This window comes from Gouania willdenowi, chromosome 18, assembly GCF_900634775.1.
Source record: "Gouania willdenowi chromosome 18, fGouWil2.1, whole genome shotgun sequence".
In the NCBI taxonomy this organism is placed as follows: Eukaryota; Metazoa; Chordata; class Actinopteri; order Blenniiformes; family Gobiesocidae; genus Gouania; species Gouania willdenowi.
In genome coordinates, this window is record NC_041061.1 from 7,590,762 (window position 1) to 7,729,132 (window position 138,371).

The window sequence follows — 138,371 nt, forward strand, 5'->3', positions numbered from 1 at the left end:
TCCAAAAAATAAACAGACAATTACTTGGAAAAGATTTATTTTTGGCACAAAGCAAAAACACATAATCAGCCAAAAGGTTCTGACCCCCTGATGAAACCCCTGAACTCCTGCAGACCTCTGACGGTGTGCTTTCTGCTACAATGACCATGTTTGGATTTCCAAAGAAATGTAAGCATAACTGAAAAAAAAAGTCAGTGTGTGATAAAAAACAGGGCGATAAAATCTACGGATGTATTTTTACGCGTGGGGACTTTCCTACTGCATGGACTCAAAATGTAGAGTCTACAAGTTTATTTGTCAAAATACTGGCTGTTTTGACAAATGGGGAGGCGGGTTGTGGTAATGTAATTCAAAAAGTAGGAGCAATTAGTTTAAACTGGCAAATAATGGGCATGACAGATCGTGAATGTTGTTAAATTGCCAAAAATAAGCATGAAATGTGGTTGAAAGAAGTTAAAAGTGACAATAATGGGTCAAAATATGTGAAATTAGGTGGGAATAGTGGTGGAAAGTGCCAAAAACATCATGAAAGTAGAAAAAATTGCAAAAAAAGAAGCAAAAATATGGCAAGAAAAAGTGATGAAAACAGATGAAAATATGGCAAGTTTTGTGTAGTTGCAGAAAAGGGGTAAAAATGAACTTAAAACTTGTGGAAACACATTTCATTCCCACATTTCGGAGATTTTTGGAGACTCGCCATTGTGCTACTGACAAAACGTCTGGTTAACTTCAAAATAAGAGCATTATTTACAAAAGCGATAAAAATCTAATGGAAGCAAAGAAGGGATGCTTTTATTATAATTATATTTTCATATTTACAGTATATGCTCCAGATGATTTAGGGAAGTCGGGAGGGCTACGATGATTGTTTGCTAGGCTTTCTAGACCTCCAACCACCCGTTTTATGGCAAAAAACACACATGGAAATATGCAATATCATTCCAAAACATGTAAGTAAGGGTTCAGTCCAGGTCATAAAAATATTTCCATTTCATTTTGCACAAAATCATGCGCAGCCGTGTAATTACGTAGCGCGAGATTATAAGTGAAATTTGACATATTTGTCCATTTTTTTACTCTTGCTAGACATTCAGTCACCCGTTTACCAGTGAAAATAGCATGTGTGAAAATTAATATCACGATATTTTTTCCTAAAATGGCGATATAAATGTATTTATTTTTAAGTGAATAAAGTCTTACCAGAAAAACAATTCTGTGTTATTATTGCGGGTAAAAAATGCCACACAGGCACATTTATTAACAAAAAGCTGCACAATATGTTCCACTTTTTTCCTTTTCTCTTTTAAGGGACAGCATCTGTGAGTGAGTTCTGTAGTGAGGCGTTAGAACGCACTCACAAATCCATTTAACTTCTGTTTTGAGAGGAAGCGAAAGCAACGACTCCTAAAATGAGTATTTTAATACAAAAAAGGTACAAAATAAAAATATAGCGATATAGGAGATAGTGCCAAAATGAAAAACTTGTATCTTGAATCTCAATATATTGCCCAGGTCTAGCTTTTTATTATCCCAAAACATGCATGTTTGGTACTTCTGTGTAATATTGGGGTCGGTTTTCAAAGGACGACAGTGAGATGGCTTTTTTGCCGTTTCAGAACGTGAATTCTCCGTTTCCGTTTGTTTACTGCGATCACGAAAAAGCTCAATAAAATGTTTTATTTTCTACAAAAACACTTTGAGTCCTAGAAAGAATAAATAATTAAATCTCAGTGAAACATTCAGCTTTTGCTAAAACATGATTACAGTCTTAGTTTCCAGTCACAAGGCTTTAATGGCTTTGATGTCTAGACTTTGATCTTTTCTAAGCTTGCAGCATTAGGGATTTCAAACTCTGAGTGTAACGTTGCACTGTGACAGCTGAGGGATGAGATGCTGAAACTCATCTATACGGATGGAATTTGTCCAAACTGAGCCAAAATGGAAACTCCAGGAGACACAGATATATGGAGTGTGGAAGGAAATGAGTGAATACGATAAATAGGACCACTTTTTGATTTTCAAAACATTTAAAACCATTAAATATACACTATACTTGAAATAAAGCCACATACGAGCCAAACTGAGGCAAAACTTTAACTTTAATACTGATTTTAAAAGAAAGTGGATCAGTTTATAGCAGAGATAAATATTAGGAGGCACTCGTACACTTCTTTCTCTGAACCTAAACACATTCTTTACTCCGTGGTTACAGTTTGAGTCTTACAGGAATAGCAGATGTTCAACTGGAAAATTTTTTTTTTTTTTTTTTTTTTTTTTTAGCAGAAAAATGCCAACGCTTGGTGGTTTTTTTCCAGTTGAACTCATGACCATTGGCTCCAAGCCCCGAGAAATGGCGTCAGTTCAGATCCAGACGTTCCTCTGTAGAACCTGCTGAGGAACGTTAGGAAGGTTCAAAGACGACGTTTGACTGGGACTGTTTATGAAAAGACTTTGTGTCTGTTTGATTCAGACGTTCTGTCATAACAAAAAGAAGTACATTATTTAGTATGCGATGTAATGTAAGAATAATCTTGTTTTAATTTAGATTTATTTTAGAAACTGCTTTAGAATGATCTAATCTAAGATAAGCTAAGATAAGCTAGCCAAAATAGATGAGCTTAATAAAGCCAAGATTTGAATAAACTAAGCGAAGATAATATATTTTTTAATTTCAATATTAACTTAGCAGTAAAACAGTAGAAGCCAAAAAACAAACACAGCATAAAACGATCAAAAATACCGACACTTACAGCTAAAATTAGCTCAAAAAGTTGAGTTCTTTTCAAAATAAAACACGAGGATTAGGATATAGAATATCAACTTTTGGGTCCTGACTAGTTGAAAAGTGCTGGTCTTGCTGTCATTGTCATTTTTTAGAAATAATATTTGATTTTAAAAAAAAAAAAAGAAAAAGCATTTATATACATAAATTGTTAAGCTTAGCTAGCAGCTAATGCTAATTTGTTCCTGACACATTTATTTGTTGTACACTTATCTGTCACTAATAGTCATGTAATTCAAATAATCTACTTTAGCTACTTTACTGCGGCTGCTTGTGTTTGTCTTTCTGGTCGAGGGGCGGAGCTACACCTAGCTTAAAGACTAAATAAACCTTAAAACCACTTACATTTCTGCTAAAAACATATGTATTTGGGTCTTAAGTAGTGTTGTTGTTTCATCCTGGTCCAACTCTCAACATTTTAGTCAAAGTATTTTAATTTTGTAGCCTGGCAGATATGTAGAAATATTAGGCAAAGATGTTCACTTCTGGAAGAAAGCATGAGCGTTTGTACACAGGTTTTTTTTTTTTTTTTAATATGCTGAGTCATTTTTTAATGGGATCCACGTTGACAAACCAATGGTTTCCAATTAAAATCAAGAAATCCAAGATGGCCACCATCCGTATTGCCAATTTGGATATTTTGCCATAAATTTGGCTCTAATTGACATAGAAGCATGATTTCAGGCGTGAATTATAGATTTTCCGGTTTAAGGAATTCAATAACATCTTAAAATACTGTAAATTGTGCTCAGATATATATAGTCAAATATGCGCTTAGACATTAGCTTTTCACCTCCGGAACAACTTTACTCGTAGAAAGTAATCAAACAGGTTATAACTAGTACAGTAACAAGTTTTATTTTTTTGAGATGTACAATAAAGGAAAAATGCATCAGTTTAAAAGGTATTCATTGTAGTTTTAACGCTATTGGTTTTTTGAGATTTATTATTGTAATGTTTTGAGGGCCTTAAAGTGAGAAATATGTGTAATAACACGAAAAAGAATGAAAACAGCTTGTAGAAAATAGTTTAATTCCACTTCGATGAAATACAAAAAGTGAAACCAGGCGAGAGAAAAATCTCATACCATTCTTACTGATAGGATCATCATTATAAATATCATTACCATTATCATTGTTGTCAATGAAATCAATTCATCTGCAATTTTGAATGACGTAAAGAAGAAAAAAAGAAAAGAAAAAAAATCAAGCACCATTTGAGTCAGAGTTCATAAATAGCATTACTTGTTGTTTTGGGTTCATTTCAGGTGTTTTTTTTTTTTTTTTTTGCACTGAAACAAAAACACCCTGAACTCACATTTACAGCCTTTAGATCGAATTCTCCAATGTAAACTGGGATACATTTCCATTGTTGTCACGTTACGCCTCTGTCCAGCAGGACTCAAAATGACAACCTACATTAAAAATAATTAAAAAAAAAACACCCATAACCTTCCAAAGAAAAACAATAATAACAATAATCATACTTATAATAACAAACAGCTTCCCATAAGGATGAAATTTATATTAAAAATTGCACCGTATTATTGGAAGATGTACCGCTTACTGACCCGGTCTGAGAGTTTAGGATCAAACTTTAATGTGCTGAACCTGGAAAAGCGCATTAAAAACATCACATTTAATCACAATATTTTTTTTCCATCTGACTGCTTACACTGAGTGTTTGTGAAATTAACAAAACAAACCTAAATATGTACCTTAACGGTAGTAGACAAAGAGGAATTCAGCACTGAAACAATAACTGTTTTTTGTTAAAAGTGCAAAAAAAAAAAAAAAAAACCAAATCAAGACCGGTCAAAACCTTCAAGTAATCACGTTCAAAATAAAACCCCAAAAAACTCGATCTAAGGCATGTTTTTAAGCGCTAACTCGGTCAAGGTTGACAGTAAAGTCATCTAATTGGTCTCTACGGCAACAAAGCGTAATAGTTTCCATTTGGTCACATGGCCATATTATATCTTGTTATCTTATTAAATGTGTCTTTTATATTTGAACTTAATTTTCTTAGCGTTACAGGGTTGAGAAAGCATTGATTTTTATTAAATGAACCTCTTGCAATTTGTGCCAATGTCAAACTAGCGCTGCATCAAAGTCAACGCTAACAAATGTGTGTGAGTTTTACTCTGGAACCAAACCAGATAACCTTAAGAGCAGTGGGTCCCAACCTAGGGGGTCCAAGCCCTCCACAGGGGGCGCCAGAGATCTCAGTCTCATCTGATCTGAGGCTGCGAAGTTGTCAGTTATTTTTGTGCATGTTTTTTTCTTCATCATATTTATGTATAGTGGAGGCTTGACTTATCTTTGACACATGTAGGGGGGAAAAAGGTTGGTTTTCAGCCACAAACTCGGACAAAAAATGTGTTAAAAGTGACCCAAAATGGTGGAAAAGGTGCTGAAATGGGATTTTAAAAACCACAAAAATTGGTTAAAAATTGGACATTAGAGTGGCCAGAAATGGAAAGAAAAAGTGATGAAAAGGGTTCAAAGTGTCAATATTGGCTTAAAAAAGTGACAGAAATGTGGGGAAAGTAGGAACAATTAGTTTAAACTGGCCAATAATGGGCATGACAAATCATAAATGTGGTTAAATTGGCAAAAATAAGCATTAAATATGGTGAAAAGAGGTTAAAAGTGACAATAATGGGTCAACATATGCGACATTAGGTGGGGAAAGTGGTGGAAAATGTCTCGAAAGTGGAAAAAATGTCCAGAAAAAGCCTTTCAATTTAATGGATAAGTGGCAAAATGGGAGTATTGGAGCAAAAATGCATTAAAAGGAGTAAAAAATAGTGCAAGAAAAAGTTATAAAAATAGGTTAAAATATGGAGAGTTTGGTGGAGTTGCAGAAAAATGGTAAAATAAGCAAAAATGTGCTGAAATTGTTTAGAAAATATTATTCGTTTCTTGAAGGCATCTGGCGACGGGGTCCTGACCCCCTAAGGTTGAGAACCCGTCTTAAAGAACTCATTCATGCTCAGGGAGAACACACATTTTTTAGATTTTAATGTTTAAACCTTACAAAAAGGGACAAAAAAAAATGGTTGGATTTTCAAAGTAAAAGTCGAGACAGTTTTCAGACAGCAGTTCAGCTGGAGTCGTCCAGTTTTTTTTTTTAGTACCTGACATGTCGCGATGACATGATGATTGCTTCCCTTCTCTGTGGTGGTGTGTGCAGGTGAATCATGTAAAGAAGTTTAAACATACAAACATACATTTTCCTGATTTCAGTTTATGGGCCTCTCTTGGTTTTTCCTGCTCCTGTAGCGCTTACAAGCTACCAAACATTACATAGTTCCTTTAGTCTCCTCCTCATCTTCATCCGGCCTTTGTTCCTTCGTTCCTTCATCTCTCTCTGTCTCACAGTCTGGTCCTTTCTGTCTTGTCTTACACCTTATCCAGGAGGGATCTCTGGCAGTAGAGGAGGCGTCTTGGCGTGCCGTACTTCCTGAAGAAAAGCAGCGCTCCCAAAGTGATGACGACGAGCACCAGCAGCAGCAGAGGGATCACCACGGCGATAGGCCCCGCCCCGCTGTGCGACTCCTCGATGATGATGACCTCCTTGCGTCCTTTCTTGGGCTCCTCGTTTTCGCAGCCCATCCAGTTGCGGAGCACGGACTTGGGGTATCCGGACTCCACCTTCATGTACTGGTTGTTGAACTTCCAGTACTTGTTGGCTTTGTAGAAGTAAGTGTAAGCTAGGAAAACCAACAGAGTAAATACAACATTAACAACTGCAGCTTTATTAACATTAATAATTGAAAAAAAAAAAAATCTAAATCTAGCATTCATTTTTGTCCCGTTAGGAAAAAAACATTTACAATTTAAGAGTTATTCTACATAATATAATGCTCAAACTGGAAAAAATAAAAAATAGTTTTTATTCCATACAAAATCTGTTTCGTACCAAACCCTGTTTACATTTATACAATCATCGTCTGAGCTACTTATTCCAAGTCAAAACCCGGATTTAATGATGAATATTTCCAGATATTAAAGAGAACTTATTCTAATAAACGTCTGGAATACACACAAGGGAGAAAGTTAATGCTGAGTTATCGCACTCGGACGAGAAATGGTGAGATAACTTCTGCACCCCTTCCGTTGTCCCACCCTGACTCCCTCTTCCCTCTTCCCTCCCCCCCTCACCTAGGTATAACACTGCCATCTCTTTTTTATATCCTCCCTTCAATAAAGATTTTCTTACCCTTTCTTAGGAAGTACTGCTGATGGTCACAATTATGCAATAAAATAAAATAAAATTTTCAAATAAAAAAATGAGAAAAAAAAGAGAAATAGTATTTCACACAGAGAAAGCCTCATTACTTGGTTGTATTTGCAATATGTATTTTGCCTTTTTTTTTGATACTCTTGCCAGTGATTTTCACCATTCTACGGATTTATTAATAATGAATATTCAATACCGGAAACGCACAAAATTCTCTGATTGTAATTGATATTTTCTTATTGGAAAATGAATAAATTTGAAGCTCTAATCCATGGTAATACCAGTGTTACGCCTGTACACGTTGGAAAAGGAGTACTATTACTTTATAATCGGTAGGGTGAATACATGGCATGGTCTGAACCCAGCACATGTTCTCTATTAGATTCTTGTGATAGTCATGTCACTATGTCAATGAAAATGACTACTGTCCGTCTACCGTTGTTTGTATAGCGTTTATACCAATATTTCGTTACCAAATGCTCTGCTGTGATAATTGTGTTTAAGGTTACATTGGGATGTAGTTTGGCTATTGCAGGTAAATTGTAGTCGATTAGTAAGTATGGAATCAGCTAAAGTGAGAAGAAGCACTTACATCCGTCTTCACTCATGATGGCAGCTTTGACGTTATCCGGTGCGCCACTCCACTTGCTAATTGGTTTCGGATAACCGTTGTCGACTCTGCGGGTTTGTTCGTTAAACCTGTAGTACCTGAAAGAAGAGCCACGAAGAAGTGTTAAGTATTTCAATGGCAACCATGATGATGCTCCCATCGGCCTAAGATTAGCATATGAGTAGCGGTTAGCATCCCTCTAACAACCGCTAATCAGTGGTCTTTCTTTTTGGATTTACATCATTGATGTTGCTGCTTTTCTTGAAATATTTTAGCTTTTTTTTGGAGCACTGGGACCTGCTTTGCTGCTATTGTAATAACTAGGAGCTAAATATCAAACTTGACAAGCTGTCTTTAATAGAACAATAGCCATATTTGTTCATGTGATCTCTTTTCATAATACTCTCATACATTGTTATCAAATTCAAGGCATTAAAGTTAAGCTTATTCTCATATTCTTCTTTCACTGATGTATAAAAAGACTATTAGCATTAGCGGTACTCTCAGGTTAATGCTGGTTTCAGTTGCGGAACACAATATAGCGAAAGTCCCATCTTAGATTTCAATTTAAAAGGGAACATGGGAGTGGAAATTGCCTTTTTAAAAGCTAGTTTTGTATTGTAAAGAATTTCTTGCAAAGACGGACTCACTGGCTGCCTCTGAAGAAGAACGTCTGTCCCGTTGGTGTGTAGAAGAGGGCTGCATCGATCTTGTCCTTAGGTAAACCAGAGCCGAGGTCTCCGAGGCTCTTTGGAGAGTCTTTATCCATGGTGGACTCACTGAAAACCCAGTACTTGTCCCCTATAGATTAGATCATAACAGTAGATATAAACGAAGCCGTGAATAAGTAGCTGCATATTTCTTTGCTGTTGATCACAGATGTAACCTGCCTTTGAAGAAGACGAATTTCCCATCATCGTTTTCGTAGGCAGCGTTGATGTTTGAAGGCAGACCCTTCCAGAAGTGACCAATGGCCATTGGATACCCTGGCAACACCTTGTTGTTACGCACTCGCCAAAACCACTTATCCTGCGAAAGACACATCAGACCTCAGAGTTGAAGATACTAATTATGTATTTAATAATATTGATGTCAGCCTTACAAGTTATGCAAAGCTTGTGTAAAGCTTCAGTACCTTAAAAACAAACTTTTCTCCTCTGAGGATGGCGATTGTGTCAAAGTGGCCCTCGCAGATGTCCGGACCGTCCTCCGGTCGTTCGGGGTTTGTTGCTTTTGTGGGACGTGGAGGAGGAGGCGGAGCACCTGACTTTGTACCTGAAGGGGAAAAAGTTGTGAAGACATCTTTATATTTTCAGTTTCTTTCTCAAAAGACAAAAACTACTGATCACTTATGCTTGACTGAGGAAAATTACTTTTCAAAAAATAGTAATGAATCCTTTAGCACTGAGAACAAATTACAGTTAACAATTAAAGATCATTTATTTTTGACTTAAAGTAGAGAACCTACTTGATGACTTTTTGCTAAATCTCTGACGAATTGTCTGAGAAAACATTTAAATTGTTTCATCTACTTGTAAGACAGCCCACCATAAATGGCCTGAATGCCTCGACGGTCATCATCAGGCAGCTGGAAGTTTTCTGTCTCGAACCACTGATAGAAAGGAGCCATGATGGCGGAGGGATCATTGGAGTGCTCCAGACCCAAAGCGTGACCCAGCTCATGAACCGCCACCAGGAAAACATCGTTACCTTCCAGGAAGGAAAATCAAAGTCAAATCAACCCATTCAAGAATAATCCTCATTATCTCAATGTCTCGCTTCTTCGTCTTACTTCCTTGATTCTCACTGTTTCCAGTGCTCCAAGGCTCTGCAAGGTCAAAGTGAGTATCTCCCCCGATCCCATGACCGGGGAAATATGCGTGAGCCAAGAATCCACCCTCGCCATCGAATGGTGTACTGTCGCCATGAAAACCTTCAGCGAAGGACAGCATGATGTCTGCATACTTGTCGGTTTTGCCCCTGATGTGGCTGAAAGGAATCTCTCTGAAGGTGAGAGGAATGGCGCTCTCCCAAACCTTGAACGCCTTACGGATGGCGTCAAATGTGGCCCGTTCGCCAACCTTTGGGGTGTAGTTCTCTATGCTGAGGTGAGGAATGGAGTAAAGTTGAATTTTAGTTCAGGCTATGCAAACACAATATTCCAAAAAATCAACAAAAAACAAAGTACTGAATGGTAACATGGGTAGGGGTGTATTCTGACCTGAAGGTCACCTCCGGCTTGTCCCATCTCAGACCCTGGACAGCATATCTCTTCCTTCTCAGGTTGGTTTTCAGCTCTGGGCCAAACTTATCCGCTACACCACATCGTGGCCGTTTCATTGCTCTAGAAACAATTGGGAATAAACAAAGAATATTTGACATTTTAGCTTTGCATCATTTCAGACGGCTCTAAGTTCTTTAGGCAAATGAAGCCTTTTTGGAACTCGGTTTGGTTTTCTACAAGGAATATTTCTAGGCTGGGCAACAGCTGTTTCTGAATTAAAAATGGGGACTCACTCTAACGTGTTAGCGTCTATGGAACCAGTGACTGTCAGCCCGTAAAACCTCTGCATGGCTGATATTGCTGTTTCAATAGATTTTGGCGAGCGGATGGCCTGAGCTTGAACATCACCCGGAGGCAAGTAGCCGTACAGTTGGAGCCAAGCCTGAAGAAGAGAGAGACACATGAACAAAGATATTAAAATGTATTACATACAGGGAGTACAGCTTAAACCATTTTTCCTCAAGTCAAAGTACAGAGAACAAAAATGAGGGATAAGAAGACAACAAGCAGCTTGACTTCGTGATGGAGAACGAATCTGCTATTCAGCTGAATCTGATCAAAGAAGTGAATATTTTGCGGCTGATGAATGCCACAAAAGGAGGGTATATGTGCGAAATCATACCCTTATTTTAAAAGGTTTTATAAATGGCTTGCACGGCCACGATGCAAAGCAATGATTTTAAACTTTAAGGGCTAGCACAGGGGTATTCAATTCAAATTCAAGAAGAACAAATGTCCGGAAAATCGAAATGTCTAATCATAATGAGCTTTGTAGCTATGTCATTAACTACACAATATCAGTAACTGACCATTATCTGAATTCTGTAAAATTCCAATTTTGTTGTTTTTTTTGACAATTTTTATTGTTACGTAATAGAACTGCAGATAGACATAAATCTTTAGGCACAATGTTCTCCCATTTACAAAATAAAAATAGTACTGCAAACTAAGAGAAAAGTCAATTAAAGGTGAAAATTGTGATTTTTTATTTTTATTTTTTTTAACAATCTGGACTAATTTTACACAAAATAAGCAAATCTTAAACAGTTTCAGGGGCTCACTTTATTTCCCTCTTAAGTCAAACTCCATCTTTTTTAAATAAGAACTTTGCTCGAATTCCTGCCAGGAAAACTCTAATGCGGGTCTATGTGGCGCCCCCTGTGGGTCCAGACCCAGACCAGGACCGAGTGTTGTCTAGCCACTCAGACTGGTTGAGGCACAGCTGTATTCTTCTTTTTAACAGGTTAGGAGTTTGTTCTCAATTAGTATATTAAGTAGTAATTAATATATACGTTACAAGTCTTTAGTACATCTAAAAACCTTTCCCTAGAATAGATCCTGCCACAAGGTGCTTTTAAAACGCATTCTTATTATTTTGTAGTTACTTCTGCTCTGCACTGAGTCATACATGCCAGGAACATCTGATAAACTGCCTGAAAACATTGAAAAACACCTTTGTCAACACAAAAGTCTGAACTTGAAAGCCGGTCTAAACCTGCGCGGTTGTTGATCTCTACCAGATGAATCTCCAAGCTTGTCCGAACGCGCAGCGGCAGATACCGTAACGTGATGAATCAGGGAAACAAAGGGCGTGTGTGGGGGTTGAATCTATGTGGGCTTTTGTACGCCATGTTATCCCACTTATCCTCTGTTTTCAGCAGCCAGTATACACTGAGGTCACACAGAACACTAGTTTAATTGCATTTTCTTCACAAGACTATAACAGTATCTTTGTTGCATGAAAAAAAAACACCACAATCCTTAAACGTCACTTTGATTCATGACAACTTTGTTAACGTAACTTTGTTGTGGTGGTATAAAAACCCAAAGAGGAACTGTAAGCTGAATAAAACGCACAATTTGAAAACATTGATGTCACACAGTGACCCACTCTCTGTCTAGACAATCACAGCCATAGACGACTATCTGTCATGTGGCACAAAAAAATAATTGTCTGTCCACGTCCTCGCTGCCTACTCATCCCTATGACACTATAACCTGTGTTTTATCTGTATACAAGGGAGGGCGCACAGTTAGCATATAGCATAATACTTGTTTTTGTTCTGTTTTTATCATTCATATAATCTACATTTTGGTGCTTTTGCGTTTGTAAATGTTGTGTGCCGAGAGGAAAGTAATTTCAATTCTCTACATGTCTTGTACATATAGTATAATTGACAATAAAGCTGAGTTTGAATTTGACTTAGCATAGCAACAAAGCTCTCGTAGGTCTTAATAGCTTCTGGAATATACTGCTAAAACACTGTTTTATTTGACCTAACAATAGCAATAATGTACAAATATTTAACATTGTGAAAATAACCTTTACATTGTTGAAGAGGGAGCAATCTTGTGAAATATTTATCAAATTATTTGACTTGTCCTTGCTAACCCAGTGTGGAGATAAGATAAGCTTTGTGCTTTCACATCTTAAGAGAGCTTTAGCAGCTTTTAATTACATCAGAAAACTTAGCTTGAAAAGGGATTTTGAGTCAAAGTCGTTGTTTTACCGAATGGAGCCTAACCACAGACAGTTAGCAAAAATGTTAGCCCTAGTGACTAGCGTTAGCCTCGAAAAGAGCCCAAACACTTGCCTGGCTTCCTTTATTACATCATTTTCTTTCTTTCTTTTATTACTCAGTGCTGCTTTTTTCTATTTTGTTTTATTTCTTCTCCCCTAATTTTTAACAAAGCCTTGATGTAGCAAAACCATCTTTCAAATTAATTTAGCATGCAAGCTAGCATTAGCTAACTAATAAAACTTCGACAGACTTATTTTCACAAGCTAACATTACGCTGAATATTTGTGATGAAGCTATTTTTTTTTATCTTATTTGAAAAGAAAAAAAGGAGTTAACATTGTATGGAAATGATTTGATGAATGACGTTAACACAAAGCTACACTACAGTAGCCTAATAGTTAGCTGGAAGACGTTGACCTAGCTAGCGTAATACTTTGCTCTGAAAACGGAACTGAAATAATAAAAAAAAAAACCAACAATTTCTTGTGGGGTTGAATGCAACTAAAGTGTTTCACAAAAGCTAGCATTAGCATTATAGCAAAAAATAGATATCAATCCATGCTCAAAAATAGTCAGCTTTGATAAACAAAAAAAATATTGCAACCATTTTGCTTTTCAAGCTTGAATAGGTTTGAATTACGGTATTTAAAACTAGATGATTGTTGTCTGTGTGACAAAATACAGCAATTTAAATCAAAACTTAGTCTGGAGTGGGCTAATAAGGAACAAGTTTACACGTTATATTAGATTTTTTTCCCCTGAAATTATAGCAAAAACAAATGTGTTTGAGTATAGTTGAGACTTCAAGCCTTGACTCATATTTTTGTATATTCAGCTCAAAGACTGTTATGTTATTAAAATGGTAATATGATGATTGCCCTCCACAGGGTGATGAGTTAATGTCATTAAAATTTAAAGCAGGTTAACCGTTCAGTTGCGCAGGGAATCTTTCCAGTTAACATATTTTCCATTTGGATCTCAAGCCACATATATAACGCTGACCTGATGATCATAGCAGCTGTGTTTATCTTCTCATCTCTTGGGTTTTTTTTTTTCTTCATTGGAGTCACAGAGAAATGCGTGTGCTTAAATACACTTTTAAGAGTTTCCATTTGATGTAGCTCTTTATGCTCTTTTTTAAATTTTTTAATCACAATTGCAATCGAACCAACTACAGTAGCTAGACTTATCCCAAATTCACGTGTTAGCTTCACCTAAACCTTAGATATGTCATTTTGCCACATGTTGCAGGTTTGGGCTTAAAGGGATCCACCCAGCAAAATATGGTTGAAAGGATATTAAAAAGACGTTTTGGCCATATGTCTAAACAATGTCAATATTTGGTAGAAAAGTGAATAATATGAATTTAGTTAGTTTATTAATTAATTAAAAGTGTTCTATCTTACCTTCCCAAAATGTAATACCTAATTGTAGGAACCTTTGTATTCAACTTGTACTAGGATCAGATTTTGTATTTTTGGTCCAAATTAGCCCAAAAAAAAGGGTTAAAATGGTTGAGCTACTTACGCTAAATGTATTTCCAATGATTATTTTTGGGCCACACTTGGACCAAATGTGCTAAATCTAGATTAAGTTTGACAGTCCAATAACAACCCAATTTCAACAACTATTTTGGGACAAATATTGGAGTTGGACGGCCCAACAGCAACTAAATTCCTACAACTATAATTAGGCTAAATTGGACCAAGTTGGACGATTCAATGACAGCTAAATTTCAACTACTATAAGATGGACCGACCAGATTTTAGCCCAAAAAAGAACTAAATAATGACGTTGGTTGTTGGGTGGAGATTTTTCCGTTTTCACAAATGTGGCCTAAGACATTTAAAATGTACTTATTAGGAGATCTATGCCTAACAAAACACAGTATTTTGCACCATATTCTTTTTATTACCTTCAATGGACTGTTGAAGACACACAAACCCTCAGGTTAGAAGTCCTTTTGGGTTGGAGTCCTTCGACAGTCTGTGATTTACTCGCTAACTTCAGCCACCAGAGTGTCAACTGTGCACTGTTTAAGGGAGAGTAAAGGGCCCTTAGGAGAGCTCTTCTTCTCTGCTTCATTGTCTACGACCAAATCTCAGTGTGGGAACTGTCACCCCCTGCGGTCATAGATGATTTATCAGGTCACAACTGTTTTTATCCTCTTTCCATAAACAAAAGAGGTTTAAATCGACATCTTTAACTTTTCCTGATTATTTGGATCAGGGGTTCTTCAACTGGTCTCACCCTGGGAACCACATTTTGCCACGGTCATTAAATCGTGACCTAATTTATTTTTTCTAAAACAGCTGTTAAAAACACACACATATAATCTTTTTTTAAAAATAAATCTATATATTTTCCCGTGCAACATGCATTTCACAGCATTCCTGTCAAAAAAAAAGTTTCTTTCAAAATAAAAGACCAGTCCAACATGAGAGTACTTTTGGGTACTGACCCACAAGTTGAGAATTGTTGATTTAGAGCCACCAAAAGCAGCACAAATAGGCATTTTGACAGAAAAAGCTGCTAAATGACCTAAAAATAATTGTGAATGTTTCACCTTAATAGGAAACAATGGGATGTTTACAGGCAGTGGGGCCGTGTGACATCATCAATCACGTGATTTCAAGATGGCGAAACACAGGCTCTAAAACGGTAAAGTAGTCCCATTTTAAAAAGTTAATAAAACTAATATGGTGCCATATAACGAATTTTGATATTGATATTTGATATTTCTAATAAGTGTATTTCAAAGGTTTTAGGCCACATTTGTAAAAACAGTGGAGGATCCTTTTCATGCTATTGCCGCCAGCAGCTGAAAACCAAAGCATGGAGACAAGGATGGAAATATAGGGCTACCTGTGCACACACACATGCACACACCCATGCAGCAACACACAGCCACTGTTAGTCAGGTGGTGGGCCTCTGCCCAGAGAACAAGGTTCACTTATGAACTGCGCTGCGGAGAAGCAACTTATCCCCCTCTTCCTGCCCCTGTGTATCCAAACTGACCAGTGCTGTGAGATTTCGCTGAATTTTTCTGAAGCATCTAGTAAATTTAAGCGATCTGTGAGTCAGTCTGCCTCTAAAAACTGAGCAAATTTACTCTGCTGACTGCTGCTAGTGTGCGTTTGGCTCCAGAGAGGTGATGCGTCCACTTCTATAAAAGCACTCCTTAAAATCCAACTCCAGACCTCCACTTCTCTTCTCTGAGCACCAATACTCCTCCACCACCACCACCACCTCCGGTCGGGGACGCCAGATATCCCAGCGAGCGCCCCTCCTCCCACAAGCCGCCATCAAAGCTTCTATTTGTTGAGACGTGGACATGGCTGCTATTGTTGGGCAGCCAGTTTACATGCAGCCTAGCTCTGTGTGGTCAGAAAGGTTGGCTGCTGCTGGTTGGTTAAACACACCACTGGCTCAGAGCTGGCACCTCTGGTCTAAGGTTTAATGCACAAAGACACACAACCAGTGAAATGAGCCGATGTTGAAGCTGTAATTTGAACACATGCATAATGTCCGTGACCTCCTCGTGACCTGAAAGAAGCAACTGATCCTTAACTGTCATCACAAGTATCGTTTCGTTACCCAACAGAACGTTTCTAGAGGCTTTGTCTTTGTTCCACCACATATACACAGACACACACCAAGTCCCAACCAGAAGGAATTTTCCAACTTGCTTATGTTACTTCAGTGTCCCAGCCTTAAAGCTGCAGTATGTAAGTCTTTTTGTTGCTTTATTTGGTCAAAAATCCAGACTAACCTTTAAGGGTGTAAGAAGAAATTGATTTGGCGATATATCGCGATATTTAACTACGCGATTATTGTATCGATTCAAAAAATGTCCAAATGGATTTTTTTTTATCATGTTTTTAATTGCAGTAACATAAACTCCCGGTCACTAAGCCTACTAAACTTTCAGCAGATCGTAAGTGTTCTTAGAGGACACTGGACCTCTGCTTCTCTTGGCTCTGTATTGAAGCTTTAGAAAACAAGGAGCGTGAAGCTACTTTTCAGCCAATCAGAGATCTTTTTTCTGCCCCATAAGCTTTTTTGGGCTTGACTATTGGCCGCTCGATTAAAGTCTAAAAGTTTGGCACAATGGTTAAACGGCAAAACAAGCCAAAAAAGTAAGAACGACGTGGAGAAGCAACGATCTATGGCTATGTTCACACCACAGGTCAATTCCGATTTTTTTGCCCACATGTGACAAATATCTGATTTTTTTCATGTCAATGTAAATTGTACAATTCCGATTTTGTCAAATTTGACCCAGGCCACTTTTATGTGTGGATATAAATCTGATACATATCTGATAGTTTGCAATGCGACTGGTGTCTGAACGTCGAGGTCGCATTCTATCCGACCTTTACATCATCAAAATGCGATAGCGTCATAATTCTGCGTTGGAGACGGAGTGGCAGGGGAGGGGGGAACCCCGGTGGAGGATGTAAGTCAAAAAAGTAGACGGTGGAGGGAGAATGAGTTCTCAAAATTAATACATATTTATTATATTGAATATATGATCAGTGCCACAAACACCCCAAGACAAGATACCTTCATATTTACTTCCGTAAACATTGGTGCTCGAGTGCGCACTAGTACCTCAGGACCTCTTTTACGCATATGGGTCACTTCAGGTTCGCATTCCGTTCATATTCCAAACAGATAGAAGATGCATTTAATGTGTAAATATGAACGAGCACACAAAAAAAATCGAAGTTTTCAAAAATATCTGAATTGAGAATTAAGTCCTGCAGTGTGAACGTAGCCTAAACATATTCATATGGAACGAACTCTCTTGTTCGCGCAGACTCAAAGCGGGCATCCGCCCCACGTACTGGTGTCAGAGGGAGGGTGATACCAGACGGGATAAATTGCATGTAAACCTAATACAGAAGCATGTCCAAGGTGAAGAGAACATGCGCAATGTGGATGCGGAGTGGTGTGAGTCTGCTCTAACCTGCCGCTGGGATCACTGTGGTCACCTGTGAGCTTTGAGGCAAATTGAGGACAGTAACTACAGAATGCAGAGTCTCAAACAGGGACTCCACAATGCTTGAAAATGTAAACAGTGTTTACGGTGGTGATTTCTTTTTTTGAGTAAATGATGTTTTACGAGGCATACACTAAAATTTTATTTAACAGAAAAGCAATATATGATTGTTGTCAATATATTTCATAAAAAACTGTATCTGATAATGTAGAGGTAGAATTTTTGAGCAGAGTAGACAAACAATCCTACAAGTTCATAGTGATTATAAAATCTACAGAAATACATAAACAAATGATTGAAATGATGACCTTTTATATGAGTTGGTCAAATACTGTAAATCAAATTCTCTGTCGATGATGCACATTATTTTTGTGATATCACGTCTGTATAAATCATCAGTAAGACATTTGAATTATCTTCTGTTGCAACTCGGTCTCACGAGACCGAGTTGCAACAAACCACAAGTTCCAACTTTTTCTTTAAAAAAGCGGATGCAGACTTTGCGTTAAAAAAAAGGGAAACTCCATGTTTGTTCGTCATACACATCATGTGAGGGTTGGTTTATATTTGTGCAATATTGACTTAAAGGAACTTCTATTTTGGACCGGCGGAAAGTTAACACTGCAGATCTATGCAAACCTTGCATAGAATGAGAGCAGGAAATAACTAAACCGGGTTAGAAAATGATCTCCAGCGCAGCCGGAGCAGGAAAGGAAGAAACATTATAGAAGAAAGACTAGGCAGAAGGCGACTGAGTGCTTCTACCAACTCCGTCTGAGTCAGTTGTTCCTCTCTCTTCGTGCCAATGGAAAAAAAACGAAGGATTCGGCTCCACAGTGGCCTGATCTCACACTGCCTTTCGTCCCTGGCGTCTCTGACACAGTTTAATGGTTCAAACAGATCAAACAGTGTGTACGCTGCATGGTTTTATTACACTTATACTAAAAACCTAATGTCGCTACTTATTATTACACTTTAGAAAACTGCCAACTGTGCAGTTTTAGTTGGTTAAACTATCAAAGTTAATTAAAGAAAAATGGAATTCATCTCAAAATGACATTTTATACAACCACTCCAGCACTGTTTGTAATTTGTCCCCAGTCTCATCATTACATGTCTGATTCAGCTCATTTTTACCCGTTTTGAACACAGAGGTGATGGAAAATGGGGAAAATACGCCCCCTCCCCTCACCCCATCCAATCACATTGATTTTAAAGCAGATATAAAGGTGTGAACCTGAGTTGAACAATAACGATTTATTAAGAGATGGTGCTAATCGTCAGATATCAGCATTTAAATGATGGCCTTTTTTTTTTTTTACTGAGATCTGTTAAATAACATTTAACACCAAGACACTACTTCGCATCAGGGAGGAGATCAAAGTAGAGCGGCTGCAGAAACGTTCAAAAATAATTTCCCAAGCTTTTATTTTGAAGGTGACTTAAAATGTGACAAAAAAATCAATTTATGAGGATACATTTGGTGCTTATTTGCATTTAATCTTTATTTAGTATTTCATCCTTATTCTTATGTTAATACAACTATTCTCTTGGTCTCTATGTTTTACTTTTACTTTTAAATGATGTATGGGTCTTTTGTTTCTTTATTTTCACCCTGCACCCGATAAAGTAATCTGAAGAAAAGTTGTGTTTTCTATACTTTTAGTTTCGTTCGAGTCTGTGGCTTTAGGCAGGGAATTTTACTGATTTTAAAGCTCTTAAAGCTCAGGTTATTAATGGTTTTGTATGGTTTGTTGTGTTTTAAAAGCAGCTAATAAAGTAAGAAAAGGGACAATTTCATTCTTCTTTTGTTAAAACTAGTGAAAAACTACCGTAACTAAACATGTCAATTTCCACGAGTGGTGAAATAACCCTAAATTGGGGTCCAAAATAAAAATTACGAATTTGCATAACGAAAAATGTGTTTTATATCCCAAGAAAGAGAAACATTTATATGATAAATTAAAACAAATCAGATTTTTTTTCTTACATTCCCACATGCAGATATGGGCCAATGAAAATAAAAACAATTTTTTTTAAAAAAATTCAGATTTCAAGAGACTGTCACCCAAGAACCACTGCATATATGTGACTAATCATTAGTGATGTGAACAGTCTATGTTCATAGCTCTAAGCTGATCACATTACAGAGAGCTGAGGCATATGTAAAGTTGTTTACTGAAGGCCCAAACATGTTTAAGCCCCAAACCCTGACTAACTTTTTTTCTATTTTTGAAGGGCTGGCATGTCCACCAGATATGATGTATAACAGATATTTTTGTATATTCTGAGAGAGTAGGTGGAGCTGTATTACTATACCAAATTCCAGTTTCCTATGTGGTGTAGTTCTGAGATATTGGAAGCTGAAAATGGAAGAAAAATAAGGACTAACAAAAATTGGTTGAAATGACATGGAATGGCCATGAGATTGAGCACAGACTCTCATTTAAATGAGATGATTTCTTCTTCGAACGCACTCATTCCCTTTTGTGAAGAAAGACTGACCCAGGAATGCAACAACGGCACTCAAAAACAGCTGGTATTAATGTTTGAAACGCTCAGGTTTCGCAGACGCCTTTTTCTGCACATCTGGCCTTCGACTTTAGGTTCAATCCGACCACGAAACAGAGCAAAACTGTCTTAAACAGACAAAATCTACACTAAAAAAAAAACGTCTGTTTTCTCCCTGTAGTGAAGCATGAGATATATACTGTACAGGCTTCCATTCCCTCTTGAAGCTCATCGGTTTCTTATTAAAGCTGATCCAGCTGACTTTTTTTGACATCCCTGCAGATCTTCAGCAAAGCTAGACTTTGATGCTACATCAACAGTTTGATTCAAAAAAAAAAAGAAAAAGAAATTGGAGACAGATGTGTTGTGACTGAGCCTCACATCACGAGATGTGTCTTTAGGAGCCGTCAGGAAATCTACACGTCTGAGAGATCCTGTTTTTAGGACCTGTTGTTTTCCCGGCTGCCCACTTCCTTTGCTCACATGGGTCGGACCAAGCAGAAAAAAGGTTAGACCAGGCATAAAAAGATGAATGGAAACAGATGGTGGACCAGAAGGAGGTATGTGGGGCGGTTCACCAAAGTTGATCCAGGTCATAGAAGAGAGGGCAAACCTATCGGCAGTTCTCTGGCCCAGTGTTCATGGTCATAGTACCATGATCAGGACCACTTTAAAGGCTCGGAAGAAATGCATATCCCCATTAATAATGATACAGTATGTATGGGAACTCCTTAAATGTGCAGCTCTGATCCGATCCAGAGGAAGCTCGTTGGGGTCGTTGTGAAACCAACTTGACACAACTGAGCCAAATTTCATAAAGATCGGTCAATTACGAACCAGGATATGATTTTTTTAAATATCACAAGTATCAAGAGGGTTTTTTAAACTGATCCAGATTCAAGACATTAATCCGGATCCCCTCCAAAATGTAATGGAATCTACCATGGTCCAAGGCAGTGGCTCTCAAACTTTCTTAGCTTAAGTACCCCTTTTCTCTTATTTGGGAACCCAAATACCCCCTTTGTCTGACTACAGTTTGCTCAGAATACTATGAAAAAACAAACTATACACTATAATGATGGAATGAATGAGTGATAACGCACAATTTAAAGAATCTAACTTTGTAAAGAAGTCGAATGAAACAGTATTTAGTGCCTCCTGAATAGATTTACTGTATTTATTTTTGCCATTTTTGGTCATTTCTCGCCTAGTGTGAGACCAAGACTGACCTTTTTTATTTTCAGTTCATGGTCTAATCAAGATCATTTCTATCATTATTATTATGAATAATGTTGAGCCGATATTGATACTAGTATCGGGGGGGGGGGGGGAATACGGCACTAAAAGGATGGCATCGGTATCAGCAAGTACTAACTATTAACACGCCGATACCATTTACAGTATCAAACTCTTCTTCAAACGCAGCGCCTTGTGTTTTTCTCTCTATGTTACGTATTCACTGCACGCCGAGGCAAGCTATCGCTATTGGCCCGCAGCTACCGCTCTGAACCAATCGCGCTGCCACGTTTTCATGTTGCCGAAAAACAAACAAACGTCCCAACACACGAGAGAAAATGTTGGCGATTTTGAATACCTGATTTTTGGCAAAAAATAGGTAATATATTGTATATTATTAACACCACAGTTTGATCATGTATCGGTATCGGCTGATATATGCAACATGGGTATCTGTATTGGCAAAAAAAGGCATCGGAACAACACTAATTATGATTATCACTTTAACTAAATATAAACATTAGAATGCTTTCAGTTGTTCATTTTCCACTCTCTCTCCCCCCATTTGAGAAACCCTGATCTAAGGTCTATCTTTGGTTAAAATTTTGTCTGAATTCATTGAGTACTTTTGTCGTAATCCTAAACAAACAAAAAAAAACGCCTGTGGAAATAAGAAGCTATTTCCGATTTCAAGCCTTTGATCAAAACGATACCAACCAACCACATCACATTTCCCCAATTTCCCCAAGTTTGTACTTTGACTTATTAATGATACATAAAGTATGTAAGGCACCAGCAATATCCAAGCAATAAGTGACAGATATCAGTCCCTGAAGGATTTTCTCTTATAAATTTCATTGATTTTGTGACAAATTTTTATGTGATTTCAGGAAATTATGAGTCGTAAGTTCAAGTAAATCGAGTCCTTTGAACAATTTGAGATTTAAAATGTGATCCTCCAAATATTGTGGAGTTTCATTAGATTTGTGTATTTAGACGGGGCTGAGTTATCTGCAACTGAATTATATGGTAATTTACACAATAATTCATGTTTTTTCTGTCTTTTTTTTAACTTTCTCCTGTGGGCAGAATTGGATGATCTAAAGGGCCACATTTGGCCCCCGCGCCTTGCGTAAGTGTCATTTCCATCAACTTTTAGCCTTAAACAAATGTCATTTCCCTTTGATGACCATCATGCTAAAATAATCTTTAGCACCCGGCTGAGGTGTGAAGTGAGGCCTTCGCGTGTCACATCCTGCACTGATGAGGAAACTCTTCTTCAGCAGAGATGTGGGTAATTATTGTGACATAAACAGCCGAGGTGTTTGCAGACGTTGATTATCGTCATCGAGGGGGGGGGGGTATGAGACGTCCAATTTTGTTTGCTTTTGACTCACACGCCAGCGTCTTGTGGTCAGTGACTAAAGTCCTCCTCCATGCATCCTGTGTGCCACTCAGACTCTTGTAAATTCAAACTAAAACCACCTTTTTTTTTTTTTTTTTTGGACACTATCGGACTTTTTGGGCAGTGAGTCAAACGCCTTTGACTTGTAGGTGTTGTGTAGGTGGTGCAGACAGAGACATCTAAACCTTTGGAGAATTCTTATAATTTGGCCTTGCGGTGCTGTTTTGATAACAGTCATGTGAGTGTGGTCATTACAGCTTCTTGTTGTTGTTGTTGTTGTTGAACTCAAAGAGATACTTGAGACAAACCCTATAAAAAACACTTGGGCACTTTTGTGAAGTAAATACTTATTTAGACCAGTGGTTCTCAACCTTTTCAGCCCATGACCCCTAATATAAAGGTTCCAGAGACTGGGGACCCCCAGGGGGAATAAAGGGGAGAGATTTTTTAGACCCATCCATAAAGTCAACAAAATTATGGTCCATTATTCTATGAATCTGTGAAAACCACATTTATTTATTTATCTGAATAACATCCACTGTTATCCAGGAAGTGTATTATTATTTGCACCATAATCATCTTAAAGATGTAAATCCTTCTTTTAATCAGAAATAAAATGGGTTAAAAGTGACCAAAAATGGTGGAAAAAGCGGTGAAATTTGGTTTTAAAAACCACAGAAATTAGTTAAAAGTTGCAAGTTAGAGTGGCCAAAAACTACCATAAAAAGGGTTCAAAGTGTCAATATTGGAACAATTAGTTTAAACTGGCAAATAATGGGCATGACAAATCATAAATGTGGTTGAATTGCCCAAAATAAGCATGAAAAGGGGTTAAAAGATACAACAATGGGGTCAACATACAGTATGCAGCATTTGGGTGGAAAAGTGGTGGAAAGGGTTTATAAATGCCTAAAATGTCTAGAAAGTAGAACAAATGTGCAGAAAAGACATTGAAATTTGATAGAGAAGCGGCAGAAATTGATTAAAAAGAGTTTTTTTAAAAAATTGCAAGAAAAAGTGATGAAAATAGGTTCAAATCAGGCAGATTTGGTGAAGTTGCAGAAAAAGCAAAAATTGGCTCAAATTGTTCAGAAAATATTCTTTGTTTCTTGAAGGCATCTGACGACCCCTTCCTAGTGTCTCGGGACCCCAAGGTTGAGAACCCCTGATTTAGAACAAGCAGACCTGATGACAGAATGGGATGTTTTCAAGGGGAATGATTTCCACTGTGAGGACAACCTCTGTCCAGCTGTTTTTTTCCTAAAGGCTGTCCTTACAGTCTACAGATGAAAACAATTACTTTCCCTCCCCCCTCTCTTTCTGCACCACCCCCTTTTTCCTCAGAACAAAGCAGCTCAGTGGAGATTTCAGGCTGCAACATGCATCTCCAAAAGGTCAAAAAAGTTCTTTTTTGGGGGGATTTAAACATGTAGGAAGAGTTAAAAAATCAACCAAAAATGAAAAACAGATGAAGAGTTGCAAGACAATTGAGGTGTAGCCTTGTCAGTGCACAGTTTTAAATAAAACGTGTGTATTTATGCCTTCTTACCTCTGCTTGGAGCACATTTGCAGAGCTGAGACCAAAGCAGCACAGACTGCACATCAGGGTGAACATCTGGAGCAGCATTCTGCTTCCCTTTCTTCCAATAGAAAAAAAAAAACTAACTGTCACTAATAGAAAACCGTCCCTTTTTCTGTTGTTTTTAACGTGGCTGAAGGAGAAAAAAAAACCTCCACAAGGACGAGCTCCACAGGAGCCAAAGGTGTTAAAAAAAAAAAAAAACCGCACAAAACGCCTCCAATTTCTCCTACTGTGGATTTAAAGCTTCATCCTGGGGCTCGCGGTCCCGGAGCTGGACTGAGTGGAGTGTGAGGACGTGGTAAAGAGGGAAAGAGTTTTTCTCCAGGGTCCTCCTCCAGATGTGCTGACGTCACCGGGGGGGGGGGCGTGGCGACATCTGCTGATTGATGGAGCAACAGGAAAAGTCACACAGATGTGATTAAAAATTAAGTTAACATTGAAAACTTAAACCTGAGATGATGAACACAATTTTATGATCGTAAAGTTGCGCATGCTAAAATAAACGCAACATTTCGCAACAAACCACGTTTACAAAAAACATATGTGATTTTTATTATTTTTTATTTTTTTTTTTTTACTTTTGAACAGACTTACAGCAATATTTGTGAAATTTCATTTTTTTCTCTCGTAAAAATATAATGTCAATATTATATATCTAAATGTTAAATCTAAATATTAAATCTAAATATCATGGGTGAAACTAAATATTTGGCTGATATGCAAAATCACAGTTTGGATTTAGATTTAACATTTAGACTTAATATTTAACAGTTAGATTTAACAATTAGGTTAACAAGTAGGATGGGGTGACAGGGACGTTAGAATGGCCTTGCCAAACCTTGAGCGTGAAAAACAGAAGAAAAACATATTTGCACTTTATTATTAAAGTTCTAAAATATGTGATTCCAAATTTTGTGGTTTTTTTTAATGCAATTTGAAGAAGAATATTCCAATTATATATATATATATATATATACAGTATAAAGAAAGCGAGGTTTTTCTTTTTTTTCTTTTATTATTTATTCAGTTAAATAAATGCAATTGTTGTCCCTAAGAAAGAATGAGAAAAACTTTATTTAAGGGAGGATATGAAAAGAGAGGGCAGTGTTACACCTTGGTGAGAGGGGAATGGAACAGGAAAGAGGGACTCGGGGTAGGACAATGGAAGGGATGGGGAAAAGTCAACTATTTTAAGGTGAGAGTGCAGTGGGAGCGGGCTCTAAGAGTTTTTCATTCTTCAAAGGGAAAAAATTCGGGAACCACTGAATTACACAATGATTTATTTTATTCATGTATCTTTAAGTACACAAATGTAACTTTTTTAATGCAATTTTTTTATAGGTTGACAGTGAAACTGATGTGCTGAAAAGGTAACCATCTCATGTAATTTTGGGGTTCAAAATATGCTGCTCAAACAGCCCTGAGCTATTGATGAATGGAACCCCGGAGCTGTGCTGTGGTATCTGACATTAGGTGTTTGGCAATGGAAAATATAGAAGTTACCCTAGATAATAAAACGTTAAACGTTAAAGTTAAAACCTTAGATTTCCCGAACCACTACTTGGTAGCGGGGACTGTTATCCTGGGAAAACATTTTTATAACTCTTTTGCTCTTTGTAAATTTGAGAGTTTCCTCCTTTGATGAGGAAGTGTGCTACATTTGATTAGTAATGTGGTGGGAAAAAGCACCTAAAGTTACTGGAAATGTGATCATCATGATGTCCTGGAAATGTGTAAATAAATGTCTCCATACCGCCAGGAATGTATTCATAGGAGTGTATGACTTTGACAATGTGATTATTATGATGTGTGTGTGAGCAGGGACCTCTTTATACAATATTTACTATTTTCTAACTTTAAATATTAGTTTTAATTAAACATTTAGCCTCTAGAGATTTTCTAAATTTGCCATAGATTTGCTTGTGAATTAATGCAAAAATTAATGTATTCGTTTTTTTTATATATATGTATGTATATATATTGCCTTGCTGTTGTTTTAATTAATCACCCTGCACTGACACCTGGTGTTTAAAGTAAGTACTTCACTCTGTTAAAATGTAATAATGCAATATGAGACAATATTTGCTTCAAAAGTCTTGAATTTGCTGTAAATGTTTATACACTTTCCAGAATGTGTAAATGACAAAACTTTTATTTTTTGAACGAGTTGCTGGTCTTTCTTCTTTAGAGGCCACGCCTCCTCCGTCACAAGCTCAACACGGAAGTCACTCCGGGGTTTGTCAACACGAAAGGCCGACGGAGATGGTAACGTAACCGCTTCCTTTGTCTCCCTTTTTTTTAAAACTTATTTGTCACATTTTCCCACTTTTTACCGACAGATAACGCTGTAGTTGTTCATGGTTTACACAATGGTGGTTTGGTTTTGTCCCCCTGTGTGCTAAAAATTGACAATGCATAGACGGAAGTGGAACAGCTAGCGGTTAGCTGCTTAGTTAGTGTTATGGTTCAAATGGTGACCGTTTTATTTGGTGACGAAAATAGGTTTTCTTCATTTTCATTGAGCGTTTTTATACCAGTAAATAAGACAGGTTAGGATTTTATTATTCTGAGGCAATTTTAAACTGTTATCAACTCACATTTGTATAACATTTAATCAATTATGTAGCAACAATGGGACACGAAAAAAAGCGTAATAAAAGACACAAAATAGGTCAAAAAATAAAATTAAAGCTATATATTCGATTTTAAATGATAGTTGATGTAATTCAGTGTACTGGATGTTATTTTGGCGTTTTGTTCGGCTTATTTAGATATAGATAGATCGATTTTTTTTTTTTTATTTTTTTTTTTTTAATGTATTTTCATTGTACAAAGTCGTACAACGAAACTGTAGCAGTTTGGAATGGTCTTACTACACGTAAAAAAAAAATGGAAAAGCTTAATATATTGAAAACACATATCTACTTATTAAGCGGCTTAAATGCATATATATTAAAAGGTCAAATACAGCAGTGCAATTTATGTTCATTATGTCTTATTTAAATGTTTTACATGATCTAAGGCGGTCAATAACTAAACAGGTATGGGGACAAATTAAAGTAAACAATTTATTCGCCACAGTTGAGCATTGTTCGCCATTATTTTAGCGCTATTAGTCGGAAGTCGGTCACGAGTTTAAACGGTCACCAATTGAACCAGAGCACCATTAAAGCCTATCCGATCTCAGGAGTAAAAAACAAAAACAAAAAACCAGACTACACTGCCTCCCGGGACGTTGTCCAAACATCGAGGAGATCAAACTATACACTAAACCACCTTTAACCGACTCTTAAACAGCTGAACTCTAGCGAACGAGTGAGAAAGCACTGTTCGCAGTGTTTGTCGTCGTTGTTGGGATACAGGAAGGAAGTAGCATTGAGCTCAGCCAGCCTCTCTAAAGCTATTGTTCACTAGCAGTAATTCACAAACAACCCAGCGTCACATAATGGATCATTGGGACTATAATGAGGGGAAAAACATTTAAAAACATTTCTGACCACTTTTGTGCAAAATTATCCGCTGTATCTGGCCATACAACGACTTTAGCGACCCCTAGTCTAATAACTTTTATTAAATGCAGGTGAGTCTCCGTAAAGATCTGCCGCAGAAAGCCTGTTGTTAAGGTCCAATTGTAAAACTGGTGAAAATAAATACATTTTATTAAAAAAAAAAAAAAAAAAATGCATTTATTTGGTACAGACTGTTTAATAAATCAGATGTAGAACTTCAGCTAATTTCAACAAAACAAGTCAATTTGATAATATTTACCAAGGTTTTCCTGATTCAAAATTGAAGTATCTTTTATTATGTAATACGTATCCATATACCGGCATTCTATCCGTACGAAAGATGACATTACCGGAAGTCACGTGACCATTCCGTGCGGTTGGGGTTAGTTAGTCCGCAACATAGTTTAGGGTTAGTTTGTCCGTAACGTAGGTTAGGGTTAGTTAGTCCGTAACATAGTTTAGGGTTACGGTTTGGGTTAGTCCGTAACGTAGGTTAGGGTTAGTTAGTCTGTAACATAGTTTAGGGTTACGGTTTGGGTTAGTCCGTAACGTAGGTTAGGGTTAGTTTGTCCGTAACGTAGGTTAGGGTTAGTTAGTCCATAATGTAGTTTAGGGTTACGGTTAGGGTTAGTTAATCCGTAATGTAAGTTAGGGTTAGTCCGTAAACTAGGTTAGAGTTAGTTAATCCGTAACATAGTTGACATATTAATACAAACGGAAGTACAAGTGCGTAGCGTCTCAATAGCCAGTTTAGATCACATGGTGCACCTATCACATGACCTAAACTGGCCAATGAGGGGCGTTGCGTACGGATAGAATGCCGGTATATTGATACATACTATGTATTGACAGCCATTGCCAAATTCTTCCGATATCAGCAAAACAATAAAAACAAAAACTAGTATTTGATTATATCAGCCTGCATTTAAAATTACTGAATTTTATTGGATTTATTGTTTGTTTTTTTGCAACTTCACATGTTTTAAAAATAAATTCTATTCAATTGTAGAATATTCGTATGTATTTCTGATTAAAACAAGGATTTACATTTTTAAGCTGACTATATATTATGGCACAAATGATAATAAACTTCCTTGTTAACCATGGTCTCTGGCACCTTTATTTATTTTTTGAGTCCGGAGCTGAATACCGTAGGTTGAGAACCACTGCTTTAACAAATGTGTTATTCAAACTAAAACACATGCTCATCAGGGATACATTGAGATGTCTCTTCATTTGGGTCACGGTTATTTTCGGCAACCATGTATTCCCAGTTAACTTATCTTCTGTATGTAACGTTTCTCTTCTTCTCTTTTCCTCCCCAGGCCAAGTCTTCCTAAACCAAACCACAGAAAATGCCACTTTTCTGACTTTTCTTCCTTTGTTCACGCCTCAAAGTGCTTTTACGTGTGAATATTTCAGAGGATAAATCTGACCACAATGACAGACTGCGATCACCTCTGTGCCCTCCTGCTGTTCTCCATCCTCAGTGAGTCTGCACACACTTCACTCTTTGTGGTGATAAGTTTGCAACCTCTGATCTTTTGCTGATTTCTTCTGCAGCGTGGAGCCGCTTTGAGCCCAGCATCTGCTCCAGTAAGAAACTATCTTCTATGTCCAGCTCACACTTCTTTTGTCTCAGATTCTGCTGTGATTGATCATATGTTGTTGTGGATGAATGGCTCATTTATAGAAATGAATGATAATTAACCATAAATCATTGGCTGATATTATAATGACATGTTTTCTGATTCCATGTTGGCCTGACTAAATTAATATTTAAAACCACATTTTCCAATCTTTAATTTTTTTATTAGTCACCTAAAAAGGTTGAAAGGAATATGAAAAGACTGCTGAACAGACTGCTTTAAAAAAAAAAAAAAAAAGCTTTAAATGGCTTATTTCTTTATAATTAGTTGATTTAATTATTTTATTTTATTTTTTTAATTAGGAGATTAAGTTATTTAACTTTGGCAGAAACAGGTGTTCTTTTTTGTTTGGTCTGTCTGTGAATTAAGTGTATCATTAGTTAATTATCATTAACCGATGCCCTTTGTATTGTTAGATGTTGATTGTTTTATGTGAAAATGTATTGATGTTTTGCCTGCTAATGAAATAAATATAAAATGCACATTATGAAAGAATAATTTTATGATAATAGTAAAATGTATTAATTGTAGGGCTTGGACTTTAACGCATTAAGATAAGATCCTTTATTTGTCCCACAAAATGGAAATTTGCAGAGTTTCAGCTGCAGATATATAGGAATGTGTATATATATATATATATATATACATGAGCCTGTACACAGTACAGATAGAAAGAGGGAACACGTGTTGCAAGAAAGGAAATTGCACAATAAATTAAGTAGTTATTGCGATTAATTAATGACAGAAAAAAATAACGGTTATTCCTTTTTTTTGCACTCCAGATAGCGCAGAACCTTTCTCATTTTATGGACAATGCGATCTTAATATTCTTTATGCATAGTAATTGTACATTATGTTAGCACTCAGTGATAAGAATAATAGACTGTTGTCGTTTAAACTCATTTATGGTTTTCATTGATTTAGTCACATACCACAATCAATTTAAATTGGAAAAACGTTGCTTCTCCTGTCAAATATTGTGTAATTTAGATTAATCAAGATTAATTAATTAAAAAGTCTCTAATTAGATGACACCTTTCATACATTTTTATTTTGAAGAAATAGAAAAATTCTAGATTTTGTAACTTTTTAACAATTTCTCCTCAGGACACTGAAATAGCTAAGGTTTCGCGCGCATAAATTTGTTTTCCACAGTTTCTAAACATGAACTCTCCGTCTAAACTCTGTTTCCTTGTTTGTCTACTCCTGAAGCTCGCTGCGGTCACTCCATTCAGGTGTTAGAGAGCCAAGTGGGAGAGATCAGGAGTTCAGCCTATCACAGCTGGTCCTACAGATTCGGCTCCACGAACGACTGCTGGATCATCAAAGGTGCTGAGGATGAGCCTGTGGTTCTCAGGTACGTTTACAAAGGATGGGAGTAGAAACATCTAAACACAAAGTTCACAGATTCATTTCATTTTTCTTTTTCGCTTCCCCAGTTTCTCCCAGTTCTCTGCGCGGTGCAAAAAGGAATGGGTTTCCATCAAGTCGTCGGGTGGAGGCGAGCCCGTCGTCCTCTGCGGCTCCAAGCTGCCCCAGCCTATGGAGTTCCCCGGGGGAAACATTACAGTGGTGCACCAGTTCCTCCCACAATCGTTCCCGGTGTCGTCGTTTCTGTTGAACTTTGCCAGAGGTAGGACGACGGTCGGTGACTTCACTAACATTCACAGACTTGGGGTGTGCACAATACGATACACGATTCACATGTCATGATACAATATATCCTGATACTAAACAATACGATGTATCGTAATATCAATAATTACAAATTGCATTTTTACAACTACAAAATGATATGAATTACAATTGTGTGTCTCAGATATGGGAAGGATATAAATTTTGGGACGCTTCATCAGTAGTCCTTCTTTGAATCAGGGTTTTTTTTTTTGGCCTTTTTTAACACTAGACACCCTCATCAAAGGTGGCCAGCTACAGGATGATCAAGCCTGACACTTTGTGACCGGGCGTTTACATGCTCTGCATATATTAGTGCAACAAAAAAAAATTTTTGCGTTAAAAATCATGATTAAAAAAATTAATTTGGAAATTCTTTGGATCAGTAACATAATTGCGTGGTGAAATATGGCAATATATGCAATATATGCTCGTTTATTGCCATATAATAATTAAAAAGCTTTTCTTTGTAATTGTTTCTTTATCGATTTGTCATAAATGTATGTTAACATTTCTTCGCATGCAACACTGGCCAATTCCACCTATCATCTTGTTTAAAATCTCCTATTTTGAAGGTCTAGTAGTCAATGTTGAAAGCAAATGTAGGTTGACTTCAACTCATAAAGGGTCCAAACGGGTCTTTTTTTTTTGTTGATTCTTGTCTAGATTTGTTGTGTTTTAACTTTTGAGGGAGGAAAATATGGATGGAAAAAACAGAATTCATATCCTGAAAACGAGAAACCAATCTGATCTCTTTTTTTTATTTATGATGCAAAAATGCCTCACATTTATACGCTCTTTTTCACCAGAAAACATGTGACCAAATTGTAATCTTTTGAAAGCCATTGTAGGTTTTCTTCAGCTCATAAAGTGTCCGAACAGGTCTTTTTTTGTTTTTGATTGTCCAGAAAACGGATGGAAAAAACAAAATTCACGTTCTGAAAACGAGAAGGCAATCTCACCTGTTTTTAAAATCTCTTATTTTGAAGATCTTGTAGTCCTTTGAAAGCCATTGTAGGTTGTGTGTGTGTGTGTGTGTGTGTGTTTTGTTGTTTGTCCTCATGTATTTTGTATTTATTTATTGTCTGTTTTGCTGTATCTGTCATTCGATTCAATCTTGAAGAAATGTGAAATTTGATTCTTGTCTAGATATGGACGACTGCCCGGAGACGTCCTTTGAATGCGTGGGCGGCCGCTGCATCCCACTATCCTGGCGCTGCAATGGCCAGGTGGAGTGTTTGGGCGAAGGCTTCGGCCTGGGCACCGACGAGCAGGGCTGCAGCGCCGACACGGACAACGACTTCCTGTTCCCCAAAGATGAAAACTTGTACCCCGAGGAGGAGAAAAACGAGACAACGTCGGAGAAAAACGCTCTGAACTCCGATTGGTTATCGGGCCAGAACAGCGAAACGAATCCGTGGCAGGTGATCAGGCGCTCCAGAAACATTTATGGATTTATTTGTTTCTACTCGTGATGCTAACACCGTGTGTGAATGAATGAATGTCAGGAACAGCAGCTTCCAGCCTTCAGGATTCCGGCCGTGACGCCGACCCCCATCGACTGGCCATGCGGAGGACTCCTCCAGACCTTCTACGGGACCTTCTCCGCTCCAGCGTCCCGGGGAAAAAGCCTGTTCTGTGTGTGGACTTTAAACCCCCAGGACTCCAGGCCGCTCAGACTGGACCTGCAGCAGCTGGTGCTGGGACCCGGGGACGAACTCACCGTCTACAACGGAGAGGAAGGCAAAGGAGAAGTCATTAAGATTGTGAGTAACAGAAACTACGAGGGGCAGATGTGGCTCTGAATCTTAGGAAGCACCAAGTGTTTTAACTCTGAGGAAGGACAATTAAACACCGTGGAAAAGGGATGGGAAAAACACACCGTAATTCAGGTTCTGAAAAAAAAACTATTTTTTTATTCAAAATCGGCCCAAACATGACTCACAATTGTGTTTTGAGGCAATATCACTCATTTACACACTCTTTTCAAAGATAACATGTGACTGAATGTCTATAAAATGTGACAAATGGACAATTCCATTAGGGATGTCTCATACCACTTTAATTTCTGATAAGATACTGATATTGCAGCTAGAGCTGGGCGATATGGCCTTTTATAAATACCGCGATATTTTTAGGCCATGTCACGATACACGATATATATCTCGATATTTTGCATTACCCTTGAATTAACACTTTGATGCACAAAATCACACCAGTATGATGATTCTATATGTCTACATTAAAACATTCTTGATCATACTGCATTAATATATGCCAATTTTAAACTTTCATGCAAAAAAGGGGATATCACAACTAAGTCAAAGTTGACATAACTGTATTTATTAAACAGTGAGTGGCTCAAACATAAAATTGTCAACAGAAAGTGCACGTTCTGTGCAAAATTGTCACAGAGACATTTCAAAACAAGACATTAGTGCAGGATGCAACTCACATGGCATTTCAAAACACAAAATTAAAGTGCACTTTTTGTACATAATGCCACTACAATATTTTAAAACAAATAGTGCCCTTTTGTGCATGTTGTCATTAAGATGACATTTCAAAACAACACTAAATTTAAGTGCACCTTTTGTGCATAATGCCACTAAGATATTTAAAAAAAAAAAAAAAAAAAAAAGTCCGCGAGTTTAACGGTATGGTCATTTTCAACACCGCACAGACTACAAGCTGCGATATATCGAGTATATTCGATATATCGCCCAGCACTAATTGCAGCCTTGCGTATCGTATTTTTCATAAAAAATTGTAATTACTTATTTTGTAGTGTGAAATGTTAGAAAAGGCTTGATGACGTGATATTACTCAAACAGAGAACAATAGTCAGCAACAGTAGGTATGAGAAAAACTGACCCATTTATTATTAACCAATTGGTTACATACATTTTAACCTTCAACATAATATCTACAGTATTCTATAATTGAATAAAATTAAGAAAAAATGAATTGGAGAAAAAAAATAATAAAAAATCGGAAATTTATATCTAATATCCAATATTCGTTTTCAGGCTGATATCGATATCGGATCGGGACACCCCTAAATTCCACCCATAATGTTGTTTAGAAATCTGACTCGTCATCATGTTATCCTGTGATTGAAAATGAATGCATAGCTTCATCTAAAGTGTGATGATCAAGTGTTTCAGATTATTATGAGTGCATTTAAATCTGAAAAGGCTCTGGTACAAAAACAGCTAATGATGTATTAGCTCAACTGGTGGTCATTTTATCTGGTGACACATTACGGCAGAAGATTCTGCAATCACCCGGCTGGGTGAGATTTTTGTGATTCACCAGTTAGCAGGTTTCAGAAAAAAAAGGTATTGTGGACCATATCAGGGTTAGCAGTGTGGTTAACGTCACTATTGTGATGTAATCTTCAGCGTAACCATTCTTTCAATGTACATTTTCTATTCTATTTGGCATATTTGGGAAGTGTAATAGCCAGTAAAATCATCTAAACAGGGAAAGATGATGAAATGGAAACAAATCGGAAATGTGTAACGTGGCGCAGAAATGGGTAAACCTTGAAACAGGATTTGGGAAAAAAATGAACCAGAAAAATCGAGGCTGTGTAAGTATGTGTGTATTTACTGGGGTGCTGAAATTTTCTCAGAATGATTTTCAATTTATTGTATTGAGATTTTAAAAGTAGACGCCCCCCCCTACCAGGCTGTGTAACCTTACCAACAGAGATCTGACTGTTGTCATGGTGATAAGCTTTTAAATCCACATGATCTACTTTTTCTCCTTTGTTCAGATCACCAGTGCCTCCAACTACAAATCAGTCCAGGTGGAGTCCCACACTGGCCTCCTGTCTCTGACCTATGATAAACTGCCTGGCTCAGAGAGCGGCGGGTTCAACGCCACGTTCCACGTGGGCAACTACTGCCCCCCGTGGGAGGGGCGGTGTGGCGGCGCCGCTGGGGGCTGCTTTACCCAGGAGCAGCGCTGCGACGGGAGGTGGGATTGTCCCGAGACGGGACGGGACGAGGAGGGCTGCCGGGGCTGCAGCCCCAACCAGTTTGCCTGCGGGATGGCGGGCCAGAGGACGGCCATGTCCAATCACTTCGCCAGCCGGCCCGTGTGTTACCCTGTGAGCGAGCGCTGCAACTACCAGCTGTACTGTGCAGATGGCAGCGACGAGAGGGATTGCACCGTGTGTCAACCAGGGACGTTCCACTGTGACAGCGACAGGTGTGTGGGACGCAGCTGTTACCATGGAAACGGAACACACGTTGAACATAAACAAGGTTAAATAGTTTGAATCCCCCTTGCTGCAGGTGTGTGTTTGAGAGCTGGCGCTGCGATGGTCAGGTGGACTGTAAAGACCGCACCGACGAGCTGAACTGCACCGTCATCCTGCCCCGTAAGGTCATCACCGCGGCAACCGTGGGCAGCCTCGTCTGTGGGCTGCTGCTGGTCATCGCCATGGGCTGCACGTGTAAGCTGTACTCGCTCAGGACCAGAGAGTACAGGTTGGTCCTCACTTTAGAAGGTTTCCTTTTTTCTTTTCTTTTTCTCTTTTTCCCTTTTTTTCCTTTTTTTCCTTTTTTTTCTTTTTTTTCCTTCCTTCTTTTTTTTTTCCCCCCCTTTTTTTCTTTTTCTTTTTTTTTTCTTTCTTAACTCGCGCATTACCTGCTTGGTGATTGATGTCTTTGTTTTTCTTAACGCAGCATGTTTGCGCCAATCAGCCGGCAGGAGGCGGAGCTGATCCAGCAGCAGGCTCCGCCCTCCTACGGTCAGCTCATCGCTCAGGGTATCATCCCGCCGGTGGAAGACTTTCCTACAGAAAACCCAAATGAGGTGAGCTAAAACTTTCACCTGTGTGTGGAACAAAAACAGCAGATGTGGAACAAAAATGTGTTTTAATAATCTTACGATCACCGTCCAGTCGACTGTTGCCTGCCAACGCCTGAAGTTTGTGTTTGTCAATTATTAACTACAATAGTTGACTTTCCTAAAGAAAATGCAAGTGAGGATGCAGGTGTACTGCATTAGCCTAGCATTAGCTAGCATTGTCATTAGTCAAGCATTAGCATTAGCTAGCATTAGCCTATCCATAGCTTAGCATTAGCATCTGTCTAACATTACCATAGCATTATCATTAGCCTAGCACTGGATTAGCATTTGCCTAGTATTAGCACAAGCCTAGCATTGGTATTAATCTAACATTAGCATAGCATTAGCATTAATCTAGCACTGCATTAGCATTTGCCTACCATCTAAATATTAGCCTAGCCAATAAACTCTCTGTGGAATAATGCAGAAGATATGATGAAAATTGTTGAAATAGGCTGAAGGATCTTAAACCATCTCAATAAAGTTTTGTTTAAAAAAAATCTGAAAAAGATTGAAATGGGTTTAAAAACTCTGCCTAATCTGAGTTTTCATCTCCTCCCAGTCTTCATCACTCTCCCTCAGAGGAATTCTGCAGCTGCTCCGTCAGGACGCCGTTAACTCCCCTCACCGCCGCCGCCGGCCCAGGTTCATCCGCCGAGCCGTTCGCCGCATGCGGAGGTGGGGCCTCATCCCCAGAGCTTCCTCCAGGCCATCGCAGGCGTCGTCGTCCGGCTCCGGCCAGCCCGCGTCGGACGACCCCCCGTTGGGCCAGGAAGCGATCGTCTCCATGCCGACGTGCTCCTCTGTGGCGGCGGTGGAAGCAGTCAACCAGCCGGTGCCGCACAAACTGGGTCTGTTGGCTCAGGCGGAGCTTCAGCAGCAAGAGCCCCAGCACGAAGTCCCGCCCCATGCACTGCCATTCCCTCCTCCCGAATCTCCCCCTCCCCCTCCTTACGCGCCCCCCACCCCAACCACAGACTCTGGCCACGCCCCCCCAGTCGTGGTCCCCCCAAGCAGCCCCTCCCTGGCCTCCATCTTCCACACGCTCGGCCTGAGCATCTCCCTTTTCAGAGCGTCTCCCTCCACCTCCTCCAACTCCATGCCGCTCTCCACTTCCCCCTCCTTCTCCTCCTCTTCCTCTTCCTCAGACGACGAGGTGCTGCTCATCCCTTTGTCCGAGGACAACACCTCAGAGGACGATGTGCCCATGCTCACCTGAAAAAAACTAAACTGAACCCCCGTCTTTCCGCACACGTGCGTGCCTTTCCAAACCGCTTAGAGTTTTTTTTGTCAAATTAAGTATTTGAGCTTTTATTTTGTAAAGAGGAAGCTGTAGAGGAAAGGCGTGGCCAACACGACGCCGACAATTGCACAGAGAGAGGCAGGCGGCACATTGACTCTTAACTTGTATTTGTGCAACACCTTGTGTGTGTGCGTGCGCTGACAGAGGAGAACAAGTGAGTGTAGAACAATCACTCAGCCTCCCGCCCCAAAAAAAACTAAACAATAGGATATCAATAAATTCCCTGTTTAAGTGCCTTTTAGGGAATTTCCCGTAGACGTAGGGCCACTTTCTGATCATACACACAAACACACTCACACACACACACGTCAGCAGCTCCTGCAGCACAGGATGAAGAGAAAAATCTGCGGCAATAACGATGAGAATCACAGTGTGTTCCACTTCCTGTTTGATTGAATGTAAAATACGAAAGGCAAACATGTCAATAGACAATCTATGGTGCCTGATTCTAGTGTGTGTGTGTGTGTGTGTGGACAGAAGATGCACAATATACAGACGTGTGTGTGCTTGTGAGTGAGTCTGTGCTTGTGAGTGAGTGAGTGAGTCTGTGTGTGTGAGTGAGTCTGTGTGCGTGTGTGTGTGCATGTGAGATCAACGAGACAACCTCATCTCGATCTCATTCTGCTGACTCAGCAGTCTTATGTGCCATTCATTCGTATCGTGGTTATAAAAAAGTCAACTTTTATGGTGATTTTATTTTATTTCAGCAGGACGTCACATATCCGCTCCCTTTTCTTCTCCCTTTTTTTTCCTTTTCATGTTGAATGTATTAGAATCAGTGTAAGAGAAGAGAACTGGACTTTACAATCTGCAGCGTAAAGAGAAATTATGTTTTAATATTAGGGTCGACTTCACTGTATATATTAAGTAAAGATGTGGCTGAGATTAAACGATTTGCACTTTTTTTGCTGCTGTTGGGTCTGTTTTTTTTCGGAGGAGGGTCTCGACACCTGGAGGCTTGTGTTCTGTATTCAAATGTAAAGCTGTGGGAAAAGCAGGAGTTCCTCTCGGGTCATCTTATATTTTGGGACAGACTGGAGTTTACGTGACCTGCTGCCAGGTAAAAAACAAACAAATATCATGTAAGTGATCTGATTCTGTTTTATGTTATGTTGTTCTTTATAAATCCAAATGTTTTCACTTTATGATTATAGCACGAGTGAGAGGAGAAGGAGGTAAAGTCTTGGTTAAATGTGCAATTTGCAAAGTTATTTTAGTTAAAACATGAACAATATGCATTAAACACTTTTGTAAAAGCATAAAACATACAAAGTAATTGGACCAAATACCTTATTATTGCAGCTGTTTGTCAGGTCCTGGAGAGCTCCTGTCCTGCATGTCTAACTGGTTGCACGGTGCTTAAACACATAAATCGGGATATTGGAAAACATTTATCAATGAATTTCCAATGAAACAATACATTTAAGGCTAAGGTTCACGTACATCCAACATGTTTCCACTGTATCAGAAATATGACATAAAAAAACTCCACAACTCTTTTAAGATGCATCAAATTAAAAAGAACGCGATAAACATCTAAAAAACATACATAAATGGCTTAAATCTTGAGTTTCATCTTAAAAATGTAAATCCTTGTTTTAATCAGAAATAAAATGAGTTCAAAGTGACCAAAAACGGTGGAAATCTGTTGAAATGGGATTTTAAAAACTACAGAAATTGGTTAAAAAGTTGCAAAATGCAGTGGCTGAAAAGTGGCAGACATGGAGGGAAGGGTGTTGGGGTAATGTAATTTAAAAAGTAGGAACAATTAGTTTAAACTGGCATATAATAGGCATGACAAGTCGTGGTTAAATTGGCAAAAAAAAAAAAAAAACAAGCATGAAATATGGTGAAAAGAGGTTAAAAGTGACAATAATGTGTAACATATGTGACATTGGGTGGGGAAAGGGTTTAAAAGTGCTCAAAGTGGAAAAAAATGAGCAGAAGAGGCATTGAAATTTGACAAAGAAGTGGCAGAAATGGGAGTAATGTAGCAAAATGCATTAAAAGGAGCAAAAATAGCAAGAAAAAGTGATAAAAATAGGTTAAAATATGGCAGGTTTGGTGTAGTTGCAGAATAAGGTAAAATGGGCTCAAATTAAGTTTTTCCAAGTTTCTGGCTTTTTCCAATAAACAGTTACATTTTCTAATATTACCAAAATGTCTGAGCTTAATTTATTGTGAAAGTTAACAAGAAATGTAAACATTTTGTGAGAAATCTGATTCAAATCTGAAGAAGGATGTGCAATATGTCAGAAGATGACTTCTTTTCCCTCAGTGATGGCCTCTCCTCCACCCCTGGTTCTCTGGGTGGTGCTACTGGTGTTGATGAAGCCTCCATCAGCCCTACACAGGTGTGTCTCTGATGAGGCCCAGGCTGAGGTCAGAGTGGTCCCAGGTGTCACTGTGGCATTAGAGGGATACTTTCAAGTGAAGAAGCCCAGGAGCATCCTGATGGAGATAGCCCCGCCTCCTCCTCCTGCCAATCAGCCAATCAGGATCAAGATATGGGTTCCAGAAGAGAGTGACGGCCTGTCAGAGGCTGAGACGGGACGGGTGGAGGTACCATTGGAGGAGGCAGTGAGGGTGGTGTCCTCCTTACTGTCAGGTACACACACACACACACACACACACACACACACACACACACACACACACACACACTTAAACGTGTGTTTTCTAACAGTTAACAGGGTCCAGGGCCCACTGAGGCTCCACAGGGACATCAACAGATACTGCAAGTTCCTCTGGAGGAATTCAAGTGTGATTAATCACAACAGGTGCCATGTTTTTATTCTTCAAAACCAGGTGTGTCAAACTCGAGGCCTGTGGCCATATGTTGGCCTTTTAAATGTCTGATGATTTTTCCCATTCTGAAATACATTGATTTACATTAAAAAGGCTTCAAATGACGGCTCAATAATATGAAACTATTCCCTTCTTTAGAGTATGGATGACCTTAGAATAAAAAGTACTAAAAACTTTGAGACCTTTGATTCACAACTTCACACATGAATACACATGTAAAACTACATTTACAGTTAATTTCAGGTGGTTCCAGTTTTTCATTTTTGATTCTTTACAAAAAAAAAATCAAAGGAAACACAATTAGTTAGTTAGAGCTATTGTTTTGTACTCAAGACCAAACTATCTGAGACCAGAATGCGACAAGACCAAGACCTTTGGGAGTCTAGACCGAGACAAGACTAAGACCATGAAAACCAATTAAAAAAAAAAAAACCACAAGTGAACAGTTAAAGAGCATTCCCTTTTTAATTTAAATTTTCTTTTAAATACATTTGATGGAGAAACTCTATCAGAAAATGTCAAATCTTGGCAAATGTGGTCAACTAAATACTTTCAAAATTCCTTGTGTGTATCTAAAAGCCACTGATAAATGTTTGAAATTACAATATTAAATAATCAGGAACAATTATTATACAAAGTCTTACTTATTATTACATTAATGAAGTTGAGAAATAGCAGATCAGTGCTCGTCTCAACCGGTCTTGATCTAAAATCCAGAGTCCGACCAGTCCGATACCGAGACAAGACCAAGTCCTTCCAAATATGGTGTCAAGACCGAAGACCAGTCTGCAGTATTACAACAGTAGAGCAAAATAATGAGTTTAAAAGTGCAATATATAAACTGTCTGTTCAAAATGCTCTCAGTTTGTAGACGAATACCTGACTGGTCTTATGTCTTCCAGATGTGGTCGAGCAAACAGGAAGTACAGAGCAGAGACTTGTCTGGGTGTGACGGTGAGACTTTTCTTCTTTTGGTGGTTAAATTAACAAATTTTGTTTCAGGATTTTCACAAGCTTCTTCATCTTTACAGATCCCGGACGATCACCTGGCAGGATGTGATATTTATCCCGAAGCCCACTCCACTCTCAGGACTGTCCTCCGACCTGATGGTGCGGGACTGGTCGACACTGATTTCTTGCTTTACCTGCTCGTACAGGCCACCGACAAGTGCAAAGCCCAGGTAAACGCAAAGATCTTTGGTCTTTAGACGGTTTGTGGTGTCATATTTCATGACTTTCTCTTTGCCAGCAGGACTTGTTGGCCTACGCCGTCCACTGTCAGACAGACACTCAGGGAAGACCAGTGGCTGGCGTTGTGATTGTCTGCAAGAACAGACTGACCGCAACCACCTACAGCCACCAGACTGCAGTACAGGTCAGTGCTTGGATCAATAAATGAGTCATCTTTGTAGGGAGAAAATACTGTATGTGTGGCTGATGGATGGTGTTCTCTGTTATTTCTATGATCAGGATCAGGACTTGTGATAAAGTCTTTTTAATCTGTTTTCCAGACTCTTACTCACGAGTTGTTTCATGTGCTCGGTTTCTCCAAAGATCTCTTTAACACCTGGAAAGACTGCTCCTCCTCCTCATCGCAAGGTTTTGTTTGACACACACTCATTGTAAAGCAGGATCCACATTATGCTCATGTTCAGCTTTAATATCAATCAAAAAACAACCAACCAAACTAACCATCAGTCATCAACCAACCAACCAACCAACCAACCAATCAACTAACCAACCACACTACCAAGCAACTAACCAGTCAGTAAACCAACCAACCAAATGACTAGTTAACTACAGTATTTAACCAACCAACCGACTGACGGACCAAGCAACTAAACTACCAATCAAGTAACCAAACCACTAGTCAAACAACCAATGAACTAACCACTCAACTAACCAACTAACCAACCAGGGCAACTGTACCTAAAAAGCCCAACCCGAGGATTTTCCTGTGCCAGTAACTCTTACCATTCTACCAACATCTCATCAACCATGAAGTTCTGATGACTGATTGACTGACTTCCAAACCAATTATACCAAATACTTAAAGCCATCAGTCAGTCATAATGCTGTGAACCTGGTGGCTTCTGTTCCAGTTAATAAACCTTTGAGCTGGTACGCTCAGTAAAGAGGGGCCGGACATAGTTTAGAGAACGTTGAAGTGTCCTTTACATGGACAGTTTGAAATTTCTTGAAACTTTTGAACAACTAAAGAATTAGAAACAAAACATGGTTCATTATAAATGTTTTGTATCCTCTGGGTTCGGTAGGCGGTGCTGGTTGTTCTCCTCGTCGTAAAGTAACTCACCCTGATGGTTCTGGTCAGATGAGGATCTACACTCCGGCGGTCATTTCCGCCCTGCAGAAGCATCTGATGTCCTCTGATCGGGATCTGGGAGGCCCCCTTGAGAACCTGGTACCAAGACCCTCCTCTTTCAAACTCTCTAACCCTGTAAATTGACTGCTTCACCTGCCCTCACCCCTGCTGTCGTTCAGGGCGTCGCCCCTGGCCGTGCATCCTCTCACTGGGAGTCCCGGGTCCTACAGGGGTCCATTATGGCTGCTGTCCTGGGAGATCCCACCACAGTCCGGATAGACCCGCTAACATTAGCTGCTTTTCAGGACACAGGGTGGTACACTGTTAACCTCAGTCAGGCACAGAGTCTGGTCTGGGGACAAGGTAAGAGAAAAAACCTCCTGAACTAAAAGACTAAGAACTTGAAAACAAGTCTGTTTTTCATTAAAAAGACTAATTCAATCTGCTGCTTTCTCTTTAAAAGCTGAAGGAGCAAAGTTTGGCTCCTTGTCCACCTGCACGGATCAATCATCCTTGTTTTTCTGCTCTGGCAGGTACGATGGAAAGTTTGAGTTTGCTTAAACTAATTGGTTAACGGTGTCTTTGTTACTGTTCCTCAGTGGATTTGGCTGTCATTTCCTGCATCTCCACAAAGGGCAGTGTGAGACTGATGATTACCTAGAGAGCTGCAGACTCTATAAACCAGTGACCAATGGGGTGAGCTACACTCTTTGGAAACGCCATCATCTCCATCTCTGTTTCTCTGCAGTGCAAATAATTCACGACGTAATGTAATAATTGCTCTTTAGAGTGAGTGTTTCAAAGAGGAAAACATCCAATGGTGGCGCTCAGATGAAAAACGTGGAGAGATTTTTGGTGTTGACAGTCGCTGCTTCTTCTCCAGCCTATTCAGACAGGTGTGTGTGTTTGTGTACTTGTTACACACAATCCTTCGTTGTCTCTGAAACTTGTCTTGCTTTTAGAGCCAGGAGGAGCTTGTCGTTATGTCCAATGTGTCAGTGGACGGCCGCTGTTACAGACACAGGTGTACAGGACCCAACAAGTACCAAATCCAGGTGTCTGGTTCTGGATGGGAGGATTGTCCAGCAGGGGGCAGCATACAGGTAACATGATGTAAATAGCCTATAAATAAAAACAGCAAGGAAGGGGAAAAACCAATGGAAACTCACAACCAACAAAGCAACCACTAGGCTAGCCTTCCAGCTACCAGACCAAGGCTGTGTTTGAAATGTCACACTGTGTATGATACACTACAAATTCAATGAGTACATGCTATCTACTGGAAATTACAAGTATGATTCGGACAATGACCGATGATGAGTGTTCCCACTGAAGTATTCTTCCAAGTTTCCCAAGATGCAATTGGAACCTACAACAACAAAAACCTGAAGAACTGTTGATTCTCCACCTTTGAACCGGTGACCCTCCGATTACAATCCCCCTCCCTTAACCTGATCTGAGGGCCACAACATCAGATAAAATCATCATTATTCTCAGCATGACCAATTTGAAGGGTCATGACCAAATTTCGATGCAAAACAGAATTTTTTTTTTTATTTTTTAGATTTATATTTGAAGAAGTGAAAGTATAGAATACAATGGTTTGAGATTGTGTGTGGTGTTTTAATTTGAAAAAGAATAACAATTTGATTTCAAATAAGTAATTTTATTTAATCAATTACTAGACATTTCAAGTGACCCCATTTGAATTCCGGTCACGACCCCAACATTGAAAAACACTTATTGGTCTCTTTATGTTGTTGATTTGTGTAATTTTGCTGTTGTTTTGTTCTCATTTTCTATATCGTCCTTGAATTTTGTGTTTTTGTTTGTGTGTCATTGAAGTCATTATTTGCATTTAATTGGTCATTTTGTGTCATTTTGTAAATTATGTTTTTTTTCTGTTTATTTTATTTTTCATCACCTTCTATATAATATTTTTGGAAAAAAATAAATTTATATAATGTATTTTAGCTGGCCCATCCAGTTTTCTTGGGGCTCACCCACAACGCGCCTCTACTGCCATACTAGTGTGTAAACACTACGTCGACTATATGTATGGTTTTCTTTTTTTTTTTAATTTATTGCAGCTTCATGTCAATTTGATTTATAGTGTTAATAAAGTTTAATTTGATTTTCTGGTCAGATCAAAGGATACAAAGGTTTGGTGTTTTGTCCTGACAGCAGGTTGTGCTCTTCCTCTTCTCCTTCATCTGACTCACAGTATGACTCATACACACAGCATCTTTATGGCTGATGATAGTTTTTCAAACTCACCTGAAGTTTTTTCTTCTTCTCATTCCCAGTGAAGCTGCAATTTCTGTCCATTTGCTGCTGGTTTCCACCACAGTTGCTGCTTGTTTGATGGTTGGATTTTACTGGACGAGTCGCCGGTGCAAAGCCCGAGTACGACCCGTGTCTCCAGAGCTTCACAGTGACCTATGAACCCCAGGCTGGAAAAACTTCAGCCTTTGTAGAAACCAGTCAGCTGAGTACTGTATATATGAAATAACTGGACCTTGGTTTTTTAAAGATTTCTTTTTATTTTCCATTAGTGGTGACACAGACAGGAAGTTAACATTTGAACATGAAAGGAGTTGGTATAAATGAAAAGAGACACAAAGAGGTCATTTGTTGTATAATAATACATAAACTAACACTGTTTACGTGATAATTACCAATGAAAACGTGCTTGAGAACGTAGTAAAGGATATTAAAACTTTCATTATTGAATAACTGTAATGGAGTATTAATGGGGATTCATTTCTGTGGTATTCTTACCATTGACCTTAAAATTAAAGCTGCACGATTAATTGTATTTAAATACTTCTTTTTTTTTTTTTTTTTTTTTAAGAAGTGGCACAAATTTATTATACATGTGACACATCCCAATGTCAGTGACATTTCACAAAAACACCAATATATAAAATCAACATTTTACATAATTTGCTCCTTAATCTTATATAATTTTATTGAAAAAAATATATGAATTAAATATATTTAAGGGGGAAAAGTAACGTTATTTTTTTAGTTTTTTTGCCAAAACCGTGCTGCCTTTCTTCTAAAACACTTCAAGGTCAACAACTGTACCAGTATTAGTCTATAGATGCAAGTTATGCATTATGAATGGTTCATATGTGGTTTTCAACCTTCTTAGCCCACGATCCACAAACGGACAAAAAAAGTTGTAAAAAGGGTTCAAAGCGCCAATGTTGGCCTAAAACTAGCAAAAATGGGGGGAAGGGGTTGGAGTGATGTAATTTAGTTTAAACTGAAAAATAATGGGCATGACAAATGGTGAATGTGTTTAAATTGGAAAAAATAAGCATGAAATATGATAAAAATAGGTTAAAAGTGACAATTGCAGGGAGGGAAAAGTGGTGAAAATATTTTGAAAGTGAAAAAAAGGCATTGGAATTTGTTGGAGAACTGGCAGGAATGGGAGTAATGTAGCAAAAAAAGATTACATTAAAAAGATTTGCATTAAAAAGAGCAAAAATGTGACAAGAAAATGTGATAAAAATAGATTGAAATATGACAAGTTTGGTGTAGTTTCAGCAAATGGTAAAAAAGCAAAAATGTGTCATGTCATGAGCCACGAGCAGCAGTTGTAATTTAAATTTTAAGCAAATGTGATAAGAACTTAAAGGATTTATTGGTGTCAGCTTGTTTTGTGCAATTGTATCATTAATATTTGGCTTTCCAGCTGTGTGTTATTTTCTCTTCCATTTGGGGATGGCCGTCTGTCTCGGAGCTACACCATCGGGACACATTTTATACGGCGTTCCCTTACACTCACTTTTCAGTTTCAAGCAGATGAAGCAGAATGAAATTTTGCAGCGAGGACAGTGGAGGTTTTTGCAGTACTCTTGGTTGTGCTCCACCCTCAGGCCACATGTGGGACATGCTCGAATGGAAGGACAACTGTCCGCACCTTGCACCTGTGGCAGACTGACCAGTTTGCATGTTCTCAGGAGCTCTAGGTCCTTGTTGACGCAGCCTTTGTTGTTGCAACGTTTGGATCGAGGGGCGCGCCCTTTCCACGGCTTCATACACTGCCAGCAGAACAGGTAGACCTGCCCTTTGTCAGCTGTGCATATCGGACACTGGACGCACAGGTTGGACAGATCCATTCTTGTAACTATGGTTTTACACTGGGGGCACTGGTGTGGATAAACAAGAGAAAGAACAGCTTTATCTCAATGATAATCAAAGGTAGTAAAATCAAGGCAAATCAAGAATATAGGCAAGGCAAGGCAAGGCAAATTTATTTGTATAGCGCATTTCATACTCAAGGCAACTCAATGTGCTTTACATGATAAAACATTCAATTGTTTAAAATCAATAAGAACATTTAAAATCATCAGTAAAATCAATTAAAATCATCAGTAAAATCAATTAAAATCATCAGTAAAATCATCATGACATCAACAACATGACAAAAAATCTCTCTCTCAATCATATGCAGTAGAGAAAAAAAGTGCCTTTAACTTTGATATAAAAATGTTCACATTGGATGCTGACTTCAGCTCCGCTGGCAGTTTGTTCCACTTCTTTGCAGCATAACAACTAAAAGCAGCATCACCATGTTTACTGTGAACTCTGGGCTCCACTATCTGACCTGTGTCCATAGATCTGAGAGACCTGCTGGGTTCATACCTGACTAACATGTCACTGATGTATTCTGGACCAAACCCATTCACAGATTTATACACCAGCAGCAGAACTTTAAAGTCTATTCTGAGGCTGACTGGGAGCCAGTGTAAAGACTTTAAAACTGGACTAATGTGCTCTGACCTCTTTGTTCTGGTTAAGACCCGAGCTGCAGCGTTCTGAACCAGCTGTAGCTGTTTGATGCTCTTTTGGGGGATTCCTGTCAGAAGACCATTACAATAGTCCAGTCTGCTGGAGATAAAAGCATGGACCAGTTTCTCCTGATCTTTCTGAGCCATTAAACCTTTCACTCTGGAGATGTTCTTTAGGTGGTAGAAGCTGTTTTTGTGATAGATTTGATCTGACTGCTGAATGTAAGATCTGAATCAATCAGAACACCAAGGTTTTTGACTTGTTCTTTAGCTTTTAAAGATCGAGACTCAAGATAATTGCTGATAGCAGTCCTCTTTTCCTTGTTACCAAAGACAATCACCTCCATCTTGTCATGGTTTAGTTGAAGGAAGTTTTCACTCATCCAGCAGTTTATTTTTTCTAAACAGTCACACAACACCTCAATGGGACCATGGTCATCTGGGTTCAGTGATAGATATAGTTGTGTGTCATCTGCGTAGCTCTGATAATCAACCTTACAGTTCTGTAAAATTTGTCCTAAAGGAAGCATATACAGGCTAAACAGAAGGGGTCCAAGAACAGATCCCTGAGGAACCCCACAGGACATTGGTAATCTGTCAGATTCAAAGTTTCCAATGCTTACAAAATGGCTTCGCTCCTTCAAGTATGACTTAAACCATTGCATTACTTTTCCATTTAGTCCAACCCATGTTTGCAATCTGTGCAACAAAATTGTATGATCTACAGTGTCAAATGCAGCGCTCAGATCCAACAGAATGAGAACAGATACTTTTCCTGAATCAGTGTTCAACCTTATGTCATTGATCACTTTGATAAGAGCAGTTTCAGTGCTGTGATGAGAACAAAAACCTGACTGAAATTTATCAGTCGAAATGCTTGGATTAAAGTTGAAATTTTGCAACTAAAGCTGAAATATAATGTTGAGATTAAAGTCAAAAAGGCAAGATTAAAGTTGCGTCAAAATTAAATATCGTGATAAAAGTCGAAGGTTTGCTAATAAGTTACATTTACGTAAGCTGACGAGGGCTAATTTATTTTCTAAATTATGACTTTAATCTTGACATTTTATTTCAACTTAATTCACAAAATTCCAACTTTAATCTCAACATTTCGACTTTATTCTTGATTTGCCTAAAATTATTATCTCCATAAAAATTGGACCTAATTCTCTTCCGTAGTATTCCTTTGTTAATGCTCATGATGTTGCTAAGAGCATGCTAATTTTTCCTTTTAAGTCAAATGGTAATGCTCTTGCTAATGCTACATGTACCGGTAATTGTTTTATCAAAGTTTATTTAGGTTTAGACTGAGGTGAATAAACAACACTACTTCATTGAAGTTGTTATGGCAATTTTTATATTCATCATAATATCGTCAAATGTGTGTTCATGTGTACAATTTGTCATGTTTTAATACATGATGACTCCATTACTCTTTGCACTTTTGAACAGCTGAATCATGTTAGATTAAACAGTACAGATCGTATTGTACTCAGTGCAACACAGAGTCACTGCTGAAGGCCATACACACGAACACACACACTATCAAGGATAGATAAGAGTGGCGCCCAATCTTCCTCATAATATACACGTCTTCATCATCCTCAAATGTTTCCACTGTTGGGCATCTGACTCCCTCCTTCTCCTCACCTCAGGGTGGAACTTTTTCTGTTATCTGTATAAAAGCTTTAGCTGTGAAACTGTTAGTTAGAGTGGGTCTTGCCTTTTTGCTCTGCCACGAGCCTTTTGCCTTTCATTCTTTCAGGATGGAAGCTTCTTTTTTACTCCTTTTTATTTAGTTTTATAATAAACCTTTTTTATAAAATCATCAATGCCTCGCCTGGACTCCATCATTCAACCAGAGCAATAAATCATGTCTCCAAATGAGGTCAACCGCAAATTTGCCGTGACAAAGTCATGGAATAATTTGCTTAATTCTGGGTCTTTATTCACAGTAGGAGCACTGGAATCTAGCTTGTGAAAGCTAATATGCTAACTTTAGTACTTGTGCTAATGCTTGATTTTTTTTGTTGTTGAATAAAGTAGTGAAGGTTAATATTCTCGCTAGTGCTTTTGGTGAGGCTAAATACAGTATAACGCTAGCTCATGCTAATGACAGCTAATAGCTATTAAGCTCCTATTTACCTGTTTTGCAAATACTCAAATTAGTGAACTAGTTGAATGAAGTAGAAAATGTTAATATTCTCACTAGTGCTGTTGGTGAGGCTAAATATAACGCTAACGCTATCACTATTGGTTTTATTTTGATTAATTTAACCACTGTGGTTAATGCCATGAACAATAACTTTCCACAATGACTTTTCTTATGCAAATTTTATGCTAAAGCTAATACAATGCTTATTTCCAAATGTTTTAGAGAATATATTTCAATAATATGTTTGAAAAAGACACTGTGATATTATAGAAGAATACCAGAGGAAATGCTAGATGGCTGCTTTGTTGTGTTCGCTATGTTTTCAGGTGAATTAAGCTAGTCACAGCTACGGCTAACACTAGAGACCAAAGCCATACTCACAGGCTGATTCTCACTGTACTGCTGAACCGTCAGGCGAGCCATGGTCACCTCAAAGTGCTGCATCTCTTCAGGAGACAGGTCGGCCAGTCTGCGTACCTCCTGGTACGTCCACACTTTGTTACACTGTTTAGTTCCTTCCACCAAAGCAGGACACCTGAACTCATAATTACCCTGCAGACAATAGGAAAGAACTTTGGTGGAAATTGGCAATACAAACAACTTTAATTGAAGTTACCCTAACTTTATTTCAATGTTGGATCAAATCTGTATCAATCACCAAATATAAGATTACTGTATTTCATTTTTTGGGTAAACTTCCGTTCCCTTAAATTTGAGGCAAAATGTTGATTCAGCAATATATATATCGCAACATTTTACTGCACAATTATAGTATTGATCCAAAGAAATGTCCAAATCGATTTTTTTTAATCATGTTTTTTAAATGAAATTCCATTTATTTGCTCTAACTTATGCATACCACGTAAACGCCCGGTCACTCGGTGTCAGTGAACCACATCAGACCTTGTTAAGGTGTGTTCACACCGAAGGCGACTGAAGCGACTAAATTACATTCAAAATCAATGTAAATGACGCGATCTCAGGCGACCTCCCTTCAAGCGACCCCACTTGCGCGATTCTGGCAACTAGGTCCTGCGTGACCTAGTCACTCAAAGTTGAAAAATTTTAACTTTTTAAGCTACTTCAAGCGACAACTTCCCTGGCCGTGACCGTCTGTATAGCCAAGGCAGCACCTCCTCCCTCCCACTACAGAGAGACTGCTGCAGCGGAGGTCGGTGGATGTACACTTCCTCAAATTACTGAGGTAAAATTAAAGCGGTTAACTTCCTGAATAAGCCTTGTGTGTGAACGCACCCTTAAACTACCTCACTCAATGCATTTTAGCTCGGATGCTCATCACACTTTATTTTCATAAAAAATATTGGGCACTTTTATAGATGTATGTAGTCACATAAAAAAAAATAAAAAATTTAAGAACTCAACAGAATCTGAATCTGTTGTAGAAGCTAAATTAATTTAACAGTTTGTTAAACCTACCACATGTTTTTGATAATGGTACTTGAATTACAGTTAATGACCATTTACTGGTTCTCGCAAGTTTAAAAAAAAAGAAATAAATTGTATTTCATACCATTTTGTACTTGTAAAGGTGAAATTTGTAATTACTGATATCGTGATCTATATCGTATGGTTTAGTATCAGGATATATCGTATCATGGTATACATATCGTATATTGAGATTCATGGCAATGCACACCCCTACTTTGAGGTTGTTCTACAAACTGTTGATGAACAGAACTAAAGGTTTGGACTTCGATAAATACTCCTGGTTTACCTCATCTAGCTGACTCCGACACCAGTGCGCGAGAGATTCTGGTGAGACGGCGTGACCACAGGACATCTCGGCCCGGAGTGAGTCCTCGTCTTCGTCTGAATCTAGACAGTGACCACAAAAACTCAAATTCAACACTTTTCCAACCCATGTTTCTACTTTGATTCTGTACCCACTTCCTTCTGCTCTAGGGGTAACAGCAGTTAAAAGTAAAATACAAACCAAAAAAAAACTCGTGAGGTTTTACACTTGAACCCTTTAATACAGAAACAAAAAAGTGTTTGTTTGATCTGAGGGTCACATGATCAACATTCATGTCAGTATGTAGAATAATGAGCAATCTGAGCATTTATCCAGGAAACAACAAAGAGTTTTTACAGTAAATTTGTGTGTTTTTCTCTCATTCTGTGTATGTTTGTTGTTGTCTTACTCGTTGTGAGGCATTTTGTGCATTTCTCTACTCCTATTTTTCTTGTAAAATATATGTTTTTTGGAGTCTTATTGTGTATTTGTGCTGTCATTTTGCATTTTTTGGAGTAATTTTTGTGTATTTCTGTTGTCATTTTGCTTGTTTTCTAGTCTTTTGGTGTACTTTTGTTGTCAATTTCTGTACTGTTGTATATTTTTCTGAGTAATTTTGTGTATTACTGTTGTCATTTTGTTCATTTTTTATAGTATTTTCTGTGTTTTTCCTGTTTATTCCTTCAATGTTTTAATTTTTTGTGTTTTTTAATGTATTCTTGCTCCCGTTTTGTGTCGTTTTCTGTCATTTTGTACATTTACTTTGGGGGCCGCATACAATTAGACTGGGGGCCGAATCTGCTTAAAAGATGAGAAATGAGGAACTCACCCATTGGATCCAGCTCGTTCTTTCTGTCCACAAACTTCATGGTTTGGTCTAAAGGGTCGTATTTTTTCTCACGCATTATTGATCTTCGGAGAACCTCGGAGATCTTTGCTGCCATTTTACTGTAAAGTGTAAAAAAAAATATTCTAATCTTCAACCTTCAAATTAAATCTCTGTGTAAGATTTTAACTTAGAGTTATACTTTTCTCTCATTACTAAAGGAGTTTAGGTGGTTTCTGATGAGAAAACATGCAAACAGAAAGTAAGTCAGGGACTTTCCAGTTGGCACAGGATGTTACAGATAAAAACAAAACACCATACACTGTTTAACACACATACTTCCTGTTGAAACACATCACACACCATCTTGGTTTGTTGTTCTCACATGCATTTAAAAAAAAAAACATTTTTAAAAAAAAATTATGATATATTTAATACACCATAAAGTAAACAAAAAACTATTTATTGGTTGGATATGACAATATTAATATAAAAATGTTAGTTGGAAAAAAAATAACAAAATAAATAAATTGTGACACACACACACGCAAAATAAAAAATAAAAAAATCAGACAGGCCATACACAAATTGAATTAAAATTAATAAATTGCATTTAATTAAAATTATACATAAACAAACTTATAAAATAAAATTAAGTTGGTAAATAAATACATAAAACATATACTTAATAATATCTTCTTACTAAATAAAGTAAATAAACATGATGGGTTTAACTCTATTCTATTGATGACAAATACAAAATAGTATAATAAATAAATGAATGAATAAATAGATGCAACTGGGAATTAAAAATGAAGTTATACATAAACAAATTTACAATATAAAATTAGGTTCGTAAAAAAATAGATAAAATACAGACTTTATTAAATCGTATTACTAAATAAATGTAATACTAAATGTATATGTATTTATTTACACCATGACACACACACGTAAATAAATTAATACATTTATGATGATGGGATTAACTAAAAAAAAATAATGAATGAATAAATAAATAAATAGATGCAACTGGGAATTAAAAATGAAGTTATACATAAACAAATTTACAATATAAAATTAGGTTCGTAAAAAAATAGATAAAATACAGACTTTATTAAATCGTATTACTAAATAAATGTAATACTAAATGTATATGTATTTATTTACACCATGACACACACACGTAAATAAATTAATACATTTATGATGATGGGATTAACTAAAAAAAATAATGAATGAATAAATAAATAAATAAATGGATGCAACTGGGAAATAAAAATGAAGTTATACATGAACAGATTTATAACATCCTGTCAACTATATATATATATATATATATATATATACAGGGTGTAAATAAATACATTTTCGATGATGGGATTAACTATTCTATTGATGACAAATACAAAATAAGTTTACACAACGAAGTAATTACATTTATTTTTTTATTTATTTATTTTTTTAACTACCTTTAATTTAAAATAAAATGTAAAAAAAAAAAAAAATACATGTTTGGAAACGTAACAGATTAAAATAATTACAAGTTATATTTGTTATAATTCAGAACAAAATTAACTTCATTATTTTCCACAAACCGTCGGATTGAACTAAAAATAATTAGAAATGTAAATATCTTGGCATAACTTTAAACCAGGAAGTTATAACTTTATAAAACTGTGATTTGTGAACGATGAATAAAGCACATTATTATGAATAAAGAGCTGTTATAGAAGGCTTACCTGTCAGAGAGGGTCTACCTCGGTCTGTTGTTGTCGGTGTCTGTCGGTCTGTTGTTGTTTCCTGCTCGTCTGAATCAAAAGTGAAAGCCCGCTGAAGTGTAGTTGCATGTGGACAAACCGGCCCCGGTAGCTCGGTGAGTGTTTCCCGGTTCTTTTCAATCTGTTATAGTAAAGCATGGGTGTGACTCAGCATGTTATGTTTATTTATGCTAATAACATTTAGCCTGGCTACCGTTTTATCTGTGGTTAGCTAAGTCTGACCTACACATTAGCCACATTTGTCCTTCAGCATGACTGTTAGGCTTAAATTAACCTCATTTTAATGTATTATATACACAAATAATACGTTTATTTTGCTCTGTTTTAGTCTGCCTTGATACACTTTGACTGAAATGTACGTATTTTTACTAAAACAGGATGTGGTAACTTAGCAGGAAAGCTACATTTAAACGTGCACAGCTGGGTTTGTGTCAGAATTAAAAGCAAAAACAACATCTGTCCGTTACGTTACATAATGAACCATAATTAATAAAATCACAGACTTTATGCCCTTTACCCATAATTTGTTGCCAGATTGGTGGCCTCACCGCGCAGTATTGCGGTTTAAAATGAATAAAAAGGAATTTATGTTAGTTGAAACCGAGAAAAACGCAGTTTTGAATGCACTGTTTAATGATTTACAGTAACTGTTTAACTTGTTTTAAATCTGTGCGACATCATGTTTCCATGGTAACAATAGCCACCTTTGTCCTTCACCATTGTTGTTGGGCCTAAGTGAACCTTATTTTATTGTATTTTACACACAAATAACAGTTTTGTTTTGCTCTGCTTTAGTGTGCACTGACACACTTTGACGGAAATGTACGTACTTTTACTAAAACAGGACATGGCAACTTAGCAGAAAGCTACGTTTAAAAGTGCACAGCTGGGTTTGTGTCAGAATCAAAAGTAAAAAAAAAAAAAAAAAACAAGTTTCCGTTACGTTACATAATTAACCATAACCACCGACTTTGTGCCCTTTCCCGTAATTTGTTGCCAGATTGGGCGCATCACCGCGCATGTTCGTGGTTTAAAACGAATTTGACGTTTTTTTTTTTGTTTTTTTTTTAAATTCTTTATTTTTTAATTGCAACCGAATAAGAATAGTTTTGAACACACTTTCTAAATGATTTTGAAGATTTGTGAGCAAGAAATGTCCATTGGTGTCTGGCAACACAGTGTTTAACTTGTTTTAATCCGCTCTAAATCATGTTACCATGGTGACGCTAAAGAAAAACATCTGTTTATCAATCAATCAAACGTTATTTATGTAGCGCCTTACTTACAAATTCAATTTCAGTCCAAAGTGCTTCACGAAATGTTGCTAAAGTGATTAGCAAAATGTAAAAAGGTTTCGAGATAAATGCACACAGAAGTAATTTAATACATCAATTAAAAATATGATAAGATAAGATAGTCAGAGGTAAAAACAAAGCAGTGAAGGGAAGAATTTATGAAATATTAAACATTTGCATAAAAACAGTAGAAGTTAAAAACAATAATAATAATTTAAAAAAAAAAACATTCTAGACATAACATTTTAAAGCCAGACAAAATAAATAGGTTTTTAGCTTGTGTTTAAAAAAACAAACAAAAAACAGACTTGTGTACATCACAAATAAACACACAAAATACCAAATTGTTTCCATTTCCAGCTTTTGTAATTTGAAGCTCTTTGTGTTCCTTTTTCCCCGGTGTTGTTGGCTAGATTCTTTTTTCTTTTTTTTTAAATTTATTCATTTTTTTTAAATGAGCTCCATCTTAAATGTCTGTTTTTATGCAGGATGAAACCACACAGCTGTTTCCCATGTCAAACATGGCATCTCGTGGACCAAATCCTGACATTTTTAATAAGTTCATCAAGAAGCTCGACAGCCTCACCTGTTCAGGTAAGAAGAAGCTCCAAAGCCTCAAACGTTCATGTTTATCTGATTGGACAACGTGTGTGTGTGTGTGTGTGTGTGTGTGTGTGTGTGTGTGTGTGTGTGTGTGTGTGTGTGTGTGCGTGTGCGTGTGTCCGTCCTTAGATTACTACGGTGTGAGCAGTCCAGGGCTCACCTGTTACCTGAACTGTGTGATTCAGGTGCTGTTTTTCACCAAAGACTTCAGGGAGGCTGTGACAAGGTTGGCATGTGTTCCAGACAGTGTGTTGTTACTATAAAATGCAAATTAAACCAGTTCTTCTTTGAAATACCCCCTAATTATTTTATTATTATTATTATTTACACAATTACTGGATTACTTGTTTTATTATGATTTGTCACATCATATTTACTTCCAGGATTGACCAATGTGTTTGGGTTTTTTTTAGGGACCGATACTGATTATTAGTAATCAAGGAAATTGATGAGTAATTTATAATCGATATTAATTTGCTGTAAAAATAAAAAAAAATGTTGTCACCATTTAGAATTACACACCTGGAATTAGACTGAATACAATACACTGTTTTTAACTTGATTTATATTTGAAAAATGAAAGTATAGAATACAGTTGCTGGAGATTGTGCATGGTTTTAATTTGAAAAACAATAATAATTTTTTTTAACGAAAATATATAATTTTATTATTTAATTAACTATTTAAATACTTGGTTTTTATGCAGTTTTTTTTTCTTTTAACTTGATTTATATTTGAGGAAGTTAAAGTAAAGAATACAGTTGCTTGAGATTGTGCGTGATAATAAAAATAATAATAATCTGAAAAATTCCCAAAATATAATTTTAATCATTATTGTTTTTTAAAAATCAAATACTAGACATTCCGGGCGACCTTGAGGTTGCCCCTACTATCACCTTTTTTTATCTTCCTACATCTTCCTAATTTTATATACTTGGTGATATTTTTCACCTTTCAAATTTGGCTCAATGGTCAATGACACATGTTTCAATGGTGTGAAACTCATAACACAAATTTATTTCTGCTTTACACGGACTTTAAATAATTTTGTAAATTTTTCTGACCCTGACTCAACATTTAAAATATTTTTTTAGGACTTATGTCTCATCTTTTCTCGTCTTGCCTTTTCTTGTCATATATTGTTTTGTTTTTTTTCTCTTTTTGTATCTTCTCGTCTTGTCTGCTCTCGGTTTGTCTCATTAGATTTCATTTTTGTCTTTATTTTGCAGAAGCAGTAAAAGTAAAAAAAGCTCCAGTTCGGTCATTGACTCCGTTCTTGCTGAACTCTTCTATGAGTTACAAAGCAGAACAGCCAAAACTGATGTTTTGATCAAGAGGCTCGGCATCTCGGAGGGTAAATCATCAGACATTTACCGCTCTTATCTGAATGTGTAGCCGTAGAATCCATCACGTTAACGTCTCTCTGACCCTCAGTGTGGGAACAACGTGACGCTGCTGAGTATTTAGAGCGAGTCCTCAGCCTGAGCAGTGAAGAAGCTTCACAGGTCAGTGCACGTTAACCTTAATCACATCGATATATTGAGGTTTTCACTACTGCGATAACATAACCTCAGATGCTGAGGGTTTTTCCTCAGTCTTTATCGTTTGAGTGATATATATATATATATACAGTATATATATATATATATATATAAGATATACTGTAAATGGGTTGTGAACCTGTACTGGGTAGGTCATGGACAGCTGGTCAAAAATAATAAATACTTATTGTCTTTCATGTTGGACTTTTCTTTTGTTTTTTAAGAAACTTTTCCTTTGACAGCATGATGCATGTTGCACAGGAAATCATATAGATTTGTGTTTTCAACAGTTATTTTTGAAAAACAAAATTTGGTTGGTTGAATTCTCAAAAAAAGTGGGTCGCTATTTAATGACCGTGGCAAAATGTGGGTCCAAGGGTGAGACCAGTTGAAGGACCCCTGTTTTAAAGGGCCAGATTTGGCCCCCGGGCCATGAGTTTGCCACACGTGAGCTAGAGCATGAGGAGGTCTCAATCTGTAACTCTACCTTTGTTTCCAGATGTTCAAAGGAGACGTGAGTCACGTGACCGTATGTAGACAGTGCCAAAAGAGAAACCAGTCCAGCAACAGCTTCTGGATGCTGCCACTAGCAATGGAGGACACTTCTCATCATCACAGCTATAACGTGGTAACACCGCCGTCCCTCACTACCATGATGGTTGTTGGTTTTAAAGGAGCGCGGATCAGAATGTGTGCATTTGTTTTCAGAAAGAAGGAGTCGACGCCTTCTTTCAGGTCCACAGTGTCTGTGGAGAGAACCAGGTTTACTGCAAGCAGTGCAGCGACAAACGAGATGCAGACATTGTGAGTTCAGACACGACTTTTCTCTTTGTCCTGAGGTTCTGTTGTAGAGGATTGCTTCTAAACATTTTCAGCTCTACACCCTTAAAATAAAGGTTCCAGAGACCAGAGACCCCCACTGTAGCTGAAGGTGGTTGAACACAGACATGAACATTGAAGAACAATCATGTGGAGACAGGACCATCTATAAGGGGGACTAAAGGGGAGAGATTTTTGGGGTTCATCCATAAAGTCATCAAAATTATGGTATTTGTTATGAAATAAAAGCTGCAGCCCAGTGGTCCTCAACCACTGGACAGCAGACAGGTTCTGGTCCATGGACCATTTGGTGTTTGGGCCAAAACATTTTGTAACTAAAGTTTACCAAAAAAAACAAAAAGAGAAAATAAAAAATCTGCTTCACATCAGATTTTTTCAGTTTTTTTTTTATTATTTATTTTTTAAATATGAATGAGTTGAAAAAGTCATACTCAGAGTAAGTATATAAGTATGTCCAGAGTTAAAGTAAAAAAAAAAAAAGGTTATTTTTCCAAGTGCCATTTTTTGTCTTTTTTTTCCTTCCACATTTTAGTTTATGGTATCATCCCACCCCTAATATGCACATATATTTATATGTTTTTATCAGCTTGTTTAACAATAACTGACCTCCCGTTTCTTTCTGTGTGCAGAAATGGGAGATGGGGCGACACCCTGGCGTTCTGACGCTCCTGCTGAAGAGATTCACCTTCAACGACAGATTAAGACACTACGACAAGCTGTACTGCAACGCTTCAGTGCCTCAGAGGTTACAGGTGGAGGTGTGTGTGTGTGTGTGTGTGTGTGTGTGTGTGTGTGTGTGTGTGTGTGTGTGTGTGTGTGTGTGTGTGTGTGTGTGTGTGTGTGTGTGTGTGTGTGTGTGTGTGTGTGTGTGTGTGTGTGTGTGTGTGTGTGTGTGTGTGTGTGTGTGTGTGTGCGTGCGTGCGTGCGTTCTGAGCGTGCTCAGATCAATGATTAGCCGTCTCTTTTGCCAGGGTTGTACGTATGACCTCTACGCCATCATCAGTCACCTTGGTAGTCTGACAGGCGGCCACTACACAGCTGAGATCAAGTCATTTGAAACAAATAATTGGTATCGTTTTGATGACGGCGTCGTTAAAACTGTAAGAAGTCTCGTTTCTATCTGAGTTTGTTTTTATGTGAGTCAGCGTTGACTCAAAGTGTGACTTTCTCATGTTCACAGATCATCAAAAGAGACTCATCTTTCAGGTACTGTTTACATTATTTATTTACAATAATGAAGATTTAAATATTATTTCATTATGGTTTATTGTTATTGTTATTATCAATAATTCATATTGACTTATTTATACAATTTATTTTTAATATTTAAAATTGTATTAAATTATTTTTGTTTTTCATTTATTAATGTAATTAATTGTACTGCATCCTGTTTGAACGTATTATTATTGTATTAATTCAATTTATTTAAGTTGAATTTATATTTTCATTAATATTATTTAAATCATTTTTATTATGGTGTGTGGTTGATGTGATTATTTTAATATTGTTGTTATTCATAGTTTAATTTTGACATATTAATACAATTTATTGTCAGTCTTCAAAATTACATTAAATTAATTTTCTTTTTTGTTTATTGATGTAAATAATTTTATTGCATCCTGTTATTAAACTTTAATATTTTTATTGTAATTATTTCAATTAATTTAAGTTTAATCTATATTCTAATTAATGTTATTGAAATATGTTTTTATAGTTTGTGGTTGAGGTGATGATTGCTGATGTTGGTATTAATAATTTATTTGACATATTGGTTCAATTTATTTTCAGAATATAAAATTATAATACATTTTTATTCTATTTATTATTATTTTTTAATTGCATGCTGTTAGTGAGATTATTATTATATCAATTTAAGTTTAATCTATATTATCATTAATATTAAAATATGTTTTATTATAGTGTGTGGTTGACGTGATTATTGCTGATGTTATTAATAATAATTTAACTTTTAGATTGTTGAAATCTCTTATTGTATTTTCTTTAATTATTAGATTTTTTTTATTGCTAGCTGTTAGTGAGCTTATTATTTTATAGTGTTATTAATAATGTTTAAAAGTGTTCTGTGGTTGTGATTATTATTAGTATTGATTGTTTATTATTTAAAAAATTCAAATTCTATTAATCTATTATCAGTTACTCAAAATATTTAATTGTGTTATCTCATGGGGTTGTGGTTATTGTTTTTATTTTATATTAATATTGTTAAGGTATATTTTTAAACTATACATTTTAGTTTGCTATATATATATATATATATATATATATATATATATTAACGGAAGCATTATAATTGAATCCTGTGTTTGTGGTAATTATTATTATCATCATGCTCCAATGTTTTTATCTATATTTAATGTATTTTTGTAGTTACTTTAATGATGTATAATTGCTGTGGTTGGTTCTTCATCACAGCTCCTCCTCAGCTTACCTGCTGCTGTACAGAAAAGGTGAGTTTCCAAATGTCCCACACTCCCTGAGGTCAGTGAATCTAACATCAGTCTAATTAAGCTTCCTGTTTGTTTGCAGGGAGTAAAGAGCCTGATGTGATGAGGGGTAGAAGTCAGCAGAGGGATCACTATGAAAGACGTGATGTATCAAAGACTCCAAACGCTCCTCAACAGCAACCTAACAAAAACGACGACTACAGCAAATTCCTCAATGGGTTTTTAAGTGAAGACGTGAAACACAAACAGGAGAAGATCTCTGATGAAGGAGTGCAGAGAAGAACCAACGTGAGACGACGGACCAGCAGTTTGCCTTCCAGAGACCCGACTTACACCAGGAGTGAAGAAGAGAACAGGAAGCCACCAATCAGCTCCAAGACGCATGGAGAGCTGCTGAAGAAAGCACTGGAAGTCCCACGAACTGTGGCCGTCAGAAGGCCTGACAAACCTCACTGGAAGTGACATCACTTGTGTATCTGTTTTTTTTACCATTAATATTAAACATAAAGCACAACACAGAAGCTTCTTGTCTTTACTATTACTACCAGGCTGTAGATGATCCACTACATTTTCAGTTGGATCACATTTTTTTTTAAAAATTCCATAAATATTTATGGAAGTGGATTAGGGCCAATTTTGATGGAGAAAATAATTTTGGGCAAATCAAAAATAAAGTTGAATTGTCGAATAAAGCGGAAATTAAAGTTGAACAGTCGAGAATAAAGTTGTCAGGATTAATGTCAAAAAGATGAGATTAAAGTAGGTATTTCGAGAACACGGTCGAAATTTTGAGAATAAAGTTGAAATATAATGTTGAGATTAAAGTCGAAAAGACAAGATTGAAGTAGAAATTTCTAGACTAAAGTGGAAATGTTGAGATTGAAGTTGAAATTCCGAGAATAAAGTTGGAATGTTGAGAATAAAGTTGAAATTTAAGATAGAAGATTAAAGTTTAAAAAACTAGATAAAAAACATAAACTCAAAGTACAATATTGTGCTAAAATTAGAAGATTTGCTAATAAAGTCAAATCTACGGAGGCAGACAAGGGCCAATTCACCATATACGACAACAATCTCCATCAAAACTGGTCCTAATGTTTCTGTAGCTCCTCAATAGACAGGACTGAATGCAACTTTGAAGTATAGCATAAATCAATACATGGCATTCTGTAGACAACCGTGATCTGCTGTTTGTTGACGTATATGGTGAATTGGGCCTCGTCAGCTTCTGTAGATTTGACTTAATGAGCAAAGCTACGAAGGTTTCGAAGCCCAAATAACACTTTTATCATGTTTAAAGCACAGAAAAGTTGATTTTGCATAACATGAGCCCTTTAATCACAATGTTGTATTTTGAGTTTATTTTCAAGATTTCAACTTTATTCTCGACATTTCGACTTTATTCTTGATTTGCGCAAAATTATTTCAATCAAAAATTGACCTAATCCACCTCCGTAAATTTTCAACCAGTGCAAGTGTATGTCATTAAATAACCAGGAATTACTATTTAGATGTATACAGAAAAATAGCTAAAATAATTCAAGCATCCCAAACACAGAGACGACAGAGTTTTATATTCAGTTATAAAAATAAGAGCCTCAAATTGATTTCAGAGTGAAAAAAACAAAAACAATGACACATTCATGTCTCATTAACAATGGAATTTTACCCTAGCAAGATAAAACCAGATGTTTTGGGTTGCTATTGTTTTTTATTAAAAATCTCATTTTCATACATTTTCAAATCATCACATTTTAATATTAAAATTAACATTATTGTAAATAAAGTAATACAAAGTTAATTTACCTTCTTGGAAACAACAAATCATGCATAATTCATATATTTAAGTCACAAAAACACTAATATATTTTACAATGCTAGCCCCAGATTGTGTTTGGTTTAATAATAAATGGTATAAGAGGAACTATAGAGGGGGAATGTTAACATTTACTGTAGCTGCTGTTCAAGCTTTGTTGTCCCTTTTAGTCAATTCTCTGTATAGTTACAGCCTAATATTTCTCTTAACATAATATGATTTTGCCTAAATTAATACAGCCAGGTACATTATTTTATTTTCTATCCAACCTCCGTATTTTAAGAACTCGTGAAAACTGAAACTCTGTTAATATTTGCTCTATCTGAGAATTTCCACCAGTTTCTGAAAGCTAAGGAAATACTCCTTTCAACCAGTATCATGTCAATATGGTAATTTTAATCAGAGCAAGTTCTGTCCTTTTAAATCAAAATATCCATCCTTGCATTTTCCAACCCATTCACATAAATTGCCACAATTACAGATTTGGACAATTTGTGTCATCTTCCAATGTTATCAGCCTTTATTGTTTTTCTTGTTGGTAGTTGGTGGCAGTTTGCAGTGATTCAGCTATTTTGTAATTTCTGAATGAATACTCAGGCTATCATATTTAATGTGTTTATTGATGGCAAGAATTTGTTGATTATCTTTCAAAGTTGCCCATAAACGTGCGTCTCCTGGCAAACCTTAACAAATAAAATTGTATTCTGCTGGATTAATGTTAGTCAAATGATCCTCGGTTGGCTTTTGACATACAGAACAGACACTTTATGCCTTTTTGCTTCTTTTTTGATTTGTCCTTTTTACGTTTAAACCATTTTCTTATCTTAGCTCCATTGCTCTTTGAGCGGTTCCTGTTTGTTGTGCTACCTGAGGGGTTGCCTATGTCTTCCTGCAGAGGTTCTAGTCTAGCTTCTTGGTCCTGTCTCCTCTTTCTCTCAGTTTGTCTGTCTGAGCCTGATTTTTGGTTTCGACGCTCACCCTCATCCTGATCTTTGCTCTCTTGCCTTTTCGGCTCTGGTGAAGTTTTTACGGCGTCACTTCTGTATGACTTTTCAGATGCTAACTCTTTTCTCATTTCTAGCTTTTCTTCATGAACCTGAGCCTCCTTCACTTTGAGGTTTCTAATCTCTCTGATTCTACCATAATCCTTCATCTCCAGCCATTCCTTCCTTTCATCTTCCTGACTTCTCAACATCGCCCTGTTTGTCTTTCCATCTTTTTCTTTTCTCGGCTCTTCTACCACATTGTTTCTCTCTGCGATTACATCGGCTCTAACCTCCACCTGAGCTTTATTTGAAGCTGGGTTTCTCTTCCTGTCATCCATGTGCACATGCTCTTCTTTTCTCCTTTCTAGCTTTTCTTCATGAATCTGAGCCTCCTTCACTTTGGGGTTTGTCCTTGGAATGTCGTGCTCCTGTCGTCTATTCTCTCTGTTTCTGTCATAATCCTTCATTTCCGGCCTTTGATTCTTTTCATCTTCCTGACTTCTCAACATCGCCCTGTTTGTCTTTCCATCTTTCTCTTCTCTCAGCGCTTCTACCACATTGTTTCTCTCTGCGATCACATCGACTTTAACCTCCACCTGAGCTTTCTTTGAAGCTGGGTTTCTCTTCCTGTCATCCATGTGCACATGCTCTTCTTTTCTTATTTCTAGCTTTTCTTCATGAATCTGAGCCTCCTTCTCTTTGAGGTTTGTCTTTGGAATGTCATGCTCCTGTCTCATCTCTCTCTCTCTACTGTAATCCTCCATCTCCAGCCTTTCCTTCCTTTCGTCTTCCTGACTTCTCCACATCGCCCTGTTTGTCTTTCCATCTTTTTCTTTTCTCGGCTCTTCTACCACATTGTTTCTCTCTGCGATCACATCGGCTTTAACCTCCACCTGAGCTTTCTTTGAGGCTGTCTTTCTCTTCCTGTCATCCATGTGCATATGCTCTTCTTCTTTCATCACTCCATTTTCACGCTCCCTTTTCACCCTCTTGCATATCTGGGTTTGTTTTTCATCTTCAGCGTGATCCTCCTTAACCTCATGGAGCTTGATGTTGTCATTGGTGACATCTATAGCGTGAAAGAAAAAAGTGCTTGAATTTACGTCAAACTTAATGAATCAACTGATGGTGACACTTTAATGCTGTTTTTATCTGTCATTAACATGAATAAGGTGTCATGTAGGCTGTCATTAAGTGTTGTTCGCTAAGGGGCCTATTCTCCTGTCTGGACTTATGCTCTTTTCTACGCACCTGAAGTTACGCGCTTCTCTTCTGCACAGGTTCCTGACACGCCCTCAACACATAAGTACAGCAAAAGAACGTCGTCTGTCCATGAAGGCGGTGTGAAGCAAAGGAGATGGACTGGGGCATGATGTCATTTTTTTGGGGCTGTCTTGTAATCGCATAACTGTCATTGGAATCTGCGAAAATGATCAAGCGCACTTAATTTGTAACAGGTTGATTTGATCAGATCATTGATCAGATTATTGCAGTGTGAGGATCGGCCGCATTCTTCTGTCTGAGTCACAGTTAAAATCTTTTCTTTTTTCCCTACTAATGATAGATTAAAGTTTGTTTGTGTGGAAAGCCTGATTTTATTAACTTCTTCCATTTCTGCATTCAGAAATGATCAGCGCATCAATCAACATCTGTCATCAATACGATACCTGCTCTAAAGCGTGACAAAGTGTGATGCACTGGAGGTTTGGGGAAATAATCTCGCAGAGCGTCCTGCTTTAATACAGAGGAGACAGAGATGTTTGCAGTGAAACAGAACCATTGGCTTCCTACATAAGACACAGTTTTAAATAAAAAAATGTTTAATGCCTTATGAAGCTGAGCCTCATTTAAATATGTGCGGGAACAGTTTCTGGTATCCATCGTCTCATGCGCATTTCACCAACCTCCGCATATGACAGTTTGTTTCACTTATTATTTACTCTGTAGTGGATCAAACTGTGACTTTACGTTGGACATAGTATGAAAATAGTTGTACATCACTGTGACCAACGTGGACAGAAGTCTGCCTCTGTCAGAGATTCATTTATCCAGCAGCAGCAGCCGAGGTGCAACTCGGGTGCGCACAGCTGTCAGCTCCACGACACATGACCCATCGTCTCTGCAGAAAAACGAGTGCACGCCACGGATAAAATGTAATTAAATGTAACACAATTTTGTCCCGTCGAAAACTGGTAAATGTGAACAAATTGAACCCCGTGACAGTGTGACAGTGTCAGTTTGAATAGATTCTTTCTGAGTGTCTCTTTTGCAATAATAGGAGTCTGTGTGGCCTAAAATGTAAATAAGTCCAAACTTCAAGTGGAATATAATGTTTCACCTGATCAGGGCGCTGCACTTATTTTCAGGTTTAGAAGCGCATAAGAGGAAAATAATATGGAGAATGGGAACGCCCACATTCCAGGGCCGCTGCACCCAGAGTGCCTAACTGGGATGAAGGTGCGCAGCAACTGACTTAAGTACAGTGGGAGAATAGCGCGCAGCCAAAAACAGCTCTGCTGTGCGGCTTTTCTGACTTACGCGCGCATGGGAGAATAGACCCCAAAATTATGACACCTTTGGAGCTATGTTGGCATTTTGTGTGTTAGATGGAGGGATCTAGTGGTGTAAGGGTTAGAGTTTAGGATTAAGGTTAGGCTTAGGTGAGGTTAAGGTTAAGGTTAGGCTTAGGTGGGGTTTGGGTTAAGGTAAATGTTAATTTTAGGGTTAAGGTTCGGCTTAGGTGGGGTTAGCGTTTAGGTTAGGTAGGGTTATGCTGCGTTCACACCGGACGCGGCATGTCATGTATGCGTGGCCAGATTACATACAAAATCAAGAGGCTAATTCTTCTCCTGTTGGGCAGCGCGGTTTGATTCACGTGGCAAGAACTTTGGCCGCGGCATGCACGCTCACATTTATTGCCATAAATTAGTGTTTTGACGACTCTTCAGCTTCCACAGAAGGTAAGAAGCAGCAATTTTACTGGGGTTCTCCATAGTTGATGGTGAAAAGAAAGGGAGTCCTGTTGGTGCCTTTTTATTATATACGCTTCAGACGCTCATATGACGCAAATATGAGGAAAATGTTTTTCGATCCTGCGGAATCATTTGGGCGGTGCCCCCATCTCGAAAATACACATCGCGTCCGATGTGAACGCAGCATTAGGGTTAAAGTTATGTAGGGTTAGGGTTAGGCTTAGGCCTAGGTAGGGTTAGGCTTAAGTTAGGTTTTAGGTAGGGTTATGGTTAGGCTTAGGGTTAAAGATTTGATTAGGGGTTAGGGTAACAAAGGGTTAGGATAACGAACAACACTTAATGCTAATGTTAAGTGTCATGTCAAAATAATGACATGGTGATGTCAGCCTTAGGTATAAAACTTCAAGTAAAGTGTTAACCAACTGAATAATAAAGTCGGACTCTTACGTGTCTTCCTTTGGTAAAAGAGCAGATAAGCGCTTTGGGACTTTAACATGACGCTGTAGGAGTAAAAAGAAGTGAATTATTGTGTTTAATCAGAAAGCAGAAAACAACACTACAACAGGATCTTACTTGTCATTCTCCACCTGGTGGTAGTTGGAGTTCCTCTGTAGAAAAGAATGCTGTAGAAAATAATAATAGAACATAATGACGTTAATGTGTTGTTAGCCAGAGCGGGGCAGCTTCATCAGTTTGAAACACAAACACATTCTTCAACTTTATTTTGAAAAAACAGTCCCTGCACAAATTCACCATGTTGCTATTGCAACTGCTAATGCAAATTCAGTATGAAGAAGTGTTAATGATTAAGGATGTAACAGTTTATTCATTAGATTAATGAACTGATTTCCTACAATCCTACATCATTTATCTGTGCTCAGCAAGTTGGCCTTTTGGATGACATTAATCTATTTAAAATCGACCACCAGGCCATTCTGGCAGCGTTCACTAGAGCAGCAGCAGCAGCAGTGAGTAGAATCCAGCGGAAGCCCCTGACGGGACAACAAGCCTCTGGCTGGGCCGAAGTGACGTACAATACCAGTAACCCTATTCACTGTTCTGGCAACTTTGCTGCATTCACCTTCTTTTTTTACTAACCCTAATGCTACCGCCTCCACTTCCTGGCTAAATTCAAGGTTTGTCGCATTGTCAGAGGCACTTCCGCCCAGCCAGAGGCTTGTTGTCCCGCCAGGGGCTTCTGCTCCGGGGCTGCAGCTGGATACTATTGGCGGCAGCAGCACATGTAGCGTTAGCTCGTTAGCATTAGCTCTGCAGAAGCCTAATGATAAAAAAATCATGTAAAAATGAAAAGTATCAGGTTTAACCACTGCTCATTTAACCAGAAAATTTCTTGGTTGCACTTCATTTTTTGTATTATTTTTATGTTGAAAAATCAAGCAGAAGAGTCGAATAAACCTAATCTGTATTTTTATTAAAACGTATTGTGTATTGAAAATGAGAGCAAAAAAACTAAGTTAACATCCTGTTGATCTAAACTGAAGTGTTGGTTATAAAATGTGAATACATTTAACATTAAATATTGTTTATGTCCATAATTAATTCATAGATCCCTTACAACAAACAGGAATCTAGGAAAGCTTACCTGTACTGTCCAGTATCCAGGGATTTATTTCACAGTCACACTGGTTAAATTATTATTTTGGTGAAAAAGTTACTGAATCCATTTCAAGTCAAATAGAATCATTCTAAATGAACCAATACGGTCCTTGAATCGAATCGGCGACAACGAATCGTGATTTGAATCAAATCGTTGCTAAAACGAATCGTTACACCCCTATTTTTGATTCATCCAAGTCCAACTCTTGACTTTTTAGTTGAAGTATTTCAATTTGGTCTTTAGGAAAATAATTGGTGCTTTGGTCCCACCTGGTAGACTGAACGGTCGTTGAAGGTAAACCATCGCTGATTGTTGCCCTGCAGACATTTGATGGTTGCTGTGTAATGTCCACTTTTCAGGGTGCCAGAATGATCGATGAAGGCAAACAGCTCATAGCGCTCACCCTGGAGCTACACACACACACGCACACACACACACACACGCACACACACACACACCTCAATAAAATTACATAAAATAACTTCAAAAAAACACAAAACAACAACAAAAACACACTGAATGACTCGAAACCCCCCTCCAAAATGACAACAAACACACAAAATAAGTGAAAAATACACAAAATAACAAAAATACACAAACTGAGAACAAAAATACATAAATGTAATAAAAACAACAATAATATCACATGAAAAGACTCTGAAAATGCAATGTAACAACAAAAATGAACAAAATTATGCGCAAAACACACAGGAATACAACGAAAAAAGAAATATACAAAACAACAATAAAATTACATAAAATAACTCCAAAAACACACAAGACGACAACAAAAACACACTTAATGACTCGTAAAACCCAGAGAACAACGGGGGAGTAGCGCGGTGAGGTCGTAGTTACCTGTGGGATGTTCAGGAGGTGAGGGATGTCCACTGCACGGTTGTTCTTGGTGAAGCTCATGAACTTGTAACTGAACTCAAACCTCTTCAGCAGCAGCGTCAGCACGTCGGGAAAACACTTCATTTCACACACCTGAGACACACACGGAACACAGTGGCCCTCATTTATTAACCTAAAACGGGTGCAATTTTGAGTGCGTACAAATGATCGGGTGTTGATAAGTATGATCGTTGAGTTTGATCGTCATTAACTTGTTACGTCCTTCTGTTTCAAACAAGAAAATAAACTTTTCCAAGATGAAAATCGGAATCCTCACATCTTCGGTGGAGCAAAAACAAAGATGCACGTTTTAATCGTGCGAAACCTAGAAATTAAGGAACGCATTTAAACGCTCTGTGGAAGAGGATCAGCTACTGAGCAGGTGAAGTCTGCCTCCCTGTGTGCGCTGAAAACAACTTTACAACAGAGATCCTGGAGACACATACGGATATGTTTATATCAACCTCAGTCCACACGCTTTATGCAATAATTATCACACTAAAAAATTTACAATCGAAACGCCTTAAAAAAGATTGTCTGTGTTTACGATGCTTTCAGCCAATTTCACCTTTAATTCATCACATTAGACCTGATGTGAGGTCTGATCGTAGCGTGTGCTCACGTCAAAATTAATAAATACCGAAGTACGTTGTACGCTCAGATCTGACCGTACGAACGATTGATGAATGAGGCCATTGTGTGTCAGATGTCGTCTGTGACTGGAGGAGACCACAGTTCATCTCTCTACTCACCACGATGGCGTCCTGCTTGCTGTCACAGCCCTCACAGTAAACCTGGTTGTCTCCGCTGAATTCTGAGCTCCGGAAAAACTCCTGCATGCCTTCGATCTGATGAAAAGATTCTGTCAAACGATGAGTGTGCGCACGTGTAAATATCCTACAATTAAGGTGTTTAATTAGTCTGTGAATGTTTCCACAAATACAACACATTTTAAAATTGTTGTAGTACTGTATTTCTTTGGAGGCCTTCTGTGTACCATTATTGTCATTTTTTGTGTTTTTTCTCAACATGTGAGTTGAGACCTAAAAGGGGGTCATGAAGAAAGTTTCATTTTTATGATCAATGTTCTTTTTGTATTTCTTAGGAGTCCTTTTGTTGTTTACATTTTGTACATTTTTGGAAGACTTATTTGTGTTTTTGTCATTTTTTTGCATATTTTTCTTGAACTTTTGAGTCTTTTAAATAGTAATTTTGTGTACTTTTATGTGTTTTTGGAAACATTTTACGTATTTTTTTTTTTTTTTTGGGTACTTTGTTGGTTTTTTGTTGTTTTGTGTTTGGGTGCCTTTTTTTTTTTTTTTTTTTTTAAATTGTTTGCTGTACTTTTGTCCTGATTTATGTGTTCTTTAAATAATCTTTTTTAGATTAAAAGCAAACACTTCCCTCTCTAACGTTTTGTTCCATTTCAGCTCCACATGTTTAAATATTTGTGAATCATTTTGAAATTTGAATACATTTATTTTATATGTCTTTCATATTTGGATTTCCTGTGTGTTCATACCACACTGAAGTCTTTACTGTGGACATTAACCAGAGGAAGAGGAAGATGCCAAAAGTTCCCCTCAGATCCGGTCTCTTTCTGACATCCATGACACACAGTTTTATGCACCAACAATCCTCGAAACACCTGAAATACAACACACACACACACACACACACGCACACACACACGCACACGCACACACACACACACACACACACACACACACACACACACACGGTTTAGTGCATAAGTGATGACTCGTTCCTTTGATGTTGATCATCACGTCTACCTTTGAAGCTTCAGGGCTGCTCAGCGACAAAATCTTCTCAAAGTGCTCGGCCGAGTCCTGCTGCTGATTCACTGATGTGTGAGACAAGGATGATCAGACATTAGGATCATGATTAATCTGAGCATTAATACTGGAAAGAACTAACGATTTACTGTGTTTTTGTTGTTGCTTGGTGTTATTTTGTTCTTATGTTTTGTGAGTCATTTAGTATATTTTGCATCATTTTATGTTGATGTGTGTGTTTTTGTGTCTTTTTTTATTCCTGTCATTTTGTGGGTTTTTGTTAGTTTTTTGTTCTGTCATTTTGTATATGTTTTTTGTCCTTTTTGTGTTTGGGTTTTTAAAAAAATCTTTTATTAGTGTTTTTTGGTGTCTCTTTGTGTTTTTTTGTTGAGATTTTATCATCTTGTGTCTTTTTCTGTCATTTTGTATATTTTTTGTCCTTTTTCTGTTTTTTTTTTTTAGATCCTTTTTGTTTTTTTTCTGATGCTTTGTGTTTTTTGGACTAATTTTGTGTGGGTTTATTGTGGTTTTTATTCTTTTTTTGTATTTCATAAAATCTGTGTCATTATGTAAATTTTTTTTGTCCTTTTTGTGTGTGTGTTTTTTTACAATCTTTGTTGTGGGTTTTATTGTTTTTAAAAGAATCTTTCATTTTGTGTATTCTTCTGTTGTTTTGTGTTTTTTGGAGTCACTTAGTGTGTTTTAATTGATTTTTTTTCTTAAATTCTGTCATTTCGTATATAGGTTTTTGTCCTTTATGTGTGTTTTTTAGATCTTTTTTGTGTTTTGTTGTGTGTTATTTTTTTTTATTTTTTTTTTAAAACATCTTTCATTTTGTGTATTTTCAGATGTTTCGAGCTTTTTGGAGTCATGTTGTGTGTTTTTGTTGGGATTTTTTTGTGTTTTTTTCTTCTCTTTTTTTTAAGTAATTCTGTCATTTTGTATATTTTTTTGTCCTTTTGATGGGTTTTTTAGATTTTTTTTTGTGTAAAAAACTTTTATTTTGTGTATTCCTCTGTCACTTTTCAGAGTTACTTTGTGTGGTTTTGTTCAGGTTTTTAAAAATTCTGTCATTTTGTACATATTCTTTCACTTTCTGTGGTTTTTTGGGTCTTTTTTGTGTTCTTTTTTTCAAATTAAATATTTCATTTTGTGTATTTTCTCATGTTTCATTTTATTGGAATCACATTGTTTGTTGAGCTTATTTGTAGTTTTTAGTCATTTGTAGTCTTTCTTTGAAATTGTCATTTTGTGTCTTTTTTTTTTTTAATATTTCATTTTGTGTCTTTTTCTGTCATTTCATGTTTTTAGGCGTCATTTCGTGTCGAGTCAAACTTAAATACACATACATTGAGAAAAAAAAAACAACAAAAAGACTTGATTGAACGACCACGCCCGCCTGATTTAAAATGGCCGCCATGTTGCCACCTGGTGCATTTAAAGCTACAGGCCGAGTGGAGTCAGCAGGAAACTACCAAACAAACACCAACAGAAAATGGAAGCTAAAGCTGAAAATCAACTTTAAAACTGTACAACCTAACCAAGAAGCAGCCGGTAAGACGCGCTCTATGAACACGGGAAAGACGTTAAGCTAGCTAATGGCTTTTTAAAGCTAAGTTTAGCTAAAGCTGTTGCTAGCAAAGCGTTCTGGCTGGTGCTGTTTAATGTTTTGTAAAGTTTAAAGTGTATTTGTGGTGATTTTCCATTGTAAGTTTCATCAAAAGCTCATAGATATTAGGCTACTAGAGGTTTAGCTAAAGTACTTTCTTTAAAAGTCCTTGTAGAGCAGCTACAAAGAGGAAAGGTAACTAGTAACTGAGTACTATTTAATTGAGCTACTTTTTACTTGTACTTGAGTACAATTTCAATTTTAGTAACAGTTCTTCAACTTGATTAGGAGATATCAGTACTCTTTACACCTCTGTTTAATACTAAACTTATTCACTAATAATAATATCAAATTATTTACTAATATTAAACATAAATACTGATACTAAACTTATTGAAACTGAGCTGAAAAGAGGAAAGTTCTGGGCACTGAAACTTATTGTTGACTGAGATTCTGTTGTATTGTTGTTTTGTGTATTTTTGTGTCATTATTGAGTTTTTTTTTATGTTTCTTAGTCATTTTGTGTATTAGTTTGGGGGGGCTGTAAAAAAAATTAGACCAAGGGGTGTGGCTTATTGGCTCGTAGTCGTCAATGTCAAGTCTAAAGATTGTTTTGTTGATTTTTTTTTTTTTTTTTTTTTTTTTTTTTTTCTGCTGAAATGAAATCATCTTCAAAAATTTGAGATAATGTACACAAAGTAAACACATTGTAGCTGCTATAACTTATGTGTGACAGTGTAAATTATATTTGCATAAATGTCAAATCTTTGAAATATAAAACTGTTCAATGAGTTTTATTCCAGGCGCATCTCATTCACGGGGGATGCGACACCCACACTTTCATAAAAACAAAAACTCATCCCCCTCACTTTTTACAGAGGGATTTATTGTTGAAAACGTATTCTTCCAGTTAGATTGATGGAATGGTGATCAAGCCAATCACAGGCAGCCGTTTGACGAAGCCGCCTTCTCGAGAAGGTAAACAAAGAGTTAACAGTGATGAGAAAAGTGACAAAAAATTATCAAAAGTCGCAACAAAAGAGAGAAAAGTAACTAAAACGGGACCAAAAGCAGTCAAGAGTGTCAAAAAATTTTACAAAAAAGAGGAAACCGGTGGTATGTAATGGCAAAACGTGGCAAACAATAGTGAAAAAGGGCAAAAATGTGGACAAAAGGAGGTAAAATGGAGGAAAAAAAGAAACCAGTTTATTTATTGGGCAAAAGGGAACTTATTTGGATGAAAATTGGCAAAAAATGTTTAAAGAATTGACAAAAATTGGATAAAAAGTAATTGAAATAGCCATATATATTGGCAAAAGGAAAGTAAAATCTAAAAAAAACAACAAAAAATGGTCAAATTTCTTGGGAAAACAAGCAAAAATGGGACAAAGTTGTAAAATAGCCAAAGAAATAGGTAAAAAGGGGTTAAAAAGTTCCCCCTTTTAAGGTTTTCTGGGGTAATAATAATTAAAATTAAGACGTAAAAAGTCACATGTTGAGCATCACTGACTTATAACAGCTTTATCATGGTTTTAGTAAATTAATTTAATAAACTAAATTGGGAGTCGACCCACTTTTAAAATCACTGCTCCGCCCATGCCTTATTCTAATAAACAATATCCTAAATAAGGAATGGAGCACCTTATAGCCACTGTTAGTTCTCATCTCGGCCACTTATGGCCTGCACGCCACAGATTAGATAGCAGTGATTAGGAACAAATGGATTCCATTGTGTGTCACGTGTACAAACTTTACCTCTTAGAATGCCCAGCTTCCGTGTGACGTCTACAGTCGTTCCGGTGTGTTTCTTTAATTTGTTGAATAATACTGCGAGCTGTACGTCGATGAAGTCTGAATCGTTAGAGTGGCTGTTAAAGATAGTAGCCATGTTATAAAACAACACAGCTTCTACAGTCTAAATATGTAATGAACAGCCGTTTCTTCAGGTAACATACAGCTTAATTTAAACTGCAGTATAGCTTTTATTATATTAAATGAAAGTTAAAATACTTTGATTAATTTGATCTTGTGAATTTTGGATTTATTTGCATTAGACCAAGTGGGGCACAAGCTTCAAATAACTACTTTTAAAGCAGGCATAGGCAATTGGTGGCCTGGGGGCCACATGCGGCCCTCGGTCTAATTCTGTGCCGCGCCCCCAAGTCAAATCCATCAAAAATTGTAACTCAAGAAATTGAAAGTGATATGAATCCCAACATAATACACTAAATAACTCCAAAAACACACACAACAACCACCTAAATGGAAAAAAAAAAGGCACAGCGACAATAAACAAAATGCAAATATAGCACAAGAAATAACAAATAAAATACACAGGAATTAAATGATTTATATTTTTGATAACTTAATAATTTATTAAACTTTACTTGAAGTGGTTTTTGGTCAATTCTGTTCTGTCTTAAACACCAATTGTAACCAGGGATACGAGAGAACGTTAATCAATACATTTCTATTCAGCAATATTCTTTTTTTGTGTTTTGAACCTTGTTTTCACCCATAAATAATTTAGGTACGACTGACAGGACAGAGTTTAGGGGAGCGTGCTGAAAAATATAAATCCTATATTTAAAAAAATAATATTTACTACGTGTGATTTAATTAGGGATCATTATTCATATTATCTGTAAAAAATCTGACTTATTTATTTATTATGTAAATATTTTTTATTATTTGCATACAGTTAATGGACACTTTCCTGTTTTATTTTTATTTACAAAAGTAAACATTTGCACTGCAGTTTTAGATTGTTTTTTTTTTTTTTACTAATAGAAAAAAATATCATAGCATAATTTTTTTTTAAAGAGCATAACGTTTTTAAAAATATCAACAAAAGAAATCAGAATTTGAAAATATAAAATAATTGCTTCAAATATTTAAAAAATGTCAATGTCATGACAAGCATCCTTTTCTCTGAATTTATAAGCTTCCCTCCCTAAATTGTACTCTGGCGCCCCTGTTTTTAGCACCCCACCTTTTTTTTAAATTTATTTTTTAACTTAAATTAACAAATTACAACCACATAAAAAAAAATACGCAATTCATCAAAACGCCCAACAATGACAATCAAGAACTAAAACCAAAATAAGAGGACACTAAAAAGACAAAATTCATAAATGCAACCCAAAAATTCTGTTTTCCATCCTCGACCACATAACAAACCCTGATGTTTCCATCTTAAAGATTTCACCCTCGGACTTTAGAGCAAATATTGAGACGATTCGTTTTTGAGCTGCATTTTCTTTGTCTGAAAAGTGCTTTATAAATCAAATGTATTATTATCATTATTATTAATTTGGCTAATTGGACAAACTTAACATATGTAGACATTTCAACTCAATAAAAAATGTGAAAAACATGGCTTCATTTTTAGATATCTACAATAATAAATTACAAATATGGCTGTAATTAAAACTGAGTTTGTGATCCACACTAAAAGGGAAAAACCATGTCGTTCAATCCCACCTGGTGACAGCATCTCTGTACGGTTGGGTCCAGAAGAGAATCTGCAACACACTGTTCAGGTAGCACGTGGAGCCCTGGTTCACCAGGCCGTGAAGCTCCTCTGTAGAACAGTTATTTAGAAACTATAAGAAAACTCTCCTGTTATTTAAGGTTTTTATTTGTGTGTGTGTGTGTGTGTTAGATATGCTGTGTAATACTCTGTTATTTGTATTGTTTGTGCTCTATACCAGATGTTCTCAACCTTGGGGTCCGGACCCAATTTGCGTTCGCAAGACACTAGGGGTCAGATGCCTTCAAGAAACTAAAAATATTTTCTGAACAATTTTAACCTTTTTTCATCACTTTTTCTTGCCATAATTTTTCTCCTTGGGGGCTCATGTTAAACTAAATGAACTTTTCTGTGCTTTAAGCATGATAAAAGTGTTATTAGAGGTTTCATACACATGTCCAAAGTGTTTTTTTCACTGATTCCCTCAACCGTTAGTTAGATGGTGATTTGCTCCTTTCTTACTGCAGGGTGAGCCCAGCTGCGCCTCCAGGAAGCTCTCTGCCCTGATTGACATGTAAACAGACACGCCCACAAAGGTGAGCATGTCTGTTCCTACTTTTAAATGACATTACCCCAACATTCCCCCTATTTCTGCTCCTTTTAAGACAATATTGACACTTTGAACACTTTTTTTTTTTTGCCATATTGTTGCTCCTTTTAGTGCATTTTTTCTTTATTACTCATTTTCTGCACATTTTTTTCCCCCCACTTTCAAGACATTTTCTGCACTTATAAACACTTTCCATCACTTTTGAACCACCTAATGCTGCATATGCTCATTATTTGCCAGTTTAAACTAATTGTTCCTACTTTTTAAATGACATTACCCCACAGGTTCCCAACCCTTTTCGAGTTGTGACCCCATTTTAAAATCACAAATGTTTGGTGACCCCCAGATGAATTATTAATATTTTAACTACAATTAGTTTCTGATCATGTATATTAAAGTGTTTTACAAATACGGCGTAGTCAGGATTAGTGCACAAAGTGACAAATGACAAGATGCACCACCTCAGATATTTTCATACTACATTTCATTTGAACTAGATTTATATTTGAGAAAGTTTAAGTATAGAAAACAGTTGTTTGGTATTTATTGTGAGTGATGTGTTAATTTGAAAAATTAATTTAAAAATTTTTAAAAAATTGTTTTAAGCTGTTTTTTAAAAAAAAAAAAAAAAAAAAGTGTTTTTTCTTAATTTGTATTACTAGACATTACAGGCGACCCCATATTAATTCCAGGTGACCCCACATGGGGTCCTGACCTCAATGTTGAAAAACACTGCATTACCCTCTCCCCATTTCTGCTACTTTTAATCCAATATTGACACTTTGAACCCTTTATACCACTTTTTCTGTCCAACGTTTAACCAATTGTGGTTTTTTTAAATCCCATTTTACCACCACTTCCAGTTTTGGTCACTTTGAACCCATTTTATTTCTGATTTAAAACAATGATTTACAATGTTGACTATAAACTATGGCACAGATAATAATAATAATAATAATAAACTTCCTGGATGACAGTGGATATTATTCAGATACATTTAAAATATGAATGGAATGCATGTGTTTTTCTCACCTATGGCTATGGAGCTCTGCCTCCACTTGTCCTCCATTCTCACAGCAGGAATCTGAATACAATACAAAATGATTAATATTAATATTATTAATAATAATAAAAGATCCACCTGAGACCAGTTTAATAACACCATAAGAAGAAAAGAGCGAGTCTGTCTCAGACCTGTGTCTCCTGTGGAATAAAAACTAATCACACTTTCTGTTTCGCCCACCGTGACGATGCCTTCATGGTCCCTCGGAAAAACCAGCTTTAAAATGTTTAAACAACACTTTTAAAAAGTTTTCCTGCTTTTCAGTAATATCAATATTATTACTATCATTATTAACATCATATTACTTTCATTAATATCGTCTATATTAATTTTTTGTGATTCAAGTTTTTATATTGGCTTTAAAAAACACATAACACTATCATGATACTGATAATATAAAAGAAATGATCATGATGATATTTAAGAATATAGATATTATTGCTGTTATATTACCATTATCATATCACTATCATTATTATTAGTGTTTTATTATTACCATTATTGTTAAAATAATGTTCTATTTCCATCATTGCCATTATATTAGTATTAATATGATCATTTTTGTTGTAACCATTTATACGGAAGAGGATTCAGGCCAATTTTGATGAAGAAAATTATTCTAATAGTCAAAACTTAGCGATTGAAGTCGATATCCTCTTCTGTACATTAATCATTATTCTCCTTACAATCATAATATTTTTTATAGGCAAAAATAAATAAATGTAAACTTGCAAACACAAAATTTGCCAGATTTATTCCCAATCTGGCCACGAGAGGGTGCTCTAGTCATAAAACATGATTTAAATTCTTTGTATCAAACCACTATTTGTTCATTGTACTATACAACATATTCTGTTATATAAAAAACAAATGTATCAGTGTCTACAGTTGAGATTTTTTTTAATCAATTTTACTGCCAATAAAGCAGCTATGAAGTTTGAATCTACTTTGAAAATCTCTAGAATGCCTTTCTTGCTTATAGGCTAATGTTGCATCAGTAAACTGTGAAATGAAACAGAAACATTTGCAAGCTGATTAAAGGAAAAGAAGCCATTTTGCATCACTGAGTGGAAAGAAGATGGCGGCTAGAGGAGAAGAACACGTGTTCTGAGTTTGAACTGTTGCTCTTCCAGACTTTGCCCTGGCCCATTTCTTCACTCTTATCTGCATTTAAAAAGCCTTTTATCTTCACACTTTACCAGAAAATGAGCTCAGGAGTCACAACCTACTGTTTAACACTTGTAATTCCAGCAAGTTTATTTTGAAAAATTAAATAAATTAAATTAATATATTAAGGTTTCATTTACTCAACTTTTTTTTCCAGGAAATTTACTTTGATCTCCTGACATGTTTCGACTGCCAATTGTCAGTCAAACCCATTAAAAATACTTTTTCTGATGAGTTTTACTCATTGAAATCTAACACAAAGTTAACAACCATAAAACCCATGGCAAAAAAAGTTTCCTTTGATGTTTAATAGTCATGGCTTTGAAGCTAAATGTGTAATCAGTCTTTGTATGCACATAAACAAAACTGGTTTAATCTCTTCCTTCGGTCAGTGCTATTCAACCACATTTGCATTTGGGCCAAATTTCTGAACGAAAAGGTAAAACTATTGTTCCGGTGAAATTTGCGGTTACCTCGTCTTTGACTTGAAAACACACTCTGTGGCGATAAATGATGAAGACCAGACAGGAGAGATGATGAAGTAATAAAAAATGATTCAATCTAAACTAAATAAAATGGTACAAAGCGGGATAGACAAAGAAGTGGTCTCCTCTGGCCAGAGGAGAGACGCGAAGAAGAAGGGCCCAAATGTTCCTTTCACACACATTTATACCCCCCTGTCCCACCTCCCCCCTTCCGCAGACAACAAAGAAGAGACCGGGGGGGAAGATCAGTCTGCCGGAGGTGACACCTCCGATGTCGGGGTGAAAGTTAGATGTGGGTGTGTGAGTGAGTGTGTATGTATGATGTGTGTGTGTGTGTGTATGTGATGTCTGGGGTGGGTTTGGACGTGCTCTGGCCTTGGAGATTAAACTGAGGCCAACTGACATTCCTTTAGAGAAGCTGTATTATGGGAGTATGGGCCCACTGACTTTGCAGGAAGAGGAAAAAACATCAGACAGGAGTGGGAAGTTACAAATAATCTTGTGTTTTATTTATGCACATTCAATAATTAAAAGATAAACCAAACACCTTAAAAATACTTTTTCTCAAAAGTTGTATTCATTGAACATGCTAGTATGGTGCTAAGTCTGACACAAGTTTACAAAAATGTAACGTACGGGAGAAAAAAAGTATCCATTGTTTAATATTCATGCCTTTGAAGCAAAAGATAAATGTGTAATCAGTCTTGTTGTGTATTCACATAAACATGGGAAAGCAAGAGATGAATTGGACAACATTTGTTTTGAGTTCTTTACAGTTTGTTTTGTTATAAGAATGTCTTTGTATTCAACATATTTCGATTGTATCATGTCTAAATGTGACTTTACAATCCATGATTATTACAAATCCTTATTCCATTGAGGTATGGAGGTCTGTCTTGGGGCCATTGGGATTAAACATGGTTTGTAGTAGTTGCTAGTTGTTTTGCATTTACTGGTGAGTTGAAGGCACACGAAGCAGAACTCGACGTTGCATCGTGCACAGGTGATGTTCTTGCACTTCTTCCCGCTGTGCTCTAGGAGAGCACCGCACGTGGGGCAGGCGCGGATTGACGGGCAGTTTCTGATGTCCTTAACGTTCTCGAACTCGACCACCGAGCAGGTTTGCAGTGTTTTCAGCGCCTCGTTGCAGCAGCCTGCATTGTCGCAGCGGTCCGCTCGCGGCCGGCTTCCCTTCCACTCTTTCAAACACTGCCAGCAGAACTCAAAGACCCGGCCGGTTCTCTTGGTGCACACTCTGCAGTTGATGCTCAGGTTGGACAGTTGTCTCCGGGCCACGGATGTGTTGCATCCAGGACACTGGTTGATAGAAAATAGTTGTTTTGTATTATTGTACAGAGTAATATGTAACTTTAAGGATCTGTACTATGAAGCTGGATTTCCTGCTAGCACTCTAACTTGGGGAATTTATTCAGTGTGTGGTGTACTACGACGCTGGCTAACTTCTTTCCGAGCCAAATCACCGTGGTATTTTAGGCTGAACGACTAACCTGGAGTAGGTTTTGTTCTGGCTATGATCTGAGCGAGTACTAAAGTCCCGCCTCCTGACCAATCAGTTCTCTTGGAAAATGACCTGCCCATTGTTAGTAGATCCTGATTGGTCTGCAGGTTTGACAGCTGTCCTTAGGAAAGAAAGATTATTTATAGATAAATGCAATCCTTTGATTTACTGATGACATCCTTTAGGAAATATATAGATATACTGTACATCTGATGGACTTAGTGTTGTAGTACTCCAAACCAGTCTTGATTTTAAAGGTCTTGGTCTGGTCTAGGAGTGCAAGAACTTGAGATTTTTTTTTTTGTCAAGAATAGCACTGATTTCTGCTATTCTTCAACTTTACTAATGTGATAATGTGGTGAACTTGGTAAAAATGACAAATCTTTGGTTCATGTATTTTTTTTTTTTTTTTTTTTTTTTTTCTTCAAATGTGGTGTAGAGAAATAAGGAGTTTCTTCTCCCCACTGTAGCTGATGAATTGTCATGTAGATTTGTTGTTTTTTTTTTCCTAAGAATATTATTAGTTGAATTGAATGCATGTGTTTTTCTCACCTATGGAGCTTTGCCTCCTCCTCTTTAAAATATATTTTAAAGAATCCTGATTTTATGGTTTTGGTCTTGGTCTTAATTCCTGAAAGTCTTGGTCTTGTCTTGGTCTCTGACCTTTCCGGTTTCGAGAAAGTCTTGGTCTCGGATAATGTGGTCTTGAGCACGACATGGACTGATCTACAGTCAAATGAGGAAGCCTGTCTCGGGCACTCTCTATATGTGGACGGATGAATTTATTCTTTCATACATTCATACATACAGAACATACTACAGTGAAACAATGTGCTCTCATCCCAGTGTCTGTGTGAGATAAACTGAGGACTACCTAAATAGAAACATGTCTGTGCTGTAATAAAGTGAAACTGATCAGAGTGCTGTCCGTTTATAATCCCATGGATTAACATTAGTGATGCAGCGAAATTTCGGGCACCGAAACCAGCCAAAAAGTGCATTTTTGGTTTTTGGGTGAAACACTTGTTGTAAAGACGCGAGCAAACCGCTTTTGAATTGATTTATTTTTTGAAGCATTATTATCTTATACAATTGCATTGTTTTAATTTTAGTGAAATTCATACACATTTGCAGTGCAATGAGTATAATAATTGACAAAATAATTTATTTCGGTTTTAGGCCTTGGTTCATTCATTTTCGGTTTCTCACGCTTTTGGGGAGTGGTAACTTAGTGGTTAAGGACGCTGTAATCAGAAGGTTGCTGATTCAAACACTAACAGTGTCGGCAGCTTCCAGCTAGGGTAGGTGATTTTCTCTAGATATACTTTTTAAGTTTTTGGTTGAAATTGTCTTTATGTCCTGACAGAAATTAGGATCTTATGTGCTCTGAAAAAGGAACAAAGAAAATCTGTCATCTGTAGCAGCTGTAAATTTGTAACTTTGACCAATGGAAAAAAAACCTCTCTTTTTTTCTTTTTTTTTTTTTTAACCAATCACGTCTCCCTGCTCGTTCACACAGAAAGCGTGTCACCGGCTTTTTAACACATAAGATGGTAAAGTTTGTTTACTTACTGCTGAATGAGACATGAGACAACACGTTTCTACACAATACAAACAATGAGCTGAGCTCCTCTTCTGCAGCAGCTGTGCGCATGCATGTGAGTGAGACTGAGTACAGAAGGGAGGCTACATTCAAAATCATGCTGGCTTTCAAAAATCACCTACCCTGCCTTTAATTCTTCATATTTTTAAAGAAGTATTCCTCAATTGTGACGTAAGTTGCTCTACACAGTTTTTCAGTGATTGTGGTTGGTCTGACGCTGCAATCTCAGCCCGCTTCACGTGAATGCGCACGTCGCCCGGCTGAAATCACCTGGCTGAAGTTAACGTGTTGATATCCAGCTTCGTAGTACAGGCCCCAAGTGTCAGCTGAAGCAGCCACTTACAATTTTGGTATCAGGATTACTCTTGGTGGCGTTAAAGGCCAAGGTCTTTTCAAAGTGCTCCTTTTCTTCAGGGGTCAGAAGAGCCTTTATACGGACTTCATCGTACGGCAACGCGCCACCGCAGGTGCCACAAGAGAATGTACTTTTACCCTTCAGGACAAAATTAGAAAAATTGAAAACACATTGACAGCAGCAATTAAAAAAAAACTATAGCCACAAATATGAAAATGGTATTTTAATGGACTAATAATATACATTACAGCACTTAAAATCTGATGAAAAGTCGGACTAAAAGTGGATAAAAACAAAAAGTTGGAATAGGGATAAAAATGGTTTAATTTTTCTTTTTATCTTTATTCCTTATATACATTTGGCGTTAAAAGAAAAGGACATAAAGGTAAATGAGCTGATCAGAAAGAATTATTTAATGTAAATGTTTATTTTTAAATTACCTTGGCTTTCGTCAACAGATTAAAACTAAAAATTGAGCTTGTTTCTGTTGAAAAGAACACCATGAACTATTTTAATGCTAATGTTACAACTTATATGCCTTGTAAACACTAAGCTTTCACTGGAACCATAACCTGTGTCAGTGTCCAGGACACAATAATTAACTTTTAGATGTTTTGTGCCTTAAATAATTTAGTTTTTGTCCCAAGGATCAGGAAAACCAAACTTTTATGTTTGGAATCAATTGACAAGTATTTTCATATTTGGCGGCCCAGGTTCGGCCCGCGGACCTTTTGTTGGATACGTTTCTATAATCCTATTCTTACCTCCTTTAACTGTCTGCTGCACCAATCGGTGAGAGAGGATGGAGTCGCGTGGTGTCCACACGACAGTCTCGCTCTCCTGGAGCTGTAGCATTCGTACGTGTCTGAGAACAGAGACCCACACCAGTGTCATTTAGTCGTGGTCTTTGGACTAAAATGCAACTTAGTTTTAGTCATTGTCTTTTGACTATAACTGAAATAGTCTTGACTAGATTTTGACTAAAAATAAGGTGCATTTTAGTTTAGTTTCAGTCAACTAAATTACATTAAGATTTTAGTCACAGCTATAGTCGACTACAATATAAAGCAGAAGATTCATTAATATTGGTCTAGCTGTCCTCAGGGGTGTAAAACTTATTTTAGTTCAGGGACCAAATATAAAGTAGTTTGATCTTAGATGTGGAAAACAAGCAATTTCAACAATAATTTCTCCAAGTTTGCACTTATGTACAGCATATTACATACTTTATTTATAATTTATATATAACATCAACATCCAAGCAATAAGTACCAGATATTGGTCCCTGCAGGATTGCAGGATTTTCTCTTTTAAAGTTAATTGATTTTGACTATTTTTTTTAATTTAATTTCAGGAAATTATGAGAAATAATTTTAGGAAAATTTAGTCATTTAAACAGTTGGAGATTAAATGTCTTGAAAGTGGGAAAAATGTGCAGAAAAGGCAATTCAATTTGATGGTGAAGTGTCAGAAATGAGAATAATGTAGCAAAATGCATTAAAAGGAGCAAAAATATGGTGAGAAAGTGATTTAAAGAGGTTAAAATATGACAAGTTTGGTGTAATTGTTTCATTTTCATTAAATTTCATAGTAACTAGTAAAGTAGGAAAATGATAACTTTCTAACACAGGATAATAGTGCAAAAAATGTCTAACATTTCTAAAATGTAACAACTATATCTCATATTACAAAACATTTGTCAGAATATTTCAGTGTAAATAAACATTTAAATATGGTTAATTTAATACTAAAACTTTATCAGCAGTATTTAAATTTACCTGTATTTTAAGAATATTCAAATTTTCACTAGTATATTAAAAATGAACATCCACAAATTGTACATTTTGTAAAAATATAAAAAGTATACTAACATCACAATTCCACGAAACACTTTAAACACACTTAAAAACAACTCTATCACACTATAAAAATATATATATTTTACTAAAAAATACTTATTTTAAATTTGTTTTTACGTATTTATTAACATACTCGTTTTATCATACACTGAGAATATATTTCAGAAGTACACATTTTAATATTAATACTCTGGTATTAGGTCTGAACGTTATATTTGAGTGGTTTTCTTGTACATTATTTATTTATAAAATTAATTTGGAAAGTGTCCAATAGTATTACTATGAACATGCACTTCAACCCATTTATTATTTTACTAGTTTAGCATAAATTAGTACATTTAAAGTCATTTATTTAAAACATACTGAATACACTTGAAGTTGTTCCACTTTAGCATGTAAAAAATACACTAAATATATCTCCAGTTGAACTTTTTTTTACAATTTACTTACAATTAAATTATATTTGGCATAAAATTAGTTGTTCCAAAATAGCATGCTTTAAGTTAACTAATCATAGACATACTTAAAGTATATTAATAATTAGTGAGGCTTCAAGTACACAAAAATATGCTACATTTTAGTCCACTTAACACATTCATTTTTCACCAGGGAACTACCAACTACATCTATCTGTATTTATCTTTGTGAGTTTGAATCCTGGAAAATAAATCAGATTTTAGATGGAGCTCATTGGTGACTAGAGCTCCTGAGGGCCCCTCACATGATCCGTGCGGGCTACCTGGGGCCCGCGGGCACCATGTTGGTGACCCGCACTGAGCTACTTACAGTCCAGGTCATCTGGTCCTCCGTCCACCACCACAAAGCGCCGTTCGTTGGGTTGGTAAACCTTCTCCATAGTCAGCCTCTCTCTGTCTGGTTCTCCTCTGACTGACTCTCAAACTTTCACTTCTATGGTTTTTCCACTAAAGCATGTGACCAAATCAGCCAATCACAGCACAGCAGAGGCGGGGCCTCTGCACTGATATCATTTCTACTATTACATGAACTCAGTTTTGGTTTGCAAGTGCAGTGGTTCTCAAACTTGGGGTCACCAGATGCCTTTAATAAACTAATAATATATATATATATATATATATATTTACCTTTTTTCATAACTTTTTTTTGCCATATTTTTGTTCCTTTTAATGCATTTTTGCTACATTAATCTCATTTCTGCCACTTCATCAAATTTCAATTACTTTTCTGTAAATTTTTTCCCCACTTTCAAAACCACTTTTTCATCTTATGTCACATATGATCCATGATTCTCTTTAAACCTCTTTTCTCCATATTTCATGCTTTTTTTTTGCCAATTTAATTATGATTTGTCATGCTTATTATATGCCACACACTGTAAATGAAATTTTCTTACTTTTATGACACTTTGAACACTTTTTACCTCTTAATTTGTCTGTTTTTAACCACTAATTTGCAACTTTTAACCTATTTCTGTTAATATATATATATATATATATATATATATATATATATATAAATAAAAAGAAAATCCCATTTCACCACCTTTTCCACCATTTTTGGCCACATTTAACCCATTTTATTTCTGACTCAAATAAGGATTAGTAAGGCAAGGCAAGGCAAATTTATTTGTATAGCGCATTTCATACTCAAGGCAACTCAATGTGCTTTACATGATTTAACATTCAATTGTTTAAAATCAATAAGAACATTTAAAATCATCAGTAAAATCAATTAAAATCATCAGTAAAATCATCATTACATCAACAACATGACAAAACAGTACAGTGCCCATTGGAAGTATGTATTCATATAGTGGGAGGAGCTTAAGTAGAGTTAATGATGGCCAAATGAGTATGTGTTTGAAGGTTGGATGTACAATGTTTTTGTTGCCATTGTTGATAGTTTGTGTGTCTTTGGAGCTATTTCATAATGTGTTGTGTTTTCATAATCATTCTGTTTTATGTGGTTGTTCTGTCTTTGTTGTCATGTTGTGTATTTTTTTTAATGTGTTTGTGTGTTTTTGTTTACTTTGTGCAATTGAGTTATTGTGTATTATATTGGGCTTTATATTCCTTATAACTGCTTGAAATGCAATTTTTGGGGGCCGTGGCACAAAATTAGGCCGAGGGCCACGTGTGGGCCCCGTGCCACCAGTTGCCTCTGCCTGCTTTAGAAGGACATGAGTCAGCGTTTCTACCACTTTGATTGTATTTCAGGGTTTTTTTTACAACTCCTAATGTTGCAGTATCGGTATTATTCCATTGAGGTATGGAGGTCTGTTTTGGGGCCACTGGGATGGCACATGGACTGTGGAAGTTGCTTGTTGGTAGGCATATACTGGTGAGTTGAAGACACACGAAGCAGAACTCGACGTTGCATCGTGCACAGGTGATGTTCTTGCACTTCTTCCCGCTGTGCTCTAGGAGAGCACCGCACGTGGGGCAGGCGCGGATTGACGGGCAGTTGCTGATGTCCTTAACGTTCTCGAACTTGACCACCGAGCAGGTTTGCAGCAATTTCAGCGCCTCGTTGCAGCAGCCTGCGTTGTCGCAGCGGTCCGCTCGCGGCCGGCTTCCCTTCCACTCTTTCAAACACTGCCAGCAGAACTCAAAGACCCGGCCGGTTCTCTTGGTGCACACACTGCAGTTGACGCTCAGGTTGGACAGTTGTCTCCGGGCCACGGACGTGTTGCATCCAGGACACTGGTTGATAGAAAATAGTTGTTTTGTATTATTGTACAGAGCAATATGTAACTTTAAGGATCTGTACTATGAAGCTGGATTTCCTGTTATCATGCTAACTTCAGGAATTTATTCAGTGTGTGGTGTACTACGACGCTGGCTAACTTCTTTCTGAGCCAAATCACCATGGTATCTTAGGCTGAACGACTAACCTGGAGTAGGTTTTGTTCTAGCTAGGATCTGAGCGAGTACTAAAGTCCCGCCTTTTGACCAATCAGTGGTTGGTCTGCAGGTTTGACAGCTGTCCTTAGGAAAGAGATTATTTATAGATAAATGCAATCCTTTCATTTACTGATGACGTCCTTTAGGAAATATATAGATATACATCTGATGGACTTAGTGTCGTAATACTCCAAACCAGTCTTGATTTTAAAGGTCTTGGTCTGGTCTTGGAGTGCAAGAACTCAGGATTTTTTGTCAATAATAGCACTGATTTCTGCTATTCTTCAACTTTACTAATGTGATAATGTGGAGAACTTGGTAAAACGACAAATATCTTTGATTCATGCGTTACTTTATTTTTTTGGTTTTTCAAATGTGGTGTTGGAAAATGAGTTTTTTTTTTCTCCCCACTGTAGCTGATGAATTATCATGTAGATTTGTTGGTTTTTTTCTTTTTTCCTAAGAACATTATTAGTTGAATTTAACTGAGAATATATTTGAAAGAATCCTGGTTTTATGGTCTTGGTCTTGATTCCCAAAAGTCTTGGTCTCTGTGCTTTCCGGTTTCGGGAAAGTCTTGGTCTCGGATAATGTGGTCTTGAGCACGACATAGACTGATTTACAGTCAACTGAGGAAGCCTGTGTCGGACACTCTCCATACATTCATACATACAGAACATATTACAGTGAAACAATGTTCTCTCATCCCATTGTGTGTGTGATAAATTGAGGAGGACTACCTAAATAGAAACATGTCTGTGCTGTAATAAAGTGAAACTGATCAGAGCGTTGTCCGTTTATAATCCCATGGATTAATAATAGAGATGCACCGAAATTTTGGCCACCAAAAGCAGCCAAAAAGTACGTTTTTGGTTTTTGGGTGAAACACTTGTTGTAAAGACGCGAGCAAACCGCTTTTGAATTGATTTATTTTTTGAAGCTTTACTATTAATTTATACAATTGCATTGTTTTGATTTTAGTGAAATTCATACACATTTGCAATGTTATGAGTATAATAATTGGCAAAATCATTTCTTTCGGTTTTAGGCCTTGGTTCATTCATTATCGGTTTAGGCCAAGAATTTTCATTTTGGTGCAATACTGTATATTCTCACGCTTTTACGCATGCGTGTCCGCAGCTTCCAGTTAGGGTAGGTTATTTTCTCCAGATTACTTTTAATCTTTTAATCAAATTTTTGGTTGAAATTGTCTTCATGTCCTGACAGAAATTAGGATCTTATCTGCTTTGAAAAAGGAACAAAGAAAATCTGTCATCTGTAGCAGCTGTAAATCAGTAATAACTTTGACCAATGGAAAAAAACGAACCCTTTTTTTTTTTTTTTTTTTTAACCAATCACGTCTCTGTGCTTGTTCTCGATCCCTCGCGTGCACGAGCTCACACTGAAAGCGCGTCACCGCTGACGGAGTTAAAACAGAGTTTTTAGTAAGATTTTTTAACATGTATGATGGTAAAGTTTATTGTTTACTTACTGCTGAATGAGACAACGTTTCGACAATACATACAATGAGCTGAGCTCCTCTTCTGCAGCAGCTGTGCGCATGCATGTGAGTGAGACTGAGTACAGAGGGGAGGGGCGAGGGGGGTAAAGGCGGAGCTGTCGGGGTAGCTACATTCAAAATCATGCTAACTTTCAAAAATCACCTACCCTGCCTTTAATTCTTCATATTTTTAAAGAAGTATTCCTCTATTGTGACGTAAGTTGCTGTACACAGTTTTTCCGTGATTGTGGTTGGTCTGACGCTGCAATCTCAGCCCGCTTCACGTGAATGCGCACGTCGCCCGGCTGAAATCACTGGCTGAAGTTAATGTGTTGATATCCAGCTTCGTAGTACAGGCCCCAAGTGTCAGCTGAAGCAGCCACTTACAATTTTGGCATCAGGATTACTCTTGGTGGCGTTAAAGGCCAAGGTCTTTTCAAAGTGCTCCTTTTCTTCAGGTGTCAGAAGAGCCTTTATACGGACTTCATCGTACGGCAACGCGCCACCGCAGGTGCCACAGGAGAATGTACTTTTACCCTTCAGGACAAAATTAGAAAAATTGAAAACACATTGACAGCAGTGATTAAAAAAAACTATAGCCACAAATATGAAAATGGTATTTTAATGGACTAATAATATACATTACAGCACTTAAAATCTGATGAAAAGTCGGACTTAAAGTGGATAAAAACAAAAAGTTGGAATAGGGATAAAAATGGTTTAATTTTTCTTTTTATCTTTATTCCTTATATACATTTGGCGTTAAAAGAAAAGGACATGAAGGTAAATGAGCTGATCAGAAAGAATTATTTAATGTAAATGTTTATTTTTAAATTACCTTGGCTTTCGTCAACAGATTAAAACTAAAAATTGAGCTTGTTTCTGTTGAAAAGAACACCATGAACTATTTTAATGCTAATGTTACAACTTATATGCCTTGTAAACACTAAGCTTTCACTGGAACCATAACCTGTGTCAGTGTCCAGGACACAATAATTAACTTTTAGCTGTTTTGTGCCTTAAATAATATAGTTTTTGTCCCAAGGATCAGGAAAACCAAACTTTTATGTTTGGAATCAATTGACAAGTATTTACATATTTGGCGGCCCAGGTTCGGCCCGCGGCCCTTATGTTGGATACGTTTCTATAATCTTATTCTTACCTCCTTTAACTGTCTGCTGCACCAATCGGTGAGAGAGGATGGAGTCGCGTGGTGTCCACACGACAGTCTCGCTCTCCTGGAGCTGTAGCATTCGTACGTGTCTGAGAACAGAGACCCACACCAGTGTCATTTAGTCGTGGTCTTTGGACTAAAATGCAACTTAGTTTTAGTCATTGTCTTTTGACTATAACTGAAATAGTCTTGACGACTAGATTTTGACTAAAAATAAGGCGCATTTTAGTTTAGTTTCAGTCAACTAAATTACATTAAGATTTTAGTCGACTAAATCTGTCACAGCTATAGTCGACTAAAATATAAAGCAGAAGATTCATTACTATTGGTCTAGCTGTCCTCAGGGGTGTAAAACTTATTTTAGTTCAGGGACCAAATATAAAGTAGTTTGATCTTAGATGTGGAAAACAAGCAATTTCAACAATAATTTCTCCAAGTTTGCACTTATGTACAGCGTATTATATATAAGTTATATATAAAGTATGTAACATCAACATCCAAGCAATAAGTACCAGATATTGGTCCCTGCAGGATTGCAGGATTTTTTCTTTTAAAGTTAATTGATTTTGAATATTTTTTTTAATTTAATTTTGGGAAATTATGAGAAATAATTTCAGGAAAATTGAGTCATTTGAACAGTTTGAGATTAAATGTCTTGAAAGTGGAAAAAATGGGCAGAAAAGGCAATTCAATTTGATGGTGAAGTGTCAGAAATGAGAATAATGTAGCAAAATGCATTAAAAGGAGCAAAAATAAGGTGAGAAAGTGATTTAAAGAGGTTAAAATATGACAAGTTTGGTGTAATTGTTTCATTTTCATTACATTTCATAGTAACTAGTAAAGTAGGAAAATGATAACTTTCTAACACAGGATAATAGTGCAAAAAATGTCTAACATTTCTAAAATGTAACAACTATATCTCATATTACAAAACATTTGTCAGAATATTTCAGTGTAAATAAACATTTAAATATGGTTAATTTAATACTAAAACTTTATCAGCAGTATTTAAATTTACCTGTATTTTAAGAATATTCAAATTTTCACTAGTATATTAAAAATGAACATCCACGAAACACTTTAAACACACTTAAAAACAACTCTATCACACTATAAAAATATATATATATTACTAAAAAATACTTATTTTAAATTTGTTTTTACGTATTTATTAACATACTCGTTTTATCATACACTGAGAATATATTTCAGAAGTACACATTTTAATATTAATACTCTGGTATTAGGTCTGAACGTTATATTTGAGTGGTTTTCTTGTACATTAATTATTTATAAAATTAATTTGGAAAGTGTCCAATAGTATTACTATGAACATGCACTTCAACCCATTTATTATTTTACTAGTTTAGCATAAATTAGTACATTTAAAGTCATTTATTTAAAACATACTGAATACACTTGAAGTTGTTCCACTTTAGCATGTAAAAAATACACTAAATATATCTCCAGTTGAACTTTTTTTTACAATTTACTTACAATTAAATTATATTTAGTATAAAATTAGTTGTTCCAAAATAGCATGCTTTAAGTTAACTAATCATAGCATACTATGATTAATACTTAAAGTATATTAATAATTAGTGAAGCTTCAAGTACACAAAAATATGCTACATTTTAGTCCACTTAACACATTCATTTTTCACCAGGGAACTACCAACTACATCTATCTGTATTTATCTTTGTGAGTTTGAATCCTGGAAAATAAATCAGATTTTAGATGGAGCTCATTGGTGACTAGAGCTCCTGAGGGCCCCTCACATGATCCGTGCGGGCTACCTGGGGCCCGCGGGCACCATGTTGGTGACCCGCACTGAGCTACTTACAGTCCAGGTCATCTGGTCCTCCGTCCACCACCACAAAGCGCCGTTCGTTGGGTTGGTAAACCTTCTCCATAGTCAGCCTCTCTCTGTCTGGTTCTCCTTTGACTGACTCTGTAACTTTCACTTCTATGGTTTTTCCGGTAAAGCATGTGACCAAATCAGCCAATCACAGCACAGCAGAGGCGGGGCCTCTGCACTGATATCATTTCTACTATTACATGAACTCAGTTTTGGTTTGCAAGTGCAGGGGTTCTCAAACTTGGGGTCACCAGATGCCTTTAATAAACTAATAATAATAATAATAATATATATATATTTACCTTTTTTCATAACTTTTTCTTGCCATATTTTTGCTCCTTTTAATGCATTTTTGCTACATTAATCTCATTTCTGCCACTTCATCAAATTTCAATTACTTTTCTGTAAATTTTTTCCCCACTTTCAAAACCACTTTTTCATCTTTTGTCACATATGAGCCATGATTCTCTTTAAACCTCTTTTCTCCATATTTCATGCTTTTTTTTTTGCCAATTTAATTATGATTTGTCATGCCCATTATATGCCACACACTGTAAATGAAATTTTCCTACTTTTGACACTTTGAACACTTTTTACCACTTAATTTGTCTGTTTTTAACCACTAATTTGCAACTTTTAACCTATTTCTTTATATATATATATGTATATATATATATATATATATATATATATATATATATATATATATATATATGTGTATGTATGTATGTATATATATATGTATGTATGTATATATGTATGTATATATATGTATATATATAGAAAAGAAAATCCCATTGCACCACCTTTTCCACCATTTTTGGCCACATTTAACCCATTTTATTTTTGACTCAAATAAGGACTAGTACAGTGCCCGTTGGAAGTATGTATTCATATAGTGGGAGGAGCTTAAGCAGAGTTAATGATGGCCAAATGAGTATGTGTTTGAAGGTTGGATGTACAATGTTTTTGTTGCCATTGTTGATCGTTTGTGTGTCTTTGGAGCTATTCCATAATGTGTTTTCATAATCATTCTATTTTATGTGGTTGTTCTGTCTTTGTTGTCATGTTGTGTATTTTTTTTTAATTTGTTGGTGTGTTTTTGTTTACTTTGTGCAATTGAGTTATTGTGTATTATATTGGGCTTTATATTCCTTATAACTGCTTGAAATGCAATTTTTGGGGGCCGTGGCACAAATTTAGGCCGAGGGCCACGTGTGGGCCCTGTGCCACCAGTTGCCTCTGCCTGCTTTAGAAGGACATGAGTCAGCGTTTCTACCACTTTGATTGTATTTCAGGGTTTTTTTTACAACTCCTAATGTTGCAGCCCATAGAGGACTATGCTGTTTATCCACATTGCTGCTCTCTTGCTCACACATTTTTTAGTTGACTTCTAGATTTGTTTCACTTTTTATTCCAACCATTCTCGTTGGTAGAGGATGTGGGCGGGGCTAGAAACGGTGCTACAGATAGCATCTTCTGAACCAACTAATCAACTGCTCAAACTAAATTCATCAGTTGGTCTGTTTATTTCAACTGTTTTGCACAAAAAACACATTTGTTTACAAAATAATACAAATCCAGAAAAGCATGCATGTAGCAGACTTATTTAATTTAAGTTTGTGCCTTGTGAACAATGCAATCATAATATTCTTTATTTATATTGCACATTATGTTAGCATTCAGTGATGAAAATCATAAACAATCATTTTGAGACTATTTTGGATTCATGAGAAAAAAGAAAAGAAAAATGTTTCCTTACATTTTGTAACGATTGAGTAAATATCCAAACAGAGATGTCAACATATACATTTATAGACAAAGGTAAATAATTTCACTCATACACTCATACCATTATCACATTGATGTCATAACAACAACACACTGTATTAGGATAGAGACTGCTGTAATTTTAAGTTGTATTTACATATATTAGGGGTGTAACAAAATGGTTAACTCACGATACAATATAAAAAGATATAGGGCTCACGATACGAAATACTCACGATACGATGTAAAAAAGAGTAACACGTGTAATAAATCTTTGTTGATTAAAAATAATTTCCAATTGTTGAGTGTTTTGCTTTACAAATAAAAAAAAAAAGAAAAGAAATGTACCAATCTAAAAAAATATACATTTCTCATTTCTGTAACATACAAGTTTTGAAAGCTATATTTTGCCAGAAATGAATCCAAAATGCAGCTTGAAATTTTCCGCACCCCAGTGTTTTTTATTTATGATGTTCTACATCAGTGGTTTTCAAACTTTTTTGGCTCAAGTACCCCTTTCTCTTATTTCTGAATCCAAGTATCCCCTTTGTCCAACTACTACATTTTGAGCATAATGATGGAATGAATAACACACATTTTAAAGAATCTCATTTTGTAAGTAAGTGGAATAAAACAGTCTTTATTTGTTTTGCATGAATAAATGTTAGCTTGTCTTAATTTAGCCTTTGTGTGATTACATCATTTGAATGAGTTTATTTAAAATTATCTTATACAAACTGTAGTTTTGTTGTCATAATTTGCCTTAAGACTTTGATTTGTATCAATTTTAGAATCGTTTGAATCAAGAATTGGTTAAGACGAGAATTGATTTTGAATCGAATCGTGACCTTAAGAATCGGAATCGAATCGTGAGACACCCAAAGATTCCCTATGTGATACAGCAGGTACTTAAACATGACACTGTGCTCACCTGGTGCTTAATATCAACAATACAATAAGGAACAATTTGTTCAACACAGTCCAGATTAGCAGCAGGTACAGGAGAAAATCAGAAACTGTTCTGCTACACACTGTTCATGGAGGGAGCGGTGTGGCCCTGGACCCCTCTGTGAGGAGGGAAGAACCGTCAAGTTACATGGTAACGCAAATACTTTTAGTGGATTCTTCTTCGTTAGGCATCGGTGTGTTAATAGCTGGTACTTGCTGATACCGATGACAGCCATTTAGTGCCTTATCGAAACCCCTCAAGGTACTAGTATCGGTATTATTCCATTGAGGTATGGAGGTCTGTTTTGGGGCCACTGGGATGGCACATGGACTGTGGTAGTTGCTTGTTGGTAGGCATATACTGGTGAGTTGAAGACACACGAAGCAGAACTCGACGTTGCATCGTGCACAGGTGATGTTCTTGCACTTCTTCCCGCTGTGCTCTAGGAGAGCACCGCACGTGGGGCAGGCGCGGATTGACGGGCAGTTGCTGATGTCCTTAACGTTCTCGAACTTGACCACCGAGCAGGTTTGCAGCGTTTTCAGCGCCTCGTTGCAGCAGCCTGCGTTGTCGCAGCGGTCCGCTCGCGGCCGGCTTCCCTTCCACTCTTTCAAACACTGCCAGCAGAACTCAAAGACCCGGCCGGTTCTCTTGGTGCACACTCTGCAGTTGACGCTCAGGTTGGACAGTTCTCTCCGGGCCACGGACGTGTTGCATCCAGGACACTGGTTGATAGAAAACAGTTGTTTTGTATTATTGTACAGAGCAATATGTAACTTTAAGGATCTGTACTATGAAGCTGGATTTCCTGTTATCATGCTAACTTCAGGAATTTATTCAGTGTGTGGTGTACTACGACGCTGGCTAACTTCTTTCTGAGCCAAATCACCGTGGTATCTTAGGCTGAACGACTAACCTGGAGTAGGTTTTGTTCTAGCTAGGATCTGAGCGAGAATTGTTAGTAGATCCTGGTTGGTCTGCAGGTTTGACAGCTGTCCTTAGGAAAGAGATTATTTATAGATAAATGCATTCCTTTCATTTACTGATGACGTCCTTTAGGAAATATATAGATATACATCTGATGGACTTAGTGTCGTAGTACTCCAAACCAGTTTTGATTTTAAAGGTCTTGGTCTGGTCTCGGAGTGCAAGAACTCGGGATTTTTTGTCAATAATAGCACTGATTTCTGCTATTCTTCAACTTTACTAATGTGATAATGTGGAGAACTTGGTAAAACGACAAATATCTTTGATTCATGCGTTACTTTATTTTTTTGGTTTTTCAAATGTGGTGTTGGGAAATGAGTTTTTTTTTCTCCCCACTGTAGCTGATGAATTATCATGTAGATTTGTTGGTTTTTTTCTTTTTTCCTAAGAACATTATTAGTTGAATTTAACTGAGAATATATTTGAAAGAATCCTGGTTTTATGGTCTTGGTCTTGATTCCCAAAAGTCTTGGTCTCTGTGCTTTCCGGTTTTGGGAAAGTCTTGGTCTTGGATAATGTGGTCTTGAGCACGACATAGACTGATTTACAGTCAACTGAGGAAGCCCGTGTCGGACACTCTCCATACATTCATACATACAGAACATATTACAGTGAAACAATGTGCTCTCATCCCAGTGTGTGTGTGATAATTTGAGGAGGACTACCTAAATAGAAACATGTCTGTGCTGTAATAAAGTGAAACTGATCAGAGCGTTGTCCGTTTATAATCCCATGGATTAATAATAGAGATGCACCAAAATTTTGGCCACCGAAAGCAGCCAAAAAGTAAGTTTTTGGTTTTTGGGTGAAACACTTGTTGTAAAGACGCGAGCAAACCGCTTTTGAATTGATTTATTTTTTTGAAGCTTTACTATTAATTTATACAATTGCATTGTTTTGATTTTAGTGAAATTCAAATTCCTTTGCAATGTTATGAGTATAATAATTGGCACAATCATTTCTTTCGGTTTTAGGCCTTGGTTCATTCATTATCGGTTTAGGCCAAGAATTTTCATTTTGGTGCAATACTGTATATTCTCACGCTTTTACGCATGCGTGTCCGCAGCTTCCAGTTAGGGTAGGTTATTTTCTCCAGATTACTTTTAATCTTTTAATCAAATTTTTGGTTGAAATTGTCTTCATGTCCTGACAGAAATTAGGATCTTATCTGCTTTGAAAAAGGAACAAAGAAAATCTGTCATCTGTAGCAGCTGTAAATTTGTAATAACTTTGACCAATGGAAAAAAACGAACCCTTTTTTTTTTTTTTTTTTTTTAACCAATCACGTCTCTGTGCTCGTTCTCGATCCCTCGCGTGCACGAGCTCACACTGAAAGCGCGTCACCGCTGACGGAGATAAAACAGAGTTTTTAGTAAGATTTTTTAACATGTATGATGGTAAAGTTTATTGTTTACTTACTGCTGAATGAGACAACGTTTCGACAATACATACAATGAGCTGAGCTCCTCTTCTGCAGCAGCTGTGCGCATGCATGTGAGTGAGACTGAGTACAGAGGGGAGGGGCGAGGGGGGTAAAGGCGGAGCTGTTGGGGTAGCTACATTCAAAATCATGCTAACTTTCAAAAATCACCTACCCTGCCTTTAATTCTTCATATTTTTAAAGAAGTATTCCTCTATTGTGACGTAAGTTGCTGTACACAGTTTTTCCGTGATTGTGGTTGGTCTGACGCTGCAATCTCAGCCCGCTTCACGTGAATGCGCACGTTGCCCAGCTGAAATCACCTGGCTGAAGTTAACGTGTTGATATCCAGCTTCGTAGTACAGGCCCCAAGTGTCAGCTGAAGCAGCCACTTACAATTTTGGTATCAGGATTACTCTTGGTGGCGTTAAAGGCCAAGGTCTTTTCAAAGTGCTCCTTTTCTTCAGGGGTCAGAAGAGCCTTTATACGGACTTCATCGTACGGCAACGCGCCACCGCAGGTGCCACAGGAGAATGTACTTTTACCCTTCAGGACAAAAATAGAAAAATTGAAAACGCATTGACAGCAGTGATTAAAAAAAAAAACTATAGCCACAAAATGAAAATGGTATTTTAATGGACTAATAATATAAATTACAGCACTTAAAATCTGATAAAAAGTCGGACTTAAAGTGGATAAAAACAAAAAGTTGGAATAGGGATAAAAATGGTTTAATTTTTCTTTTCATCTTTATTCCTTATATACATTTGGCGTTAAAAGAAAAGGACATGAAGGTAAATGAGCTGATCAGAAAGAATTATTTAATGTAAATGTTTATTTTTAAATTACCTAGGCTTTCGTCAACAGATTAAAACTAAAAATTGAGCTTGTTTCTGTTGAAAAGAACACCATGAACTATTTTAATGCTAATGTTACTTATATGCCTTGTAAACACTAAGCTTTCACTGGAACCATAACCTGTGTCAGTGTCCAGGACACAATAATTAACTTTTAGATGTTTTGTGCCTTAAATAATTTAGTTTTTGTCCCAAGGATCAGGAAAACCAAACTTTTATGTTTGGAATCAATTGACAAGTATTTTCATATTTGGCGGCCCAGGTTCGGCCCGCAGCCCTTATGTTGGATGCGTTTCTATAATCTTATTCTTACCTCCTTTAACTGTCTGCTGCACCAATCGGTGAGAGAGGATGGAGTCGCGTGGTGTCCACACGACAGTCTCGCTCTCCTGGAGCTGTAGCATTCGTACGTGTCTGAGAACAGAGACCCACACCAGTGTCATTTTAGTCGTGGTCTTTGGACTAAAATGCAACTTAGTTTTAGTCATTTTCTTTTGATTATAACTGAAATAGTCTTGACGACTAGATTTTGACTAAAAATAAGGCGCATTTTAGTTTAGTTTCAGTCAACTAAATCACATTAAGATTTTAGTCACAGCTATAGTCGACTAAAATATAAAGCAGAAGATTCATTACTATTGGTCTAGCTGTCCTCAGGGGTGTAAAACTTATTTTAATTCAGGGACCAAATATAAAGTAGTTTGATCTTAGATGTGGAAAACAAGCAATTTCAACAATAATTTCTCCAAGTTTGCACTTATGTACAGCGTATTATATATAAATTATATATAAAGTATGTAACATCAACATCCAAGCAATAAGTACCACATATCGGTCCCTGCAGGATTGCAGGATTTTTTCTTTTAAAGTTAATTGATTTTGACTATTTTTTTTAATTTAATTTCAGGAAATTATGAGAAATAATTTCAGGAAAATTGAGTCATTTGAACAGTTTGAGATTAAATGTCTTGAAAGTGGGAAAAATGGGCAGAAAAGGCAATTCAATTTGATGGTGAAGTGTCAGAAATGAGAATAATGTAGCAAAATGCATTAAAAGGAGCAAAAATAAGGTGAGAAAGTGATTTAAAGAGGTTAAAATATGGCAAGTTTGGTGTAATTGTTTCATTTTGATTACATTTCATGGTAACTAGTAAAGTAGGAAAATGATAACTTTCTAACACAGGATAATAGTGCAAAAAATGTCTAACATTTGTCAGAATATTTCAGTGTAAATAAACATTTAAATATGGTTAATTTAATACTAAAACTTTATCAGCAGTATTTAAATTTACCTGTATTTTAAGAATATTCAAATTTTCACTAGTATATTAAAAATGAATATCCACAAATTGTACCTTTTGTAAAATTATAAAAAGTATACTAACATCACAATTCCACGGAAACACTTTAAACACTTCAAAACAACTCTATCACACTATAAAAATATATATATATTTTACTAAAAAATACTTATTTTAAATTTGTTTTTACTTATTTATTAACATACTCGTTTTATCATACACTGAGAATATTTCAGAAGTACACATTTTAATATTAATACTGTGGTATTAGGTCTTAACGTTTGTATTTTAAGTTATATTTGAGTGGTTTTCTTGTACATTAATTATTTATAAAATTAATTTGGAAAGTGTCCAATAGTATTACTATGAACATGCACTTCAACCCATTTATTATTTTACTAGTTTAGCATAAATTAGTACATTTAAAGTCATTTACTTAAAACATACTGAATACACTTTAAGTTGTTCCACTTTAGCATGTAAAAAATACACTAAATATATCTCCAGTTGAACTTTTTTTTACAATTTACTTACAATTAAATTATATTTAGTATAAAATTAGTTGTTCCAAAATAGCATGCTTTAAGTTAACTAATCATAGACATACTTAAAGTATATTAATAATTAGTGAGGCTTCAAGTACACAAAAATATGCTACATTTTAGTCCACTTAACACATTCATTTTTCACCAGTGAACTACCAACTACATCTATCTGTATTTATCTTTGTGAGTTTGAATCCTGGAAAATAAATCAGATTTTAGATGGAGCTCATTGGTGACTAGAGCTCCTGAGGGCCAAGTTGGTGACCCGCACTGAGCTACTTACAGTCTAGGTCATCTGGTCCTCCGTCCACCACCACAAAGCGCCGTTCGTTGGGTTGGTAAACCTTCTCCATAGTCAGCCTCTCTCTGTCTGGTTCTCCTCTGACTGTCTCTCAAACTTTCACTTCTCTGGCTTTTCCGGTAAAGCATGTGACCAAATCAGCCAATCACAGCACAGCAGAGGTGGGGCCTCTGCACCGATATCATTTCTACTATTACATGAACTCAGTTTTGGTTTGCAAGTGCAGGGGTTCTCAAACTTGGGGTCACCAGATGCCTTTAATAAACTAATAATATAGATATTAACAACTTGAGCCTATTTTTGCACATAATTACCTTTTTCATAGCTTTTTCTTGCCATATTTTTGCTCCTTTTGATGCATTTTTGCTACATTAATCTCATTTCTGCCACTTCTCCATCAAATTTCAGTTACTTTTCAGTAATTCTTTCCCCATATTTCGTGCTTTTTTTGGGGTTTTTTTTGTTTTGCCATTTTAACCATGATTTGTCATGCCCATTATATGCCACCTACTGTAAATGAAACACTTTTTACCACTTCATTTGTCTGTTTTTAACCACTAATTTGCAACTCTTAACCTATTTCTGTTTATATATATATATATATATATATATATATATATATATATATATATATATATATATATATATATATATATATATACCTTTTTCATAACTTTTTTTTTTTGCCATATTTTTGCTCCTTTTAATGCATTTTTGCTACATTAATCTCATTTCTGCCACTTCATCAAATTTCAATTACTTTTCTGTAAATTTTTTCCCCACTTTCAAAACCACTTTTTCATCTTTTGTCACATATGAGCCATGATTCTCTTTAAACCTCTTTTCTCCATATTTCATGCTTTTTTTTTTGCCAATTTAATTATGATTTGTCATGCCCATTATATGCCACCCACTGTAAATGAAATTTTCTTACTTATATGACTCTTTGAACACTTTTTACCACTTAATTTGTCTGTTTTTAACCACTAATTTGCAACTTTTAACCTATTTCTGTTAATATATATATATAAATAAAAAGAAAATCCCATTTCACCACCTTTTCCACCACATCTCCACATTTAACCCATTTTATTTCTGATTCAAATAAGGACTAGTACAGTGCCCATTGGAAGTATGTATTCATATAGTGGGAGGAGCATAAGTACAGTTGTCAATGATGGCCAAATAAGTGTGTTTGAGGGTTGGATGTACAAAGAGGTGTACATACACTGTAGTGTTATAAAGGGGTTTATTTGCGGGTGCAAAGTAAAATAGTGTGTGATTTTCTTGGTTTAATTCTATGTCCATGATAAATGTGTTTTTTTTCCTACTCATTACATATATTTTTATATGAATATATGTTTGTGTTTTGGAGTCATTATGTGTATTTTTGTATCTTTCTGTTGTCTTTTTGGTGCATTTTGGGTATAGTTATTGTTTTTTGTTGCCATTATAGCGTGATTCTGGAGTCATTTTGTGTATTTTTGTATATTTTTTGGTGTAGTTTATATTTGTGCATTTCTTTTTTGCAAATAATAAACTTCTTGGATAACAGTGGATATTATTCAGATGAATAAATAAATGTGGTTATCACAGATTCATAGAACAATGGACCATCATTTTACTGACTTTATGGATGGACCCCAAAAATCTCTCCCCTTTATTCCCCCTAATAGATGACCCTGTCTCCAGGACAGATGTCTGTGTTCAACCACCTTCAGGTACAGTGGGGGTCCCTGGTCTCTGGAACCTTTTCTTTGGGGTCGTGGGCTGAAAAATTTGAGAACCACTGTACTAGGGCAGTGTTTCTCAAAGGGGGGTACGCGATGGCACTACAGGGGGTACTTGAGAGAGAGAAAGAGAGGAAATTTAACAAAAAAGCATTAAAAAATATGGGATTTTATGTTGATTTATAGTTAAAATATTATAATCATAATAAATATTACCAGCAACTCACAAAACAACAACAAATGAGAGAAAAAAAACACAAGATCACAACAAAATACACATTAAAAAATAACATACAAAACAACATAAGAAACAACCAAATGACACCAAAAACACTTGCACACAGATAATACTTTCAATAACACCAACAACTATTACAACAATTACAACAAAAACACACAAACACACATTAAGAGAAATACACTGAATAATAAAAGAACAGACAAACATTAAAATGCTCAAAATGACAAAGAAAAAAAAAACAGAGAATGATGACATAAATGATCTTGATTAGAACATGAACTGAAAATACAGAAGTCCATCTTGGTGCCACACCATGAAGGAAATGACTGAGAAAAAAAACACATGATAGAAATAAATCTAAATACTGCTTCATTGAGATTCTTTAAAATGTGTCATTTATTTATTCCATCATTATGTTCTAAAGTTATTTATTCACAGAATTCTGAGCAAAATGTTCTCATCAGACAAATGGGGTACTTGGATTCAAAAGTTAGAGAAAGGGGGTACTTAAGCTAAAAATGTTTGAGAACCACTGCACTAGTAGTACCAGTAGACCTACTGCAATCTACATAGGAGGGATAATAACCAAATCCTAATCCCTGATTGGATGTGATGTTTTCAAAAGCCTTTTCTATTGAGCTCATATAAAACTGTTGTTTTTTTTTCCTTTTTTTTTTTTTGTTGTGAAACTCTTTATTGTTTAAGTTCAAACTGCAACATCGTCATTTTCTGTTTGAGAATCTGAACTTTTATTTCTCTTGGTTTTGGGTTATTGAATCATTAATAATGTGATAGGCTCACTAATAGAAATATATCCCATTATGACATCGAAATTGATGGATTTCAACATTCAGGAGAGTGACTTTTACCAGCTGGCAAAAGCTGAAACACATGAAAAGACATTGAAAATACATGAAATACATACAAAAACGTACAAAAAAACACACTCAAACCCTTTGTCATCCCCTGAATAATGCTCAGATTGCTCATTATTCTAAATGCTGACATGAATATTGATAATGTGGTCTTCAAATCAGTCAATCAACATTTTTGTGGCCCCTTCTGTGATAAAATTCGGTTGTTTCATCACTCTTTTTTGTCTTTATCTCCTTTCCTCCTGTGGGGGAGTGGGTTGGGGTTCAAACTCTAAACCTGTTTAATTTCACTTTCATTTCTCCACAACATTGCTTTTTTCTCTGAAACCACACACGGCTGGGTGAGGCCAGAAGCGGTCCTGTTGCTTTGTTATCAAACGACGAGTCATTGCTCTCGTATATGAAATCACATGACTTCTGCTCACTGAGAGGATAACAATCTGTGTATCATTCGTTTTTCATTATGTAACAAAAACATGAAAAATGAAAAAAAACACTCATTATTTGATATTTGTTTCCAAAACCAAAATGAAAAAACAGAAAATGCCTTGTTTTTCCAAATTCAAGCTCTTTTTCTTCGATACAGAAAACGAAAAATGGAAAACGAACACCTTTATTTGTTTTCTCCATTACCGATTTGCCAAAGTATGTGCAAATCGGTAATGGAAAAGTCCTCCGTCCACCACCACAAAGCGCCGTTCGTTGGGTTGGTAAACCTTCTCCATAGTCATCCTCTCTCTGTCTGGTTCTCCTCTGACTGACTCCAAGGTTTCACTTACAGGATTTTCAGTAAAGCATGTGACCAAAGCAGCCAATCACAGCACAGCAGAGGCGGGGCCTTTGCGTTGATATCAGCTTTTAAAGCTCTACTAGAACATGAACTCAGTTTACTAGTTAAAAAAATCTTGAGTAAAATTAAATCTTTGTTCAATAGTACTACTATCACACCAAAAATCTCAGTCTTAGTACATGTAGCCAAAGCCAAAACAACACCAGTAATACTTGTACCCCTGATGCAGTTCATGGCCATGAGGTCAAAGGTCAAGATGTATAAACTCGCCATAGCTGACGATGTAAACAGCGAGTCTGAGATTTAGATAATTTTTCCCTGCTGGAGCATTGATTCTTTGGAAAAATATAAATAGCGGAAATGTGGTATCGGTCTCCAAGGTAGAAATGCTGAGTTAGCTGCTGAAGCTAATGCTGCACACGAGCTAAAAATTCAGGTTTTTCCTGGCTTTTCAACAGTGATCAATCAGCTAAACAGTGCTGTTTCACCTATCGGCCTGTCCATCTTGTGCACTTCCTTCAAATGTGTAAATTGAATTAAAATATTAGCTTAATAAAAATAATTATGGACCTGGTTAGTGAATGGTGGACCATTTAAAATTTACCTTTTCAAAGTGAGAACTGTCCTTTTCACACTCGGAAATCTAGTTTTACTATCAATAATAACAAGTTTTATTTATAAGCACTTTTCAAAAACTCAAAAACACTTGACAGTTGTTAAAACAGCTATAAAAGTAAAAAAAACAAAACAATAAAAACTACCAACAATAAAGGTAAATAGAGAAAATACAGGAGTAGGAAGCAGAGGAGGTCTGTCGCTTTGATACGGCTTCTCCCATCAGTTTTACAAAAGTGCTCGCATACGTGCATCATTTCCGGATAGAGTCCAAATTCTTTGAGACTACTTCAGTGAGGGGATAAAGCACTATATAAATCAAGTTTAGTTTCACTTGACTTCCTTGTAATAGTTCCAGCGAGATTCGTTTTCTCTTCTTTTTGAATCATATGTAAAGTTGAGGTTTTGTTTATTCAGACGAGGCTTTTCAGGAAATGTTAATCACCTGGCATATTTTGACTGTCAACTGCCAGTTTTCGTCATAAGAGTTCTGATGATAGCCTTTGATGCTTCCTTTGAAGTTTCACTTGACTTCTAGGGGTGGGAACCTCTGGGTACCTCACGATACGATACGTGATACAAAGCTCAAGATAACGATTATCTCACGATATGACAATACTGCGATTATCGATATATTGGTCAGAAATCAATCTACGATAATCTATGACATAACAAGAAAAAAAGATTATGTGAAAATATACAATTTTTATTCTATATCTCTGAAAGACAAATTGAAAAAGTGTCATATGAACAGTGACACTATTTAAGTGCAACATTTCTGTAAATAAGTGTCAACATACCAATATAAATGAATAAGTATCTCCAATAGGGCTTTCTGTAAACAAAAAATAGGGTCTTTCTTACCAGTGACACCCTTATAGTGCAATATTCCAGTAAACAAAATATTGGTCCCTTCAACAAACAGTGACAAAATTTCTGTGAAGACCTACCTGCACATTTTAGTGAAAAAGCAGAAAATGTTTTGAAAAAAAATAAATAAAAATTGATACGTGGCGGGAGCATATCGATAATTGATCGTGCGGAAAAATATCGCCATATCGAGATATTGTCACACTCCTATTGACTTAATGTAATAGTTCTATCAATATGAATTTTCTCTTCTTTTTGAATCATATGTTAAGTTGAGGTTTTGTTTATTCAGATAAGGCTTTTCAGGTTGTTTGTTTTCTATCCAGACGTTTTGACTATCAACTATTCTTCGTCAGAGGAGTTCAGCTGATCGCCTTTGATGCTTCCTTTGAAGTTTCACTTGACTTCCATGTAATAGTTCCAGCTGATGTTCCCCAAGCAAAATCTCAACTTAACATACTATTTAAAAAGAGGACAAAATTAATCTCCCTGGAACTATAGATGAAACTCTTTGTCTCAAGTTCAAACTGCAACACCTCATCATTTAATGTTTTTCATCAATTCTGTGTTAATTGACATATTAATATATAATAGGGTTACTAATAGATTTCCCATTATCACAAAGAATTTGGTATTTCAACATTCAGCATGTGACTTTTACCAGCTGGCAAGAGCCGGAACACACAAAAGGTCAACAAATACGTGAAATATACAAAAATGACAAATGTACAAAAACACAAAGCCAAAAACATCTTTAAAGACAGAAAATTTTACAGACAGACAACAAAAACACACTCAAACCCTTTGTTATCCCCTGAATAATGCTCAGATTGCTTATTATTTTAAATGCTGACATGAAAGTTGATAATGTGGCCCTGGAATCGGACAAACAACGTCTTTGTGGCCCCTACTGTGATAAAACATTGCCCAACTCTGTCATAGAATATGTAAGGTAGTTTCCCACACTTTTTTGTCTTCGTCTCCTTTCCTCCTGGGGGGAGTGGGTTGGGGTTCAAACTCTAAACCTGTTTAATTTCACTTTCATTTCTCCACAGCTTTGCTTTTCTCTGAAACCACACACACCTGGGTGACGCCAGGTGTGTGTGTTGTATAAATATTTAGTGTTGTGTATTTTGAGTCATTTTTATATGTATGTTGTTGTTTGGTGTATTTTTCTGTAATGTATGTTTTTTTGGAGTAATTTTGTGTTTTTGGAGCCTTTTTGTATATTTTTATACATTTCTGTTGTCATTTTGTGTACTTTTTGTATCAATATTTAGTGTTTTGTTTTATTTTACCCATTTAGTATATTTTTATTATAAATACTGTGTGTGTCTTGCACATAATCTGTCGCAGGTTGTTAAGAGAGACACGGAAGTATCATGAAAAATAAGTATTTTCATCCCAGTGTAGTGCACGCATGCGCATCAGCCATCTGTGTTTACATTGTAGCTGCTAGCATCTTTATTAGCACATAGAATAATATAAGAAGAAACACTCACCCTTGCACAGAACAAACAATAGTCATAGTACAGCCGTGTTGTGGACCCATCCACTCACAAAAACGTTACATTCCTCTGCCTGAAGAAGCAGAATGTTTGTGACATGGTCGGCTAATGTCCGTCAGCACAGCCACGGCCCACAGTCACGAGACAAAGGAGAAAGTGAAGTCCGTGACCCGAGGTTTAAAGGAAGTTTGGAATCACGGGAATAATATTAAATAACCATGAAATATTAACTTAAATGACTTTAAACGGTACAAAAATGTTTTTAATATTGACTTTTTTCTTTTTTTTTTTAACCCAAACAAACTGCGACACAGTGACGTCATGAACCCGGTAGCGCGCTCTTACCGAGGGAGCCGTAATTATAAAATTAACGTTTTGACCGTTTTGCTACACCAAATTACTCCAAAGTTTCAGATCGAACTCACACCGCGTCGGGGAGATATTTGCTCCACACACAAACACACAGACCTTTCTGTCTTTATAGTATAGATATTATGTTCCCTACAATATAAACAGGTTTACAATATCACTATTTTTTTTTTTAGTTTTAGTTTCCACTGTATCCAGAATAAAAATAATCTTTCTCAACAAGAACTGTTGATTGATTGTTTGAGTTTGCTGCCAACTTGTTTGTAGTGTTGTTTCAGCAACTTTCACTTTTACAGTTGGGGACTTTTGTAATACCCTAGTTTCAGTACAGCAACAAAATTGAACTGTATCAACTAAATTCATTAATAAAAATGGCTTTTTCAAATTAAAAAAAATTCTCCTGTGAAATCTGTCACCTGTTGACCTGCACAACTCAAAGAATCGAAATCGAGAATCGTTTAGAACACGAATCGAAATTGGATTTTAACAATTCTGATTCCGATTCTCAAACGATGCCCAACCCTACTGAGGATGACCCCATTACTTTTAGTTTGTCTGTAAATCACAATTCAGGACAAGATTTGCTGGTTTCTACAAATGAAAAGCTCATAAAGCCTCAGAGGAAACTTATTTAGCCTCAATGGATAAAAAGACGAATGGCAAACAAAGCACATAAAGTAGCAATAAGAACTAAAATCAAAGGGAAAATTATTATAATCATGCTTTCGGTTCTAAACATGCTTCAGATGGACATGAGTCAGCGTTTCTACCACTTTGATTGTGTCTCAGGGGTTTTCCAGTTCCTAATGTTCCGGCCCATAGAGGACTATGCTGTTTATCCACATTGCTGCTCTTTGCTCACATCTTTGTTTTCTTTTAGATTTGTTTCACTTTTGATTCCTTATCTCGGTAAACTTTGAGCACAGAATGTTGTAACATTCAATGTTGGAACTAATCAGCGTAACATTAGGCAAGAACTTTTTTAAATAGTTCAAACCATCTCTTGACTCTAGTCTTATTCACTCAATACTTCTGTCTTCTAATCTTGTATACTCTATTCCAGTGGTACGCACACATTTTCGGATCAAGTACCCCTTTCTTGTACTTCTGAATCAAAGTCGCCCCTTTGTCTGACAACAACGTTTTGCTCAGAGTTCTGTGAAAAAACATTGATAGAGTGATAACACACATTTTAAAGAATCTCATTTTGTAAATAAGTGGAATAAAACAGTATTTAGTTCCTCCTGAAAAGATTTATTTCTATAGTTTGTATCATTTACTGTTATCTCCATCCTGATGTGGGACCAAGACTGACCTTTGTGTATTTAGTTCATGTTCTAATCAGGATGATTTCCATCACCATTTTGTGTGTTTTTTGTTGACGTTTGTGTGTTTTTGGTATTATTTGAATTATTCTATCTCAGTGTGTGTGTTTTTGGTGTCGTTTTTGTAATTTAGTATGTTTCTCTGTTCCGTATATTTCCTTATTTTTGTGAATTTCGTAGTGCTCTTGTGAATTTTTCGTCTTGGTGTGTGTTTTAGGTGTCATTTTGTGTATTTTGTTTGTTTTGTTTTTTGTTTTTTTTAATTCAGTATATTTTTCTCTTATTTTGTATGTTTTTGTCGTCATTTTGTGAGTTGCTGGTAATATTTAGTATGATTATCATTTTTAACTAAAAAATAAACATAACAATATTATTATAATAATATGAGGTTTTATAATTCGTCCTACTTAGTGCAGTGGTTCTCAAACCTTTTTAGCTCAAGTACCCCCTTTCTCTAACTTAAAAACTTTAAAATGATCAACGGACATTGTGAAACTACAAAAAATGACATAACCAGACAATCAGATTAAACATAATTGCCATTGAATTGAGGTTTTTTTTTTTTTCAGTTTGAGTTAATAAATGTATTTTCTGTGTACTTAGAGCCTGATTTTTTTTTTTTTTTTTTTTTTTTATTTTGAATTTAATTCATTGGTGTTATTTTTTTTAAAAAATAATTGTACATTTTGACAAACCTTTTATTTTAAACAGATGTCATTTGTGGAAAATAAATTAAGTTCCAATTGTGGGAGATTTAAACTCTTCTTTAATTTTTTAAGTTTCTACACGAGATTTTTACTGTATGCGAGGAAACCGTGGCAAGAATGTAACATAACTTTTACTTTGAGTACTATTTACTGTTTTTGAGCTACTTTTTACTGATACTTGTGTACAATATTAATCAAGTAACAGTACTTCTACTTAAGTACTAGGATATATCAGTACACTTTACACTTCTGCTGACAATACTTAAATCTGTCCCATTGCCTTCATTACGATAACACACACTGTATTTTAGGGGTGTGTTTAGGATACAGGCAACTATAAATTTAAGTTTTATATAATAATAAATATAGTTCTATAGGTTTAGGTTATTTTGAACAACATATAAGTGTTAAATGTGAAGCTGTATAGCAGTGTGTCCTTTTAATTAATCATTGAATTAAAAAAAAAGAGAAATCAACCATATGAATTCATAACTTTAAAACTAATTCTAGTTGAATGGTGAAAAATGAAATAGTTTTGTAACAAGAGTTTATTTTCCAAACATTGATAATAAACATTTTGGAACAGGAAAAAACGTGGAAACGGCAGCATAATAGTGAAGAGCTTTGGCGTAAAAAGGGGGACAAAGATGATCCTGGGGTTCATGTCTTTTATCCTCCGTCCGTCTTCATCACTGTCTGTATCACCGACTGATGACTGAGTTTACACGACGACAGAGTGACATCATTGCGGTCCAGCTTTTTCCCATCGAAGATCAGCTGCCTGTCGACCACAGTGTCAGCTAAAGGAAAAACACATGGGTGAATTAATTTTGATGTAGGCTTACAATAAAGAAAAGCAGATAAATAATATAAATGCAAAAAAAATGTGCTCCTTAAAATTTTTGTTCTATATTTAAGCTTTGAAAATTTGCTAAAAATCCTTAAAATCTTTACTCATTTCTTTAAACGTGGCTAAAAGAGTAAGATGAACATAAAGGGTCGACAAATAACAATAACATCCCTTTGTTGTCAATACATTAATAGTAGAATTGCACATTACGGTAAGAAATGTGCAGCTTTTAAAAATATACGTATTTATTATTTACACAAATAGCGTTAATAATAGATTAAAACTAAACAAATTATATAGTTTTTTTTTTATCATATAATAAACTATTCTAAAACAGGGGAAGATTGAGGACATTTTAAATCAAAAGTTATAAAAGTATTGTGTAGTGCAGTGGTTCTCAACCTGCTATGGCTCAAGTCCCCCTTGTTCGACTACAACATTTTGCTCAGAATACGATATAAAAACAACTATAGATCATAAATAAGTGAAAAAGTATTTTATTTAGTGCCTCCTGAATAGATTTATTTCTGTAGTTTTTATCATTTCAGGTCATCGCTAACTTTTGTATTTTAAGTTCATGTTGTAATCAAGATAATTTCTATCATTTTGTGTACAGTATTTTGTTTTTGTGTGTCAGTTCTTGTTATTATTCAGTCTATTTTTCTCTTATTTTTGTTGTCATTTTTGTGTGTTATTGGTATTATTTAAATTATTCTCTCTCTGCGTGTGTTTTTGGTGTTGTTTGGTTATGTCTAATGTCTCATGTCATATTGTATATTTGTTATTTTGTGGATTTTGTAGTGATCTTGTGCGTTGTTCTTACATTTAGTGCATTTTTGTTGTTTTTTGTGTTACTGGTAATAAGTATTTTTCTCTCTAAGTGTATTTTGTTGTTTGTCTGTTCTTTTTTATTATTCAGTATATGTTTCTCTTATTTTGTGTGTTTTTGTTGTCGTTATGAGTTGCTGTAATGATCATTTTTAAGTTAAACATTATAAAAAACATTTTCCTCTCTCTCTCTCGTACCCCCTGTACTGCCATTGTGTAACCCTAGAGGTACACGTACCCCCATTTGAGAAACGCTGGTGTAATGTATGTATAAACCGTCATAAGTGATTTAATTTTAATTGCTATTTACTGTAGTTGTACATTAGCTCGGTCAAATGATAGTGTGAAGAAAAAAGAAGAGAATATAGAGAAAGTAGAAGAAGGAAGAAAAGAGTAAGAAAAAAATAAATGTTTCTTAATTCATCATAAATAAATTGTGTTGAATGATTTACACGAACATCAAATATTAAAAAGATCAAATAAAAAATACAATTTCGACGCGCGTTTGTTAATACCGTGCTGCGTTCAAAGACTGCTCGGTTGTTTAGGACACTCACTTGAAGTCGGGTTCATCTTTAGGGCGATTTTCTGCTTCAGGTGCCGCACGGTGAGCTTCTCCATCTCTTTGTCGGAGCTGCAAAGATCCACCGTCATCCTCTCGTTGTTGTAACTATAAACTATCACCTGGATCACCTGGACCACCATCTTTGCTGCGGGACGAGTCTGAGTTCTAATGCTAAACACGTTTTGATCCGCTTTTAAATCATTAAACTGCACAGTCACGTTTGCGTTTGTTGGTCCAGCCTCTCTCTCTTTCTCTTTCTCTTTCTCTTTCTCTCTCTCTTTCTCTTTCTCTTTCTCTCTCGCTCTCGCTCTCTCTCTCTCTCTCTCTCTCTACTTTAAAAAAAAAAATAATAATCTGTTTTGTGTTTATCTACGAAAGCGAGATTAGTGCCAATTTTTAGTGAGAATAATTTTGGGCAAATCAAGAATAAAGTCAAAATGTTGAGATTAAAGTCAAAAAAACAAGATTAAAGTCAAAATGTTGAGATTAAAGTCAAAAAAACAAGATTAAAGTCAAAGTTTCCAAAAATAAACTCAAATTACAAAGTCAAAGGTTTGCTGATAAAGTCGATATGTCGAGATTTAAGTTGAAATGTCGAGAATAACGTTGAAATTTTGAGATTAAAGTTTAAATTTTGAGAATAAACTCGAAATATCATGAGAAAATAATTTGAAATATCTCTAGGTTAAAGTCAAAATTTTGAAAATAAACTCAAAATATAATATTTTGATAAAAGTTGAAGGTTTGCTGTTAAAACCAAATCTACGGAAACGGACTAGGGCCAATTTTTATGGGGAACATAATTTTGGGCAAATCAAGTATAAAGTTTAAATGTCAAGATTAAAGTTGAATCGTTGAGAATGAACTCGAAATGTTGAGATTAAATTTCAAATTTCGAGAATAATCTGAAAAATCTCGAGATTAAAGTTGAAAATTTGAAAATAATGTGATAAAAGTCAAAGGTTTGTTATTAAAGTCAAAACTATGGAAATGGACTAGGGTCAATTTTAAAGGTAAAATATAATGTTGAGATTAAAGTCAAAATTTTGAAAATGAACTCAAAATACAATATCGTGATTAATCTGTTTAGAAGGAAAAAGCAGTCAAAGAAAGAAAAAAAGAAAATCCAACCCAATAACAATGTTTCCCTTTTTTCAGTACCATCACAGTGGTATTCACAAAGGCTCCGTCCATTCCCTCATAGTGTGGCCACAAGCTGGCGAAGGGCAAAAAAACTAGATTTCTTTCTTTCTTTCTTTTTTTCTTTTTCTTTTTTTCATTCTTTCCACTGAACCATTATGTAGAGTCTCAAAAATCCAATCGCGCGCTTCACTAATTTCTGGCTGTTTTCTAGTTTAAAAATGCAAAAAGTAGGGATGTAACGATTCACTCAACTCCCGATACGATTTCGGGAAAAAAATAGAAAATACTGTACTATTTTCCTTTTATTTTTCATTGTCAAATATTCTACCAGTGAAGAAGAGATGCTATGCGTTAGCAGACAGAGCTAATAGAAAAATTTGACTTTTACAGATGTAATACTACAGATATTCTTTCAGTGCTCAAGGGGTAAGGAATCATTTATGAACATGTTTAAGAGTAGAAGGCGGCCAGAAAGAGAGTAGTAGGAGATTCCGCCCACCGCCTACGCTTCTGGACAAGAGTGGGATAAATAGATAGCTCCCTCTGCTGTTTGAATCGCAGTATCGATATCAACCGTGATACCTATGAATCAATTTTTAGCTGCCTTATGATTAATCGTTACATCCCTAGCAAAAATTTGACTCGCCAGCGCCCCCAAGTACGCCAAAAATGCATTACGAGGTAGGAATTGACAAAAAATTCATCGTAAAATCATGAAAATTGACACTGAAGTTGACCATGACAAGACAAGAAAAAAATATTTTTGTATTTTAATGCATTTCTCTGACGGGATTCAAAATCGCTGGAGATCATTGATATAAGTGGGACACCAAAAGTGATCCATGGATTTTTGATAACTTTTACGGTGTTTGCAGGGTGGAGCCGTGAATCTTGACCTAATTGTTTTTCTTGAAAATCGTGAGCTCAAACTTTAACACTCACGCTACAACAACAAAAATCATAAATAAGTCTAAGTTTATACCTCAATAGTACATTTGTTTAAACAAATCAATAATAATGCATTGATAGATATACTGTGTATGAACTTGAGGCAGCGTATCGAAGACGGCACAGCAAAGGCGGTGCATGCAGTATTTTTTTTTTATGATCTGCATCAGTGGTTCTCATACTTTTTTGGCTCAAGTACCCCTTTCTCTTATTTCTGAATCCAAGTGCCCCCTTTGTCCAGCTACTACATTTTGCTCAGAATTCTGTGAAAAAACAACTATAGAGCGTAATGATGGAATGAATGAGTAATAACACACATTTTAAAGTATCTCATTTTGTAAATAGGTGGAATGAAACAGTGTTTAGTGCCTCGTAAATAGTTTTTTTTTCTTCAGTTTTTATCATTTACGGTCATCTCCTGAAGGCTGATCCTTTAGGCTATTTTCAGTTCATGTTCTAATCAAGATAATTTCTTTCATAATTTTGTGTTCTTTTTATTATTCAGGATATTTTTCACTTATTTTGTGTGTTGGTAATATGTAAATTATTCTATCTCAGTGTGTGTTTTTGGTGTCTTTTTGTTGTTTGTTGTTTTGTATGTTTCTCTGGTATTTTTTTGTATTTTGTAGTAATCTTGTGTATTTTTTTCTCATTTAGTGTCTTTGTTTTAGTATTTTTTCTTCTTAGTGCTTTTGTTTTTGGTGTCATTTTGTATTTTGTTGTTGGTTGTTCTTTTTATTATTCAGTATATTTTTCTCTCATTTAGTGTGTCTTTGTTGTTGTTTTTGTGTGTTGCTGGTAATAGTATTTTTCCATCTTAGTGCGTGTGTTTTTGGCGTCATTTTGTTGTTGTCTCTGTTCTTTTTATTATTATTCAATATATTTTTGATACCTCAGTGTTTAAAAACAGATATGATTTCTTTTCCATCCCATTCTTATGAACTGCATACTCACTTGGATGCAAAAGTCATTGCTATCATGTCTTGGTGTGGCACTGCTTAAACCTTAGTGAAACAGGAAAAAAACACCAACACAGAGTAAATGCAGGAGAACATGTTTTATTGCCTAATTGGGGTGAAAAATGAAGAAACTTTTTTTCTGAAACCTGAGTTTTGGCTCTCTATTCCCATCATGTAACCATACGTGTTTCTGTGATCAGGTCAAGGCAGCAGTCAGAATTTGAACGATTCCTGATTCTTTTAAGAGGCATGGTCAAATAAGTTTAGGTGTTTTAAATGAGCTGCTAACCAGAGGTGTTTCTGGATCAAATAGTCTGAACCTCTCCATGAATTTTAACTTTTTATATTTTTAGCCCTGTAAAAAAATTCTTACTTCAACTAGTATATTAATATCAAATCTCTAAACTTGAATATAAATGTTACACATTTTCTTTTCATGAGAGCTTTATTTTTGAAAAGACATTTACACTTCCTGGGTATGTGATACTTGGGGTGGAGGGAAAAATCGATTCACATAAATGCTATTCTAATCATCCACAATTCTGAATCGATCCATAAACTTCAAAAATCTATTTTTATTTTATATTTTTTTCAAGAAAAACTCTGATTCAGAAGATCCGCTTAGAATATTTAGTGTATATAAAAATCTAACTGAGATATTATTTATAGAGGGGAGGCCCTTTACCCCTCGGTGAGGAGGGGGGAACCGCTAAGTTACGTGGTAACACAAATACTTTCAGTGGATTCTTATTCGTTAGGCATCGATGTGTTAATAGTTAGTACTTGCCGATACCGATGCCAACCTTTTAGTGCCGTATCGGATCCCCTCACGATACTAGTATCGGTATCAGCACAACATTAGCTACGACACACTAATCCTTATTCCATTGAGGTATGGAAGTCTGTCTTGGAGCCACTGGGATTGCACATGGTGTGAAGTAGTTGCTTGTTGGTAGGCATTTACTGGTGAGTTGAAGGCACACGAAGCAGAACTGGATTTTACATCGCGTGCAGGTGATGTTCTTACACATCTTCCCGCTGTGCTTCAGCAGAGCACCACACGTGGGGCAGGCACGGATGGACGGGCAGCTGCTGATGTCCTTAATGTCCTGGAAAATGACCACTGGGCAGGTTTTCAAAGTTTTCAGTGCCTCGTTGCAGCAGCCGTCATTGTCACAGCGGTCTGTTCGCGACCGGTTCCCTTTCCACTTCTTCAAACACTGCCAGCAGAACTCAAAGGGCTGGCCAGTTCTCTTGGTGCACACTCTGCAGTTGACGCTCAGGTTGGACAGTTGTCTCCGGGCCACGGACGTGTTGCATCCAGGACACTGGTTGATAGAAAATAGTTGTTTGTTTATTATTGTGCAGAGTAACATTTCATTTATAAGTGTCAGCTGAAGCAGCCACTTACAATTTTGGTATCAGGATTAGTCTTGGTGGCGTTAAAGGCTAGGGTCTTTTCAAAGTGCTCCTTTTCTTCAGGGGTCAGAAGAGCCTTTATACGAACTTCATCATACGGCAACGCGGCACCGCAGGTGTCACAAGAGAAGGAGCTTTTACCCTTTGGGGCAAAATTAGAAAAGGAAAACACATTGACAGCAGTGATTAAAAAAACTATAGGAACTCTACCGTCAATTAGGTTTTGTAACAGCTCTTTCACAGTGAAAGTATTCTGATGAGGAGGACCCTGATTTTTTTCATCTGAAGTAATAATTATGTTTAGGATGAAAACTATTCAAGGTAAATTACTCTCCTGTCCCACTGTGCTCCTCAACTGGTTTTTAATGAGTTTTAACTTGGAGAACGAGCGTGACTGACGTGCACGCGCGCATACTCTGTGCAGAAACTATGTTGTTTACATATGTGATGCTTGAAAAATTAAAAAATGGCAATGAATGAACCGCTGTTAAGACTTGTAAATAGTTTGTAGTATGTAGAAAGCTTGTCACCTGAGGACGCGGCCGCTTATTTAAAGGGGAAATATCATGGTTTTAAATCCTTCCTTTTTAGATATAAACAGTGTTGGGTACGTTACTTTAAAAAAGTAATTAGTTATAGTTACTCACTACTTGTTCCAAAAAGTAACTGCATTAGTAACTGAATTACTCTATAATAAAAGTAACTCATTACCAAGGAAAGTAACTATTTGCGTTACTGTTAAAAAAAAAAAAAAAAAGTTGCTCTATGTCAAATAATTCACATTTTTTAGATGTGTGTATCGTGAGGTGCTTCATTATTATAATTTGAGTTGCTTACAACGGATGTGGACAAAGTCTTCACTCCTGGATATAATGAACACTTCACATGCACGTTCTTGCCTTTGACCACAATTAATTTAAAGTAGTGTTTGTATCGTCACCTTAAAAATGTCAACTTTTCATCAGACTGCTCCACGCTCGCCATCTCTGCTGATTCATCCAATCTGGTTTGTGCGTGTGCATGTGCGCCGCGTGTGCTGGCACATCGCCTTAGCCAATCGTAATCGCTCACCTTGTTTTTAACCCGCCTCCTCTTGCTGGCACATGTGTAAAAATACTGGTTGTGATTGGCTACCATGAAACATGACGTCGCCTTAGCCAATCATAATCGCTCACCTTGTTTTTAACCCACCTCCTCACTACATTGAGTAAGAAGCCAGGGATGCTTTCTGATAACAGTTTATTTAATCAATGCATGTAACGCACCGCATTTAACGTTAAGTTACGATAACGGCGTTGTAACGGCGTAAAAAGTAATTAGTTAGATTACCCCGTTACTGAAAAACAAACGCCGTTACCTAACGCTGTTAATTTAAATGCCGTTATTCCAAACACTGGATATAAATCATACAGTTGTGGTCTATATAAAGCGGAACTGCAATGCTTGGGTCTGCATTCCTCATTATCATAGCTCCACAGGCCCCTTTTCTGATGTGCTTCTAAGAGCAACGTTGGTTTTGGTGCGGTCTCATTAAATGCAAATGAGACACTTCATACCCCACCCCCTGCAGAGGTGACACTCGGTTCAACGCCACCCTGTTCAGCCATTTTTGTAGTTTGATAGAAGAGATACGATTATGTAGCGGCGCAGAAAATGTTCATTCACACGTTATTTACATAATGTCAACATAATAATAATACGGGAAGATGGCGGGAAAGAGGGGTAAAATACGGGAGTTTCCGGCCAAAACGGGATACTTGACAGGTATGTATGAAGACGGTGCAACTGCTAATGCTAACAAAACAATGACAAGGACGTCTTATCACACTTTTTAGCATTATTTACAGCTTACCGAAGTGCTCTGTTCGTCGTCTCCAAAGATAGCAGGAATTGAACCCTCAATCAGACGAAGTCTTTCGGCAAATCTCTCTTTATACTGGCGGAGGTTGCAGAAGCAGTCATCCTTAAAGTGCTTCGTGCACACAAAAATGACCTTACCCACAGATGTGGGTACAATTCCGTTAAAAATAAAACTCAACCAGGCACTTCGAAAAGGTTCTGATGCTGGGAAACGGTGTAATGAAGCGTGTGGGTTACTACATCCAGCAACTGAACATTTTGACTTATCCTTTCGTAACTTCGGCATCCCTGAGCTTGGACTACAAAATAAAAGCGAGAAATAAAAATGGCGGCTTGAAGTGTTGGGCCTGGAGTCGATGTCCTAATATGGCAGTTCCACTGCAAATACTGTGACGTTATTGTTCAAAAAACGTAATAGAGAATCGAAAAATCGAAACAGATTGAAAAATATGACCAAAACAGAATATAAAGATATCAACGGAGCACCTGAAGAGATTAATTTGAACTTTTCTGTACTTCTAAACAATCTAAATACACATCAAAATGCATTTAAGGGCAAAAAAAGGATTTAGCATGATATGTCCCTTTTAAGGAAACTCACTTACAGGCGAACGATTGTAGGACCCATGCAGCATTCCTGAAAATGAGTGGTTATCCGATGTGCACATATCTGATAGAAAAACCCAGTGTATAAACGAAAGAAAACTTAAAAGCATTATGTCTCCAAATGGGCAGGTAGGTGGGCTAATGTACTCCTGTTAATGAAGGTTTCCGTGTATTGCGTATTCTGATCAGTTTCAACGGATGAGTTTCCATCTCTACATTAAGTCACCGAGCCTGCATGTGCATGCACCTTAGTATGCATACGTCACACGAAATGGCTCTATATAACCACTATAAATCTGCATGATGGGTGACTGCCCATACTCTGTGCGCCTCTGGGCATAAGTCATGGAGGGCTCACCTTCTCCAGCTCCCCTGAGCCGTCGTAGAGACCTGGCTCCTTTAAGTCCTACCTCCTATCTGGGGGCGTGCTGCCCCTGAAGCCCCACCCCTGACCTGTGTCAGTGTCCAGGGGTTTAGGATGTTTTATGCATTTTTAAAGAATAATAAATAACCTTTAGATGTATTTTGTGCCGTAATTTACTGTTATTTAATGAGGACAATGAACCTGCTTGTCCCAGAATTAGGAAAACCAAGCTGTTTTGTCTGGAATCAATTGACAAATAGTTTCACATATGGCGACCCAAATTCGGCCTGCATGTTGGATACGTTTCTATAATCTTATTCTTACCTCATTTAACTGTCTGGTGCACAAGTCGGTGAGAGAGGATGGAGTCGCGTGGTGTCCACACGACAGTCGCGCTCTCCTGGATCTGTAGCATTCGTATGTGTCTGAGAACAGAGACGCACATCAGTGTTATTTTTGACTTAGTTTTAGTCAAAATGTAGTTGTCAAGACTCTTTCTTTTATAATCTGGTTTTAGTCAACTAAATAGTCTACTAAAATATAAAGCAGAAGAGTTTGCACCAACAATATCCAAGCAATAAGCGACAGATATCAGGATTTTTTTTTAAGATTGAATTTGTGACAATTTTTTTTTTAATTTTTGGGAAATTATGAGAAGTAATTTCAGGAAAATTGAGTACTTTGAACAATTTGGGATTTAAAATGTCTGCAGTCAAGAGTTTCACAAAATGAGTGATTTAAAAGGGCTGAGATATCTACAAATGAATTATTTGGTAATTTACACAATCATTCATGTTTTTTGACTTGTTTTTTTAAACAAATCTCCTGTAGACTGAATTGGATGGTCTAAAGCAATAGGGGTACGTATACCCCTAGGGGTATGCAATGGCACTACAGGGGGTACTTAAGAGGGCGAGAGTTGAAAATTAACAAATGAAAGAATGAATAATAGCGTTTTTAACGTGTATTATTGGTTAAAATTATATTCATAGTGATGATGAAAATGATCTTGAATAGAACATGAATTGAAAATATAAAGGTCAGTCTTGGTCCCATGCCAGGTGGGAGATGACAGGAAATGATAAAAACTATAGAAATAAATCAATTCAGGAGCCACCTAATACTGTTTAATTCCACTTATTTACAAAATGAGATTCTTTAAAATGTGTGTCAACCCTCATACATTTCATCATTGTGCTCTATAGTTGTTTTTTCACTGTATTCTGAGCAAAATGTTGTAGTCGGACAAAGGGGGTACTTGGACTCAGAAATAAGATAGAGGGGTACTTAAACTAACAAAGTTTAAGAATCCGTGGTCTAAAGGGCCAGATTTGGCCCTCGGGCCTTGAGTTTGACACATGTGATCAACCTGACATGGTATGTTATTAAAGTCTGTAAATACACACAGACAGAATTAATGTGATCAATGTGTAAACATGATCACATAAGGTTTGATTGATTTTGTTCCATGTGACTAAATTACAGTTGTTTTATGAGTTGACGAAAATATCAATATATTTTGGTATCGATTTTGATTTGTATTTTTTTTTTAGTACTGTAATGCAGTCAATGAAAACTCTGACACAGTCAACAAAATTGAGTAGCACTGAGCTACTGGAGCCATGCAGGCTACCTGGGGCCCGTGGGCACCATGTTGGTGACCCGCACTGAGCTACTTACAGTCCAGGTCGTCTGGTCCTCCGTCCACCACCACAAAGCGCCGTTCATTGGGTTGGTAAACCTTCTCCATAGTCAACCTCTCTCTGTCTGGTTCTCCTCTGACTGACTCTCAAGGTTTCACTTGTGGGATTTCCAGTAAAGCATGTGACCAAAGCAGCCAATCACAGCACAGCAGAGGAGGGGGCCCTGCACTGATATCAGGCCTTAAGATATCTTTGTTCATTAGTGCTACTATTACACCAAAAATCTGTCTTAGTACATTTAGACATTAGACATTTTGTATTTTGTCAACTTGTAAAGCCAAAACAGTCCCTAGTAATACTTGTACCCCTGATGCAATAAGCCTTTTCACACTCTCGCTCTGGTTCAGTTCTCGGGGATGAGGTGAAAGGTCAAGAGGTATAAACTCACCATAGCTGACGGTGTAAACAGAGAGTTTGACAGAGATTTAGATCATATTTCTTTGTTGGAGCATTGATTCTTTGGAGAAAAAAAATAGCGGAAACGTGGTGTCGGTTTCCAAGGTAGAAATGTTAGCTGCTAATGCTGCACACGAGCTAAAAATTCAGGTTTTTCCTGGATTTTCAACAGTGATCAATCAGCTAAACAGTGCTGTTTCACCTATCAGCCTGTCCATCTTGTGATGTCCATCTTTTTCACCACTGCAGACATCTCTAACCATCGCCACCATCGGATTATTCGGATTCATAACTCACCTAAAAAGTGGATAGGAAAGGAGATTGGAGGGAGTATTTGGACGCAGGAAATTTTTATCTCCTGACTTGTTTCGATTGTCAACTGCCAGTCTTTGTCAGAGGAGTTCTCGCCTTTGATGCTTCCTTTGAAGTTTCACTTGACTTTCATGTAATAGTTCCAACGAGATTAATTTTCTCTTCTTTTTGAATCAGAAATTATGTTAAAGGGCCCATGTTACGCTAAATGGACTTTTCTGTGCTCTAAACATCATAAAAGTGCTATTAGGGCTTCATACACATGCCCAAAGTGTTTTTTCATTGATTCCATCAATCATTAGTTAAAGGGTGATTTGCTCCTTTCTTACTGCAGGGTGAGCCCAAACGCCTCGCTCCAATTTTATGACGCGTTCCCACTTTGATGACGAATTTGACGCGGCACTGAGCTGGAGAAGCCGCGCCTCCAGGAAGCTCTCTGCCGTGATTAACATGTAAACAGACACGCCCATGAAGGTGAGCATTTCAGCGTCCTTCGCGCAGTGCTTTGTATGTATTTTCTACAGTCTATGTATGGACCGGTGAACGCCCCGCCCCCACGCTCTGTCTCGTGTTTATAAAGCAGCATGAGCTCGGCTACAGAGTGGGTGGGAGTCCTCTGGCCCTACGTCACCGTGCGGGGAGGAGGAAGTCAGTGTCCCGTCTATAGACACGCCCACTCAAGAATATGCATAAGTAGAACGTAAATCAGCCTGTTTGTGTAGAGTTGCTCAGAAAGTGACTTTTCAGAGGCTAAAACTCTGGAAAACAGGTGAGTTTGGGAAAATAAACCTCAAATACTATGTTTTTAAGGTTCTTAGAGCAAATGGAGATGAGTGAAAAATAGCATGATATGGAACCATTAAGTTGAGGTTTTGTTCATTCAGACAAGGCATTTTTTAAATTCCTGACATGTTTCGACTGTCAACTACCAGTCTTCGTCATAAGGGTTCTGCTGATCGCCTTTGAAGTTTCACTTCACATTACAACTTAACTCTATTCATAAAGAAAACAAAATGAATCTCGCTGAAATTATAGATAAAAGGCTTTATTGTCAAGTTTAAACTGCAACACCTTATCATTTAAAGGTTGAGAAATTTTAACTTTTTCATCAATTTTGGGTTAATGACTAACTATTAATATATAATAGGGTTACTAATAGAAAGATTTCCCATTATCGCAAATAATTTGGTGGATTTCAACATTCAGCTTGTGACTTTTACCAGTGGGCAAGAGCCGGAAATCACACAAAGTCAACAAAAAGGTGAAATATACAAAAATGACAAATGTACAAAAACTTAAAGACAGAAAATTTTAGACAACAAAAACACACTCAAACCCTTTGTTATCCCCTGAATAATGCTCAGATTGCTCATTATTCAAAATTCTGACATGAAAGTTGATAATGTGGCCTTGAAATCGGACAAACAACGTCTTTGTGGCCCCTACTGTGATAAAAATTGCCCAACTCTGTCATTGAATATATAAGGTAGTTTCCACTGGCACACTTTTTCATCTTTATCTCTTTTCCTCCTGGGGGGAGTGGGTTGGGGTTCAAACTCTAAACCTGTTTAATTTCACTTTCATTTCTCCACAGCTTTGCTTTTTCTCTGAAACCACACACACCTGGGTGAGGCCAGAATAGGCCCTGTTGCTTTGTTTCTCATCAAACGACGAATCGTTGCCCTCATATATGAAATCACATGACTTCTGCTCACTGAGGATAACACCATTACTTTTAGTTTGTCTGTAAATCACAATTCAGGGCAAGATTTGCTGGTTTCTACAAATTGGTAAATGGTAAATGGACTTGATTTTATATAGTGCTTTATCACCACACTGAAGCAGTCTCAAAGCGCTTTACATATCAGCTCATTCAGCCATTCACTCTCACATTCACACACCAGTGGGACAGGACTGCCATGCAAGGCGCTAGTTGACCACTGGGAGCAACTTTGGGTTCAGTGTCTTGCCCAAGGACACTTCGACACATAGTCAGGTACTGGGATCAAACCCCCAACCTCTCGATCAGAAGACGACCCACTACCACCTGAGCCACGGTCGCCCATTAATTAAAAGCTCATGAAGCCTCAGAGGAAACTTATTTAGCCTCATTGGATAAAAAGCAAACAAAGCACATAAAGTAGCAATAAGAACTAAAAGGAAAGGGAAAATTATTATAATCATGCTTTCGGTTCTAAACATGCTTTAGACGGACATGGGTCAGCGTTTCTGCCACTTTGATTGTATCTCAGGGGTTTTCCAACTCCTAATGTTCTGGCTCATAGAGGACTATGCTGTTTGTCCACATTGCTGCTCTTTTGTTTACATCTCTTTTTAGTTTTCTTTTAGATTTGTTTCACTTTTGATTCCTTATCTCGGTAAACTAATCAGAATTTTTTTAATTTGTTCAAACCATCTCTTGACTCTAGTCTTATTCACTCACTACTTCTGTGTTCTAATGTTGTATACTTTATTCCAGTGGTACTCAGACATTTTTGGATCAAGTACCCCTTTGTTGTACTTCTGAATCAAAGTCGCCCCTTTGTCTGACAACAACATTTTGTTCAGAATTCTGTGAAAAAACAACGATAGATCATAATGATGGAATGAATGAGTGATAACACACATTTTAATAAATCTCATTTTGTAAATAAGTGGAATGAAACAGTATTTAGTTCCTCCTGATTAAAGTTATTTCTATAGTTTGTATCATTTACCGTTATCTCCATCCTGATGTGGGACCAAGACTGACCTTTGGATTTTCAGTTCATGTTCTAATCAAGATGATTCCATCACCATTTTGTGTTTTTTTTGTTGACGTTTTTTTTGTTGTTGGTATTTTTCAAATTATTCTATCAGTGTGTGTGTTTTTGGTGTCGTTTGTCATTTTGTATGTGTCTCTGTTCTGTATATTTCTTTATTTTTGTGAATTTCGTAGTGCTCTTGTGAATTTTTCTTCTCTTGATGTGTGTAATAGGCGTCATTTTTTATATTTTTCTGTTATTTTGTATGTTTTTGTTGTAATTTTGTGAGTTGCTGGTAATATTTAGTATATTATCATTTTTAACTAAAAAATAAACATATAACAATATTATTATAATAATGAGGTTTTATAAATCGTCCTACTTAGTGCAGTGGTTCTCAACCTTTTTAGCTCAAGTACCCCTTTTCTCTAACTTATGAATCCAAGTACCCCGTTTGTTTGACTAAAACATTTTGCTCAGAATTCTGTGAAAAAATAATTTTAGAGCATAATGATTGAATAAATAAGTGATAAAACACATTTCAAATAATTTCAATGAAGCAGTATTTAGATTTATTTCTACCGTTTTTTATCATATACAGTCATTTCCTGCATGGTTTACGAACCAAGACGGACTCTTGTACTTTCAGTTCATGTTCTAATCAAGATCATTTATGTCATCATTCTGTGTGTTTTTTGGAGTCTTTTTGTGTATTTTGATGTTTGTAAGTTATTTTTATTTCTCAATAATTTTTGTCTTTTTTATGTGTCGTTGGTATTTAAATTATTCTCCATGTGAGTGTTTTTGGTGTCGTTTGGTTGTTTTTATTATGTTTTGTATGTTATTTATATATTTGTATTGATTGTGTGTTTTTTTCTCATTCGTTGTTGTTTTGTGAGTTCCTGGTAATACTTAGTATGATTATTGCTTTGAACTAAAAATAAACATTATAAAACACCATATTTTTTATGCTTTCATTTGTTACTTTTCTTCTCTCCCCTGTAGTGCCATTGAGTACGCCTAGGGGTACACGTACCCCCATTTGAAAAACACTGCTCTACCCTACTCTTTTCATCTTGTAATGGAGTGAAAGATAAGATATTAATACAAGTAAACAGCAGACAACATAATACTGTATATACTGTGTATGTGCGTGTGCGTGTGTACTGAAAAATGCATCAGACCTTGTTAAACTACATCACTCCTCAATGTATTTTAGCTGGAAGTTGATTGCACTTTATTTTCATAAATCATAATGGGGACTTTTATAAATGGTATGTGGTTATTTATTTTATTTATTTTTTTTAAGAATTTAGCTGAATAAGAATCTGTTGTAGAAGCAAAAGTTAAACTTTTTTGAAAAATTTAATTTGACAGTTTGATAAACACGCCACTTGTTTTTTTAAATTTGTACTTGAATTCTTTGGTGTTATTTTATTTTAAAAAGAACTGTGCATTTTGACAAACCTTTTATTTTATACAACCCTTTGTGGAAAGTAAATTAAGTTCCTATTGTGGGAGATTTGATCTCTTCTTTAATTTTTTATGTTTCTACATGAGATTTTAACTGTATGCGAGGGAACCGTGGCAAGAATGTAACAAATAACTTTTACTTTAAGTACTATTTAATTGAGCTACTTTTTACTTGTACTTCTACTACTACTGCTAGGATATATCGGTACTCTTTACACCTCTGCTGACAATACTTAAACCTATGTAGCACAATCAAAAAACACGCACTTCCCTTTTCTTTGAGGCAGCGTGCTGGATCAAAAGGTCCGAAGATGCTGAGAAAAAAGGGCCACACAACTGTGTGGTTAGCTCCCAATTTCAGTTTTAATTTACGCCAAAAAACCAGGCTGACCGCCCATGATGTTTCTGATGAAGTTCATGTCTGAACTGAAGGGCGAAACATGAAATAGTTTTGTAACAAGGGTTTATTTTTCAAACATTGGTAATAAACATGTTGGAACAGGAAAAACATGGAAACGGCAGCATAAATAGTGAAGAGCTTTGGCGTAAAAATGGGGACAAAGATGATCCTGGGGTTCAGGTCTTCTGTCCTCCGTCCATCTTCATCACCATCTGTATCACCGACTGATGAATGAGTTTACACAAAGACAGAGTGACATCATTGCGGTCCAGCCTTTTCCCATCGAAGATCAGCTGCATGTCTTCCACGATGTCAGCTAAAGGAAAAGAAACACATGGGTGAATTCGTTTTGACGTATACTTACATTAAAGAAAAGCAGATAAATAATAAGTGCAAAATAAAAATGTGCAACTTAATTTTTTGTTATATATTCAAGCTTTGACAATTTGCTAAAAAAAGATTTACTCATTTCTTTAAACGTGGCTAATGGGATAAAATGAACATAAAAGGTCGACAAATTATAATAACATCCCTTTGTTGTCAATACAATAATAGTAGGATTGCACATAACGGTAGAAAATCTGCAGCTTTTAAAAATACAATTATTTAATAAAAACACAAACTAGATAAATGATTTAAATACTGTTATATAGTATTTTTATATTATATAATCTATTTTAAAACAGGGGAAGATTGAGGACATTATAAAAGTATTGTGTAGTGCAGTGGTTCTCAACCTGCTATGGCTCAAGTCCCCCTTTGTTTGACTACAACATTTTGCTCAGAATACGATATAAAAACAACTATAGAGCATAATGATGGAATGAATGAGTGATAAAACATTTTAAAGAATCTCATTTTATAAATAAGTTAATTAAACAGTATTTAGTGCCTCCTGAAAAGATTTATTTCTATAGTTTTTATCATTTCAGGTCATCGCTAACTTTTGTATTTTAAGTTCATGTTGTAATCGAGATAATTTCTATCATTTTGTGTATTTTGCTTTTGTGTATCTGTTCTTTTTATTATTCAGTGTAGTTTTCTCTTATTTTTGTTGTGATTTTTGTGTGTTATTGGTATTATTTTAATTATTATCTCAGTGTGTGTGTTTTTTTGGTGTCGTTTGGTTATTTCTAATCTTATGTCCTTTTGTATGTTTCTGTTATTTTTATGTATTTTGTAGTGATCTTGTGTGTTATTTTTACATTTAGTGCGTTTTTGTGTTGCTGGTAATAAGTATTTTTCTCTCTGTGTGTGTTTTTGGTGTCGATTTGTGTATTTTGTTGTTTGTCTGTTATCTTTATTATTCAGTATACTAGTACAGTGCCCGTCGGAAGTACGTATTCATGTGGGAGCATAAGGGGTATATTTGCGGGTGCAAAATGTGGGTGCAATTTTCCTGCTTTAATTCTATGGGACATGTCCATGACTTCATCATCACCTTTATATTTTTTTGTATGGTGTATTTTTCTGTAACGTATGTTTTTTGGAGTCGTGTATTTGTGTATCTTTCTGTTGTCTTTTTGTGCATAAATGTTTGCTGTTTTTTTATTTTCATTTTTTTGTAATGTACAGTATGTTTTTTTTGGAGTCATGTGTATTTTTGTATAATTATTGTTTTTGTTGCTATTGTAGTGTGATTCAGGAGTAATTTTGTGTATTTTTCCGTGGCTCAGGTGGTAGAGGGTCGTCTTCTGATTGAGAGGTTGGGGGTTCGATCCCAGTACATGACTGTGTCGAAGTGTCCTTGGGCAAGACACTGAACCCTAAGTTGCTCCCAGTGGTCGACTAGCGCCTTGCATGGCAGTCCTGTCCCACTGGTGTGTGAATGTGAGAGTGATTGGGTGAATGAGCTGATATGTAAAGCGCTTTGGGACTGCTTCAGTGTGGTGATAAAGCGCTATATAAATCAAGTCCATTTACCATTTTTCTGTAAATGTATGTTATTTTTTTTTAAGTCGAGTACAGTGCCCGTCGAAAGTATGTTTTCATATAGTGGGAGCTTAAGAAGAGTTGTCAATTATGGGCATAATAACAACATACTCTGTAGCATTATGAAGGGGTACATTTGCAGGTGCACAGTAAAATAGCGTGTGCAATTTCCCTGGTTTAATTCTATGAGACATGCGCATGATAAATGTTGTTTTTTTTTAACTCGTTTTTATATTTTTTTCGTTTGGTGTTTTTTTCTGTAATGTACAGTGCCCGTCGGAAGTATGCATTCATGTGGGATTATAAGTATTTAGTTTAGTGTATTTTAAGTCATTTTCATATTTTTTGTTGTTTAGTGTGTGTGCCTGCCTAACTTTCACTAAACGTATCTATTTTTAGTAGTTAGATGTAGTGGCAGGTGTGTCTTGAGTGAAGCTACAGTAATCATCAGGCGGGCTTCACTCTGTAGCACCGTTTACTGATCTGACTCAACACTACAGTCACTACCACCCAATGGACGGGTGTCGTGACACAGACTGTAACCGGACTAAATGGTGGTCCGTTACACACGTAGACGGTGATTGATAGTGAAGCGCACCTGACCGGGGGGGGGGGTGTGACTCTCTACCTTGGGCACAAATCTCCTCCGTTGGTTCTCTCTCACACACACACACGCGCGCTTGCGAGAAATGTGCAGCTTTCAACACAGCAGCCATTGCCGTCAATAACTTCCGGGTGAGGTCCGTCCGGTCTAAATAGCGAACGGTCAAACGAACATGAAAAAAAACGTTTCGAAATGTCATCACCAAATAAAAAACAGTAGGTTTCATTTTGGGGCCGTCCAGAAGTGAAATAAAATTAAAATAAACATTTTGAAATGACCAAATTACTCCAAAATAACAAATACACACTCTGGGTATTTGGAACCCATCGACCGAGTTTCAGGTCGAACTCGCTCCGCGTCGGGGAGATATTTGCTCCACACACACATCCAGACGCATACACACACAGACCTCCCTTGCTTTTATAGGTAGATGTTTCTCTTATTTTGTGTGTTTTTTTTGTTTTGTGAGTTGCTGTAATTATCATTTTAATACCCCCTGTAGTGCCATTGTGTACCCCCATTTGAGAAATGCATTTGTAGTGTATGTATAAACCGGCATAAGTGATTGAATTTTAGTTGCTATATACTGTAGTCGTACATTAGCTTGGTCAAATGATAGTGTGAAGAAAAAATGAGGAAAGAGAAAGTAGAAGAAGGAAGAAAAGAGTGAGAAAAAAAGAGATAAAAATGTTGCTGATAGGTAGAAAATACATTTAAAAAATCACATTTTATATATGGACTACCTGGTTGGAAAATAAATATGTTTCTTAATTTATCATAAATCAATTGTGTTGAATTATTTACACAAACATCAAATATTTAAAATATCAAATACAATTTCGACGTGCGTTCGTTAAAACGATGCTGCGTTCAAAGACGGCTCGGTTGTTTCGGACACTCACTTGAAGTCAGGTTCATCTTTTGGCCGATTTTCTGCTTCAGGTGCAGCACGGTGAGCAGCTCCATCTCCTTCACGGAGCTGCAAAGGTCCACCATCATCCTCTCATTGTTGTAATTGTAAACTGTCACCTGGCACACCATCTTTGCTGCAGGACAAGTCTGAGTTCTGCGGCTGATCTGCCTTTAAATCATTAAACCACACAGTGATGTTTGCGTTTGTTGGTCCAGCCTCTCTCTCTCTCTCTCTCTCTCTCTCTCTCTCTCTCTGTACTTTCATTTCAGTGAGTTTGAGTCAGTAAACAACTTTAACCACAAGTTTTTGTTGTGTATTAAAGCATTTAACATGTGATATTAAAGGTTTAAAGTCCTTTGTCAATAAAGAATTGATTCCAGCAAGATGCATATGAGTAAACTATAAGTTAAACAAGAGGCCCTGAGCTAAGCAATAACCCCATGAGAATTCTCACAAGAATTTGGGGGTATTATAGTGAGGATGGGAATACATGCAGTTAGACTTCGTCTCTGCAAAGTTCCTCTTGAGTAATACATTATTTATTTATTTATTCAGTTTATTTCCGACATGGTTACATTCACTTTTTTTTTTTTTACATTTTTTTTTCTTTTTTGTACATGCCGAAAAAGGAGACGAGAGAAGCAGTTTGCTTATCTGGGTCCCGTCCCCTGTTTTACCATCGCAAATTTACATGGGTTTACATGTCTCTCTGGTCAAACATTTTTAAGTTGTTCTGAACAGTCCTTTTTTGTGTATTCTCATCTGTAGTCAGTGTTGTCTTTTTTTTAATTTTTATTCCTCCTCTTCTCTATTGTTGTTTGTGTTGGCCTTGTTCCCTGTCAGACGTTGTTAGCATTCCTCCAGTTCAAGAATAGTTCCTCTTTCGAAGGTGTTTGGAAGGTTTTTCCCTTAATGTCACCACTCGGGAATGTCTCTTTTGGACACACAAGTTTGCAGCTTGTTTTGTCTCAACGTCAAGGTTAATCCAGCTGTTGTTAGTTCTATTGGCAGTGTTGTATTTTCCACTGTTAGATTTAACTTGTATAAACACATTATTATATCTTAGTTCATAAGCAAGGTAGTAATTTCATTGTACAGGAAAACGTGTTTCTAACTGCACATATGAAAATAAACACTTTGAATTTAAATTTAATGTAATCCTTAATCACCCCACCACCTAGCAATTGAAATTAATAAATGACAGACCTTTTTTACTCTTGGTTTCCACATTTAATTCAGTCTCCGTAAAATAATCACAGTCTGAGTTTTGTTTCCAGTGTTTATATAGATTTGGGTCCATATCCATGATTACCATCAGTAATGTTGTTGTTTAGGTGGATCCTTCGTATTTTCCCAAGTCTTCCATCGTTTTGATGAATATTGGTTTTCCGTTCTCTTCTCTCAGTGGTGTGATGTAAATTCTGCAGTTCCTTGTCCACGTCTGTTCAACCCTGGCGTTCAACAATTTTATCTCTTCATCATTTCTTTCATTCTTTTCTTTCAGTACCTTTGCTTCGCTTTGTAGGTTTTCCAGTGAGTTTTCCAGCGTCTTTTCCAACGACTATATCTCGGCAGATTGGTTTCGTAGACCCTCGCGTATCATCTCCTTGACCTCTTCCAAACCCGAATTGGGTTCTGAAGGGCCTCTTTGCGGTTTTTTCACCATTTTCCTTCAGTCTTGGGCCCAATTTTTCAGGCTGTTCAGCTGTAGCCAGCTGTAGCCAAGGTCGTGTTATCGGAGCGAATGAAAACACATCTGCTCTCTTCAAAGACCAGAGATTTGTGTGACATTGTGAGGAGATAGAGGCACCCTATTTTGACTTTACGGGGAGGTTTACGTCTTTTGGGGCAATGAGAATGTTAACGCAGGTGTTATTTGTTATTCAGAGACATGGTAACCTAAGAGCTGGTCCAGATTTGTGACTTGTTTTTCCCAAATCTGTGTATTACTGCGCTGTTGGGGTGACAGGCTGTTCTATGTTTCCACATGATAATAGACTGTTTCTCTTTACATCAACAACCCAGAACTGAGCTGATTGCATATATGGTGATGAGCTAATGTTATAGATTGGAGGACATACCTCTGAAGCATATATGAGTGCGGTCAACCGGAAACTTCACGGTCTTTTGGTTTAAATTAAAACTGAAATTGGGAGCTAACCACGCAGTTGTGTGGACCTTTTTTCTTAGCAATACTTAAACCTGTCCCATTGCCTTCATTACGATAACACACACTGTATTGGAGGGGTGTGTTTAGGATACAGGCAACTATACATTTAAGTTTTATATAATATAGTTCTATAGGTTTAGGTTATTTTGAACAACATACAAGTGTTATATGTGAAGCTGTATAGCAGTGTGTCCTTTTAATTAATCATTGAATTAAAAAAAGAAATCAACCATATGAATTCATAACTTTAAAACTAATTCTAGTTGAATGGTGAAACATGAAATAGTTTTGTAACAACATTTTGGGACAGGAAAAACGTGGAAACGGCAGCATAATAGTGAAGTGCTTTGGCGTAAAAAGGGGGACAAAGATGATCCTGGGGTCTTCTGTCCAGTCCAGGTCGTCTGGTCCTCCGTCCACCACCACAAAGCGCCGTTCGATGGGTTGATAAACCTTTTCCATAGTCAACCTCTCTCTGTCTGGTTCTCCTCTGAATGATTCTTAAGGTTTCACTTGTGGGATTTTCAGTAAAGCATGTGACCAAAGCAGCCAATCACAGCACAGCAGAGGAGGGGCCTCTGGATTGATATCAGCTTTTAAAGCTAGAACATTAACTCAGTTTACTAGTGACAAAATCTTGAGTAAAATTAAATCTTTGTTCAATAGTACTACTATCACACCAAAAATCTGAGTCTTAGTACATTAGACTGGATTTTGTCTACTTGTTGTAAAGCCATAACGTTCACTAGTAATACTTGTCCCCCTGATGCAGTTCATGGCCATGAGGTCAAAGGTCAAGATGTATGGGCGGGGGTACACCCTGGACAGGGCACCAGTCCATCACAGGGCAACACAGACACAGACAACCATTCACTCTCTCATTCACTCCTACGGGCAATTTAGAGACTCCAATGAACCTAACAGTCATGTTTTTGGATTGTGGGAGGAAGCCGGAGGACCCGGAGGAAACCCACGCAGCACGGGGAGAACATGCAAACTCCACACAGAAAGGACCCAAGTCCACCGGCACTATAGATAAAACTCTTTATTGTCTCAAGTTCAAATTGCAACACCTCATCATTTATCGTTGAAATTTAAACTTTTTCATCAATTTTGGGTTAATTAATATATCAATATATATTACTAATATATTTCCCATTATCACAAAGAATTTGGTGTATTTCAACATTCAGCATGTGACTTTTACCAGCTGGCAAGAGCCGATGTCGCGGTCTGGGTTCACATCGTACTGAGTTCCTCTTAAAGTCTCAGTACGTGACTGCTACATACTGAGATGTACCTGTACTGGGTTATACTGATTTAAAAAAATAAAGTTACATTAGGTTAACTGTTTTTTTTACTGCAATGTATCTTATAATCATGTTTTTTTGGAAAATAAATTATTTATTTTCGTATGGAGTTTTATTATAATCATGTTCCTGAGCTCCTTCTTGTCGGTGTCTGGTGATGGCGTGCCCTTCACCATGAAGAAGATTAACTTGTCTATCATTTCTTTGTGGCGTTGCAATCTCTCCTGCCTCGTATATTGAGCAGTTGTACATTTTTGGACAAGAAAAGGAGCCATTCAGCCCTCGTCAAATAACATTAGCTTTGAACCTTAGCTTTGAAATTACATTTTTTATTTCAGCACGGCGGAAGTAGAAAAAAGCTAAGCGGAAGTAGCATTAATTCATTTCCCGGTAATGCACATGCTCATAACCGACCTCAGACCGATGTGAACTCAGACCGTGACACCGGAACTCATGAAAAGTCAACAAATACGTCAAATATGCAAAAACACAAAGCCAAAAACATTTTTAAAGACAGAAAATTTTACAGACAGACAACAAAAACACACTCAAACCCTTTGTTATCCCCTGAATACTGCTCAGATTGCTGACATGAAAGTTGATAATGTGGCCCTGGAATCGGACAAACAACATCTTTGTGGCCCTCACTGTGATCAAAAAACTACCTTACATATTCTATGACAGAGTTGGGCAATTTTTATCACTTCACTGGCACACTTTTTCATCTTTATCTCTTTTCCTCCTGGGGAGGAGTGGGTTAGGGTTCAAACTCTAAACCTGTTTAATTTCACTTTCATTTCTCAACAGCTTTGCTTTTTCTCTGAAACCACACACACAGCTGGGTGAGGCCAGAATGGGCCCTGTTGCTTTGTTTCCTATTAAATGAGTCATTGCTCTCATATATGAAATCACATGACTTCTGCTCACTGAGGATAAAACCATTACTTTTAGTTTGTCTGTAAATCACAATTCAGGACAAGATTTGCTGGTTTCTACAAATTAAAAGCTCATAAAGCCTCAGAGGAAACTTATTTAGCCTCATTGGATAAAAAGCAAACAAAGCACATAAAGAAGCAATAAGAACTAAAAGGAAAGGGAAAATTATTATAATCATGCTTTCGGTTCTAAACATGCTTTAGACGGACATGAGTCAGCGTTTCTACCACTTTGATTGTATCTCAGGGGTTTTCCAACTCCTAATGTTCCGGCTCATAGAGGACTATGCTGTTTATCCACATTGCTGCTCTTTTGTTTACATCTCTTTTTAGTTTTCTTTTAGATTTGTTTCACTTTTGATTCCTTATCTCAGTAAACTATTCAGAACTTTTTTAATTTGTTCAAACCATCTCTTGACTCTAGTCTTATTCACTCACTACTTCTGTGTTCTAATGTTGTGTACTCTATTCCAGTGGTACTCAGACATTTTTGGATCAAGTACCCCTTTGTTGTACTTCTGAATCAAAGTCGCCCCTTTGTCTGACAACAACATTTTGTTCAGAATTTTGTGAAAAAACATTGATAGATCATAATGATGGAATGAATGAGTGATAACACACATTTTAATAAATCTAATTTTGTAAATAAGTGGAATGAAACAGTATTTAGTTCCTCCTGATTAAATTTATTTCTATAGTTTGTATCATTTACCGTTATCTCCATCCTGATGTGGGACTAAGACTGACCTTTGGATTTTCAATTCATGTTCTAATCAAGATGATTCCATCACCATTTTGTGTGTTTTTTCTGGACCTTTGTATGTTGTTGGTATTATTTGAATTATTCCATCTCAGTGTGTGTGTTTTTGGTGTCTTTATGCCATTTTGTATGTTTCTCTGTTCTGTATATTTTTTTATTTTTGTGAATTTCGTAGTGCTCTTGTGAATTTTTCTTCTCTTGATGTGTGTTTTAGATGTCAATTTGTGTTTTTTTTTATTCTTCAGTATATTTTTCTCTTATTTTGTATGTTTTTGTTGTCATTTTGTGAGTTGCTGGTAATATTTAGTATGATTATCATTTATAACTAAAAAATAAACATTATAAAACCTTATATTATTATAATAATATTGTTATAAATCGTCCTACTTAGTGCAGTGGTTCTCAAACCTTTTTAACTCAAGTACTCCTTTCTCTAACTTATGAATCCAAGTACCCCGTTTGTCTAACAAACATTTTGCTCAGAATTCTGTGAAAAAATAACTTTAGCCCATAATGATTGAATAAATAAGTGATAAAACACATTTCAAATAATTTTAATGAAGCAGTATTTAGATTTATTTCTACCGTTTTTATCATATACAGTCATTTCCTGCATGGTTTACGAACCAAGACGGACTTTTGTACTTTCAGTTCATGTTCTAATCAAGATCATTTATGTCATCATTCTGTGTGTTTTTTGGAGTCATTTTGTGTATTTTGATGTTTGTAAGTTATTTTCATTTCTCAATAATTTTTGTCTTTTTTATGTGTTGTTGGTATTTAAATTATTCTCCATGTGTGAGTGTTTTTGGTGTCGTTTGGTTGTTTCTTATTTATTTATTTTTATTTATTTATTCAGTTTATTTCCGACATGGTTACATTCACTTTTTTTTTTTTCGTACATGCCGAAAAAGGAGACGAGAGAAGCAGTTTGCTTATCGAAGTCCCGTCCCCTGTTTTGAACACAGAAAATTTACATCAAAGCTTGTCTCTCTGGTCAAACATTCTTAGGTTGTTCTGAACACAACTTCATATTTTTTTTTTTGTCATTTTTTGTGTAGGATTTATTCTCATCTGTAGTCAGTTTTGTCTTTTTCTATTCCTCCTCCTCTCTATCGTTGTTCGTGTCGGCCTTGTTCCCTGCGGATTTCATTCCCAGACTTTGTTTGCGTTCCTCCAGTTCAAAAGAAGAAGTTCATCTTTTTTCGAAGTACCTTGATATCTTGAGAAAGTTTTCTTAGCATACGAAGGATTAGAAAGGCACATACCCCCATCATTAGCAGGCCAATGATCTTGACCCCTAACAGGTAGAGGTCCTCCACATCTTCCACTGAGAGGATTGCGAGGCACAGCATTTGGGTTTTTCCCTTTCCATTCATGACGTAACCACTTGGGAATGTCTGGAGTTGTTGGAGTGATCTTCTGTTTGTGAAGATTGAGTCGATTGTGTTCAATGACCAGTTGATAAGTTCCATCTTGTTGCTGTGTTGATCTCGTATTCATCTAAGAATGTGTTCCGAGTTTTTTCTTTTAAATCTAGTCAAGTTTGCAGCTTGTTTTGTCTCTACGTCAAGGCTATTCCAGCTGTTGATAGCTCTATTGACAGTGCTGTATTTTACAATGTTAGATTTAACCCTTTCTTGTATAAACACATTATTATGTCTTAGTTCATAAGCCGTTTGTTTGTATGTGAAACGTTTTTTGTATTTGATATGGGAGTGTTTTAAGTGAGGCCCTAAATGCTAGAATTTATGTGTTATAGTGTATTATTTCTTGCAGTTTTAGGTATTTGGTCTTTTCAAATAGTTTGTTTGTGTGTGCGTTGTGTGGTGCTTTATATAGAATTCTAATTGCTTTTTTTTGTAGTTTAAATAAAAGTTCAAGATACGTTTTGTAGGTGTTTCCCCAGATTTCTGAGCAGTAATTTAAATGTGACCCAATAAGGGAAGAATAAATTGTCTTCAGTGATGTGGTATGTAGTATTCGTTGTAATTTCCATAGGATTTAGCTGCTTTTGGCAACTTTGTTTTTAACTACTAACTATGTGCTTTTTCCAAGTCAGTTTCACATCTATCCACACTCCTAGTGCTCTATATTCTTTTACTTGTTCAATTATATCCATGTCTAGTTTCAGTCTAATGTCTTCTGTTATTTTTTTATTTCCAAAACTGATGAATTTTGTTTTGCTGACGTTTAAGGCAAGTTTATTTACATTGAGCCTTGTTTGGATTCGTCGTTTCTATTAGAGTTTTAATGTCTTTACCTGAGCATAGGATGGTTGTGTCGTCTGCAAACAGCGTTAGTTTAAGGCAATTTGAGACTTTGAAAATGTTGTTTATATATAGAATGAAAAGTTTTGGCTCTAAAATCAAACCCTGTGGCACACCGCATTGTATGGTTTGGCATATTGATATGTTTTGTTCAAAGTCAACATATTGTCACCTATTTCTCAACTTTTAGTCCAGTTTAGGGCGTTGTGCCTAATGCCGTAGTTTTTATAGTTTTTCTTCCAGAATGTCATGGTTTATTGTGTCAAATGCTTTTTTAAGGTCCAAAAAAATGTTGAATACAAATAAATTATTTTCTAATGCATCTCTTATCTTTTCCGTGGTATCAGTTATAGCCATTGCTGTTAAACGTCCTTTTCTGAACCCATATTGGCCTTCATGTTATATATTATTCTCTTCCATGAATTTGTCCAGCCTTTTCATGAACAGTTTTTCTAGAATTTTTGATAATTGCGGTAATATTGAAATAGGTAGCTAATTGGTGAAATCTCGTTTCTCTCCACTCTTGTGGATCGGTCTGATTTTTGCGAGTTTCATTTGGTCTGGGAAAATACCATTTTTGAATGAGAGATTGTTGATATATGTTAGCGGTGGGGTTATCTCAGCTGTTATAGTTTTTAGTAAACTCATAGTTAGATTATTAACGTCTCTGGATTTTTTTGAATTACAGGTTGTAATGATTGCTTTCACCTCTGCTTCCGTTACTTCTTCAAGTGTTAAATACTTATCATTCTCTATATTCTCATTGTCAAAATGGTTCCATTTAAGTGTTGGATGTTGATAGATCCCTCTCCCAGTCTCCATTCCAATAATATGAAGAAATTATTGAGTTCTTCTGCGATTTTTTTCTTAGTGTATTCCTTTAAGTTGTTTATTATAAAGTGGTCTGTGGCTTCCTCTTTGCCTTTACGCATAGTTATGGAGTTTATAATTTCCCAAAGTTTTTGGTTTTTGTTTTTATTCTCTTTTAATTGTTTTTCATAATATTCTCTTTTTTTTTCTTAGGAGATTGTTGACTTTGTTTCTGTATTTTTTGTATCGTAGTTCTGTTTTCAATGTTTTGTCTTTAAGATATTTTTTATATAATGTATTTTAATTTGCATGTGTTTGCTAATTTTTTTATCAATCCATGGTATTGTGTTTGTCTTACGTTTGATTGTTATTTGTTTCAAAGGGCAGCATTTATCATGTATTGTAGTTATTGTGTCTGTGAATGTGTCATATGCACTGTTCACATCTTGTTTTGTGAGAACCTTCTTCCACGTTTCTGTTCTTATCTGTTGTTTAAAGTTTTCTAGCTGTTTTTCTCTTTCCAGTCTTTTGTATGTTTTTGGTTCTTGTGTTTCTGGGTGGATGTTGTCGTTAGTGTTCAATATTGTAAATATCGGTAGATGGTCGCAGATGTCACTTATTAATATTCCATTGGTTAGTTCTGAATTTTGTATGTTTGTGACAGACCTTTTTTACTCTTGGTTTCCACATTGAATTGTGTTTTGTATGTTATTTTTATATATTTTGTATTGGTCGTGTGTATTTTTTATTCATTCGTTGTTGTTTTGTGAGTTCCTGGTAATATTTAGTATGATTATTGCTTTTAACTAAAACATAAAAATTATAAAACACCATATTTTTTCATGCTTGATCAGAAACATCATGGGCAGTCAGCCCGAAACGTCACGGTTTTTTGGTGTAAATTAAAACTGAAATTGGGAGCTAAACACGCAGTTGTGTGGCCCTTTTTTTTTTAGCAATACTTAAACCTATCCAATTGCCTTCATTACGATAACACACACTGTATTGGAGGGGTGTGTTTAAGATACAGGCAACTATAAATTTAAGTTTTATATAAGAATAGATATATTTCTATAGGTTTAGGTTATTTTGAACAACATACAAGTGTTATATGTGAAGCTGTATAGCAGTGTGTCCTTTTAATTAATCATTGAATTAAAAAAAAAGAAATCAACCATATGAATTCATAACTTTAAAACTAATTCTAGTTGAATGGTGAAACATGAAATAGTTTTGTAACAAGGGTTTATTTTCCAAATATTGGTAATAAACATGTTGGAACAGGAAAAACATGGAAACGGCAGCATAAATAGTGAAG

The 138,371-nt window shown here is 36.4% G+C and overlaps 10 protein-coding genes across 14 annotated transcripts; 3 read left to right on the forward strand and 7 right to left on the reverse strand.

Moving 5' to 3' along the window:
• Positions 1 to 5,788: 5,788 nt before the first annotated feature.
• On the reverse strand, positions 5,789 to 24,452 carry mmp14a (matrix metallopeptidase 14a (membrane-inserted)). Its single transcript, XM_028475078.1, has 10 exons — positions 24,151 to 24,452; positions 10,155 to 10,303; positions 9,859 to 9,981; positions 9,430 to 9,740; positions 9,186 to 9,347; positions 8,773 to 8,912; positions 8,528 to 8,666; positions 8,288 to 8,438; positions 7,620 to 7,735; positions 5,789 to 6,497 (listed from the first exon to the last, which is right to left on the reverse strand). Exons 1-10 carry the CDS (start codon positions 24,226 to 24,228, stop codon positions 6,187 to 6,189), a joined length of 1,680 nt encoding a protein of 559 aa, XP_028330879.1. The 5' UTR covers positions 24,229 to 24,452; the 3' UTR covers positions 5,789 to 6,186.
• A 1,868-nt stretch (positions 24,453 to 26,320) lies between these two features.
• On the forward strand, positions 26,321 to 38,085 carry lrp10 (low density lipoprotein receptor-related protein 10). Its single transcript, XM_028475157.1, has 11 exons — positions 26,321 to 26,448; positions 29,018 to 29,181; positions 29,256 to 29,288; positions 30,554 to 30,698; positions 30,781 to 30,974; positions 32,165 to 32,439; positions 32,524 to 32,781; positions 34,797 to 35,233; positions 35,320 to 35,514; positions 35,713 to 35,842; positions 36,441 to 38,085. The coding sequence occupies exons 2-11, from the start codon at positions 29,133 to 29,135 to the stop codon at positions 37,095 to 37,097; spliced, it is 2,373 nt and encodes a 790-aa protein (XP_028330958.1). The 5' UTR covers positions 26,321 to 26,448; positions 29,018 to 29,132; the 3' UTR covers positions 37,098 to 38,085.
• A 1,376-nt stretch (positions 38,086 to 39,461) lies between these two features.
• On the forward strand, positions 39,462 to 44,872 carry cirop (ciliated left-right organizer metallopeptidase). Its single transcript, XM_028475231.1, has 14 exons — positions 39,462 to 39,789; positions 39,868 to 39,961; positions 40,892 to 40,943; positions 41,021 to 41,170; positions 41,242 to 41,364; positions 41,501 to 41,588; positions 42,266 to 42,411; positions 42,492 to 42,675; positions 42,776 to 42,845; positions 42,912 to 43,008; positions 43,101 to 43,208; positions 43,275 to 43,415; positions 44,459 to 44,535; positions 44,619 to 44,872. The coding sequence occupies exons 1-14, from the start codon at positions 39,462 to 39,464 to the stop codon at positions 44,755 to 44,757; spliced, it is 1,797 nt and encodes a 598-aa protein (XP_028331032.1). The 3' UTR covers positions 44,758 to 44,872.
• Positions 44,873 to 45,803: 931 nt separating this feature from the next.
• Positions 45,804 to 54,276, reverse strand: LOC114480452 (probable E3 ubiquitin-protein ligase RNF217). 2 transcript variants are annotated; one of them, XM_028474586.1, is made up of 6 exons: positions 54,150 to 54,276; positions 53,594 to 53,753; positions 51,855 to 51,973; positions 51,008 to 51,108; positions 49,654 to 49,824; positions 45,804 to 46,475 (listed from the first exon to the last, which is right to left on the reverse strand). In XM_028474586.1, the coding sequence occupies exons 3-6, from the start codon at positions 51,967 to 51,969 to the stop codon at positions 46,026 to 46,028; spliced, it is 837 nt and encodes a 278-aa protein (XP_028330387.1). In that variant the 5' UTR covers positions 51,970 to 51,973; positions 53,594 to 53,753; positions 54,150 to 54,276; the 3' UTR covers positions 45,804 to 46,025. The 2 variants fall into 2 exon arrangements, with proteins under 2 accessions (XP_028330387.1, XP_028330386.1); XM_028474585.1 differs by lacking the exon at positions 54,150 to 54,276 and having other exon boundaries at positions 53,594 to 53,811.
• Positions 53,562 to 60,892, forward strand: LOC114480451 (ubiquitin carboxyl-terminal hydrolase 46-like). The gene is made up of 12 exons (XM_028474583.1): positions 53,562 to 53,727; positions 55,416 to 55,521; positions 55,660 to 55,756; positions 56,760 to 56,884; positions 56,965 to 57,035; positions 57,571 to 57,699; positions 57,780 to 57,875; positions 58,541 to 58,669; positions 58,883 to 59,011; positions 59,092 to 59,117; positions 60,345 to 60,379; positions 60,459 to 60,892. The coding sequence occupies exons 2-12, from the start codon at positions 55,440 to 55,442 to the stop codon at positions 60,836 to 60,838; spliced, it is 1,299 nt and encodes a 432-aa protein (XP_028330384.1). The 5' UTR covers positions 53,562 to 53,727; positions 55,416 to 55,439; the 3' UTR covers positions 60,839 to 60,892.
• A 1,901-nt stretch (positions 60,893 to 62,793) lies between these two features.
• LOC114480800 (trichohyalin-like) lies at positions 62,794 to 77,364 on the reverse strand. 3 transcript variants are annotated; one of them, XM_028475223.1, is made up of 12 exons: positions 77,185 to 77,364; positions 75,554 to 75,653; positions 73,826 to 73,938; positions 70,459 to 70,529; positions 70,188 to 70,313; positions 69,418 to 69,513; positions 68,627 to 68,758; positions 68,038 to 68,178; positions 66,724 to 66,773; positions 66,598 to 66,650; positions 63,772 to 64,247; positions 62,794 to 63,468 (listed from the first exon to the last, which is right to left on the reverse strand). In XM_028475223.1, the coding sequence occupies exons 1-12, from the start codon at positions 77,315 to 77,317 to the stop codon at positions 62,911 to 62,913; spliced, it is 2,049 nt and encodes a 682-aa protein (XP_028331024.1). In that variant the 5' UTR covers positions 77,318 to 77,364; the 3' UTR covers positions 62,794 to 62,910. The 3 variants fall into 3 exon arrangements, with proteins under 3 accessions (XP_028331024.1, XP_028331023.1, XP_028331025.1); XM_028475222.1 differs by having other exon boundaries at positions 62,794 to 64,247; XM_028475224.1 differs by lacking the exon at positions 73,826 to 73,938 and having other exon boundaries at positions 62,794 to 64,247.
• Positions 77,365 to 79,470: 2,106 nt separating this feature from the next.
• Positions 79,471 to 85,229, reverse strand: LOC114480598 (E3 ubiquitin-protein ligase RNF19B-like). The gene is made up of 4 exons (XM_028474875.1): positions 84,990 to 85,229; positions 83,109 to 83,209; positions 82,333 to 82,482; positions 79,471 to 80,184 (listed from the first exon to the last, which is right to left on the reverse strand). Exons 1-4 carry the CDS (start codon positions 85,057 to 85,059, stop codon positions 79,726 to 79,728), a joined length of 780 nt encoding a protein of 259 aa, XP_028330676.1. The 5' UTR covers positions 85,060 to 85,229; the 3' UTR covers positions 79,471 to 79,725.
• Positions 85,230 to 86,000: 771 nt separating this feature from the next.
• LOC114480657 (E3 ubiquitin-protein ligase RNF19B-like) lies at positions 86,001 to 91,719 on the reverse strand. Its single transcript, XM_028475004.1, has 4 exons — positions 91,605 to 91,719; positions 89,749 to 89,849; positions 88,974 to 89,123; positions 86,001 to 86,884 (listed from the first exon to the last, which is right to left on the reverse strand). The coding sequence occupies exons 1-4, from the start codon at positions 91,672 to 91,674 to the stop codon at positions 86,300 to 86,302; spliced, it is 906 nt and encodes a 301-aa protein (XP_028330805.1). The 5' UTR covers positions 91,675 to 91,719; the 3' UTR covers positions 86,001 to 86,299.
• A 2,302-nt stretch (positions 91,720 to 94,021) lies between these two features.
• LOC114480599 (E3 ubiquitin-protein ligase RNF19B-like) lies at positions 94,022 to 99,867 on the reverse strand. Of its 2 annotated transcripts, XM_028474876.1 has the most exons (4): positions 99,732 to 99,867; positions 97,916 to 98,016; positions 97,142 to 97,291; positions 94,022 to 95,063 (listed from the first exon to the last, which is right to left on the reverse strand). In XM_028474876.1, the coding sequence occupies exons 1-4, from the start codon at positions 99,799 to 99,801 to the stop codon at positions 94,482 to 94,484; spliced, it is 903 nt and encodes a 300-aa protein (XP_028330677.1). In that variant the 5' UTR covers positions 99,802 to 99,867; the 3' UTR covers positions 94,022 to 94,481. The 2 variants fall into 2 exon arrangements, with proteins under 2 accessions (XP_028330677.1, XP_028330679.1); XM_028474878.1 differs by lacking the exon at positions 97,142 to 97,291.
• A 14,413-nt stretch (positions 99,868 to 114,280) lies between these two features.
• Positions 114,281 to 120,120, reverse strand: LOC114480674 (E3 ubiquitin-protein ligase RNF19B-like). The gene is made up of 4 exons (XM_028475048.1): positions 120,002 to 120,120; positions 118,646 to 118,746; positions 115,484 to 115,633; positions 114,281 to 115,400 (listed from the first exon to the last, which is right to left on the reverse strand). Exons 1-4 carry the CDS (start codon positions 120,069 to 120,071, stop codon positions 114,945 to 114,947), a joined length of 777 nt encoding a protein of 258 aa, XP_028330849.1. The 5' UTR covers positions 120,072 to 120,120; the 3' UTR covers positions 114,281 to 114,944.
• Positions 120,121 to 138,371: the final 18,251 nt, after the last annotated feature.

What these genes read in the sequence shown, in the direction of transcription:
- mmp14a (XM_028475078.1), bottom strand. Translation starts at nt 24,228, where the DNA reads ATGCTGCTCCAGATGTTCACCCTGATGTGCAGTCTGTGCTGCTTTGGT. An exon ending in AAGCCGGAGGTGACCTTCAG is followed by an intron (nt 9,741 to 9,858) that starts GTCAGAATACAC and finishes TCCTCACCTCAG; the next exon opens with CATAGAGAACTACACCCCAA. An exon ending in GAAATTCGTCTTCTTCAAAG is followed by an intron (nt 8,439 to 8,527) that starts GCAGGTTACATC and finishes TCTAATCTATAG; the next exon opens with GGGACAAGTACTGGGTTTTC.
- lrp10 (XM_028475157.1), top strand. Translation starts at nt 29,133, where the DNA reads ATGACAGACTGCGATCACCTCTGTGCCCTCCTGCTGTTCTCCATCCTC. An exon ending in CCTGCTGTTCTCCATCCTCA is followed by an intron (nt 29,182 to 29,255) that starts GTGAGTCTGCAC and finishes TTTCTTCTGCAG; the next exon opens with CGTGGAGCCGCTTTGAGCCC. An exon ending in GATGAGCCTGTGGTTCTCAG is followed by an intron (nt 30,699 to 30,780) that starts GTACGTTTACAA and finishes TCGCTTCCCCAG; the next exon opens with TTTCTCCCAGTTCTCTGCGC.
- cirop (XM_028475231.1), top strand. Translation starts at nt 39,462, where the DNA reads ATGGCCTCTCCTCCACCCCTGGTTCTCTGGGTGGTGCTACTGGTGTTG. An exon ending in CCGACAAGTGCAAAGCCCAG is followed by an intron (nt 41,171 to 41,241) that starts GTAAACGCAAAG and finishes CTTTGCCAGCAG; the next exon opens with GACTTGTTGGCCTACGCCGT. An exon ending in ATAAACCAGTGACCAATGGG is followed by an intron (nt 43,009 to 43,100) that starts GTGAGCTACACT and finishes ATTGCTCTTTAG; the next exon opens with AGTGAGTGTTTCAAAGAGGA.
- LOC114480452 (XM_028474586.1), bottom strand. Translation starts at nt 51,969, where the DNA reads ATGGCAGCAAAGATCTCCGAGGTTCTCCGAAGATCAATAATGCGTGAG. An exon ending in GAACGAGCTGGATCCAATGG is followed by an intron (nt 51,109 to 51,854) that starts GTGAGTTCCTCA and finishes GTCACTGTCTAG; the next exon opens with ATTCAGACGAAGACGAGGAC. An exon ending in AGTACAGTGAGAATCAGCCT is followed by an intron (nt 46,476 to 49,653) that starts GTGAGTATGGCT and finishes TATCCACACCAG; the next exon opens with TGCCCCCAGTGTAAAACCAT.
- LOC114480451 (XM_028474583.1), top strand. Translation starts at nt 55,440, where the DNA reads ATGTCAAACATGGCATCTCGTGGACCAAATCCTGACATTTTTAATAAG. An exon ending in CGACAGCCTCACCTGTTCAG is followed by an intron (nt 55,522 to 55,659) that starts GTAAGAAGAAGC and finishes GTCCGTCCTTAG; the next exon opens with ATTACTACGGTGTGAGCAGT. An exon ending in ATGACGGCGTCGTTAAAACT is followed by an intron (nt 59,012 to 59,091) that starts GTAAGAAGTCTC and finishes TCATGTTCACAG; the next exon opens with ATCATCAAAAGAGACTCATC.
- LOC114480800 (XM_028475222.1), bottom strand. Translation starts at nt 77,317, where the DNA reads ATGGTGTTATTAAACTGGTCTCAGGTGGATCTTTTATTATTATTAATA. An exon ending in ACCTCCTGAACATCCCACAG is followed by an intron (nt 68,179 to 68,626) that starts GTAACTACGACC and finishes GTGTGTGTGTAG; the next exon opens with CTCCAGGGTGAGCGCTATGA. An exon ending in CACCAGGTGGAGAATGACAA is followed by an intron (nt 66,651 to 66,723) that starts GTAAGATCCTGT and finishes TTACTCCTACAG; the next exon opens with CGTCATGTTAAAGTCCCAAA.
- LOC114480598 (XM_028474875.1), bottom strand. Translation starts at nt 85,059, where the DNA reads ATGGAGAAGGTTTACCAACCCAACGAACGGCGCTTTGTGGTGGTGGAC. An exon ending in GCAGCAGACAGTTAAAGGAG is followed by an intron (nt 82,483 to 83,108) that starts GTAAGAATAGGA and finishes TTTGTCCTGAAG; the next exon opens with GGTAAAAGTACATTCTCTTG. An exon ending in GTAATCCTGATACCAAAATT is followed by an intron (nt 80,185 to 82,332) that starts GTAAGTGGCTGC and finishes TCTATCAACCAG; the next exon opens with TGTCCTGGATGCAACACATC.
- LOC114480657 (XM_028475004.1), bottom strand. Translation starts at nt 91,674, where the DNA reads ATGGAGAAGGTTTACCAACCCAACGAACGGCGCTTTGTGGTGGTGGAC. An exon ending in AGGACCAGATGACCTGGACT is followed by an intron (nt 89,850 to 91,604) that starts GTAAGTAGCTCA and finishes CTCTGTTCTCAG; the next exon opens with ACACGTACGAATGCTACAGC. An exon ending in GCAGCAGACAGTTAAAGGAG is followed by an intron (nt 89,124 to 89,748) that starts GTAAGAATAAGA and finishes TTTGTCCTGAAG; the next exon opens with GGTAAAAGTACATTCTCCTG.
- LOC114480599 (XM_028474876.1), bottom strand. Translation starts at nt 99,801, where the DNA reads ATGGAGAAGGTTTACCAACCCAACGAACGGCGCTTTGTGGTGGTGGAC. An exon ending in AGGACCAGATGACCTAGACT is followed by an intron (nt 98,017 to 99,731) that starts GTAAGTAGCTCA and finishes CTCTGTTCTCAG; the next exon opens with ACACGTACGAATGCTACAGC. An exon ending in GCAGCAGACAGTTAAAGGAG is followed by an intron (nt 97,292 to 97,915) that starts GTAAGAATAAGA and finishes TTTGTCCTGAAG; the next exon opens with GGTAAAAGTACATTCTCCTG.
- LOC114480674 (XM_028475048.1), bottom strand. Translation starts at nt 120,071, where the DNA reads ATGGAGAAGGTTTACCAACCCAATGAACGGCGCTTTGTGGTGGTGGAC. An exon ending in AGGACCAGACGACCTGGACT is followed by an intron (nt 118,747 to 120,001) that starts GTAAGTAGCTCA and finishes CTCTGTTCTCAG; the next exon opens with ACACATACGAATGCTACAGA. An exon ending in GCACCAGACAGTTAAATGAG is followed by an intron (nt 115,634 to 118,645) that starts GTAAGAATAAGA and finishes TTTGCCCCAAAG; the next exon opens with GGTAAAAGCTCCTTCTCTTG.